The 126,670-nt window shown below is 43.7% G+C and overlaps 1 protein-coding gene and 1 non-coding gene across 3 annotated transcripts; one reads left to right on the top strand and one right to left on the bottom strand.

Moving 5' to 3' along the window:
• Positions 1–13,479: 13,479 nt before the first annotated feature.
• On the top strand, positions 13,480–13,673 carry LOC136643385 (U2 spliceosomal RNA). The gene has a single exon (XR_010793993.1). It is a non-coding gene; the product is annotated as a U2 spliceosomal RNA (small nuclear RNA).
• A 17,485-nt stretch (positions 13,674–31,158) lies between these two features.
• Positions 31,159–118,519, bottom strand: PDLIM4 (PDZ and LIM domain 4). Of its 2 annotated transcripts, none has more exons than XM_066615999.1 (7): positions 118,343–118,519; positions 100,115–100,266; positions 77,248–77,332; positions 39,445–39,623; positions 36,406–36,563; positions 32,626–32,746; positions 31,159–31,977 (listed from the first exon to the last, which is right to left on the bottom strand). In XM_066615999.1, the coding sequence occupies exons 1-7, from the start codon at positions 118,433–118,435 to the stop codon at positions 31,773–31,775; spliced, it is 993 nt and encodes a 330-aa protein (XP_066472096.1). In that variant the 5' UTR covers positions 118,436–118,519; the 3' UTR covers positions 31,159–31,772. The 2 variants fall into 2 exon arrangements, with proteins under 2 accessions (XP_066472096.1, XP_066472095.1); XM_066615998.1 differs by having other exon boundaries at positions 36,406–36,566.
• Positions 118,520–126,670: the final 8,151 nt, after the last annotated feature.

The following is a 126,670-nucleotide window of genomic DNA, read 5'->3' on the forward strand; positions in this document are numbered from 1 at the left end:
CTAGGTATCCAGTACTTGACTGCAAAATAAATATTAAATTAGATATGTAGGATTTGCCATGATGTGTCCAACGAAATGCAGTTACAGGCAGAAGCTCTTTGTTGGCACGTTTCATGGAGGAGGAGGAGGAGGAGGAGGAATCAGAGGTAAACTTGGGATTATTTCATTTTTCTTTTATTATAACAGTCAGGCCTTTTTTCCTAATAGAATGTGGGGGGATGGCGTTCTGGCACCTTTTTGCAGGGGCCCCTCCCCTTCGGAGGCATTCCAGGAGGGAGGGAGCAAAACAGAGGCATTAGCTGGGTGGTTGCTGGGGGGTGCAGGGTGGGCGGGCGCCTGGCCCCTGCCTGACTGTACAACGACCCCCTCCTGCCCCCACCTCCAAGCTCTTGCCTGAGCCCAGCCCGCCTCTCCCCCCCCTGTGCTCTGCCTCCCTGCACAGCTTCCAAGCCTGTGGAGGGCGCAGGGGACACCTGCCGATGCTGAGGAGGAGGACGGACATCCAGCCAGCCAGGGATACGGGCTGCTGCACCCACGGAATGCCCAGGTACTGGCTTGGCAGAGGAGGAGGGGAAGGAAGCTGGCTGGTGCAGTCCCCATGCCAATCTGCAGCAGGAGCCTAGGCATGTCTACTTAGAAGTAAGTCTCATTGTGCTCAATGGGGCTTGCTCCTGTATGTATGCAACATACAATTGCATGCCAAGCGCCTGTCCAAATCCACAGAGTATTCTGATACCTGAATTAAATCATATTTAATCACTTGTTTGCAAACGTAGCTTTTTCTATGTGCACCTAAGGGCACCTCTCGTGTAAGAATTCCTTTTTTGTTCTTACTCCCACAGTTGCTTAGAGTAATTTTACTACATGGAACTCATGTAAGCCATTTTCCAGAATCCATTCAGTGCTTCCTCTCCTCGAAGTAGTGCTACACTACATACTACACACTACAAGTGCACCTGTACAGTATTTTTCCCCATGTGTAGAAAAAGTAGCTAGGGGCAAGGGGATGTGGAGATTGACAGCCCAATCCTATGCATGTCTACTCAGAAGTAAGTTCATCTGTAGGGGGGAAGCACATAAAAATATTTTATTTCTCCAATAAAAAATGGTTTAAAAATAAATAAATAAATAAAAGATTAGCAAGTTGTGAATTCCTGCACCTTTTTTTTTCTTTTTACACAAAAAAGCACTGATAACAGTTATTAAAAATCAAAGCCAATGCTTGGTATACTACCAGGATGTCTGTGCAGCCCACACCAGACCATTGTTCTGATGTAACATCACTGTAATGGAATGAAACAGTCCAACTTAATACATCATGAAGATAATTAAGTGTTTCATTCTAACTTTATCTGAAGGTCTTTCATCCGAATCCTTATCAGGATAAAGGGACAGCGTGTGATCTGATGTCAGCCCAAGTGATCTTGCAACTGTTTTCCAAAGACCTCCAGGGTTGCAGCTGAGGGCTCAATTTTCAGAAGAGGTTAATTCCTGTTAATCTTGTATGTTGACATTGAGCTCTTTGGGATGTTTGAATCATTAGGCACTTATAAAAACATAACAAAGCAGACTGGGCTGACATCCAGAGGTGTTGAACACTCATAACTGTCGCTTAAGTAATTCAGCAGAATCCTGCCTCAGTGGCAGTAGCAAGAAAACTCACACCCGACGCCAACAGAACCGCAGTTCATCTTGTTCCTGTAATAAGAGAACCATGCCCAGTTTGCAGCTTATTAGGGGTTATAAAACTGGGGCCAGCATGGCAGATCCTCTGTTCAACACCTTTTGAATCCAGACTCTGATATCACACAATTCTCTGAATGCATGGTCCTGATGTGCTGAACAAGAGTTCTACAGGTGCAACTAAATTGATTTGACCCTGGGAGCTGCTTGGATGGGAGAGTACCTGGGAATGTCTGTCTGTCTGTCTGTCTGTCTGTCTGTCTAACCCAGGGGTGTCAAACTTGTTTCATACCAAGGGCCGAAGAAGCATTCATGATGCCTGCTGAGGGCTGGAAGTGATGTCATTAGGCAGAAAGTGATGTCATTATTCAAGATATGGGAGAGCCAGTTTTCATGTGGACTGCCCTTACAGCAGTAACATCTCAGCACTGCTCAGCAGCTGAGGGCAAGATAAAAAGCTTCCATGGGCCGCATCTGGCCCCTGAGCTTTATGTTTGACACACCTGATCTAACCCATGCACACACTGCTCCATGCTTTTTGAAAGATGAACAACAAACGTTCAAACAAAAACAAAACTCTCAGTAGGTCTTAGGGCGGCCTCATTCTTGTCTGCCCTTATATCTTGAAGGATCCTCACCAACAGCCTTCATCTGTAGGCTTTCACTGCACTTCTGACTTACTCCCCAGTCTGGTTTTTCCCACTATGCTAGGAAAAGATCTTAGCTGATCAATGTCTGTCTCCTCCACCTACCTAGACTTACAGCACAATCCTACCCCCCCTTTGCACCAGTGGAGCATAAAGCATGTTGCCACAGAAGAGAAGTTAGTGGTGCACTTTCCTGCCAGTGCCAGATCCAGATGAGCGCATACTGGAGCAGGTAAAGGCTGCTCCAAGCAGTGCAGGGGCAAGGGAAGGGAGGGGGGGCCAGGAGGGGGCAGGATCAGTGGCAGCAATGCTCGCCATATCCTATCCGCAGTCCTGGGCCAGATATGCTGGCACAAGGCAACGTGGACTTTCACCGGCTGGCGCAGATCTGAGTTGCCCCATTGCGGCAGCTGGGGCTTACCCCGAGGCAAAGGAACAAATGTCCCCTTAACTCAAGGAGCTCACCAGCATTGCAGCCTTCCCCATAGGATGCAGCACCGGATAGTGGCACTGCTGCATCAGTGTAGGGGAGGTTGGATAGGATTAGGCTGGTAGTTTCAATCTACATGTTATGTAAAGATGTAGTTTATTCCACTTGTGTATTTTTTTCTTAAATAACAGCTGTGGAGGAGAACAGGACTGGGACTGAGGGCAGGGAAGGTTTTTTAACTTTTCCTCCCATCAAAATTTGTTCCCCGATTTGCTGTATGACCCAAAAGAGAAGTCCCCATAATTAAAAAAAAAAATTGTTTTGGTTCAGTTTTGGCCTTTGGAGGCTAATCAGACCAAAGGAGGACTGCCATGAGATTATGAAAGCATGCTTGGATTACTTATCAGTTTATTTTGTATCCAAAATTTTGTCTCTGAACTTCTGCTACAAAATTAAAAATAGTCCTTTTATAGATCATTCTCCGTCTATCTGTTGCATTGGAGTAAGAGCAGTAGCAGCTGTGTGTGTGGGGGGGGTGCAATCCACAAATGCCCTTGTACTGACCTGGAGGTGTTATGAAAGTGCCATCAAGCACTTTTGCACCACTAGGAGAAGGAGGTGGCCAACAAGGCCCCGACAGAGCTGGCGCACCAGTAAATTCATACCAGCCGAGTCAGGCCGGCACAGGGGCTTTGGGGGTAGTGAGTGGAGGGCAGAACAGGGACGTTCTGAGACAGGGGGAGGGTAAGTGTCAAGCAGACCCATGAGCAGGCTGGAACCAAGTGGGAGTTGGGGCCAGGATCCCGTGCTTGGGCTGGATCCTAACTCCACTCCTGGTCAATCTCTTTAGGTGCTGCAGATCCAAGTAGACCCATTGGGACTGCTGCTGCATTACCTGGGGTAAGGGGAATGAATCCCCCTTGCCCCAGGCTGAGCCACAGACAGCCCCAACCCCACGCTGGTTACAGGGCAGGCCAGCTGGCCTGCCAGTTTCAGTGCTGGTTAGGATTGGGCTGCCTGTGTGTGTGTGTGTGTGTGTGTGTGTGTGTGTGTGTGAGAGAGAGAGAGAGAGAGAGAGAGAGAGAGAGAGAGAGAGAGAGAGAGAGATTTTCAGCAGGGGAGAAGGACCTTAGAGAAAAGGGTTTGGAAGCCCTCTCCCACCACAGTGGTCTCTCCCTTCAAAGTGAATCCTCCATGCATTCTGTAAAATAAGCAACAGTCTGTAAAAGCATCACAGTTCCTATGTGTAGGAATTAATGTCGTTCCAACCTCAGGTCACTGAAGAGTAGAGTTGCCAAGTTTCAGTGTGACCCTCATTTGACTAGGCTGGCCAAGTGGAAGACAAAGGAGTTGTGGCTGCCCACCTCACACACATTCCTTCTGTGGCCCATTTGGCTGCCCTCCCGTTCCCACCTGAAGTAGCGAGCATTAAACCTTCTGGAGGTGAAGAATCTGAAAGGCAGACACTTGAGTCAAGAAAGGAACAGGTGCAAACAGCTGGCACAACCTTAGCTCCTGCTTTATCATGTTTACCTTTCCACACAGATTCTGTCAGCTGGCAAGGCTGCTACAAAGGGCCTTCACCTCCCCACATATTTTAGCCCATACTTTGAATGTTACTTTGATTAATGTACTCTGGTGTGGAAGTGTTACAATGAGTAGCAAGGACATCATAACTCTAAACAGCAGTCATGGTGGAAATGGTTTTAGTAAAACTACACACTAAATTAGAGGCTACCAATCTCATATTGTGGCGAGTTCAGTAAAGCAGAGCAAAGACATTCACTCTTCCTTATATAGTAAAAATATTCACAGAGAAGTAAACTCCAGTCAAGTCAAAATATTGCCGCAGAGTATAGTCCAGAAATCTCTCTCTCTCTCTCTCTCTCTCTCTCTCTCTCTCTCTCTCTCATTTGTGTGTGCGTGTGCATGCACTAGAACAGGCTCTAGGGCTTTACAGACTAAACAAATGAGGCCCCAGAGAGGTTTGAACCCATTTAGACACATTAATACTAACCTTAGTGCAGTTGCAGCAAGCTGACTTTGGGGGATAAACTATCTGAGGCCTCTGAGGTTCAACTTCATAAGTAACCAAATGGTGTATCATGCTCCCGTAAGTGGGAAGAATGGGTTACATCTCTACCTTCTCTGTAGAACACAACCTGCCTTTCCAGTACTGGTGTAGCAAAATATGGTTGCTGGGTTTCTGAAAGGCCTTCCTGCCTGCCAATCCTCACCTGTACTTAATCTCATTTTCTATATCTAGCGGTAAGAAAACAATGAACCGTGTACTTATGCAATTCTGACAGGTACTCCGAAATTGACATATGCTGAAAGCTGAATCTCATGCCTGCATGGCCACACCTGATTAGTCTCATCAATCTGCTCATCTTGGATGACTCTCTTTTTCTCAGGATCTTCATGAGCGACATCCACAGATCCACTTGCCAGCCCACCAGTAGTGAGTGCCTCCAGGCAATCACAGATGATGGCTGGCTAATAAACCGAGTTAATGTCTGTGGACCCAAGCTTATGAGTTCAAACAAGTTTCATCCTCCAGGATTTAGTGCTATTTATGCAGCTAATTTCTCCTTCATAGTAGGACTCACATTTGAAAACAGTACTTAGGAGATCATGTCTTAGGTGTAGGTCTGAGGCTCCTGCGTGCCTTCTTCCTGAGTGGAAGAAGATCTCATTAGTGCCTGTTCTCGTGGACATCTCAGTACCAGTTTTTAATATTTGATGACTACATAACCAGCATCTGAAACTGAAATCAAATAGGGATTTTTTCCATCTCATAATGCTTGGAAGCCTTGCCTTCCAGAAATCCCCTGACTGTGTATCATCATAGAATTCCCCATCTCAACAATGGGGTCAACAATGTACTATGTATCAACAGCATACACTCCTCCACCACCACAACACTGTATCGTTTTCTCCTTGCAAACTTCTGAGTAGCCAGAAACACCTACATCTCAGGACTAGGAAAATGATCTGCCACAAGAAGTTATTACACTTTGATTCTAGAAGTCTTATCTGGCTGCACTCCATATCCATAAATCATCTTGTTTTCCATGCCAGAGATAACAAAACAATGAATGGTGTGATTGTGCCATTTGTATGAGTAGCCAGAAATTGCTACATTTTAGGACCAAAGCTGGCATTTGGCACAGTGCCCTTCCTCTGCCCATGGCCTTTCCCTTGACACTAGCCGCGTCTGTGGGCAGTCCGTTCTCCACCCTCCCTTGTGGTCTGTGGGGAAGCACTCTCAGCAAGATGCTGGAAATGATAGAAGGCTATGATTTTTTCCTGGGACCTTGCAGACCTCTTCTTAGGCTCCTGTTAACCACCTGTGGTCCATGGGCCACTGGTTGGGAACCATTAGCATGGAGTGAAACTCTTGTTTATGCTTTTCACTACATGGTTATCAGTAAGAAGGATCTTTGTCATCTACTGAGAAGATAACCTTGCAGGAAGGCTCTGTGTGTATAGCAAGGATTGTGCTCCTCCCTTTTGGCTTTTGTTTTTAATTCAAGTGGTTGTTCTGTTCAGTAAAGTATCAACAAAGAAATAAGGAAAATGATCATTTGGTGCTAATTTAGAGCGGAGCCACTCCCTTTATACTATCTGTTGACTCAGGATGGCACCAGTCGTTTATTTTAAGAAGAATGAAACAGTCAGGATCTCTCTCGGGCCCTATTGTGGCAGCCATCCAATAGCTGAAGAAAAGTTAAACAACAAAACTTTCAACAAAAGGAGCCAGGGAGAAGGAAAAGAGATGACAATCAAGCTCCAGCCTTGTTATGTAGGAAATGTTAATGATTAATGGAAAAATGTAAACAATTAGAAATGCAATCAGTTTGGCTCCAAGACTCCCCCCCCAAAGCTTAATTAGGACAAGCCATGATTTTGAAAGATGTCATTTCCCAGTATTATGCTGCATATGCTCTTTTGCTTCGATGATTAAGGCCTGTTCCTATTGCAGGTGGTGTGGGCCCTGGGGGGGGGGGAGGGAAGGATAGTAACTAACATTTCTGCTCCAGGCTCACATTTTAGTCAGATTCATACAGTAATTGATCAGTGGAAGTCCTTGAAATATGTCCAGTCCCATTATGTCATCCTGGTCTTGGACTCAAATAAAAACTTTTGCTCCAGGGAAAGGGGATTTGGAAAGAGGTGTTTGGGGTTTACAGACGCAGCATTAAGAGGGCCCTGGAGAGAGAGGGGGGGGGAGAGAGAGAGAGAGAGAGCCTACCACATGAACAGGTAATTTGCTAACTTACAGAATTGACTGAGGAAAGCATGAGGTTAGTGAAAATGAAGAAAAAACTTACATGTGACTTTGTGAATACACATGCATGCATGAGAGCAAAATGCACCCCACACCCCTCCCCTCTAAAGCCTTTAATCCATTTAAATTGCAGATCTGACCAGCTCTGGAAATCTGAATCGAAAAATCTAAACTTTTCAAACACAGAAAATGTGGAGTAGGATAGGGGATTAGATTCCAGCCCTGATGACTATATGTTTTGTCCAGAACTCCAGCGGTTTACACAGCTGGAGTTTTGATTTGGGCCATTCCATACCTCTGTTACTGCCTTTACAGGGGCCTTGTGGTTAGTACAAATTCCTTCTATTTTGTTGTGTTTTAAAATGGTGACAATTGACTCCAGGTGATCTGGGCTCAGCAATGGTATAAACAGACAGCAAAATGAAAACTGCACTCCAGTCTTGCACAGAAAGAGCTTGGATGGTGCATTTTGGGGGAATGGACACACCCTTCCTCCTGACATGTACCCGCTAAGTCATCAGGAGGTAAAGAACCTTTTACTGCATTTATGCGAGAATTATCTCAAGAAGTTGAGTCTAACTAATGTACACAGATATTTTTCTAACACCTGGGTTTTATTGTTTATGCCAATAAAGGTTTTTGATTTGATTTGAGGCAAAGAACTTGCCACAGAGCTAGTAGTAATAATAATAATAATAATAATAATAATAATAATAATAATAATAATAATAATAATAATAGTAACAACAACTTTATTTTTACCCCACTTTTCTCCCCGAAGGGACTCAAGGCGGCTTACAACAGATTAAAAAACATAATTTAAAACAAATAAAAACATATTAACACATATCATAAAAACAGCAGTCAAGTCAGATAAAAAAATAGGTAAAAAGAGCATAGAGCAGCAAATCATAAAAGAATCAGGCCTGTAAAAAAAATATTAAAAGATGTTAAAAAGATGTTAAAAAGGCCGAGAACTCAGAAGGCTTCTTTAAACAGAAGGGTCTTCAGGCCTCGCTGAAAGGTCTCAAGAGAGGGAGCCATTCTTAAGTCAAGGGGAAGGGAGTTCCATAGCGTTGGTGCCACTACTGAGAAGGCCCTATTTCTTGCAGCCGCCCCACGTACCTCCCTAGGCGGCGGCACTTGTAAAAAGGCCTTCTCTGATGACCTAAGTAAGAGGATGAGCTGGATTGTATGGGAGTAGGTGATCTCTAAGATACCCTAGCCCAGAGCAGTTTAGGGCTTTAAAGGTCAAAACTAGCACCTTGAATTGGGCCTGGAAACGAATGGGCAGCCAATGCAGCTGCTGGAGAAGCGGACTGACAGGGTCGAACCGCTTACTTCCAGTAACCACACGGGCCGCCGCATTCTGCACTAGTTGCAGTTATATTTGGTGTAGTTATATTTGGTGTAACAAATATTTTTTATCATGGAACAGTATCTTCAAAATGGTTGTATAATAAGAAATGTTAGTTAATGTTGTTTGGATAAGAAAGAAAAATCTGTGCTTAAGCTTTCAATACCCAGGGCCACTGAGATCGTGTTCAGGCCCTGGTGAAAAAATGTTTTACAATGGATGCGAAAAACAATCAACAAATAATGATATCACTGAGAAATGCAAAAACATCTTTAACATGGTCAGGGCCTAGACCCCTTCTGGACCATCACCCCCTAGTAAATTACCACTGGCTTCCTCTCCCTTCATCATCCCTGACGATCTTTATTCAGCAAATGGTAAGACTAGAGTAGTGTTTCTCAAACTATGGGTTGGGACCCACTAGGTGGGTCACGAGTCAATTTCAGGTGGGTCCCCATTCATTTCAATATTTTATTTTTAGTATGTTACACTTGATGCTCCCATGGTATGTGATTGGGGAAATGTTACAGATCTGTACTTTGAACAGGCTACTATATATATATATGCTTTTAAAAATGATAGTAAATGGGACTTACTCCTGGGTAAGTGTGGATAGAATTGCAGCCTAGGATTGTTAAAAATGTTCCTACTTGATGATGCCACTTCATGTCATGACATCTCTTCCGGTGGGTCCTGACAGATTCACATTCTAAAAAGTGGGTCCCAGTGCTAAAAGTTTGAAAATCACTGGACTAGAGATTTCTAATAGGGGATCTATTTTTAACATCAGCATGCAAATTCTGGTCCATTCCTGATGTGTTTCTGTGCTGAATTTCTGTTCTCCATATGAGGAACAAGGGAGAAAGAATAAAGTAACCAAAGACAAAGGGAAAATTGGTAAGAATTGCATTTGGGGGTTGGGCAGATTGGACCCGGGGGCAGGGGGGGGAGGGATTGGCGGCAGCCATGCACACCATACCCTATCTCCCTTCCTGGACCTGATCTGCTGCCACAAGACAATTTGGACTTCTGCTAGCAATTTAGCAGGCACAGTTATGAGTTGCCCCATTTTGGCAGCTAAGGTTTGCCTAGGGCAAGGGAACAAATTTTCCTCATCCCAAGGAGACCACCAGTGCTGAAATTCTTGCATAGGATGCAACAATAATAATACAGGTATTTATATACCGCCTTTCTTGGTCTTTATTCAAGACTTTATTCAAGGTGGTTTACATAGGCAGGCTGATTAAATCCCCATAGGGATTTTTACAATTGAAAGAAGGTTCTCTCTTTCAAGAACCACAACAGTCCAGGTGTTTCACTCTGATCTGGCTTCACATTCTGGCCTCCATCCTCCCACGCTCAGAGCAGATGGAATAGCTCGGCTTCAGCTTGTCAGCTGCTTCAAGGTCGCACGGTGCCGGTGGCCTCGAACTGGCGACCTTGTGGATGTTATCTTCAGGCAGACGGAGGCTCTACCTTCTAGACCAGACCTCCTGCCCTGTCATTCTGGCCCTGCTGCAATGCGCAGGGTTTGGGCTGTGGAGGATAGGTTTGGGCTGTGATACGTTGGTTTGTTAGCCAGCTATGAACCATAATTCCTATATTTTACATATAACAGGAAGTTGCCATTTGTTAACTGTAACTGGAAGATTTACCTTCTTTGTCTGCGAAGGAGGGATGTGCACACAAGCCCACGTTTGCCACGGCATGTTCTTGGATTTCAACACTGCTAGCAATTTTCCTCATCCCAACTGCTAGCAACACAGTCCTGGAACGTGCTGGAATCCCTAGCATATATGCACTGCTGAAACAGAGACGCCTGCGTTGGCTCGGTCATGTCATGAGAATGGATGATGGCCGGATCCCAAAGGATCTCCTCTATGGAGAACTCGTGCAAGGAAAGCGCCCTACAGGTAGACCACAGCTGCGCTACAAGGACATCTGCAAGAGGGATCTGAAGGCTTAGGAGTGGACCTCAACAAGTGGGAAACCCTGGCCTCTGAGCGGCCCGCTTGGAGGCAGGCTGTGCAGCATGGCCTTTCCCAGTTTGAAGAGACACTTGGCCAACAGTCTGAGGCAAAGAGGCAAAGAAGGAAGGCCCATAGCCAGGGAGACAGACCAGGGACAGACTGCACTTGCTCCCAGTGTGGAAGGGATTGTCACTCCCGAATTGGCCTTTTCAGCCACACTAGACGCTGTTCCAGAACCACCTTTCAGAGCGCGATACCATAGTCTTTCGAGACTGAAGGTTGCCAACACATTTTTAGCAATTTTAAAAGAATAGTGTAGCTCATATAGCTAAACTCAGAGACAATTAACTGACAAAAAATATCAGGATGAAAATATGTCTTTCACCACTAGAAATGTACATGCTGGCCGTAAACACATTACATGGCCCCAGCCTGTTATGCAACTGTGCTTTAGTTTATTATTTTGGATCAAGATGCTAGTGGGTGTTTGCTGTTTTGATGTCATCTGTATAAAGCCTTATAATATTTCCCTTCTGTATTAAAGGGAAGCATAAACTTGATATGTAAACCTTCCTTTGTTCTTTTTAAAAATAGAAACAAGGTAATAAAGAGACATATGCTAAACTCTGTTGGATAAAGGGAATTCTGTTTCTTATTTCCACATAAGGAAATCCACATTTTTATGAACATGCAAAATATTTGCTAATGGACCTTTTAGTAAAAAGACAACAAGGTCTCATGGGTTTTAAGAAAATGAATGCGGTATTAGAGCAGAGTAAAAGAAGCAAAATGGAATATTCCAGAAAAATTGACACCGTGAGATGGAGGAACTGAGAATTACAGGCACAACTGGTTTTGTGTATTTAACATCTTTTTATTTTGAATTTTGGACAGAGAATCATCAATGTGTTCATCAAATTAAAAATCACACACATACACATAACTAAATTATAATTCAGAGCCCAATCCAATCCAACTTTCCAACACCAGTGCAACCACAACGCAGCCCTGAGATAAGGGAACAAGTGTTCCCATATCTTGAGGAGGCCTCTATGACTGCCTCCCCACCACAGGATGCAGTGCATGCCCCATTGGCATAGCCGCACTGGCACTGGAAAATAGGATAGGAATGGGTCCTCAGTCAAAAAACAGCACTAAAACCAAGAGTAAAAAACTACAGATTCAGTAAGAAATCTAACCATTGGTAAATAAAATAATAATAATATAATATAATAATATACAGTATTTATATACCGCCTTTCTTGGTCTTTATTCAAGACTTTATTCAAGGCAGTTTACATAGGCAGGCTTATTAAATATACGCAGGGATTTTTACAAATTGAAAGAAGGTTCTTTCTTTCAAGAACCACTACATTCAAGGTGTTACACTCCGATCTGGTTTGACATTCTGACCTCCATCCTCCCACGCTCCGAGCAGATGGAACAGCTCAGCTGCAGCTTGTCAGCTGCTTCAAGGTCGCACGGTGCCGGTGGCCTCGAACTGGCGACCTTGTGGATGTTAATCTTCAGGCAAATGGAGGCTCTACCCTCTAGACCAGACCTCCTGCCCTTAATCTTAACCAACTGTCTGTAAAAAAGAGAGGGGGCCAGCCACACCTCCCAAAGACACCGGTTCTAGAGCTTAGGTGTCACCACTGGGAAGATTCCGTCATGGGAATGCCCCAGCCTTCTGCTTTGACTTCCAAGTTGGAGTGTTTGTATTCCAAGAAATGCAGCCTGGACAAAGTGGATGATCAGTGTCCTTTGCAACAAGAAGATCAGTGAACATCTCAAGTTAAAGATCTACCAGACGTTCATCAGGCTGGTTGCTCTCTACGGAACTGAATGCTGGCCGGCGACAAGAGAAACCAAATGTTGCCTAGGCATCATGAGACAAAGATGCTGCGTTGGATCGGTGATATCACTCGTTTTGACCTCATCCGCAACAATGACGTCAGGCAGCGGTACGGTGTCACTCCAATCGCAGACAAGTTGAGACAAGCCCAGCTTCAATGGTACAGTCATGTTCTGCATGCCGATGGCGATACACTGGCACAGAAGGGCCTTCAGTTGGAGGTCAAAGGCAAACAACTGAAGGGCCAACCAAAACAGCACTGCCATGACACGCTGCATGGTAACACAAAAATCACCTGCCTACGCCCAGACCAAGCCCGCGACTGAGAGAAATGGTGACTCTGATCCAAAATAGTGGACCCCACCACCACACAGGACAAACGCTAAAAAAGAAGAAGAAGAAGAAGAAGTGTGTTGTGTCATGGGACCTTTGGCTAATCATGGTTTAGGTTTGAAGCCTAAATTGATTAGGTCACTTCCAGTCATGACATCACTTCCACGTTAATGACATCACTTCTGGTGGTTTCTGACAGATTTTTATTCTAAATAGTGGGTCCTGGTGCTACAAAGTTTGAGAACCACTGATCTAAGCAATTCCAAAGAGAGCAAGAAAATGATGAGCTGGAGGAGGAGCATTGCACCTTGTTTCAGACACTGGGGGTCTCTGGGACTGGTGCTGAACCCCAACAACCAGAATTCTGCACTCTCCACCACCTGGGCGACCAGCAGCCACACTTGTGAACTAGTATGGCAACACTGCCTCCTGGTGGAAGGAAAAGACCAGTGCTTGCAGCTCACCATCAAAGGGTTATCAGAGCATGATTGGAAAGGGGGCAGAGTTATGCAGATCGCATGCCAGTGGTGAGTGGAGTTTGAGATTGAAAGCTCTGAAATTGACAAGAATCCCAGAGAGCGGGCACAACATTGCCCCAAAGGAGGGAGTTTGCTTCCCACAATGTGGAGAGGTGAGTTTGTAGAGTGGATTCTGCATGGTGATGAATCAGGCCATACTGGCTGTGCCAGTGGGCCCTGGAGGACGAAGTGCTGCTCTTAGGCAGCTGGAAGAGGAGCCACCATCTAGTGCTGTGGGTTTCTTGCCAAGCATGATCATTGCTTTTTGGCCTTTTGGCTAAGATCATGTATAGTGACTTACGGACTTCCAACTCACCCCATGTAACCCCCTGGAATAGACCTACATACCAGACTTGAATGCTCTCTCACTGTATGTAGCTGTGTCCTGGGATCTTATATTTGCTATTCAATTGTTTTTCTGTTCATGAAACTGACACATTTTCTAATAAAAAATTAATCTGATATGTTCTCTATTTGAGAGCTATATATTAAATGGATGTTTGGGGCTGGGAGTTGGAATAGGGGCTTGCTCCATGCACTCTATGCATCAACCTGGTATTGCAGTATCTCCTGGAATGGTGCACCTCCTTTTGGGGAGAATATAACTGGTGTAAAGACAGATTGATGTAGATCTTCTCTTTTAACTGAGATCTCTTATTTTTCTCTCTAGGGCTCTTGTTTCTTCTCCAGGTCTGGGCACTAGAGGAGCCTCTTTCTTTGGGTCTTTCTCTCTCTTGCTGCCCTGGAGGGGTCTGTGTGGCTGAACCTGATCCTGCTCTGTTTCTAGGCTTTGTCGTTTTGCATTTCTAAAAACTGTTATCTCACTTCTGTGATGCTAATGGCCCTTTTCCTCCTGTGGCAAACAGTAGTGGGAAGGGGAATGGTTGAAGTGGGGTGCCCCAGGGCTTTGTCTTGGGCCTGGTTCTCTTTAACATCTTCATTAATGATTTGGATGAAGAGATACAAGGAGGTCTCATCAAATTTGCAGATGACACCAAACTGGGAGGAGTAGCAAACACAACAGAAGACAGAAGAATGATTCAGAAAGACCTTGGCAGAATGGACTACTGGACTGAAATGAATAAGATGAAGTTTGACAGGGACAAATGCAAGGTTCTGCACTTAGGCAAAAATAACCAAAGATGCAGGTATAAAATGGGAGATACCTGGCTTGGCAACACAATATGCGAGATGAATCTTTAAGTCACAGTAGATCACAAGATGAAAATAAGTCAGCAGTGTGATGCAGCTGCAAAGAAGGCGAATGCAATTTTAGTCTGCATTAGGAGAACCACAGCTTCCAAGTTGCAAGAAGAGGTGGTTCCACTTTACTCTGCATTGGTTAGACCTCACCTGGAGAACTGGGCACCTCACTTTAAGAAACATGCAGCCAAACTGGAGTGGTTTTGGAGGAGGGCGATGAGAATGATCAGAAGGCTGGAGAACAAGCCCTACAAGAAAAAGGTTGAAGGAACTTGCTATGTTCAGCCTGGAGAAGACAAGACTGAGAGGGGAGTATGATAGCTCTCTTCAAGTACCTGAAGGGCTGTCATTTGGAAGAAGGAACAAATTTGTTCTCAGCTGCCTTTGAGAACAGAACTAGATCCAACTGGTACAAACTACAAGAGAAGAGATTCCAATTAGATACCAAGAAAAAATTCCTGATGGTAAGGGTGGTTCGACAGTGGAACAGATTGCCGAGGTAAGTGGAGGACTCTCCCTCACTGGAGATCTTCAAGAAGAGGATCGACAAGCATCTGTTGGAGATGGTCTTGGAGGATTTCCTGCTATAGGCAGGGGTTGGACTAGATGACCTGTTAGGTCCCTTCCAACGCTATGATTTTATGAGAACAGCAGGAAGTGGAGCAGAAATTCTCCATTGGTGGATGCTCATAATGGGACAGGTAATCCATTATTTATGTAATTCTTTCCAACGATTCTATTCTTATAAGTTTTGTCAAGACATTGTTGACAGCAATGACAGCAATGGAATATGTCATATGGACGGTGTCCACATAGCTGAAAGTATTCGCAGTCATCGTGGAGCCAAGTTTGGGTTGGAACCGAGGTCAGTGCATCTGTGTATAATTTAGATAATTTAGAAGAAAGACACAAAGTATATATAGCCACCGTTATGTGGTCATCCAAAGTGCCTTTGTTAACACTTAGCCCCTGAAAGAGTTTTAGGGCCTAATCCTATTGATGATAGCACGGATGATATACTGCTATCGCCGACTGTTGCAAAAGTGCAGTAAAACACTTGCTGCCACTGGTAGCACTGTGCCACCAGTGCTGACACAGCTCCAGCGGCCACTGCACCTTAGTGCAGGGAGGTCAAGTATGGCAGTGAGTGTCGCCATAGGCCTGCTGCTATGGGTTTTCGTAGTCAGGAGGAACTGGATGGAGGGAGGGAAGGATACGGCCTGGGCGGGGTGGAGATGACGGCAGACTCTGCCACCTTATCCAATCTCCCCTCCCAAGCCAGGAGACCCAACACGGGTTTCCTCGGTTCTGCACCCACGTGGATCTGTGGGTGCAGTTTCAAGAAGACCTATTGGGCGTGCTCTAGGTCAGTACAGAGTAAGGGAACATTTGTACCTTCCCTCAAGGAGACCTCTGGTAGCCTTATTGCCTCACTGGATTGAGCGGAAGCTATTTCATCTCCCTAGAGCCCTGGGAGAAGCGTGCGTGGCCTCTGGGACACCAAGTGCCTCTGGGAACAAAGTGCCAGGTAAGGCACCGCGAGTTTAGCATCTGGGTGAGGAGAAGGCAAGTGGACCTCTGAGTTTTGGAGAAGGAGAGGAGGAGGAAGAGAAGGAGAAGGTAAGTCTACTCTTTCTAACTCTTTGTCTTTCTAACTCCATGTCTTCTAACTTTAAATCAACCTTAAATCAACATTGAAATTTAGCTTTACCTAAGCTAGCACCTAATCTAACCTAAGGGAGGGAAGCTAAGGTCCAGCGAGTTGGGGCACAGGAGCTAGGTGAGGGCAATAAAAATAAATACATAGGTGTGTACATAGGTCTACTCTGAGCAGCAGTAGAGTCCTACTCATGAGTAAGAGCCCAAGGGTCAGGCACTTGGAAAAATAAATGAAACAGAGGAGGATAAAGTGGAAAGCAAGTTTTTCTACTTTGTTTTAAATTAACCCTATACTTAACCCAAGTTAAACTTAATCTAAGTTAGAACATAATCTAAACAGTTCAGTAAATTGGGACACAGGATCTAGGTGAGAGCAATAAATAAATAAACTCAAATAAAAACTAACTTGAAGTTAAAAAACAGTCCAGCCTAAGAGAACTGAATTAGGAGGGTAAGAACCTAGGAAGGGCCAGTTCCCAACCAGACAGGACAATGTAGCATAGTCGTTGACCTTTAGGAGGTGATAAGAGCCCCATTAGGCTAATCCAAGGAACCCATTCAGGGGCCTGCAGAGTGGATTAAGCCCATCAGCAGCCTTTTGTCTTCCTGAGCTTTTGTAATCTCACCTGGGAAGAACGGCCACCCTTTCAATCAGCAAGGAGGGAGGGAGGAGGAGCTAGCTAGGGGTATAAAGCTAGTGCCTGCTACTGTGTGAGCCTCTCTACAGAAGAGCACGTGGCCTCTGGGGCACCCAGTGCCTCTGGGAATGAAGTGCCAGGTAAGGCACTGCGAGTTTAGCATCTGGGCGAGTTCAGCAGCAGCGAGAGGAAGCCAGGGCCCCAGACGCCACCCTTCTCTTCCCTTGAGAAGAGGGCAGCAAACCAGTGTGGGGTTTTTTAAGTACCCCTAAATAAAAACAAAACAAAAAAGCTATGCCGTCAGACAGCCAGCAGCAGGGTGGGGGCTATCCAGTGTTTTGCATCGAGTGCCGCATGTATGACTATATGCCTCTGGGGCATAAGTCATGGGTGTGTCCTTGGTGCAAGGAGCTCCAGGGTCTCGGGGAATGTGTCCGCTCCCTTGAAGCCTTGGTGCTAACTGCTAACTGCTAACCCCTGCTAACTGGTTAAGAGGCGCTTTTTCAAGTGGGTGCTCCTCTTTTATTTAGCAGGGGGAGAGTAACTGGCCCACCTCACCCCAGCAGTGTCTTTTCTAGTGGCTGTCTGCTGGTGTTGCATCTTTTTAGATTGTGAGCCCTTTTGGGACAGGGAGCCATTAGATATTTGATTTTCTCTGTAAACCGCTTTGTGAACTTTTTGTTGAAAAGCGGTATATAAATACTGTTGTTGGTGGTGGTGGTGGTGGCCAACCTGGAGAAGCAGAGGCAGGCGGAGAAGGACCATGGGGAGACTTCCGGGGACTATCAGGCTTCGTCCCAACCTCAGGCATGCAGCTGCTCAGCTGCCTGGGTGGGAAGTCTTGGGCTGGAGGACGTCATCCTGGAGAGGAGGGAAACAATCCCCTAGGGGGGACTCCTTCTCCAGGGGACGGTCCCGTATCTGAATGCACTCAGGATACTCCCTAGCGGGAGGGGGTTCGGGGGCTTCTTGTAGTGGGGGATTTGATTATTAGAAACATAGAGAGGGGGGTTTGCAAAGGATGTGAGGACCGCATGGTGACTTACCTGCCTGGTGCGAAGGTTGCGGACATCACTTCTCGTCTAGACAGGCTGGTAGACAGTGCTGGGGAGGAGGAAGCGGTTGTGATGCATGTCGGCACCAATGATGTGGGCAAGTGTAGCCAGGAGGTCCTGGAGGCCAAATTAGATTAGATAGGAAGCTGAAAGCCAGGACCTCAAAGGTAGCGTTCTCTGAAGTGCTACCTGTTCCACATGCAGGGCCAGCTAGGCAGGCAATCAGGGGTCTCAATGCGTGAATGAGACGGTGGAGTAGGGAGGAGGGGTTAGATTCGTTAGGCACTGGGGAACGTTTTGGGACAAGCGGGGCCTGTACAAGAGGGACGGGCTTCACTTGAACCAGAATGGAACCAGACTGCTGGCACATAACATTAAAAAGGTGGCAGAGCAGCTTTTAAACTGATCCCTGGGGGAAGGTCGACAGGAGCCGAGGAGCCGAGATACTGGGCAAATCTCTCACAAAAAACCCTTGACTTCCGACAGGTGGACTTCCCTCAAATGAGGAGGCTGGTTAGAAGGAGGTTGAAAGGGAAGGTAAAAAGAGTCCCCATGGAGGCTGCTTAAAACAACAGTAATAGAGGCCCAGCAGAGGTGTATACCACAAAGAAAGAAGGGCTCCACTAAATTCAGGAGGGTGCCCGCATGGCTAACAAGTCAAGTTAGAGAAGACATAAAGACCAAGGAGGCTTCCTTCTGTAAATGGAAGTCTTGTCCTAATGAGGAGAAAAAAAAACTGTGGCAAAAGAAATGTAAGAAGGTGATATGGGAGGCCAAGCGAGACTATGAGGAACACATGGCCAGCAACATTCAGGGGAATAATAAAAACTTCTTCAAATATGTTAGAAGCAGGAAACCTGCCAGAGAAGCGGTTGGCCCTCTGGATGGTGAGGGAGGGAAAGGTGAGATAAAAGGAGACTTAGAGATGGCAGAGAAATTAAATGAGTTCGCATCTGTCTTCACGGCAGAAGACCTCAGGCAGATACCGCTGCCCGAACGGCCCCTCCTGACCAAGGAATTAAATCAGATAGAGGTTAAAAGAGAAGATGTTCTTATGCTAGGAAAGTTTAGGATTGGGTTGTTACTGGTGCCTAGAGCATGGCCACCCTCTCACAGTTTTGACTGATAGCTCTTTGTGGGCACAACATTAACTTCAGAATACAGGTGAAAAACATTGTCATTGGTGTAGGCTTTGGACTTATCTGCATGACAACATACTAATGTATTATACAAGAAATTGACTAAAATAATCTAGGTTGAAATTGTGTTATTGGTTATATGTAGAAGAGCAGAACAGATGATTATATGGATGGGCCTCTGCTGATCTTACTGAGGTGAATCTGCAGCTCCCTCAATACCTTTGAGAAGTGCTCCAGATGGAAACCATTTTTGCAATCATTACAAGCCCAAGTTCTTATTAAGCTGAAAACAAAAGAATGCTCTTCAAACACAAAGTGGCTTAATTTTTAAAGCCCCCTTTCCTTTGGTCTCTCAATCAGTCCTGTCCTCTTGTATTTCTTTCCGAGCCTTCCCAGTGGAACTGAGTGGATTATGAAGCAGGGAGACAAATAATAAAAAGCCTCTCCATGCAATGCTGGACTTTCAGGTTTAAATTTAGAACATGTTATCATAGAAGATTGGTTTGGGATATATGATGTGCTCCAGTGACTGAATGAGGGTGACTTCATGCTTTTTGAGAAACATTTTTACAGATGTGGTCGAAGGAAAATATTCTTCAGAAAAACCAGCAACATCTGCAGATAGCAGGCTGATTATGTCACCGCTTCTGCACTATAATCAGAGTTTCAGCTTGACAAAGTCAATGTAGAGGCTGATGGACCAGGCTATCAGTGGTATACTAGGTGAAAAAAGGCACATCCATGAATTCATTTTTTTTTAATTCTTACTTCCAACTTCTGCTGCTTCCTGTTCCAAAACAGAGGAACTGAGATCTGCTCTTTTCAGAAGGATGCTAGCTTCTCCAGGGTCGCTTCAGTTCTCTGCACAACTGACTGTGACCTTGACCTTAGTGTGCCTTAGTGTGTATTGAATGCCTTAGGCTGCAATCCTATAATACAGCAGTTCCCAAACTGTGGTCTATGTTTCCCTGGGGAGCCACAGAAATCCTCAAGGAAAACCGTGGAATCCTCACAAAAATCCACTGCCCTCTGCAAGGTATAGGACTGTAGCCCAAATGGGGAGCGTGGCCAATGCATTGACCATCAAGTCAAGGGAGCCGCCAGTCAAAAAAGTTTGGGAGCCACTGCTGTAATACTTTCCTGGAAAAAAGCTGCACTGAACACAGTATTACAGTGAACAAGTCAACCATGTGGGCTTTATAGAGACATGATTGGGGGTAGCTGGGGGAGTGGGTCATTGTAATGGAAGATCAGAAGATCATCAGGTGGATGATGAGGTGTTGACAGCTATTCCCATGTTTTGACAGCTAGTTGACAGCTCTGGGAAGGGCAGGGCTGGCTCCACAGCTGTAATCAATCAAGGCCAATGGAGACTCTGATGGACACCTGAGCTTCATTTGACCTTGATGGGACTTTGAATGGTCATGGGCTAACAAGGTAGCTCACAGCTGAGCTGCATTTTGGATAATGGGACATCCAAGGATAAAAGGCAGCTTCAAAAAGAGCAAGGCCCAGACCTACAGGACACACCAGGAGAAGGGGACTGCCAGGACCCTGCTGGAGGACTCTGACACAGAGGAAGGAAGATTCTGCTGCAGTGGTCTGCTACAGGAAGGATTGGACTGGGAAGACTGGACTTGGACTGGAGGCTTTGGATCTTTATCCACTAAGTTATCCACTCTGGCCAATCATGAGAACATTCCCCTCACCGGTACCCTATCCAGCAGTTTTCGAGGTTTGAGTGGGTCTGTGTCATTTTAATGGTCGAGACAGAGTAGGGATTCTGTTGGTGTACTGCCTGCCCTGCTACCTGATGGTCCCTGTGTCCAAGCTGACTGAGGTGACATTGGCACTGGTGTTGGAGTTTCTTTGCTTATTGGTGCTGGGAGACTTCCTATTGAGGACCCTGTGGTGGGTACGGTTCAAGGCTTCGTGGTTGCCATGACAGTCATGGGTCTGTCTCAATAACCGCACCAACGCACAAATGGGGCACACTTTAGACCTGGCTTTTATTGTTGGACATGGTGATCTGAGGCAGAGCTGTTGCCAATAGGAGTTTCTCTCCCCAGAGAAATAGCGGCAGGGACAACTACAGAGACTGTGGTGTGGGGCAAGCTCTCCTCACATAGTCCTGACCTTATCCTGATTTGGCCTCCTATGACTGGGGGGGAATCATGCATGTGCTGTCAAATGATGCATATAACATAACCTATACTTTGGCTTTCAGTGACCATATATGTAATCTACGAGTTCAAAGGAAATCCTTGCAGACTACTATCCCATTGTAAGTAGTCTTTGTAATTTCTTGAATGTTAAATACATATTTGTGCTTCATCTTGCCTATGGACAATAGATGGGACAATCCAATCATTATGGTAGTCATGTTCTATGGGTACCACAAATGACTACCGGTTTAGTTTAAAATGGGTATAGCCCATAATAACTGGGTCTGGTATAAATGGAATAAACACATATGCTTTCCACCTGGGGCTTTGTAGCAAGGAGAAGCCCAGGTCATGTACGCATAATAAATTATGCTGGATCCTAGTGATTGGATCTGGAAGATTGGTGAGAGATGAAACACATTAGCTTGGCTCGTTCTGTTCCAACACACTGTTAGCAGTTTCCAAACTCCAGCTAAATGACTGGCAGGTGTGCAAAAAATGTTTCTAAAACTTAAGGAAAGCACAAAAAACAGCATTTCCAGTTTCCAGATGCTGTTTGCTATGCGTGATCTCGCATGATTTGTTCTTGTCCATATTCTTTGGACCACCTATCTTGCTAACTGCTTCTCTGCACAATGTCCTGCCCCTCACTACTTAGTGATGGTGTTTGTGGTTTTTGGAATGCTTCTTTTGGTCATGGCAACATGGGGGAGAAACGGAAGCTAGCGGATCCCATCTGGCCTTCTTAGTTCATCATTGTGGTGAGCATGGATGTGGAAATGCATATTTTGAAGCTTTGCGCAAACAATGCTTTTCTAATTCCAACCAAAACAAATGTCCTCATCCAAAGCAGGCTTCTGTGTGCATATCACTTTCTGGATCAGGCCTTGGGTTTCACTATCAAAATCTGTTGTCTCCTCAGTATTGCTTTAAGAGGAGTGGCCCACCCCAGTCCACATTTTGACTCAGCTAGTCACTGTTTCCAGTACGACTAGAGTTGCATCAAGGTGGGTGACGTGGAATATTGAAAGCATCATGTTTCATTAACTTCATATTAATTAGTGCAATTTGTTCTGTGCAAGGGGGAATGCAGCAGAGAAGTCAATGTGGGTGACTGACCTAGCATCTAGCTGGACCCAATGGCCAACCCAGTTTTTATTTCTGTGTTATGTAGGTACCAAGCACCATGCACATGGGAGACCCAGCTTCAGATGTGGCAAAGGAACCCCGGCAGGCACAAATAGGAACACTAATAGCTAATAAGAAATGCCTTGTCTAGATCACTCTGAGCCTTCATCTAATTCTGTCTCCAATAGCAGCCACCCAACTGGAAAGCTGACAAGCGCAGCAGGGTAAAGAGAGCTATTGTTTGCCCCATCAGTGGGAATCATCACTGCCTCTGAAATAGTTTCAGCTCAACCCTATGCTATCCCCTTTTAGCACACAGCTAAGTTATATTGGGGTATGTGTATGTGCGTGTGAGTGAGAGAGAGAGAGCAATTGTACAGACTCTAGCGCTATTCAGAAGTGGAGCCCCCAATGCATCCTGTTCATGTGGCCAGTAATGTGCTGGCAAAATTTTCAGCAGTGTCCCCAAAGTGTCAGGGGCTCTTGCCCATTGTCTGACCTGACAGACCTCTGACACCACCTATGCTGGATTTCCAGGCCAGTATACTCTCTCTCTGTAATTGACACAGTCATGAGATTGGCCACAAATGATTTCTTTCAGAGGTGCTCTTCTGATTCTGCTGCTGCCACAATCCATGCTGAAACTCCCTGCCCCTCAGACTTTGTATTTCATTAACAGCAGTTTGCATGAGAAGTAGCATATCATCTGACCTTCACTGTCCTCCTCTATTTTGGGCATTCTTATCCTGCCTGGCCTAGGAAATTGTTCACTTTGCCTATTGTCAAAAATAATTGAAGCAGTAAACAGGCAGAGAAGGAGCCTGTGACCATACTCTGTGGTCAAAATGAGAAGCAGAAGAAGGACCTCTGAGGAGCCCAGTTCTTTTTAGGACACAAACCTCCCTGCTGAATGAACTGCTGTCATCACTTACCCAGAATAAACTGGAGAAGAATGGTGGGATCAGGGCGGTGGTGAAAGTGCAAAATGACCCTCTGATGTCACTGACACTGAAGTTCTGGGGGAAATGCACTAAGTAAAGCCTGAGCAGCACGGCAACTGCTGCAGAGGCAAACTCATCAGTAGCAGCTGGGTGCCAAGTGCATCTGATCTTCTTCTAAGTGACATCAGGGAACGAATCCAAAACATAGCAAGGCAAACAGTAGCATGCTTGTTCCCAGCAGAAGAGTCCAAAGCAAGATGGTGCCTTTCTGTGGGTCAAACTTGCCAGCCTCTACCAGGCCTTGGCAAGAAGTCCTGGCATGGCAAAATCTGCAAGGGGCCAGTTTGGCATCTCCGCTCCCAGCTGCCGGGTGCTATCTGGAGACTATGAATTTATGCCAGGGTCTGTAACAAGAGCTTATTGTATTAGACAGCCTGTTAAATCAAAGGGTATTTTCTCACCAGATGCTGATGTGCTGCGCATCATGTTCTAAAATGTGATGCTAAAACCTACACTGGCTAGAATGCCTACAGCTGTATCGTCTTCTGCATTCCCTGCTGCATTCACAAACAATAAGTACGACACAAACCTCACGCAAAACTTCCAATTCTTTTAAGTGTCCTGTGTGAAAATGACTCCAAAGGTTTTGAGATTTTTTTTCTTTTAAAACCACGTAGCAATGTGTGGTCAGTAGCACAGCTGGGGGTGGGGCCAAATGGTAAGTACTGCAGGTGCCGCAGTACATGTAAGCGACTCCGCCCACTTGCTGTCAGAGCCATTCCAGGCAGTATTGCCCAATGGGAGGGGCCGTACATGGCACCTTGGCCGTGTAAGCGTTGCCTGCAGTACTTATCATTTCCCCCCTCCTCTAGGTATGTTACTGTGTGTGGTTGCTATTTAATATGTGTTTAGCGACTGATATTGCACAAAACTCACACATAATTAATTGTCAACTGTTGCTTGCCTCCTGTTTTCTGAAAAGAATATCTCAGTGTTTTAGTGTCCAAGGTAGTCATTGGTACAAACAGAACTTAGATTTTCCCACCGAAAAGATGACAGCAATACAAATTTCAAAGGAGTGGCTGTGCTACTCCCTTGAGGCTAAAAGACCAACAAATTTGTTGTGGCATCAGCTTTGATGGGCCAGAACCCACTTCATCAAATAGCTGGCATGGCTGCTCTAAGCTAGACATGTATGTGTCCGTTTCCAGAAGCGTTTGTTTAAAAAAAAAAAAAACTTTATAAAACAGTGGTGGATTCTCACCAGGACCTATTATTTGCAGAGTCTAGCAGCTCTAAGGGCATATAGATGGTTTTTTTACTTGGGGAGGAGGGAGAATTTTTGTGGGAAAGCGGCATAATAGATAGAACCTAATCTTCCCCTCCCCATGTGCATTGGTCCCAATGGGATTTGTCCCCCACCATATTGTCTTAGAAAAAAAGGCACTTCCAGTAATAAGCATAGCTCCTACTAATGCAAGTTTACTACTTAGTGGGGAGATATTTGAGGAGAAAAAAAGAGGGGGAGCAGAATTTATTTTTCCCCATACCATAAAGGGATCTTTTGCCTTTACATATTGTGATCTACATCATCATGAGCCAGCAATCGCCCTGCTGCCATTCACCCTAGGCCAGAAGTGATGTCATTAACCTGGAAGTGATGTCATGACCAAAAGCGACATCATCAATTTAGGCTTCACATCTAAGCCACGATCAGCTAACAGTACCATTACATAGCGCACTCATGCCGTTATTTTGCATAACTTGGAATTCAAACTTACCAGCTGGGAAGTCAGAACAGAATGCAAACTTAGATCTTTCTCCAACGACACAGTCCTCCTGCCCTTTCCAGTATCCCATCTTCCCACCTCTTCAGGGCAAAACACGATGACTCTCTCCCACTGGGAGCCCATCCCGCCCAGCAGCTCTGTCCCCTGTATTTTCAGCACTGTATTTTCAGTGGTGGCTGAGCAAGGTACTACGCAATTCACCTGAAATTGGCGGGACCTCATGGGTTCTAACTTTCCATTTGTAAAACGTTGCCCTATTGGATAGTACCAATGACATCTCATAAGATAATCAACCACAGTGATTTGTTTGTAATTTTATGAAGTTATTTCCCCTCCCTGTTTTTCCTGGCAACGGGAGGTGTTCGTTACATCTCCTTACTGCTAGTTACCCGTTCCTCAAGAACCAGACCTACTCCTCTCCTGTGATTTGCATTTCAAAGCACTCTGCAAGATTTTCCCCACTCTTTTCTTAGACACAGCACCACTCTCCTGCGGCACAAAGTGAGTACTGGAGAGTTCAGCCAGCCTTGTTCTTTTTTAAAAATATATTATTAAGACAAAAGTTGTTAGGGAACACCATGGTTACCCTGCAGTATCCAGGCTGTCTTCAGTATGGGAGGATGGGAAGTAGTGCTATTGCTGAAGGAGCAGGGCCAAGACTGCAAAACAAAGTAAATATATACAATCTGATGCATGTTTTCAATTAAATCGGTTTAAGGCTGCAGTCCTAGGTACAGTTGCCAGAGGCTATGTTTCATGGGTCAGTGACCATGAAGGGACTTACTCCCAAGTATAACTGTATGCATAAAACTGGGCTTCAGGGCCAGCCCAGACTTGAGGTTAATTGAAAACATCCCCTCAGGCAGCAAGTTGAGGGTGCCCCATATCCTGCACTCACCTGCCACCCCTTCAGTCTGTCACCTGCCTGGAAAGGAGGTCAGCTCTCCTCATGTTCCTTGCACTTTCAGAGAGTGCACAAGGATTCAGTCACTATAGGCAAGCGGGTGGCAAAATGGGGGAGTGGCAGAATTTGAGGTGCGATTCAGCAGTTTGGCACAAGCTACGCTGGCTGGGCCTGCACATCACAGTATTTTACTTTGGGTTCTTTGATTATGTGGTGGCTCTCAGAGTTCCTCAGATTCCATATACAGTACTTTTTATGTTGCTCATACTGATGTTTCCAGAAACGTATCAAGTTTAGCACATTGTCTTTATCTTACTCAGCTGTTCATATTTGTTCAGTCCCTAGCTATGCTGCCATATACATCACTTTTTTTCCAGCCTCTGAAGCAAAAAAGTTCTATGCTAAAGAATAGTTTTGCCTTTATGCCCATGTGCTTCTTGGTCTTTGAAACTGCATTGATATCAGGAACGCAACAGGCTTTAAGACCACTGACTCATTCAGTGTTTCTAAACAGCTGCCTGCAAAGGATGACAGAATTCTGAAAAAAAAAAAATTTTTCTTTAACTAAGTGTTAAAGAAAAAAACACATTTACAGTAGATCATAAGCAGCATTTAATATTCTGAGTGCTTCTTGTCTAATAAAGTGCATATATTGTGTTTTATTTTGGTGTCTACATAGTAAGATTTACTGTGTCTACACAGTAAGATTTACAGTGTGCTAAAAACTGAGCAAAAAATGGATTATCATAGGGGCAAGGCCTAGACAGACTGAAATTCAAGGGCAACATGCTCCTTGAAGGAATGTAAAAGCAGACGTCCTCAAGAAAGAGACCATGGAGGCTACTGTAGCCTTGATGAAGCAATTGCCAAATCAGATAGAGGAACTGGTAGTACATTTAAACACCATGCACGCTCCTAGAAAACGCCTTGCAATATTATTAACTGAGTCTAAGGAGCCATTTAGATTAATCAGAAAGTGAGTGTACTGGCAAAGATGTGCAAAACAGAAAATCTTTTTAGTACTGTAATTTATTACAAGTTCTGTTAGGGGAATGGAATGCATCCAGACAAAAATCAATTTGCTACAGGATGTTATTGTACAAGGTGGCTCTACTTTAAGTGCCTCGGGAAAATCCAATGAATTGTCAACTCATGGAAAAAAAAAATGTAGCTAGGATACATTTGTGGGAATTTTCACTGCTGAGAACTTGCTTTCAGATGAGAGGCAAAGAATGTTTTGTTCCCTTGCTAGTGTTGTTAATTGTTCAATGTCTGAAAAAGACCACTGAAGAATACCTACATGAACAGTGTTATGTGATTTATAATGTTCAGGACTCAGACGTAATGAAACCCTTTATGAATTTCCAAGATGTGCATTGCAGCACATGTGAGGTCGATAGCAGACACCTGCAGGGTGAAAAATGGCCTTCAAAATGAAGTTGAACAGGAGACAAAAAGCACTATAGAGTGATCTATGGTTGAACATGTAAAAAATGTAGGTCTCACGGCATTATATGGGAAAAAGCTGGCTACATGATGCTTGCAATTCACTCTCCACTCCAAACATGGTTGGACTCATTTGCTTGCAAGTTTCTCTTCTTTGCTCAGAGGGACTGAGTTTCCTATTTACTGTCAGGGAGCCATATGATTATTATTACATTTGCATGCATATACTGCACATATTTGAGAAATGAGAACATGTATGATGAAAACAAGATATATTTGATTGGCATTTGTAGCTTTTAAACAGATAATAAACATATGGAAGAATGAGGAGTATGAGCAAGGTCTGAATAATGCCAGCACATATGATAGAAACATATGCTTGCTTCTTATATTGTGTGGTGGGACCATGCTGTGAATTCCTGCAGGAAAGAATTTTTCCAAGTGGGAAGGAGGGAAGTAAACTTTGATGAAAAAGAAACAAACTTGTGATTGAATCACTGTATTTGATTAAAAAACAAGACCTGGCATGTCTTTAGTGGCTTTTATGGGGTTATTGCAAGACCTGCAAGTGAAATGGCCTCCCACCAACTCCTATAAAAACACATTATTTCCATCATCCTGATGGAGGCTATGGGACAATGAGACGTGCTAAGGGGCTTCCCCAAAAGACCAGAGAAAGTTTGTTTGCACACAGTAGGAAAGCAACCTAGAGGCACAATCCTAGTTATGGACTAGGACTAGTTATGGACTAGTTATATGAGACTCTTGTTATATGAGAGCTTATATGGACTCTTGTTATATGAGACTCTTGTTATGGACTAGTTATATGAGACTCTTGTTATATGAGAGCTTATATGGACTCTTGTTATATGAGAGCTCTGATGTTGTTTTCAGTTAATTTTACATAATATCTGCTAGCTGTCACAATCTCTTTTTTAATCAGCTTGCTAATGAAATATGGCGGGGGGGAACCCTTTGAAGTATATAGTAAAGCTGGAAAAAGTGAATTATCAGTTACCTTTAAGGGAAAGTGTCCAACACATCTCTTGTTGAATATAAATGCACCTATCAGTTTGTAAAAATTGCAGATTCTTAGTTCTCAAAGTGCATTCCACAGACTGAGTTGAAACAGAAATCCACTCACATATTATATAGTCCTGTGGCAGTGTTTCTCAAAATGGCTGCTGACAGAGCGCTCCATGTGCTGTCAGTGGCTGTTTTGCAACAGAAGAAGTCTCTTCCACTGTCGCAAAGAGCTAAGGCTGGCAGCCCAATCCTGCAAAGCATTGAGCTGCTAGTTGCAAGCCAATCCTACCTTAAACATGCCAGTGGCCTGCAGACATCAGATGATGGCCACATTTCCTAGGGGCCAAGGATGTATAAATATAACCTGTTACATAAATATAAGCATTCTACCAAACTGCAGCAGTTTAAAAATAAAATATTCATTTTTTCCACTTAGGATTTAGCTCCTTGGCTGTCCAGGGCAATGATAGTTTCTGAGCATGCTAAGATCACTGAGCATTTCAGCATCTGAAGAATGCACCTCACATCTGCTTGTCAATACCTGAGCTTAGATGGTACCTTCTGTAAGGTCTCAGTCTTATTCCTTTGTTCAGAAGCTGCAGTTTTCCCTCTGCCAGCTCTGTAGCTGATCAGGATTTGTGACAAGATTTCTCTTAAGAAATGGACAATTCATGTTCATAACTATTTCAAATGCAAGAAATGAATAATGAATGCGCTCTTGTTGTGCTACAAAATGACAGTCTGGAAAGCTTGATGGAATTTAGAGGTCTGATAGCATGTTTGGAGGCTAGATATCTGGAAGGAATTGTTCTTTTCATCCTAGGCTGAATTTAGGTGTTCTGTACATAAACTGAATCTTCTAAGCCAATTTCTAAGCTGAAAGTTCTAAGCCAACTTCACTGAATCTGGAAGAAGTTTTATGTAATGCGTTTAAGACTGGAATGCAAAACCCTTCGTTCAAAGTAAAATTAAATAAAAATGAAACATGGGTGCCTGGATGATTCAGTACCACAGAATGTCAGCAAGAGAGGCCATGATAACTCAAGAAAGTTATCATGTAAAATGGACTCTGTGTTATACCTGATTCTGTGAGATAGTAAGCACACACTTGGAGAACATCAGTGGTTCACATAAACCTTTTGTTTACTCCTCCAGCTTCCCCTGCCCTGATGATATGATGGCTAATCCCACCTTGGCTCTCTTACAGCGCAATCCTATTTTGTGCTGGAGCAGGCAAGCAGCCAGGAGGCTTAGGGCTGTAAAGTGGCTCAGCCAAAGGTAAGGGGAAACTCACCCCCGGATAAACCACTGCAGGTCCTATGGGTCTCCTTGAACTTGCGCCGCCTCCTGAGGTAGAACATATCAGAGGAGAGCGGAGTGGCTTGAAGCTGCTCTATGCTGCTCAGGGAGCGGGGTTGGGATCCAGCATAACTGCTGGGTCCTAGCCCCGCCTCCCACCCCCCACCTGCCCCGGGAATGCCCTCCCCTTGCTCTGGAAAGCCTCCGTCCTGCCTCCTCCCTGCCCACCCCAGAGCCTTCGTCGGCCAAGCTGAATTCAGTCTCTGCGGGCCGGTGCACCTCCATTCACCAGCCTAGCCAACCCTCCTGGAATCTTTTAGGGTTCCAGTTGCAGAGACATCTTCCTGTTGCGGCATTTGATGCTGCAGACAAATGCTGAACACAAGGTCAGTGGAGGGCAGGCCTAGTCAGCACCAGGGAATAATGGCAGCTGGAGAAGTCTACATTCCTGTTCACAGAGAGGGAAAGGCTGCACAAGGCTACAGATACACTGGGTTGTATCTGAAATTTAGTTAAGGACTTCAGTCAATGGGACTGAGGACAATAGGCTCCTCAGCCCAATGCTATGATTGGGCTGGCTGCTGGAACGTGTTCTGACAGTGCAGCCCAACCTATGGCATCACAAAACAAAATACTGTATAGTGTGCTATGGAAACAGCATAGGGGGGAAGGGAACTTTTGACAAACCTCTCCGACAAACCTCTCTGCTGCCTGTAGCTCTTCCCTTGCTCCGGGCAGCATGCGACTGGCTTGCGGCTGGCACTGGGCTCAGGGCTGACCTACCGCTTAGTGTTGCAGGAATGTCTTATGGCATGTTTGCGACACCAGCACTGGCGTAAGGCTGATGCAACAAGCTCAGGATTGGGCACTTGGTGAGCATCTCCAACCTGTACACTAGGGTCTGTCAACTTGGGTCAATTGCTAGGGGTCTAAAGAGTATTTTCTTCAGAAGAGCAAGCATGTCGGCAGTGGATATTTCTAGCTGCCATCACTGATATACCTCTACACAGGGTGACAAGAATATTCATTATTACAGGTTGAGTCTCATTATTTGTGAGGGTTCTGTTCCCAGAACTCACCTGGATGGCAAAAATCGCATTAAAGCAAATCTATTTAAAAAACAATAGGGTGATTTTGTTTCTTTCACGTGCTCAGGGGGAAGGGAGGGGTCTCTTGTCTCAGAATGAAGCCATTCTAAGTGCCTGGAGAGAGAATGTTTGATGAATTGTAAGCCAGCTGCCCTCTCTTGCATTAATGAGGCTATTGTTAAACAGCTGTTTTGCTTAAATTTAAGGGGCCCTTCTCATTGTGTTGAGATAGAAAAATCCATGGATTTTTCCATGGGTGAAAAAATCTGAGGATAATTAGATTATATGTGTAATCGCTTGCATGACTGTCTCTCTACAACAGTAAGAAAAGCAGTTTTTTAAAAATGTGATTTTAAAGGGATGCATTTTTCCCCTTCTCCAGGGATCAGCACATTTCTTCTCATTTGCAGGGGCCATTTGTCTTAAGTCAAATCCGTGTATAAAAAATTTGTGTATAACAAGGGTAGACGTGTATTCTTAGATTGGATTCACAGTAGTGTTTGGAAATTTCAAGCAGGGCAATATTTTTCCAAGTGCACTACATAAATGGAACAAAAAAGACAGTACATTGTAAAAACCACTATGTTCAGAAATTTTACTTGTATTCTAAGGAGTCATTTTAACTGTTCACTCCCACTGTAGAAATTCTTCTATCTAGCTACATATTTAAAATTTTAATTACACATGGTGTCAATTTTATATCCCCTTGAAAGCCACAAAGCAATACTTATGGCATACCTATATTAAGGACAAAAGTCAATTTAATGCAATGCATTAAAATTTCATTTCCTAAAGTGCCTTATTTCTTTTGAGTTTTTAAACAGTCTTCTTTATATTTTAAAATGAGAAAGCATAAGAGAATACTGGTTTTATATGAAACAAAGTTTTAAAAAGCATCCATATGTACAGAGATATTGTATTGGGCTACAACATAAGCTATCTGCAGTAAAAAAAAAATAAAACACAGCAACCCAAAAGCAAAGTGTCAAATCCTTTTCAGATTTTTTTAAGGGGACAGGGAGACCCTTTTCAGAGCCTTTCAGCACTATCGCCTTGAGATCCCAAGTGTAAACTATTTTATCTCTGAAAAGGCATTTTACTGAGACTCCAGTAATCGGAGTTGATTACAGCCATACTTTAAAACAGAGACTGTGCCTGTGGGTGGGTGTGCCACCTCTTGACCTTTCTGGGAAATAAGAGTATCTATTTAGACAAGTTCGACTTTAGCATTGGGATAAACAGCAACCACGTCATATCCTTCTGGGGGCTTAACCCTTTCCTTGGCATGTGTTTCACAATACAGCTGTTCTTCAATGAAGAAGTAGCCCCTTTGCTTTAAGTTAAGGCCGCAGTCGTCACACATGAAACATTCTGGATGGTAGAGCTTGTCACGGGCTTTCACGATGGTGCCACTGTCAGAGAGAAGGAAACTAAGATTAGAACTTGAAATGTATTACACTACTGATAGTTGTTGCAGCTGGGTGGTTTGTCTTCTGCAAGTCCCATGAAAAGGAACACTATAGCCAGCCTCCCCACATTCATACATCATCCCTTCTCTTGCACTGCAAAACCTGCCTTAAGAAGTTTGGGAGAATGTCACTTAAAACTGGTGAAAAACATGCCCCCTCTCCTGATATTGTGTTATGTACCCCTCTTTATTTTGAGCAAGAAATAGCAAAAGCTCTATAGGGCTGCACAGTACACTCTGCAGCTCAGCCAGAGCTGTTCCATGTACTTTAATGCCTGGAAATAAAATTTTGTGCATGGGACACACCCTGACACAGAAGAAAATAGGGAAAGTCTTTCTCGTTTAGAGCTCTGTATATGCTTTGGAGCAATCAGGGAGCTTTGAATCAAGGCAATAACATTTACTGGTATTAAAATCCCGTGAAACATGCATCACAAATGCCACCCTAGTCTTATATTTCCACTTTACATGTAACACAGCCTTATGGTATACATTAAGATGAGATTTACAGTGAAGCAGATAATAGGTTCACTGTTTAATTTTACCAAAGAGTAAATTAAACATGTAGGCTCTTGGGGATTCATGTACTTACACAATCCCATTGCCACATCTGGTGCACTCAGGAAGCATCTGTAAGCCAGACAGGGCTCCACCCAGTTTAGATACTGGAGATTTAACATGTCTAGGACTAGTCAGTCTGTCATGTTTTTCACCTGCCAGAAATTTAAGACAGCATTTTGGAGTTATCTTTTTAATTCATAGGGAATACTTCCAGTTTGCAAACTTTTAACATCAAGAAGTACTGTATTTTATTCTTACATGGAACAATGCAGGCAGAGGTAGATTGACAAAGTGACTCATCATGGAATAACCCTGTCACATGAACTTATTTAATTAAAAAAATGAATACACTACACTTCTTCTGATGGATCCAAGGTGGCTAGCAATATACAAAATTCAAAACAAACACCATCATTAAAATCATACACACAGCCAGAGAAAGCTAGGACTTCCCCCCTCCCTTGCCATGGAAAGTTCTAAGGCTAAAGTCCTAAGCGTATGAACCTGGAAGTAAATTCCCTGGAGACCAATGGAACTTATTTTGGAGTAAACATGGTTACGATGAAGTTATAAGTGTGATGATAGAAACACTAGGTAAGTAGACTCTATGTCAGGGGTCTCTAAACTTTTCGGCTGAAGGGTCGCACCAAATATCTGGCACAGATTGAGGGGTGGAAAAAAAATTAAATATAAAATTTAAATAAATACGTTAGAGATGGGACTTAGATGAATGAATAAATGAATAGCAGCCCAATCCTACCCACACTTTCCTAGGAGTAAGCCCCATTAACTCTAATGGGACTTACTTTTGAGTAGACATGCATAGGATTGGGCTGTGAGTGGGGTCAAATGTCCAGGATTTCTCCAAGCACCAACACAGCCCAATTTAAATGGACCCCCATTGCCCCACCCCACAAGCACAACTCCAGTTGTGTTTGGTCAACTGGGCCAGAGGCTCTCAGGGAATCAGAGGCTGGCTGCACGCCAGATAGAGGCTCTCTGTGGGCCACATCTGGCCCCCGGGCCGGGGTTTGGAGACCCCTTGCTCTATTGCAGTAATTACTTTGAAAATGGTAATAGATATGAATACAAGAATAATAAAAGTTCACATGACCACATGACACAACTGTTCACATGTGTCACGTGAAGTAATTCTGGTGCGTAAAGATAAACGTAGAAGTTAAACTTTTGGAAAGCTCTAAATTGTGGAATTCTAAGAAAAGGAAGAAGAAAGAGGCAGATTAGCAAAACCATAGAAGAACACATGGTTACCTAGTTAGTCAGATTTTTATATATTTAGCATATTTTTCTGTGACCATCCAAATGGAAAAAAGCTTAAAACATGTTGCTGCACAAGGGAAATAAAGATCGGCAATAACAATGCTAAAGTGCACTTTTACTACTTGGGACATGTATTTGTTTTATTATAAGTCATGATTCATGAAGATCTTTACGTGTCTGTAATGAAAGCAAGAAAGTATGTAGGAAGCTGACTCTTCTCTTGGTGTTAGACTTTCTTCTATAATATGTATCTCAGAAGCAATCAGAAAAAAAGGAAAATAAAGTTGTTTAAGGTTACAGAGGGACAGTAGTGCATACTGCCATGCTCACAAACATATTCACACAAGTGCCCATGACCTGATTTGACAGTTCATTGTTCCTCCAAAAGCACATGTGTCTTTTGGGCATCTTCTGAAGCACCAATGATTCGACATACTGTTTGTTAACAACATTATTCATTATATTTTTATTTTCAATTGACCCCTCATGGATTATTGTAAAGCTGTGTGTGTTCTATGGCTGGATGCCACCACTCACAGAAGCTGCACCTCCTCTTCCCCCGAAAGTCCCTATGCCCATTAGTGAGCTGCAGCAACAAGACAGGCTCTGCAGATCTGCAACAAGCAGCAGCTATCCAGCCTGGTGTTCAGTGATTATGTCAAAGATGAGTGCTGGGATTCCACAAGTTGCTGTCAACAGCATAGCTGATAGCATTCTTGGCGATAGATGGAGCACAGCAGGAGGCTTCTGGGTGGGTAAGGGGATTTAAAACCCCTTTCCCTTCTCAAGCCTCCTGCTCCCCCCCCCCAGCTGATCAGTGCACACCTTTTCAGCACAGTTGCACCGGTGGGGGGGCGGGGAAAAGATATGATAGTGCTGTAGACGCTCCAAAGACAATGGCTTCAAAATGGCAGTCAATCTAAAAAAATTTTCTTGTTAGAGCAATGGTTCTCAAACTGCTGGGTTATGGTCCACCAGCCTGAGAAGCACTGTCCCTGGCTCTTTAAGGGGCAGGGAAGTGGGGAAGGCAGCGATGCAATCCCCACTTCTGGGTCATGATCACAAAACTGGAAGTGGGTTGTCATCACATTTTTTGATTGTTCTGAGGTGAGGGGAGTCCTGCAGTGGCCTCCATGGGATTCCCTGCACCTTCCAGAGTCCAGCACAGGAAGGGGAGTTTGAGAATCACTGAGTTAGAGAAAGCAAAATGTTAAAGCCAGGCTGAATTCACTGCAGCACTTACTGTTTTCCCCCTCTGTGGCTGCATGCCCGTGTCCTCACCACAAATTTATGTCCCTTAACTAGATAGCTACATAATTTTGTAAGTAAGACTAAACAACTCTAAAAATTATTTTCTCTGCTTTGTGGTTTGAGGGCTCATCTTTCATTTCTGAGGGGCACTGACCGAGGTAACTTTTATATTTTCTTACAAATCCTGTCAGATTCTCTGCAGGAAACTTTTCTTATTAGAGACACAGTGGGTGGCTGATCATTAAAAAGAAAAACTAGAGCTTCTTAGAAATAAAAAAAAATTAGTAACCTTTTGTCATCAGTACAATTTCATCTTAAATAAGGAGGTTTTTTGTTTTGTAGGAAGCCCAGCCCTGATCTTTGAATTGTGCATGGGCGCTTCTTACATCCCTTTTTGTGCTAGACTGAATAGATGAATGGAGGGTTAGTTTTGAAGGATCAGAAATGGAAACCGATCTAAGAAAATTAATACTTTAAAAGGGACCACTTAAGCACAAACACTGCCTATGGCACCACCACCACGGTATAAAAAAGCTGTCCTCCCACCATGAGTTTCATATCTTATTTGCAGGAACTTCTTTAGAAACTCTTTTTATAGAGCTAGTTTGGCAGGACACAAGCAGTATGGAAAGGGCAACTGAACAGCAAAGTGCACATCTGCGGACATCCTCTGTTTGCTCCTAGTTTTGCACTCATTCCTATTACCCTTGACTCTCACCCCTTCTGGTCTAAACTGCAGATAACATGAAGTTGCTTGCAACTTTGCCACATTAAAAAAAAATGAAAATAGCTATGGGGACTGTTAGCTTGAGACAATAGCTGGCCAGTGAAATGGAGACATGGGAACCATCCCCCCTGGACATTTTCCTACTGTAATGATTGCAGTATGTAAGGTGGTATGCCAGCAAGATAAGAACCTATCACTGTTGAATGGCTACTAAAGGAGAGGGCTTTTAACAATGTACATCTCAATGTAGCACAGGGAACACTAAGTTAGTCCCATGGAGGTGTGTAGCTGCTGCCTGTCCAGGCCACTCTGGGTTTTGCAGGTTAGTCCACCAAAAAGTGTACTTGGAACTTCCTGGTCCATGCTCAGCAGATGTGAATTCTTTCTTCTCAGAAAAAAGAACAATCTCACCAGTTATTGCAGAGTATTTAGTTTTAACGCCAAATGCTGTTGAATCATACGGTCTTTTAATTTTAAGTCACTCAGAATTGTCAGAAAAGATGCAGCTTTTAAAAACAAAATTAAGAAAATTGGGAATATTGTGTGCCTTACCATTTTCTCCAGCTTCTAGCATACCCTGGAGGTATCGGAAGGAGCCTGACTGCTTAGGTTCTGAAACAGGCCTTTCATAATCCTGTAGCATTTTGTACACATCTGAGTCCATATCAATGCCATTCCTGTTTCTTGGCAAAGACCTTACAGTGTCAGCACTACTTAAAAACAAAAGAGAGGTCAGCTAACCATTGCATGTCAGAGAGGAATGGAGTCAAAAGTCAATCAGATGGCCCCTTGTGAACTCTGAAGTTTTTTCTTAACAAGATTCCCTAGTGTTTCTGTGCGCCACAAAGTTTGAAAATTACAGTTAATCCAACAAAGCCTATGTTTATTTTAATGGGGTGTCAATTAAGAATACCTGTTTTTCCTGAACCAGGTTTTTCTGCCCAAAGGCAATGTAATGGCACAAATTTAAAAAGACAAACTCTTCACCCTGCTTGCCAGCCATTGTGAAACAGAGCTTAAGACTGACCAGCAACTATGTGCATGGCAGAGAGGGCAGCTGCTGCAATTCATTCCAAATTACTGTGCCACACATGGATCGTATTTTTGTAAAAATGCATTAAATTAAATTACTGAGGCACTTGGAAGACATTCAACCATTGAAAAGTATCTGGCATTTGGGACGTTATTTGCTGTTGCCAAACAACAACGGTTGTACTTTATCTTAAATACTGCTGCACAACCACATTTTCTTCTGGATTATTCCACATTTTTTGAAATATCAACTATCATTTTTTTTTTTAAAGAAAAAGCCTTAAGGTTTAAACAGTAATAAAACATTAGGCACAAACACTGGCCCATATAAGTCCTAAGACCCCCACATCTAAATTTTCTGTACATCAAGGTGGAAACATTTTTCACATTTTGTTCAAGATCTTTGTTTTTGTGCTGTTTTACACAATATGGAATTAAGGGCCCAATCCAAAGGGCCACTCAAGCCGTCACAAGCCCCTTGTGCCAGCCTGGAGGTGTCACAAAAGTGCTGTAAGGCATTTGTTTGCCACCACAGGAGTCAGCAGGCTGGTGCACTTTTGGAGACAGAATCTGGCCTCCATGGCACCAGCTTAAGGTAAATTTGTGCTGGTGGCAGGCCGCCTGTGCAGGGATCTAAGGATGGTGGGGGGAAGACATGTCAGGGGCATTCCACGGCAGGGGGAGGGTGGGCCAGTGGGAGGACCAGGTCCAGGAGGAAAGCTGGGATCAGGATCTGGCACTTAGGATCAGGATCTGGCACCCCCCTCCCAGGTGGCCCGGCCTAGCACTGGGCTGATCAGATCACCAGTTTAGATGGCGCAGATCTGAATAGCTCCATTCGGCCCGCTGCCACGTTGATGGGAATTAATTCCCCTTGCCCCAAGTTGTGCCACAGCCGGCCCCAACTCCAGGGCAGGTTAGGATTGGGCTGCCTGGTCCCCACCCTATCCTTTGGGGTGCAGTGGCTTTGACATGGCCTACACTGTATTCTGCAGGCTGGCTGGGACCATGACACAATAGAGAGGTAAGTTAAAGGCCTTTTTACTCACCTGCTCTGCCGTGCTATGGTCCATGATGAGTCTACTTAGAACTGCACCAGCAATATGGCTGTTGCAAATCTGAGTGCACCCAAGGGGGTGTGACAAGAGTGGGTGGAAGGCATAGCTATTGCCATTGATAAGAACCCTCTGCCCTTCCCCAACAATGCCTCCTGAGGTCCCAATCCCCAATAATCCCCCTCTCTGCCCTGATCCTCCTCCAATCCACCCACCAGCCTCCTCACACACCAGCTGCTGCTGTGCATGGGGTGCTGCTCACCCTTTGTGGTAGAGCCGAGCAACACAAAACAGTAGCCCGGTTTTCACTCTGCCAGAATGTGTCCTGCATTCCCAGGGCTCTGGCAGCACAATCTGAGGAAAGCACTGGGTAGTAATAGACACTGGGACAGTTCAGACATGACACCAAACCAGGATCAAACAGTGGTTTGACATCCTGATTTATTTTAACTGTAATTAGTCTGATCTTGGAAGCTAAGCAGGGTCAGGCCTGGTTAGTACTTGGATGGGAGACCGCCTGGGAATACCGGGTGCTGTAGGCTTATACTATAGTCTTTTGAGACTGAAGGTTGCCAACCAACCAGTTAAAAGATTATAGTTCCTTGAGTTTGTACATAATAGGGAGTTCTGTACACTGAAAGCAGAAACATTCACTCTCCTTGTTTAGTGTGTGAGAAAGGAGGAGGGGAAAGAGGGAATTTGAAGTCTGTGTTCATTCAAGTAGTTTTAAACTATGGTTTAACTTAATACTTCTTTTATTCATTCATTTATTTTTATTCAGACTTTCACTAAATAGCCCCAAGGCAGCTCACAAAGACTATGAAAACAATTCACAATAAAAAGAGATTCATCAATTTAAAATACTCCAGAGACACAAAGATGCAATACTCCAGCAGCAGCTGGGACAGGATAGCCTAGCATCACATCTGAAAAGCACAGGAATAAGTGCCTCTTGAGCACCTGGTTAAAATGCAAAGAGAGAAGGGCCTCCTGCTCTTTCTGGGGCAGGGAGTTTCATATCAGGGAGCTATCAAGGAGATGGCTCTATCTTATGCATGCACCAGCTGAGCCTCATCCCCTAAAAATTTTAACAAGCAGGTAGACTGTTATGGCAGAAGGCAATCCTAAGGTATTGAGAGTTCAAACTTTAGATAATCAGCTATATAAGAATATTGCTGGTTTAAAACTCATAACAACCAGCAGTGTGAATTAGCCTGGGAAATAGATGGAATGCCAGTGTAGTTTCTGTAGAATCCTGCAAAGTCCCCTGTTTGGCCCATCAGCAATTTGCTTGCATTATTCTGTAACAGCACAGTTTCTGACCAGTTGTCAAGGGCAGCCCCTTGAAATACACAGGTATTTGACTCCCCTCCTTTTCTTCAACACCATTTTTAGCCAACTTACTGGTATTCCCTATAGTTCAAAATCCCACTGTCCAGTCCAGCAGGTGTAAGAGGGCTCTTAATGTCTTCTGTGAGGAAAACCCATCTGATTTATATCATACCTTTGGGAAGATGTGATGTGGAGGCCACTCAACTGTGATGGCAAACTGGGATCTGCATTGTTGTTTGTATATAGTCGTGTCGGATTACTGTACGGCAAATTTGGTATCTGTTTGTTGTCTGTTGGACTTCCTCCAGGTGAGAAAGTTGTTGTCCTTCTGTTTGGAACTGGCCCATTATCCTAAAATACAGAAAAAACAGATGCCTGGGAAAATATCTCATGGTCGCCAACATCAAGCAGAGTCTTCTGCTAAATGTCACGCGTATAGTAGTGTATTGTTTGTAGATTCTCAACTGGTAACTATGCCTCTTTAATACAGTGCAGTCTGCAGAGAGATATTTGCCAGTAAAAATGAAATGCAGGTCTGAGGCCTATAGATAAGTCTTGTAGAATCTCAGCTGTTAAATTTTTAGTTAAGACTGTACTCTGCTGTACTTGGTTGGGCTTTGCCTGAAATAAATATTCAAGTTTTGTCTTGGTCCTGGATCCATGAGAACAGACGCAGACTGGAAGAAATGGGTATCATGAACACTGGGAAACTCATAGACTCAAAGCACTGTGTTGTAGTTTTTGTTGCTGTTGCGTACTCAACTTTGTGAGCTGTTTTGTGAGGTTTTCAATCTAAAAACTGAGATAAATTCTTTAGATAAATACAGGACACCAGGCAAATGAAGGAAAGAGTAACAGGGCAATCCTCTGCATGTCTCCTCAACAGTAAGTCCCACTCTGTTCAGTGGGGCTTACCCCCAGGAATGCGCATATATGATTGCAGCCTTTGTTAATATTGTGCGATACCATAATATCTGTCTTGAGAACTGTCTTAATATATTGGAAGGGTATTGTATGGTGCAATATCATCTAGACTAGCAGAGAGACTAGTAGATGTTGAAGTTCTTCAAATTTCTTTCTTCCCTTCCATTCCCGTTCCCCTAAATTTCCCAGTCCCCCCTCATTCTTCCTCCCAACTTGCCTTCTGAGGCCAATTATTCAGGCACACTTTTCTCTCTATAGCTCAGTAGCAGCAGCAACTAGAAGCTTCCACAGAGGACAGAAGCTGCTGCCTCACACCTGGCCCCCCCAATCATGTTCAAATTGTTGTGCTATGCAAGGGCAAGCAGGGAAAAAGACGGTGGCTCATCAGGTGGCTGTGCCACCTTGCTGTATTCTGCAGCTTATCTTGATGGGACAGGCCTCCTGCTCTCCCCTCCCCTGCTTAACATGGAGTACTCACAGGCAAGAGAAAAAGAGTACTGTAGCCAAAATACATCTTCTGGTCAGAGACAGCACTGTCTTCCATCACATTTGCTCTCTTTCATCCCTGTCTTTCTCTACAGTGGCCCACACTTTGTCATGTATAACATAAAAAAAAAAAAAATCAGCCCATTCACTTAAGCATCCAGTTTCCATAGACTATGGGCTAGAATTCTGATTCTTTCCCAGATTTTATGAATTAGTCTAGAGTTTACCCACAAGTAGTCAAGCCCACAGAATAGTCCTAAATGGTCTGAGAGCTACACAAAATTCTTAAGACATGTTGGGAAAACACAAAAGAGAGCAGAGAATGGAAATTGTTACAGTGGTTTGGGTATTTGTGTTTACAATTAAAATTTGGTGGATGACTTGAGTTTTAAAAAACAATATTTCATTAGCAGTAGCACACAGAATGCAGTGGTTGCGTCTCTGAGCATTTTCTTTTAGTGGACACAGCACAAATACAGACTGCACAATTGTGTGTATTTCTGAAGCCTAAATAACTTCCATTCCCTCACCCCAAAAAACAATAGTCTGAGAATCCTTCATGATGGAGAAAACTAACTTGACCCTTAAAATGCCTACCAACTTACTTTTTTGCTTCTTAACCATATCCCACATAGCTCTCTTTAAAACAGTGGTTCCATTTTTAACCTTAAAATGACCTTAAACTGGAACCAAGTGTTTTAAAAATAATATAGCAAATCATATTCTCCATTGATAGCTTTAGTTTTAGGCTTTTTGTAAACCATTTATTACTAAACACAATTATTTCTACACTGAAATCTACACTGAATTCTTTCATAAAACTGTAATTTTTGCATGAGTGCTTTCCAGAGGGCATAAAATTTCACTGACACACACACACACACACACACACACAAACATTTTAAAATTCTTTTGGGGTCTTGCTCAAGTATTGTGCAGTTTTTGAAATATTTATCTAAAATGAAATGACAATATGACTAGTTCTTTTACAAGGGGTGGTTTCCCCAGTTATTCATGGCCTGACAACCACAGAAGGTCATTCTGTGGATCACTTTGAACATGGAAAAGCAAGTCTTTGTGCAAGAGTCCCGAGAGTCTTCCAAAGCACCACTACGGACCTCAAAAAGAATGTTTCCCACAGCAGACATGATCCAATCTGGTATCCAAAAGTGTTCATTTAATCCAGCAAAATTGATATTGTTCAGTTGCCTTACTTGCTTTTTGAAGCACTGTCTTACTTCAAGTAAGAGTGCAAGAGTGAAATAAGTAATAGAGTGCAGTAGCAAAGCTAGGGGGGTGCAGGGGGTAGCAGGTACACAGGGCTACAGGGTGGGTGGGGGCAACAACGTGGCTGAGGGAGCAACAACTTGCAGGCAACAGCACCTGTGCGCAACAATTGGGCTGCTTCCAGCAGCCCTGCCAGTGCCAGGCACTCCGGAGGGAGGAGGGGCAACAGTCACGGAGAGGGGCAAAACTGCATATTGCCCCTCCCTGCAGCTGAGATGGAAGGTAGGTCGCAGCAGGCAGGAGGAGCTGGCCTTCTCCCCCTCCCACAGCTAAGATGCTGGAGATGGGCACAGACCTCCTCGGAGTCTTCCTTTCATGGACCTGCCAGCCCTCATTCCCTCTGTGATTTCCTCCACCTGTCCTGCTCAACATGCTGCCCCCTGAAGCTCTATTTGGCTTAAATGGCAAGAGAGGGAGGAAGAAGTGTGTTGGGGGGGGCTGTTGGATGCTGATCAGGGCACTGATCAGAGAGAGATGGAGCCCCCATAGGCAGGCATAGCCCCCAGAGACCCTTGTGGAGCCCAGTCTGGACTGAAGAGGGGGTTCCCCTTGTGCAGCCGGACCAGTTGCTCACCACTCCCCCGCCCTGCGCTGCCTACTCTCCTCTGCTTGTCACACTCCTCTCTCTGCTTGCCTACCCCCTTATCCTCTTCTCTCCTCCTGGCAAGGCTGCAGCAGCCCAATTGTCTCCGCAATCTAAGCCAGTAGGGCTTGCTCCTGAGTAGGCATGCAGGAGATTGGGCTCTGAGGCTGCAACCCTATCCACACTACCCTGGGAGTAAGCCCCATTGACTAGACTGGGCTTGCTTCCAAGTAGACAGGCAGAGGATTGGGCTCCAAGGCTGCAATCTTCTCCCCACTTTCCTGGGAATAAGTCCCATTGACTAGACTGGGCTTGCTTCCAAGTAGACAGGCAGAGGATTGGGCTCTGAGTTGGCTGACTGTGATAGGTTACCTGTGCATATGCAGGAACCTGAAGAGGGTAGCAAGCAAGGCACAGCAACCTGGGAGGCAAGTTGCAGCAGGAGCACTGAGCAGGTGGTGGTCTGGCCTCATCATTTATTCACAGAATTCCTCAATCCCACTTCCTCAAGGTCAGCTGCTGGCTCTTACTATTGTCTCCAGTCCCCTCCTGCACATCTCAAACTGTTAGGCTGCAATCCTACCTTACTTCACTTACCAGGGAGTAAGCCCCATTGAACACAATGGGACTTACTTTTGAGTAGACATGAATAGATTGCGCTGTAAAAGTGCAATAAGTACTTTCAACAAGTGTTTGCTATTTTACAATATTAGCTAACATTTCTCGCTCACTTTAACAAATAAAAAGACCCAATGTGATTAATTAAATTTGATGTCATGGCCAGGAGGGGGGCTACAGAATTTTTTTTGCACTGGGCAGCAACTTGGTTAGCTACGCCACTGATCGAGTGCAAGCTTCACAGAAGGTACAGTCCCTAACACATCTCGATAGAGTGAGGAAAGCCCCTACCTGAAACCCTAGAGAGACAAGCCACTTCCATTCAGATTTGACAATAATGAAGTAGATAAAATAATGGTTTGACTCTCTGGAGAAGACAACTTAATATGTTCATACTCAAGCCCCCTCCGTCTGGGGGCTCAGTATTGTCAATTTTGGGAATAGGAAACCATGGGGAGCATTTGGTAAGATTTTTTGTTGCCTTTGCTAAATGTTATGAACTCAGTATAAAGATTTATTTCTCTTGAAGGAAACCTTTCTGTTATATTTCCTGCTGACTCATGTTGACTAGCAGACAGGGCCTTTATGACTATAATAGCTTTGCCAGAGAATTGGCTTCTCAAAGGAGAGTTTAAATGCCTTGAGTGTTCTGCCAAATCCATCTTTATTTTCAGACTTCCCCACTTGTTGATGTAATCACTGACCTCTGGGTATGACCCTGATACCACAAGCTGGGAGCCATTTAACTTTAGGTGATATGTAATTTTGGATTTGATGACTTTTATCTCACTTTACTTTGAAAGGTAATGCAACAACATTACATTGTTGTAAATTACCTTTTCTTTGAAAGGTAATTTACAACAAATTACCATAATTGCAAATACAATAATGCAATTATTATATTATTGGGTTTGTAATTGTAAATAACACAGTATAAAATAATGGAACTTCTTCTGCAGCTGTAAGGAATGTTGCTACAGAAAAGACTTTGGCCCCCAATCCTATTCCCCGCCACCAGCACCAATGTAGCTGCCCGCAAAGGGCGTACATCTTATTGTGAGGTGTGCAATTGGACTGCCTGCAGCAGGTAATGTACACAGGATCCATGTACATGCGCCTGGATCCTGGTACTTCCACCAGCTGAATGCATGTTGCACCAGCAGAGCCTGGCAGAAAGGATTGGGCTGCAAGTCTCTTCTAAAAAGAATGAGTTTTGGTCTACTTCCTGAGGAAGGTTTCCTCCTTTGGTCTACTTCCTGAGGACAAGTTTCTGGAGGAAAAATCCATTACGGGGTACAAGCCATGATGTGTGTGTGCAACCTCCTGATTTTAGAAATGGGCTATGTCAGAATGCCAGTTGCAAGGGAGGGCACCAGGATGCAGGTCTCTTGCCCCTGGAAGGAGGAGGAGAAAACCATCAAGGTGTATCTTCCTTCCCCACTATTTTCTGCTGTACTATTCCTACAGTAATGATTTTTATGCTTTTATCATCATTAAGTATTTACATACTTAAATTGATCAGAGTTGCCTTGGGGTACTCTTTGGAAGTCAAAAGTTGGGATAATAACCTCCAGAATAAATAAATACATTCCCTAGTTTATCATTTGCTTTTTCGATTGTGTCTGAGGCACCCTAAGCCACTAATTTAAATTTACTGATGAAAATTATATTTGCCAGGACAGAAATGCATACATGTTCTCTGGGAACAGACACAGCAGGAGGAACTCTACATGGGGCTTATCAGGTAGGTAATATCCAACTCTATAAGAATGCTATCTAGCAAATGGGTTCATATAGTCCAAAGGTGCTCTATCCAATCCAATTTTCCATACACACCTTTCTCAAAAGTAGCAAGAGTTGGTATCTCTAGTAACCATTGCCCTGATTGGAACCTTCTAGCCTTGAAATATGAGGCAGTTGGCCACATGACCTCACCCATGCAGACTGCAAAATATCATCAGTCCAGCTACTCCTAGAAACAACTGACCGAACTGCTGGCACCTGGCAGGTTCTGATCTGGCCTGCATAACATAAAGACCAGTCCATCAACTGGAATTAGATTGGACCAATGTATTAAAAATATCAAAAACATTTCTCTCCGTCAACTGAAATTGTCTTTCTATATTCTTTGTATGACTCTTAAGCCTTTAATAACTTAATGCTTGCGCTGGGTGGACAGTTCATAGTGTGGAGGCATTGCTCCTGGATTCCCAGAGGTGGTGGTCCAGAGGGCCTGAACCAGCACTGGCTGCTATGCAAGATGGAGACCCAGGCCACCATAAGTCAAGCTTTGTGGACTTTCAGGTTGGATGACTGTAAAGCTCTCTAAATGGGGATGCTTTGGAAGAATACTTCCAAAGTACTTGGATACTTCCGCTGGTGCAAAATACTACAGCTTATCTAGTAATCAAAGGTGAGGCTGGCAATGGTGCATTGCCAGGCCTTCTCTGTGGACACAGTGAGATTTTGGAACTCCTTTGTGAACACTGTTTCTCTTATTAACCTTCCTGGCGTTTAAGAACCACAGATGAGACTCTGCTACCTATTTTTTCAAGAATGTCAGGTTGTCCTCCATAAAAAGCGGAGCCTTTCAGGTAGCAGCACTGATTCTTCAAAACTTGGAGAGCTGCACCCTCCCTCTTGCCCAGTCAAACACAAATTAAGAGCTTATTTTTGAAAATGCCTCTGACTGATGACTTGTTGGTTTCTGTTCTGCCGCTTTTGTATTTTGATCAGCATTTCGTTAATTAGATTCGATTCGTTGATTAGAAATGTTGATAGCATTTATTGTTTTTAATAATTGTGTATTTTAAATGTTTGCATTACACATCATATTGAAACCCTTCTTGAAAAGTAATGTACAAATGTTTGGAATAACAGTTTGAGTTTCTAAAGATCCTAGGAGCTACCTGACGGAAACTGTGAAGAAGTCATCACTTCTACTGGAGTTCCAATTTTTGTCTTGTCTCTCTTTTCTGGCTTTTCTCTTCAAACATTTTTTCCTGTGAGTTGCAGTCCCCTTGCCTGTGAATTTCTTATGAACCCACTGCAAAAATTTCATTGAGTATTAAGTTACATGCCCTTGGCACTCAGAACTCTTGATGTTTTACTCTCTTGTTTTCAAATTATTGACATTCCCTCTGCTTGGAGGTGAACTGATTTGCTCTGTATAAAGCTTCAGGCTTTTTTTTTTTTTTTTTTAAATCTTTTTGTCCCTTTCATAGAATTTTCTGGCTTGATCTCTTTTGGTCTTATGCTTCTAAGCAGAAGACCTCAAAACCTCATTTTTCAAATTGGAATTCAAAGTAATCTTTTGGGACACAGAAATGAAGTCAGTCACTCAGGAAAAATGCCTAATCTCTGTATCCAGCACACACAGGAATGCTGCTGTTCAGATGATAGTTTTCAAAAGTAAAGATTATTTGTTAGAGATGGGTGAACTCTGCTCACCCAGTGGTGTAGCTAATAATCATGCAAGCCCAGTGCTGAGCTCAAAATGATGCCCCAGAAGTGTTGTTACAACCGGAAGTAACATCATACCTGGGCTTTTAAAAAAAGTGAAAATCAGGGGAAAACCCACCTTCTCCTCCAACAGCTTGCCACCCACTTGCCCTGCTGCCTTTCCCTAGCGAGTGGCATAGCTAAGGCATCTATCTGTTACCTGGTGTCAAAGAAGATTTTGTAGCCGCCCTCCATGACAAAAGCAAATTTAAATAAATAAATAAATAAAAGTGTGCCCCTTATTGGTTAGAGAAACTGTGCTAGGGTGAAGAGGGATAGTTATTCTCCCCCTGCTTAAATATAAGAGGAACACCATTTAAAAAAGGCCTCTTTACCCAGTTAGCAGGAATAACTGTATTATGATACATGGAAATGAGAGCTGACTTATATTGGTTCCATGCTATATCTTAATAACATCTCATTGGCTCTCAGAGCAATCAGTCTTATAGGTCAGTTTTGAGTTAAAGAAATTCACTTTTTTTTCCATAAGGCAGTTGTGTTTTCATTTTTTTGTTAATTGGCCATAACTTTTGATAGAATATAGACATTCCAATCTGGTTTCTTCCATTGCATTCTGAATTAAAGTAACTGTCCAATGATAACATGATGGTATTATTCATACATATCAAAATTTCACAATTTTGGTTACTAACCAAACTCACTAACAAAAGACCTCTAACAAACCCAGGTCACTAACAAACTGAGGTCAAACTGACTAACAAACTGAGGTCACTAACAAACTCAGCTTGTTACCCCCTAAAGCTTATTGTCTGGTGCAATTGCTATCCCCTGCACCCCCTTAGCTATGCCACTGTGCTGACCTTGTATTGCCTCAGATGTGATTTGGCCTTCATAAAAAAAATTAAGTGTACCCATAAATTTTTCCTAATAGAACAAATGTGGGTTTGGAAGGCAATTTCCATTAGGAAAACAGCTCACGGAAAAGGGTTGCACAGCAGTCTCAATTGAATTGCCTTCCCTTAGTTCTTTTTTCCAAGAAAAAGAGACAGGAGATCAAATCATGGATCTTTATCATCTCATCTAGTTTATTCCTGAATGTAGGTATATTAAAAGGTAACCTGCCAAATCTAGACCTATAAACTGGTGCTTGGAATGCAGTGCTCCTGAATGCTCCTATAGAGCACATCATGATTTATAGGCTATTCCTTCACACCTCATTTTTGCCTCACTATTGTGCAAGGAACATACTTCTTTCCTTCCCCTGCCCACCCATACAGTTACAGCATGAAGTGTACATACAGTGGTTGAAAATGTTCATGGGAAAACTTTTCCCCACACCACCAAGAATTGCATGAGTAAACGTGCCTCTTTCCTCAAGTTAATTGATCCAGAACAAACAAAATGTGAAGCATAGTTTCAGTGATTATTTCCCCCCACCCTGTTTACCTTTTAGGTGCCCACATACTGCATTTGCTGCTATTTTCAACATCAGCAGTACTGAAGTAAGTTAACAATTTGCTTCTTAAAGACACATCCAATTTTCCAGCACCGATGCAGTCCCAAGGAAAGGGAACAAACATTCCCTTACTTTGAGGAGGACTCTATGACTGCCCTCCTAATGCAGGATACAGAGCACACCCTGTTGACACAGCTGCATCAGTGCTGAAAAGTTGAATAGGATTGGACTGTAATATGTCATGCAAAATTGTGCAAAATAGAGAAAAACTGTATTTTGTGGTGTGTGTGGGGGGGCTGGCACATTTAGGGCTGGCATATCCATGAGGTCAACTGAGATGGCAGATTGCCTCAGATGGCAGATTGGCAGGTGTCTCTGTGTCCATCTCTATTGTTCTAGTCCAGGGGTCTCCAAACTTTTTGGCCAGAGAGCCACATCAAACATCTGGTGTGGTGCGGAGGGCCAGAAAAAAATTTAAATTAAAAAATTAGAGATGGAACAGATGAGTGAATAAATGAATGAATGGGCTCATTCATCCAACCTCTCTGGCCCTCAGTACACCCTCCAGACACAATCAGAGCACAGTTCTGGTCATGTTCAGTTGAGTGGGCCAGAGGCTTTCAGGGGACAAGAGGTTGGCTGCGGGCCGGAAAGAGGCTTGCTACGGGCTGCATCTGGTTTGGATTGGGCCAGGGTTTGGAGACTCCTGCTCTCCTCTCCTCTATACTGTCTGTTCCATACTCTTCCTTTTTGAATCCAGGGAGTGGGAGAAGGAAGAGAAGCAGCAGTGGTGACTGGTATACTGCTGGGTAAGGGGGGATGATTTTTGAGGTGCTGCTTCAAGTCCTGAGAGGTTTTGAGCACCCAGGTCTTGGGAAGTCTTTACAAGTGTTGTAATAAATTGATGCAGGCCTACTGCCTTTGGCAGTGCATAAAGGAAGACAAAGTATGCACGTTATAGTAATGACACTGGCAGCAAGAAGGTCATTATAGCACAAGCTGAGTAAAATGCTGGAGAGGTATTCTAAGTTGCCTGTTGCACACAAAGCTCCTGGATTTCCTTCCAATAAACCTGTTTATTAATGTCTATGTTCTGTGCTTTGCCTCATTTCTGTTTGAACTGAAAAATGATTTGGGAGTATAAATGCAATTTCCTTTCTTATTTCAATTAGTAATACGATATCACATTATCAAAAAGCTCCAGAAAAGAAATGTTAAAACACGGATCAATCAAAAATAGATACAGTGCCTTGAAGATTAAAAAATGTGGGTGAATGGAAAAATCCTATTCCTTGGAGTTTGGGGTTGTAATTCTATTTATACATACTAGATCAGCGATTTTCAACATTTTTCATTTCACATCATACTGACAAAGTACTGTACATTCAAGTCCATAAGCGCACAGTGTATCCCAAGTGGTTCTCCTCCAGAGGTTCATCTGGAAGTTAGAACGGATGTGAGTCGGAACAGCTGGCTCTTGCCTGCTGAGCTCAGAGCTCTCATGCCTACACAAAATCATCTGAATTGCGCCTTAGTGAAAGTGCTGAAGTGGCCATCCATAATTTGGATGTCCGTAACTTGGGGACCCAGTGCATACAGATAAATATATCTGATTCTATACTGCAGGAGGGGAAAGGCAGGATATAAATATTTTAAATCATGAATAATATTGGCAGTCTTCCAACTGCAGTTGATATTGGCAGCTACAATATTTATTTATTGATTGGTTGGTTATACAGGTGGAGCCTATTTATGCTCGTGAGTTCCGTTCTGTGATTAAGAAAAAACGCGTGGACATGGGACTTGCATTGGCCAGCTGGGCACTTTGGATTGTGCCCTTAGTTATTCAGACTGCAATGGTGGAGGCTGATTTGCGATTGCCATAAAGCAGTCTCTGCTGGCAGAGCGTTAGTTACACGGGCAGGGGAGTGGGATAGGATTGGGCTGTTTAGTAAGTATTTCCCCTCAGTGTTATCCAGTATTATCCTAGATATTGTATGGTATCTGTAACACCATATTGGTATATTTATCCAATCTCAGCAGAAGAGATAAGAAAAAAATACAGAAAAAATAAAAAAAAAGTTGATAGTAGAAGAAAGAGGGATAAAAGTGGGTTAAAAATGGTTAAGAAGAGAATATAATCTAGCTCAGGGGTGCCCAATACATCAATCGCGATCTACCAGTCGATCGCAGGCTTCTCTCCCGTCCACGCATCCCTGAGAGTGAGCTCCCTGGGAGTGACGCATCCCTGGGAGTGAGCTCCTGTCCATGCATCCCTGGGAGTGAGTCCAGGGACTCTACTGGGGCTGACTCGTGAGTAGACCTGGAGAGGAGCCACTGGCAGGCTTCTCTCCAGTCCATGCATTCCTGGGAGTGAGCCCTGTTGACTCTACTGGGGCTGACTCATGAGTAGACCTGGAGAGGAGCCGCTGGCAGGCTTCTCTCCAGTCCACGCATCCCTGGGAGTGAGCCCTGTTGACTCTACTGGGGCTGACTTACCTTTCCCCTGTTTTTGCACTGGTATGTATGGAGATCTGCCCCTCCCTCCAACTTCCATCTGTTGGTTCTGTGTGCAAGGGGTTTTGCACTGGTCTTGCTGTGATGTCTATACAGAGATCTTCCCTCCCCCACACCTTTCCCCTGTTTTTGCACTGGTCTGTATAGAGATCTGCTCCCCCCCCCCCCCCACTTGTATTGGAATCGAGGAAGATCTGGTGAGGAGGTAGATGTGGTGTCAGCAGTGGCCCCTTTAAGGGTAAGGCCTGGACATCCAGCAGAGTGTGCTGCACAGCTGCAGCCACTTGAAGGCACTAGGGCCCTCAGGGGTATAAGAGCACCTGAGGCAGGAAGGGCTCCACTTATTTATGTGAGTCAGCCTTTTCCTACATGAAGATCATTAAGTCCAAGTACTGTTCCACCATGACTGATGAACATTTGGAAGTGTGCTTGAGGCTGGCTGTCAGCAGCTACTGTCTGGACTATGCATCCTTGGCTGATTTACTTCAGTGCAAGTCATCAAAGTAAACTCAAGTAATTACAAAAAATGTTTATAGTTAATTATGTTGTGTTGTGCAATATTGGCTCATGCGGTTATGCAAGGTACACCAACATACATTGTACACATAAATGTTATATGTTATGATGGTGCGAACATTGTAAAAAAACTCTGGTAGATCTCCTGGCCTTGCTGGGTTTCAAAGTAGCTCTCGAGCCAAAAAAGTGTGAGCACCCCTGATCTAGCTGTTCTCGAGTATTCAAAGAGGAATGTGTATTTGGTTCTTTATTAGAAAACTTGAGTTTTTACAATGATTTTTGACCCAGCTGGATGAATAAGACAAAAATACTTTTTATAATCCCTAAGATCGCTTCCAGGAACGGAACTGAGCCAGGTCTAGCGCCTGCGCGACAGATCAGGCTCAGTTGTCCCACCCCCTAAGGCCAGCCAGCCAATCAGCTGGCAGCAAAGCTCTGATAGGCTGATAGGGGGGGTCAAGCCTGGCAATCACTGCATATGATTAATTAGCATATGAAATCTAATCTTTAAATTCAGAGTTCGTTTCATGCAAAGCCATTTAATATCTGGTTCTCATAACAGGGGAGAAATATGCAATCTTCAAGGAATTTTGGAAAAAAGTAAAAAATTATTCTCTTTGAGGAAAGATATTTATCATGTTTATAGTCTTATTTATGTAGCATCAACACAGTGAAATTTAAAAACATATGACATAGACAGCATGACACTGGAAGGCTGTGTGCCTATAGGGACTTTGTGTTGGATTCAAAATTTCAAAGGATCTTAAATCAGGAATTTGCATATAAGCCCTTTTCTTGGCAATCAGCAGTGTTATGCCCTTTTAGTTACATTACTAACAAGGATACTTAGAGGGTACCAGTATTTTCTCTGTGTTCTTTTTCTTACAATGTTTCTCGGCTCCTTTGCTGCTTTCACTTTTATGGTATCTGTGCTCAGAGTGCTGTGAATTACTGCTACATACTGATTTCTAAAATATTTTAAATAATCAGTAACACTTTGTTTTCTGATCTTCTGTATCCATATCAATACTCCTACAACTTCAGCAGGGCCTCTGAGAGGAATTTTATCAAGGAGTACAAAGGTTTTAGGGATCCTTTGGGGGTTATAAAGATTCTTTTGGGTCCTTTCCCTTCTCCTTTGGATCATAATTTATATGAATATTATTATTATTATTATTATTATTATTATTTATATACCGCTTTTCAACTAAAAATTCACAGTATATAAAACTATGTAGGCTTACACAAAATGTCAATGCTAGTCTTCACACAAACATCTTCTGAGATCCCAGGAAACTTCCAGCTCTCCTCCATTGGCTCCCAGGCCCCTTTTTGACCCCAGGCCCAGGAGTAATGTACTCTCTGCACTTACTTTTCATGGGCCATGGCGAGATCGGAAAATGTAAAATTCCAGGAAATTTTTTGGCCCTCTGGTTCCAGGGTCTCCTTTTTGACCCTCGGCCTGGATACAATTAAAAACCTGCACCTCCCTCTCATGGGCCCTGCTTTACAGCTAATACAAATGTAACTTCTAACTTCTCGTGAAATGCAAGTTGTAAAATGCAACTAATACAATGCAGCCCCCCCATCTAAGCTGCTCTAGGGCCCGTTTTGTATATTGTACATCAATAAAAGCAGGGTTACTACAGAGTGTACATTCACTAGGGAGTGAATTATTATTGATTCTATAGACAAACTTTTAGTTACAGAAATATTTGTTTTTATACTTTTTTTTCAACAGCTCAGCATGTCCTTCTGGACCTACCAGATTTAGGGTGCAATCCAGAGGGCTCCATCAGCTGGAGCAAGTGCCTTGCACTCACCAAAAAGTGTCACAAAAGTGCCATAAGGCACTTCTGCAATGACTCTGGAGGAAGGAGACTGGCCCAAGCCCCATTAGGCTGGTGCACACGTAAGCTAGTGCTGAACGAGTCAGGTTGGTGCGGGGCTCTAAGTAGCTCCACTGGCACCGCTGCAGTGTTACCTGGGGTTTTCCCTTGTCCCAGGCGGAGCCAAAACTGGCCCCAACCCTGCTCTGCACGCGGGGCAGGTCTGCTGGCCTGCCTGCTCCAGAACAGATTAGGATTGGGCTCTCTCTGTCCCCAAACATCCCCTCCCACCTCTGTTCTGCCCTGCCCTCCCCTGCCTCTGCTCTCCTCAGTGTGGTATTTACCAGTGCTGGTGATCATAGGGCTGGATTCAACGCCAGCGGGATGGTGCAGACCTTCTCACAGGTGTTCCCTGCTCACAAACGTGCTTTACGACATGTTTGCAAGGCTAGTGCCAGTTCAGTAGCTGCAGTTACACAGCTGCACAATGATAGAATCAGGCCATCAATCTCTTGCTAAACTATTTAAATAGTGGCTATATGAAATCAGAAAATTCTAGCTCAGTGCAATCCTAGTGCAATTTAACTATGAGGGAATTAACTATGTGTCTCTCTGTTCAGAAAAAATAAATTCTCACAAGAGACAAAAGTAGGCAACCAAAACTACATTGAAGTGAGCCAGGAGTCTGAAAGGATATGCTCTTTCCCCATGCCTTTGCAGAGATGAATTAAAACCATACAAGCTTTTCCTCAGGCACTCATCAAGCAAAAATACCACCAAATTAAAACAATGTTTGCTTGATTCCCCAAAACAGAGAGGAAACAGCAACTTAGAGGAAAGTAACTTCTATATGGTTTTGAGAAGTTTGTTCTCTTGTCTCCTGAAATTAGTGTGCTTTTGGTTGTGAGGGTTACTCATAAACAACTGAACCCTAAACAATAATATCTATAGGGCAAAATAATACCTATAACTGCAAAGGTAACAGACGGCAAAGCCTATAGAGAGATATTCTATGAGGATCTAGGGCAAGACTGCCTTGAATAACTGTCAGCCCAATCCCAACTTGCACTGCTAACAGGCAGGTTGGTATGCCTGTGCTGTATCCAGTGCAAGTTTGGCGCCAAAAGCAGCACAGCTTGAGGCAAGGAGAATAGCTTCTTCTTACCCCATATTGCGTTGCAGCAGCCCCAATGGGTCTACTCGGATCTGCGCCACTCAGGAGGTAGCATAGAGCCAAGCAGAACAGAGCAGCCAGAGGCTACTCCACACCGCTTGGGAACAGGGGTCAGGATCCTGCATAACTGCCAAGTCCTGGCCCCGCCTCCCATTCCCTGCCCACCCCAGGAACACCCATTGCCAACCCTCCCCTGTCCTGGAATGTCTTCTCCCTGCCCTCCCCATGCTCCCCCAGACCCTTGCACAGGCTGAACTTGGCCAGCGCAACTTGCCCATTCTCTGGGGCCTGCGGCTGCGCAGGGAAGCTGGCGCTCATTTGTGCACTGGCCGAACACCCTTCAGAGTGCCACAAAAGTGCTTTACGGCACTTTTGCGACACATTTGGGCCGGCACAAGGGACTTGTGTTGCCCCAACTTTGGACTGCGCCCCATATTGCTTACGCAGTCTTCATTCTTTTGTGTCCTGCCACCACCACTGCTCTGTCCGTCAAGGAAATCATGGAAAACTGAAATGTTCCAGATAACCACATCAAAACCTTTTTAGCTGAAACAGCCTAAAAATGCACTTGTAGAACCTTGAACTGCAAAACCAGTAACATCAGGCTTACATTTAGTAATAAGAATATATAAACAGCATGAGTTAAATCCTGGCTGAAAAATTTGATTTGGGATGTTGGGATTTCCCTGTTTAGGCTGCTGTGAAAGTTATGAAATACATTTTTCAGTGATCTGTGGTTTCACCCACAGAACTGAAATCTGCAATATGTTTGTGTTTTGCTCGGCAGTTTAGGTGTTTTGTTTAGCAGTTCAGTTATAAGAAAAGTACAATTTTGCTCACAAGTATTTGAAAGGTCAGGGATTCTGGTCAGATATAGTGAAACTATATAGCAAGAATTTATCAGGAAATTTGATTCTGTTCAATTAGGCTTTAACAATGATGAAGGTTTGTCTCATTCCATTGCAAAAATAACTTAATTCAGCCAGAAATACTGTATGATTTCTTATTATTCCTGATGTAAATGATTGTTGTTCTAGCAGAACTGAGGAAATCAAGCAGTCCACACATAGCAAAACCACACACAGCACACACGGCTTTTGACTTTGAGAGCTTTGCTTGAACAAGGAAAGCACTGCAGGCACTGTTACAGGCAGAACAAGACGACAAAAAAATAACCAAAGAGGTTAATCAAGAGTAGGGAAAGAAGTTACTGAGGGTCCAATCCAATCCAAGTTCCCAGCATTGATGCAGCTGTGCCAACAGGGCGTGCGTGGCATCCTGCAGTGAAGGAAGCAGTCCTGGAGGCCACCTCAACGTAAGACAATATTTGTTCCCTTGCCTCCGGGCTGCATTGTGGCTGCATCAGCGCTGGAAAGTCGATTAGGACTGGGTCCTCATAAGCCTCTGAACTAGCAGCAACAAACTGCCCCTACTGGCCAACACTGATACACTTGCCACCATAGCAGCAGGCTCAGCTCACTTACTTAGGCAGGAAGCTGAAAGCCAGGACCTCAAAGGTAGCGTTCTCTGAAGTGCTACCTGTTCCACGCGCAGGGCCAGCTAGGCAGGCGGAGATCAGGGGTCTCAATGCGTGGATGAGACGGTGGTGTAGGGAGGAGGGGTTTAGATTCGTTAGGCACTGGGGAACGTTTTGGGACAAGCGGGGCCTGTACAAGAGGGACGGGCTCCATTTGAACCAGAATGGAACCAGACTGCTGGCGCATAACATTAAAAAGGTGGCAGAGCAGCTTTTAAACTGATCCCTGGGGGAAGGCCGACAGGAGCCGAGGGGCATCCGGTTCGGGACTCCTCATCCCTATGGGATGAGGATGGGGAGGTTAGAGAACAACAAGACAAAGGCAGGGTAGGAGAAGAAATTGGGAAAGGTAGGGAGATGGGATGTGATAGACGGTTTGGCACAATGAGAGGATGCGGGGACAAAAGAGCGAATAAGCAGCCCATCCTGGGGCATTCCGTGTATAAATGCTTTTATGCGAATGCCCGAAGTCTACGAGCAAAGGTGGGAGAACTGGAATGTCTGGTGACAAGGGAAAATATTGACATAGTGGGCATAACGGAAACCTGGTGGAATGCGGAGAATCAGTGGGATACCGCAATCCCGGGCTATAAACTCTACAGGAGAGACAGGCAGGGGCGTGTTGGAGGTGGGGTGGCCCTTTATGTTAAGGAAGGGATAGAATCCAGCAAAGTAGAGATTGAAGGTGGGTCCGACTCCACCGTAGAATCTCTGTGGGTTAAATTACCAGGCTTGAGCAGCGATGTAATACTGGGGGTGTGCTATCGTCCTCCAGACCAGAAATCTGATGGGGACCTTGAAATGAGGAAACAGATCAGGGAGGTGACAAGGAAGGACAGGGTTGTAATCATGGGGGACTTCAATTATCCTCATATTGACTGGGTCAATTTGTGTTCTGGTCACGATAAGGAAACCGGATTTCTTGACGTGCTAAATGACTGTGGCTTAGATCAGCTAGTCACGGAGCCCACCAGAGGACAGGTGACTCTGGATTTAATTTTGTGTGGTACGCAGGACCTGGTTAGAGATGTAAACGTTACTGAGCCATTGGGGAACAGTGATCATGCTGCGATCCGTTTTGACGTGCACGTTGGGGGAGGAATACCAGGCAAATCTCTAACAAAAACCCTTGACTTCCGATGGGCGGACTTCCCTCAAATGAGGCGGCTGGTTAGAAGGAGGCTGAAAGGGAGGGTAAAAAGAGTCCAGTCTCTCCAGAGTGCATGGAGGCTGCTTAAAACAACAGTAATAGAGGCCCAGCAGAGGTGTATACCGCAAAGAAAGAAGGGTTCCACTAAATCCAGGAGGGTGCCCGCATGGCTAACCAGCCAAGTTAGAGAGGCTGTGAAGGGCAAGGAAGCTTCCTTCCGTAAATGGAAGTCTTGCCCTAATGAAGAGAATAAAAAGGAACATAAACTGTGGCAAAAGAAATGTAAGAAGGTGATAGGGGAGGCCAAGCGAGACTATGAGGAACGCATGGCCAGCAACATTAAGGGGAATAATAAAAGCTTCTTCAAATATGTTAGAAGCAGGAAACCCGCCAGAGAAGCGGTTGGCCCTCTGGATGGTGAGGGAGGGAAAGGGGAGATAAAAGGAGACTTAGAGATGGCAGAGAAATTAAATGAGTTCTTTGCATCTGTCTTCACGGCAGAAGACCTCGGGCAGATACCGCTGCCCGAACGGCCCCTCCTAACCGAGGAGTTAAGTCAGATAGAGGTTAAAAGAGAAGATGTTTCAGACCTCATTGATAAATTAAAGATCAATAAGTCACCGGGCCCTGATGGCATACACCCAAGGGTTATTAAGGAATTGAAGAATGAAGTTGCAGATCTCTTGACTAAGGTATGCAACTTGTCCCTCAAAACGGCCACGGTGCCAGAAGATTGGAGGATAGCAAATGTCACGCCTATTTTTAAAAAGGGAAAGAGGGGGGACCCGGGAAACTATAGGCCGGTCAGCCTAACATCCATACCGGGTAAGATGGTGGAATGCCTCATCAAAGATAGGATCTCAAAACACATAGACGAACAGGCCTTGCTGAGGGAGAGTCAGCATGGCTTCTGTAAGGGTAAGTCTTGCCTCACAAACCTTATAGAATTCTTTGAAAAGGTCAACAGGCATGTGGATGCGGGAGAACCCGTGGACATTATATATCTGGACTTTCAGAAGGCGTTTGACACGGTCCCTCACCAAAGGTTACTGAAAAAACTCCACAGTCAGGGAATTAGAGGACAGGTCCTCTCCTGGATTGAGAACTGGTTGGAGGCCAGGAAGCAGAGAGTGGGTGTCAATGGGCAATTTTCACAATGGAGAGAGGTGAAAAGCGGTGTGCCCCAAGGATCTGTCCTGGGACCGGTGCTTTTCAACCTCTTCATAAATGACCTGGAGACAGGGTTGAGCAGTGAAGTGGCTAAGTTTGCAGATGACACCAAACTTTTCCGAGTGGTGAAGACCAGAAGTGATTGTGAGGCGCTCCAGAAGGATCTCTCCAGACTGGCAGAATGGGCAGCAAAATGGCAGATGCGCTTCAATGTCAGTAAGTGTAAAGTCATGCACATTGGGGCAAAAAATCAAAACTTTAGATATAGGCTGATGGGTTCTGAGCTGTCTGTGACAGATCAGGAGAGAGATCTTGGGGTGGTGGTGGACAGGTCGATGAAAGTGTCGACCCAATGTGCGGCGGCAGTGAAGAAGGCCAATTCTATGCTTGGGATCATTAGGAAGGGTATTGAGAACAAAACGGTTAGTATTATAATGCCGTTGTACAAATCTATGGTAAGGCCACACCTGGAGTATTGTGTCCAGTTCTGGTCGCCGCATCTCAAAAAAGACATAGTGGAAATGGAAAAGGTGCAAAAGAGAGCGACTAAGATGATTACGGGGCTGGGGCACCTTCCTTATGAGGAAAGGCTACGGCGTTTGGGCCTCTTCAGCCTAGAAAAGAGACGCTTGAGGGGGGACATGATTGAGACATACAAAATTATGCAGGGGATGGACAGAGTGGATAGGGAGATGCTCTTTACACTCTCACATAATACCAGAACCAGGGGACATCCACTAAAATTGAGTGTTGGGCGGGTTAGGACAGACAAGAGAAAATATTTCTTTACTCAGCGCGTGGTCGGTCTGTGGAACTCCTTGCCACAGGATGTGGTGCTGGCGTCTAGCCTAGACGCCTTTAAAAGGGGATTGGACGAGTTTCTGGAGGAAAAATCCATTATGGGGTACAAGCCATGATGTGTATGCGCAACCTCCTGATTTTAGGAATGGGTTAAGTCAGAATGCCAGATGTAGGGGAGAGCACCAGGATGAGGTCTCTTGTTATCTGGTGTGCTCCCTGGGGCATTTGGTGGGCCGCTGTGAGATACAGGAAGCTGGACTAGATGGGCCTATGGCCTGATCCAGTGGGGCTGTTCTTATGTTCTTACTCTCTCTCGTCCAACACGCTGCACTTGTCTTATGCATTGAGCTTCACATAAGAATAATCACCCACTGCATTTTTCACATTTCACGGCCATTTGGTCTCTTAGTTACCAGGTCTGGAAACCCCCCCCACCCCCCGCCATAGGTTCTATTAGGAAAATATTGTTCCTGTCTCATCTATAACTTGTGCTGCTGTGAATTTGTCACTGTACTTTTCAAAACAGACACACATTTGATAAGGTGTGTTTTAGTCCACAAACATGTTGTTATTATTAACAGTATTTATATACCGCTTTTCAACTAAAAGTTCATAGTCTTTAAGGTGCTGCAAGACTCCTTCTTGTTTATATCACAAACCCAGCTTTCAGAAAGACTGCCCTTGTGGTAAAGGTATAGACTGAATGTGAAGCATACTAACATAGTAAGTGAACAATCTCTCTTTAGAAAGCTGCTGTTCATTGCAATCGTCTTCGCATGCCCTCCCTTCCTATCTCTTGTCTGAGTAATAATCTCTGTGGCAAAGCAGCAAGATGCTGGTTGTTCTCCCAATCAGTTCAGCATGTGGCATAAGCTGAGCTCATCTATATTGGCTGGTGGTAATGCAGTTGATGCATTCTGCTGTTATGCATGAAATTCAGCGTGAATTAGCATTTGGCTTGTCACCACAGATGCTAGTGGCATGTTTATGATGTAGTGGCAAAATCCAATCTGGGCTGAATATCGCACATGACAGAGGAGAGGCTGGGGCAGCTAGCAGCTAGAAGATGAGCTTTCTCCCACTGTATCCAAAAGCTGTTATTGAGGTCAGGTTTTTCTATACCTACAAGTGTTCAACTGTTGTAAAGATGCAGATAATAAGGCTGGAATCCTAGCCTATCCACACTGCAATCCTATCCACACTGACCCAGGAGTAAGCCATATTGACTATAATGGGATTGTATTGATCCCATTATAATGACTATAATGGGAGTGTAGTGATTGTAATGGGGTTGTATTGATTGACTATAATGGGATCATAATGGCAAAAATCAATTCCAGGAACAACATACTCCAGAAATTAACAGGTACAAGATGGGGAGCTTCAGCCACCACTCTCAGAACATCAGCAGGATTGATCTACTCCGCAGCAGAATACTGCTCTCTAGTATGGCTTAACAGCTGTCATACTAGCAAGATTGATGCCAGATTAAATGAAACATGAGGATAATAAGCAGCTGTATTAAGACCCACTCCTGTCTGTTGGCTCCCCATTTTGAGCCACATAGCACCACCAGCCCTACGGAGACAAGAGGCTTTAGTGAAAGAATATAGAAAAATCACCAACAACCCACTTTTACCAGTGCATACCGATCTTCCTCATCTATCAATTGGTAGGCCCAAATCCAGCAAGCCTTCTCTGGCACTCATACAACATCTGCACAACAATTTTAACATCAATGCCCAATGGAAAGCTCAATGGGCAGTCAAATGCCCAGAAACGGGTAGGTATATAGACGATCCTACACTTAAGGTGCCAGGTTTCGACTTACCTCGTCAGCACTGGAAAACTTTGAACAGGATTCGTACCCTACAGGTGTTAGTCAGGACTCAATGTTTAAATGGGGGCTAGTATCTACCCCTTAGTGTGATTGCGGGTTCTCCCACCAAACCATGTACCACATTGTGTCTGGCTGCAAACAGAGGAGGTATACTGGCCCATGGTCTGACTTTTCTATGAAGGTAACTCTGTCCTTGAATGGCTGCATGAACTGGACACTGACATTTGATCTAGTCTAACTGATATATAAGTCCATGTATTATATGCCATACACTAAATCAGGGGTCTCCAAACTTTTCGGCCAGAGGGCCACATGAAATATCTGACATAGTGCTGAGGGTCGGAAAAAAATTTAAATATAAAATTTAAATAAATAAATTAGAGATGGAACTTAGATGAATGAATAAATGAATGAGTGGGCTCATTCACTCAGCCACTCCGGCCCTCAGAACACCCTCCAGATGCAATCAGAGCATAGCTCTGGTCATGCTCAGTCAAGTGGGCCAGTGGCTTTCAGGGGAGAAGAGGCTGGCTGCGGGCTGGATATAGGCTCACTGTGGGCTGCATCCAGCCCCCGAGCCAGGGTTTGGAGACCCCTGCACTAAATAATAAACTATAATGGGACTTACTTCTGAGTAGATATGCATAGGATTGGGCTCTAAGTGTATTATAACTTATTATAACAGATAATAACATGCCAGTCATAGCACGAACAGACACAATGCATGAAACCTCCCAGTACCAAGTTTGTGCATGAGTCAAACCAGTTCTATTTTGAATGCTCTTTGAGATAAATCATGATGGACAAGTACTGATAATATCTACATGACACTTGCTAAAGACTTGATTCTCATACATGAGAGAAACTTGGACAAAACCTTTAAAAGATTACTCACACCCCAATCCTATCCCCAGGTAGTGCGGACTGTGCAATGCAGCCTAGAAGAGGTAAGTAAAGACATTTTACATACCTCTCCATAGGCCACTTGGTCTCCAATGGATCTCCTCAAACCTATGCCAGATTTTTTGATGGCGTAAACCAGGGCTTTTCAGACTGGGGCACCATGACGGCCCAGCCTGTGGGCCCTGGCCTCTGCCCCCTTAAGGGGCGGGGGCAGCCAGGAGGCAGGGAGGAGGCAGTGGCGCGATTCCCAGGATCCTGGGAATCGCGCTACTCAGGGGGCTGCAGGGGCTTGGCTATACTTACCACAGCCTCCTGCAGCCTCCCGGGGGTGTAGGGAACCCTGCACGACTTTCTGCAGAGCTCCCCACAGCTTCAGAAGTGGAGCGATCGCAAAGCAAATCAAGTTATTGTTTTTCCTAATAAAGCTATATAAACTTATCTCTTCCAAAGCATGCTTAAAGATACTAATTTATGTCATTTATTTTCTTGAAGTTGAAAGACAATTTCTTTTGTGGAGTAAATTCTTTTTTCCCTGACAGGCAGCCAGCATTTGTCTTGCACTAGTAATAACACAAGTAATTTTCTATTCTGCTCTTTGCCCAGCACTTTGTTCTTTGTTTACATAAATTTCCCTTGCATCTCAAACAAAACAACATTTATAGTTTATGAAAAAGAATAGCCATTCTTCAGTGGTTAAACAATAACACTCTGTTAACATTTAGCTTGTGTTTCATATATCTTTAGGACTCAGATTCTTGCTAAGAAAGCTTCAGCATCCTACTAACTTAGGATACCATCTATCAAACCTTGCTCACATCCAACCACCATTCATTTCACTGTGCTTCCATGGCTGCAATGTTTAATGGACTCTTGACACAAGTAGGTAAATTATATTTTCACAAGCTTATAAGGCAGCTGAGGAATGTTTGGAAGATTTGAACTTGTTTTCATCAAAATTCTTATAAAAATGGCATTAAAATATAGTAGAGTTTTTAGCAAGGGAACTGTAGTGAGATTCATATTTTCTTTTGCTATTTTATAACTCCCAGTGGTTGGTAATATTTTTCTAGTATGAGACTTATTCCATTTTATAAAAAAAAAAATAGTTGGAAAATGAGCTGAGAGTTCTTTAAGAACAAACCTTGATAGTAGTTTTGGGGGACATCTTTTAGGTTAAAAATTACAATGCTTTTAATCAGTATTCAAAATGTATGCAACTCACAGAACTGGGCATTTTCTTTCTGAAGATAACTATGAATTTATATTGAAATAAAACAAAATATGATGGTAGATTAAACCATGAATAGGTGGCTGCAGTAAAAACACAGATCTGTATTTCTTGACTCAGCAGGATTTAAAGGAAAGAACAGTCTTTAAGACTTCAACCCTATATACAATTCCCTAGGAGTAAGCCCCACTGCATTCAGTGAGACTAACTTCTGAGTAAACATTGGACTGCGCTGTAAATGAACATAATCTGAGAAGAACCACTTCAGGCAAAAATGTGCAATGCTCTCCAACTGTTGGTGCAGTTGAAAGATATCATTTCAATGATGGCTCTCTCATACTCAGAAGGAATTGCAGTATGTCAAAGTTGATAAGTTCTTGGAAACTGCAATTTTAAGTGAAATGACTTATAACAAAACCAATTTTACTGTATGCCAATGGATATACGAAAACAAGAGACATTCCTATGGCATATTTCCGGTCATGAAAACATCACCAAGTTTCTAAATAAAGACCCAAAACATTTCTAATATTAAACCCTGAAATAAATAGTTACTTGAAGAGTGATGCTGATTTTGGGAGACCAGCCAATCCTGTAGCCAAACTACTGAAACCAGTCTTAGGCCCAAATCCTTACCAACTTTCTAGCACTGACACAGCTGTAACAATGAGGCGTGCACTGCATCCTGCAGTTGCATGGCAATCACAGAGGTAACCTTTAGAGTCCTGACTGAAATTTTGACTATTACGATGCAAGACAGTGAAAGGTCTGGTGTAGGCCACTGTGTGGGATAGGGAAATATCTACTGTTTACCCAATCTCAACTCAGGTACTTAGTAGTATCAGATGGATGAAGAATCACACGGAAGCATAAGGCTGCTACCTATCCCCTGAGGTACAACATTAGATGAGCCTCTTGTAGATATCTGTCAACATTGGATCATAATACTGCAATATTAGATCAACATTATGGAATCCAAGCAAGCAAATCTGTGCTCATGCTAGTTTCCAAGCATACTGAATTCTGCCAAATGCTGCATGCCTTGCAAGCACTGCTCTGGATGTGGTCTGGTTGCTGTTTCCAGGGACATGACATGCCAAGTCACACTGAAAACCAAAAATGCAACCGTAGTAGTTTCATTGCTGTATTTTTAACATCTATTACTAACACAGCATTTTATTCTGGGCAGTTTTCATGTCATCAGAATGTCTGAAAAGTTTACTCCTGTCTTGAAAATGTTTCTGTCACTCTACAGTTGCTGATTAGGGCAAGTTTTATAAGAGGGTCACTCTAAGGAACGGGTGGAGGATAATGGGCCAGCAAGTGAACTTGTCAGCAACTTCTGTTGTCATAAACACTACCTTTTGCAAGCATACTTCTTGTCTCATCTAGTTCTAAACTTTAGCTTCCTATGGGGCCTTTATGACAGCAAAGCTCATGTTCCACTGTTGTATAGGCTGCAGCGGCACTATAAATGGCATGCTGCTGCTGTGCTCACCAGGAGGATGTCCACAGCCTCTGCTGGGCTCAGAGGACCCTCCAGAGGTTAGAGGAGCGGAGGGTGAGGGGAGGTGTTTGCCTGTATCCACGGTTTCATTTAGCCATTTGGCGGGGTCCAGAATGGAACCCCTGCAGATGCGGGGGCACACCTGTATTTATATTGCAATAAAAGCAACTTTTCAAAGGGAAATGTATCTGATGAAGGGAAATGTATCTGGTGAAGTAATCTGTTAAAGTCTCGGAAATGGAGATGAACTTGGTACTGGCATCTACTGCTTCACTGCATTTCATTGCTCTAGTCCAGGGATGTCCAAAGTTTTTGGCAGGAGGGCCACATCATCTCCCTGACACTGTGTTGGGGGTCGGGGACGACGACAAAAGAATTAATTTACATTTAAAATTTGAATAAATTTACACAAGTTTACATAAATGAATATATTAAACATGAACTTATATAAATGACTGAAAGTCTTGCAATAGCTCAAGGCCTATAAAAGGCTTTGCACAAAGCAAGGCTGGCCTTTCCTTTGCTGCTGCTGCAGCATCACAGATGTGAAACAGCAAGCAGTGGAGGGAGCTCTCATCCCACAGCTCATGGGAGAGGTCAAATAGTCGCCCTCATGCTGAGAACAGTTGCGTCGGGCCAGTGAGGGCTCTATCAAATCTCCAGAGGGCCAGAGGCTTGTTGGAGTCTGGGGGCTCCCTGAGGGCCATATTGAGAGGCCTCGAGGGCTGCAAGTGGCCCCAGGGCCGGGGTTTGGGCACCCCTGCTCTAGTCTCTCATTTCCCCTATATGCCTACTGCTTTTTTCTGTACGTTTCTTATTCCCAGCACTCAGGCTATCCAAAAAATGTCCCTATTGAGTAGGCTGACCCTTCAAATGAAAAGCAGTGCTTCATCAAGTACAGTCAGCTTTGCAGCCAAGCAATGTGGTGTGCTACTGACAGTACTCACCTTGACAAAGACAGCACAATACAGTGGCAGATCATATGTTTTGCATGCAGTTTTGTGTTCAAACCAGTTAGGATCTTGGGTAGCAGCAGGGTAAGAGAAAACTTTGCATTGGATATCAGTTGCCACTCCAAGTAGAGAATATTTACCTAAAGGACCAACAGTATGATTCATTGTAATGCAACCTCTTATGCTTGAAGAGACAGGGCTTTCAGCACTGAGGGAGTGCAGAGAAGAAGAAACAAGACTAGAGAATAGCAGGCAGCTCTAACTGGATAATTTAAGAGTATTTTAATCCAAACATTTCTGGACAAAGTCAAGCAAATTGCTTCCTGTCTTCTCCTAAGTTCTGGTAATACCTGCAGATCCAGCTATATTTCTGATGAAGAACATGTTTCCTGAAATAAAGGAAGGAAACACTCTTCCTCTGCATACAAGTGTTCTTTCCTTATTCTGTCACATGGCCTAGCAGTGGGGCAGGATGTCATTTCCAGTTCCATGTTCAATGTATTCCTTTCCTTCCTGTAAGAATCACTATACAGTGAATTCTCAACTTAATGGAACTTGGTTTAACTGAAAACAATGAAAATTCTCCACTTCATGAAAAATTAGTCATACAGGTGTGTGCCACTTTGCAAAATCCTTTGCATGTGGACCACTTTCCATGTGGTTATGTGGTCATCGGTTTTGCACACCCCTCCCCTCCGAAAGCAAGAGGAGCTCCCCTCCCCTCTGGAGTGTTGTCTGAGCCTCCCAGAGGCAGTGCACATCCACACGCTGCCTCTGCAAGGCTTGGACTAAGGGAAATTGTGTCTCTCACGTGATTTCTGGTTTCCTCCATGAAACCGGAAGTCACGCAAGAGACGTGATTTCCCTCAGTCTGAACTCCGCAGAGGAAGCAAGCGGACACGGCCTCTGGGAAGCTCAGATGACTCTCCAGAGGGGAGGGGAGCAGAGCACCCCCTTACCTGCGGAGGGTTCAGATTGTGTCAAGCGCTGCTCGATGACAGGAATCGCAGTCTCTATCACTGTCATTAAGTGGCACATGACTGTATATGTTTTGTGATGCGCATCTCCATTAATTTCAGTATATTCAAATTTAACAGACTTTTGGCTTTAATGGACACACCTTAAGAACATAAGAACAGCCCCACTGGATCAGGCCTTAGGCCCATCTAGTCCAGCTTCCTGTATCTCACAGTGGCCCACCAGGGAGCACACCAGATAACAAGAGACCTCATCCTGGTGCCCTCCCTTGCATCTGGCCTTCTGACATAGCCCATTTCTAAAATCAGGAGGTTGCGCATACACATCATGGCTTGTACCCCGTAATGGATTTTTCCTCCAGAAACTTGTCCAATCCCCTTTTAAAGGCATCCAGGCCAGATGCCGTCACCACATCCTGTGGCAAGGAGTTCCACAGACCAACCACACGCTGAAGAAATATTTTCTCTTATCTGTTCTAACTCTCCCAACACTCAATGTTAGTGGATGTCCCCTGGTTCTGGTGTTATGTGAGAGTGTAAAGAGCATCTCCCTATCCACTCTGTCCATCCCCTGCATAATTTTGTATGTCTCAAAATTCTTCTCCTCATTAGTCTGTTAAATCAAGGGTTCATTGTATTTCTTAGTAGTGAATGCCAGATTTCCACCTAGGTTTTCCCTGACATCTAGTCTGTCACATTTATGTCTCTTCCTATAAGGAACTGACAGCAGCATACACAAGCTATTCTTTCTATACCCTGTCAGCACTTTCAGTTTCCACCTAGATGAGTTTAGGCTCAGAGACGGAACTATGTCATTAGGTTTCAGATCAGATGTTTCAAAGTAATTCTCATTTGTAGTTTTGGGTAGTTTTAGTATGCTAGAGTCTGGAGCCATTCCAGGTCAAGCTCAGTATCTTTCTCTGTCTGCCTAAAGGCTGGACCATGAAAGATACAGGCCTAATGCCACATTCCCAGTTTTCACTTGATCTGTTTCAATATGATATTTGTGTTGAATATTCTTAATATTTCTCTGCACTTTTCAGAGTCCATAAGGGACACTACACCAATGTCTCAGTTTTAAGTCATTTCTGTCCAATGGCAGAAATGGATTAATGGTTGTTTGGATGCTTTTTATAAATTTCCTTAGGGCCCAATCCTATCCAAGCTTCTAGTGCTGATGCAGTCGTGCCAACAGGCTGCACGCTGCACCCTGTGGTGGTGGTGGTCAGTCATGGAGGCCTGCTCAAGGTAAGGGGAAACTTGTTGCCTTGCAGCTGCCTTGGCTCTTGAAAGGATAAGATTGGGCCCTTAGTGTTGATATTAATTATTCCAAGTACAACTTTTAAATTGTTCTATAATGTAAACTAGGGGTGTCCAAAGTTTTTGGCAGAAAGACCACATTATCTCTCTGACACTGTGTTGGGGGGGCTGGGGGGAAAAAGAATTAATTTACATTTCAAATTTGAACAAATTTACTTAAGTTTACATAACAAATATATTAAAGATGAACTTATATGAATGAATGAAGGTCTTACAATAGCTCAAGGCCTATAAAAGGCCTGGCACAAAGCAAGGCCAGCCTTTCCTTCGCTGCCACTGCTGTATCACAGATGTGAAACAGCAAGCAGTGGAGGGAGCCCTCATCCCACAGCTCACGTGAGAGGTCAAACAGTCACCCTCACGCTGATCACCAGAGGGCCAGAGGCTCATTGGAGACTGGGGGTTCCCTGAGGGCCACACTGGGAGTCCTCGAGGACCGCAAGTGGCCCCAGGGCCAGGGTTTGGGTACCCCTGATATAAACTAACACCTGCAAGTGAAAATATAATTGTTATTTACTGGGTGAGATGGTAGGTCTTATGGTTTGGCTATTATTCCTAATAATCTGGATAAGCTTAACTAGTAATCAGATGGTCACGCCTGTATAGCCTTTCATGAGAACAGTTTTTCTCAGCTGGGACTTTGGACAAAATATTGTATTATTAATAGACAACAGTCCATACATAACAGAGTTTCCAAACCGTTGAGTGCCACATGAAAAGCAACTGACGATGGTTGTTATACTTTGGAAATGCATTTTCCCTGAAGAGGAACCAAAGAACTGCACTGTGATTGGAATTATTTACCTAAAGTATTAGTTGCCTGGTTACAAATGGAGCTATACCAGAATTATAACAAATGAATACAGAGTGATTTATTCACAGGAAGTGACTACATGGGAAAAAGAGAGACATTATTAACTGACACCATCGTTCCATTCCATCTCCTATGGGCTTCAACCATAAAGATAAAATGCAACAAAACTAGAGACATAAATTTAACATGCATGTATCTGTTTTACAATCGAAAGCTTATTAAAGACGTGTCTCAAAACCTACTTGCAAATGGCAGTTAGGCTGGTTAGAGATACCATCCTGGTCATTTGAGTTATTTTTATAGTAGCTTGCCCTGAAACGAGGTGGGAATTTTCTATATGTTCTCTTATTACAAGTTCTACAGAAAGATCCATGCATTGACAATTATGAGCTGGGTTGATTTTGATATATGTTTACATAGGTCTGCTGATATTAATCACTGATGGCCCAATTCTAACCAAGGCCTGCACTGGCAAAACACCAGTGCAGGTTGCTGCAAAAGCACTGTAAAGCACTTTATGGCAATGCAAGTAGCCAGCTCACCAGTGGAAAGGCCAGAGCCTTCCTATATATCCTGGAGGAGCAATGGAGGCTCACCAGAGCAGGTAAGCCCAATGCAATGGTGAAAGGGAGGGTGGAGATGGGGATGAATGGGGTGGGGAAGGGTAGAACGGAGAGGGGCAGGTGGATCAGGCTCAGGAGGAGAGAGGGTTCAGAGATGGTGGCACATGCCAAATCCCAATCCCCTTCCCTGAGCTGCTGACACAGATCAGCACAGACTTCCACCAGTGAGGTCTGGCACAGGTCTGAGTTGGAACAGGTCTGAGTTGACTCACTGTGGTTTCTGGGGCTTACCAAATTTTCCCTTACCCTGAGGTGCCTGACAGTGGCCTCCTTTCCTGCACAGGATACAGCGGAAGCACCTCTGCATGGTGGAGGATAGGACTGGGCTTCCCAATGCAAATAAAAGAACTTACTTAAATGGCACCACTTCTGAAAATCGTTGTTCTTAATTTAAATGCTACTTTAATTTAATACTTAAATTTAATATTTAAATTTCTTAAATATTATAATCATTTATTATTAAAGGAAGATTTAGGTGAAACTGTCATAGAAATGTCTTTTAGCAGACTAGTACATGTTTAAGCAATGGACCATACACATTGTTTACAGCCCAATCCCATGAGCTGCCCTTGCCACCAAAACTAGCATTCCAGTAGTGGAACACACTTTCTGGCTATCACAAACAGTGATCTGGAAGCGCTTGCAGTTTTATCCTTCTGGACTGCTGCCAAAGAGACTGCAGGGACTCTATGCACAGCAATGGGAAGATGAAGGACCGATGATGGTGGTGAGTCTGCGGGGTGGGCATAATGGGTGGAAGGCTGGGGTGTGTCATTGGTGGGAAGGGGTGGCAACTGGCACAGGCGATATACACTGGATGGTATCCTCTCTGAAGCCAGTGGGCAAACCCCCTTTGTCTCCTTGGACTTGCACCACCAGTGGGTGCAGGGTTGAAGAGACCCATTGGCAGTCGAGGGACTTACAGAGGGGCAAGGGAAAATATTTTCCCAAGCATCCTGATAGGCCTCGTCCCCCATTATAACATGCAGCACAGCCCATTTTGGCACATATGCATGCTATGGTGGAGAAAACCATTGGGTTAATAGTCAATCATTGCACAAATGACATAATTAAACACTTTCCAAAACTGCCCACCTATGTATGGAACTTTGATAAGATTCCACAAGCCCAACCACATCCCTCTGTTGCGTTGGTGGCAACAGGTATGCCATTCTAGACTTTATGCACGATGTTTTTAATTCTTCAGAACATTTCTGAAGCCTGGTAAGAGTCTCTTGAGTCAAACTTGCAAGGTTGACCATAGAATCTGGTGCTGGAATCCATTTTTTAAAATTTCATTTGCATTCTCATGTCCTAATAACCATGCTCAAAAGAGGTGGCAAGCAGATCCTGATGCAAGAACTATTGTTACCAAATGCAGTTTCTTCAAGTACTATCAACACAGTCATGCAAACTACCGTATTTTTCGCTCTATAAGACGCACCTGACCATAAGATGCACCTAGTTTTTAGAGGAGGAAAACAGGAAAAAAATATTCTGAACCAAATAGTGTAATAAAATATGTCTCTCCGCTGCTCTGTTTCCATGCTCCTTAGCATATTTTACTACCTCTAGTTTAAAAGGAATTTTATATGCTAGCCTTTTCTGCTTTATCATCCTTGCACTGGTAGAATGAGGTACTGTAGTATTTTTCTGCAAGTGCATTGTCACTAAGCAGTGAAAATTTGCATTACCTTTGAGCGCCTGCATTTGCATTACAGTTTGCATTTGCATTACCATTGAGCGAAGGCAGGACCCTGGTCAGGGGCAGAAGCACCTGCCAAGGAGGCTCTGCTGCCCTGAGAACGCCTGCAGCTTTGCAGTATTCGCTCCATAAGACGCACACACTTCTCCCCCCACTTTTTTGGGCGGAAAAAGTGCATCTTATGGAGCGAAAAATACGGTATTTCTTTAGAATTACTTTAAGGATACTGCCAGTCCCAACATTATGAGCACAATGATATAATACTTCCCTCCTGCTTTGACAATAAACATGATATTCAGTGTGATTTAGGGCCCAATTTTCCAGTGCCAGTGCAACTGTGCTAATGGGGCATGCACTGCATCTTGTAGTAGGGCAGCAGTCACAGAGGCCTCCTTAAGGTATGGGAACATTTGTTCCCTTACCATGGGGCTGCACTGTAGTTGCACCGGGGCTGGAAAATTGGATAGGATTGGGCCCATAGTACCCTATGAAAAAGCAAGAGTTTTTTCTGCCATTTTTTTTACCCTAGTAATCTGATCTGCAGGAATGAGTTCATTCCAAAATAGCAGTGCCATTTGAATGGTTGGGGGGGGGAGAGCCCTGCATAAATTCCTTCCATTCATAGCTGATTTGAAAAACAGTAGCTGTAAAGGGTTCTGCATGTTTCTACTCTTAAATCAGCCCTTAGACAAGCTTGGAGTTCCCCTGTGATTGGGAATCTAAATTGTGCCAGGGCATTATCTCATTTTTTTTCTTTTTCCCCCCCTAGATGTATAAAGAACACTATTGTCCCCTTTTGCTATGTAATTCACTAAATTCAGTCACAGGTTTTATGCACCAAATTTTGTGTTATGCTACTTCAACTGATATCCGGTAGTTCCAATACTTTTTTCTTCTTTATTAACACCATAAGCCTTTTCAGCCTGCATCTTTCCTGCGAAAAAAGAAGGTGACTGCAACAAAGAAATTTTCATCGGCTGTGTACAAATATTTAGTACAGCTATTTCTAGAATGCTTGTCAAGTTTCTTGCAGCAGAAACAACCAAAAATATTGTACTGTTGTAACACTTTAGAGATTAAGGGCCCAATCCTACCTCAGCATTGTCGTGACATCTGAGAGGAGTCAGCGCAGACACCGGCCCAGCACCAATCTGCGGTGAACTCAGTGCTCAGCTCAGCGCCAGAGGGAGAAAATGCCCACAAAGCACCGCCCAGAGGGAGAAAACTGGGTGAGGAGGGGGGAAGAAATGGGACAAGAAAGCTGTAGGAGGACTGGATCCAGTGGTGAATAAGCTGCCAAGTGTCAAGGAGCTGTTCCAGGGCAGGGGGAGGCTGGGGTAAGGTGGGGAAGAGACAAAACTGGGCAGGGGAGGGTGGGTTAGGAGGCAGTTTAGGTCTGGGAGGGAGATGGGAACGGCAGCCTCAGCTGCTGCCAAATCCTATTCCCCCTCATAGGCCTCAGAGCCTGACATGGGTCTCCTCAGTTCTGTGCCAGCTAAATAACTGGTGCAGCTCCAAGTAGACCCATAGGGGCCGCTGGGGCTCTACTTGAGGTAAGGGAACCGATGATCAGGAGACCTCTGGTTGCTTCCCTGGTGCCACAGGATACAGCAGTGTGAGACAGTGGCCTGGGAAAGGATCAGGTTCTCTGCTATGCTTCACATAGGTGGGTCTGGAAAAGACACCACACAGAGATTGTATGTCCATGTTAAACAGGTAATGTATTCATTGGGAACTCACATGGTTTAATCAGGGTGACCAGACGTTGTCTTTTTCCAGGACATGTTCTCTTTTTCAGCTTTATGTCCTAGAAAAGAACTTAAATGCACTTATGTTTCCCTGTAAGCAGGTAATGCATTTCCTTCTTGAAATTAATACATTATTATTAAATTTAAAACTATATTACATATAAGTAATAGATTTAAATTAGACACAGGAAATCAAAATATGAATACTTGCAGCTTTTATTTTGTAGTGTCCTACATTTTTCTTGTGTCCTACATTTTGGGGTATCTTGTAGTCTTTTGTGGTTATGACACCTGGTCACCCTGGGTTTAATGAAAATCTCTCCGTTGATCGTGTGATAATGTTGTATGATTATTTGACTTGCTGCTAACTTGCTTTGACTTCTATATTGTAAGCCAGCTTGAATAAAAAATTTTTAAAGGTGGGGTACACATTTTTCTAAGAAATGTTTTGTTTAGGTTCAAAGTAAGTGGACAACAACACAACAGAGGAATCGAACCTGAGTAAGATTGTATTTGCATAACTACATGAGCCCATGGTGACCGATTGTTCATCTGTTGATGATGATTAGGGCCTTGCCCACAGAAAGCTGATCATGCACTTACACAGGAACTCAATTTTAGCACATTACCTGTTCCATCACCAATAATTGGCACTTTTTTCCCCAATGAGATGCAAGAAAATGGATTCCTCTGTGAGTCACCCAGAGAAAACTAGCTCATCTGTTGACCCATCAGCTGAGAGCAACAAAAAATGGCACAGCAATTTCAGGCATCCACCAAGCTTCCATACAGCCAGGTAAATCAGCTCTAATGACCTCAGAGGAACAGTCTAGCACTAGATTTAAAATCACTAGATTTTAAAGCTGTGCTTTCAAAAATAAGTTCTCTACATGTGTAACCAATTACAGTTAGCAAAGTAGAGTGAAACAGATGTTAGAGTCAGAAAGACTCCTGATACAACATTTGTTTTCATATGCAATGTAGGGATAATTAGACTTGCTCAGTTTTCATGAGTGAAGCAGGAATTCATTTCTAAGATGGTTTTGTGGCATCTCCTAACCTACCATTTATTTAAGAAATGTCACAGCTCATTTATAACTTTTTTTTGTTAAGAACATCAGGGGTGAAAACATACTGTAATGTGCTATTTCAAAATTATACGTTACACTTCTTTGTCTTTAGACTAAAACCTGGAGCTATATGCATAGAGTTAATATTTCAGTTTTCAGCAATGTTTCTTTGCTGTACTTTACATTACCTTCCAGAGAGATATGTGTTAGTCTCTAGCAGCAGAAACAAGGAGTCTTGTAGCACCTTAAAGGGTAGCCTATTTATTTTAGCATAAGCTTTCATGAACTGCAGTCCCCTTTGTCAGACACATGTAGACTGCGATCCTTGAAAACGTATGCTGAAGTAAATTGTTTAGTCTTTAAAGTGCTGTAGGACTCTTTGTAGTTTTTCCTTTGCATTAAGTGAAGTTTGTCTGACAGGAAATAAAATGGCTAAATAGCACATTAAACTAGCAGAATGACACTAATGCTATAATTACTGTCATGTAGGACTTCAAAAGGAGCAAATGAAAAGACATGAAAGAAATTCACTATTTAGCTGTATGTGGGTGGTATGGCTGGTTCAACAAAAGACACTTGTTCATTCCACCAGGAGTCTAGAGTGTTGTGGTGGACCTTATGCAAATAGGTCTAAGCTCCAAAGCTGGTTTCCAGACCCCCAAGGCCTTCCTGATAAAGCTATAATCAAGGGCATTCAGATAGCTAAATGGCAGGTTGCAATGACTGGTTTACAATCCTGGATCTGTGTGGGCAGAAACCTAAAACTGAATTCATTAGAAACCTTTGAACATTGTTATTCTCCACTGGAAATGAACCCATGACCTTGCTAAGGAGGGCTCTATAAGAACCAGTTCGCTTGTTTTGCTGTTCTAGTTTCTGCCTTGTGGATTTCCATGAAGCTGCTGATGCCCATTTTCTAGCAATTATTTTCCTCTCCCTATTTTTCTTTTTGGTTCCCTAATGACGAGGAATCTGCAACTACAGTCAATTAACAAGAGCAGAATCTGAGCTCACAGTTTGAAACATGAGTTTCCAATCTCTGCTGTGCCAGCAAGCTGTCAAATCTGGCAGTAGGCAAATGGTCAAGAAAGCAAACATCCCCTTCTTTTATTAGCACCATATGGATATATTTTGACTAAAATTCTATAAGAGACAAAAGCTGAGAATTCATACTAATCAATTCCTTTCTTCAGTGGCATAGGCATTATTTGTGTTCTAGAGAAGGAAAAATGTCCCTGGTATGGGCATAGCCTTGCATTTTTATTAAAAGGAGAACACAGTAAAATGAATAATAGTAGCTTTTATATAACACTTTACATTCTCTATGTGATCCTTACAACAACTTTGTACAGGGTGCGTGTGTATTAACATTGCTATTTACGTATTGCATATTTGGGAATGGGAGGTAATGTGTGAAACTACAGTGGTCTCTCTAAGACCATAGACGAGACAAGGCACTTCCTGGTTCATAACTTGGTCTTGCACTGCACAGGTCTATACATGTTTACTCAGCAGTAAGTCCCAGTGAACTGTATTCAAAGAACAGCATCAGTGAAGTTCATGTTTCAAACTACAAAGGAGATTTGGACTTATGCCTCTTGTACAGCAGTTTCCCCATCTGCACCCCCATTCCATGCTGCATAAGCAAACTACTTTTGAAACTGAGGAAAGTTGGAAAGGTAGCTTATGATATAAATGGAGATGTGTCTCTCAGCCTGAAGAAGTCAAGGATTCCATTGAGCTTGCCCAAGCCCTCTTTGAATCCAAGCCACTCGGCTTTATGCCTAGCTAAGTGTGCCTTGGATTGCAGTTACAGCCACTATTCTAAGGTAGCTCTGCAAAAGTAAACTCAAAACACAGCATTTCTTTCCTTCTAAAAAAAATACAAGCATGAAAAATAAAATACAAGCATGCTCCATATCTGTGGATCCACGGTTTAACTTATCCGGGGTTCTTTGTGGGTCCCTGCACCCACTACCTTTGTTTGACTTTAATACCAGTTAATATTCACTGCCTCCTCCCTAGTGTGCAGGTTGTCTACCTGCATGTTGGGTGGTATCCCGACTAGTTCTTCTACCACTGGGACCTCCTTCTGCATATGCAATATTTTTCCACGAATGGAAGAGCAGTTCTGCTCATGAAAGGGATCCCTGCATAAGTAGAATTCTCTTTTTATTCGTGGACAGATAAGGACGACAGGTGGAAGCACTAGTGCAGATGCCTCCCATTACGTGACCAACCCTGATTAACACAATCCTTAACCAGGATTTGAAACCAAAATTTAATGTAGGTTTCTTGTTTAAGAAGGGATCTGGTTAGTATTAAACTTGCATGTTGCATTCCTTAGTTAAGCAAGAAATTATTCCACTTTTAAGGAAGAAACATGTATGCTTCCACTGGTACTATAACAAAAGAAGTTAATGGACTAGGGGAAGGGTGCAGAGTATTGCTCTTTAAAAAGGGTTCCCATGTATCCTTGATTTCTGTATCCATTGGGGGCAGGAACAGAACAATGGAAAGAGCAATTTTCTTTGTTCCCTATTTAAAGGAACTTTAATATAATCAATTAATTAGCAGCATGAGCCCAAGTTACGTTGCTAATGCCTGGGTAATAATAAGCTTCCCACAATCTATCCATGCTTGAGTCAACCTGTGATAGAAGAAAGATTCATATGGAATAGCTCACAAGGAACAACGGAAAATTATTTGTTTCCCTACTAGCATTTACTCTTGCTTACTCCCTACATTGGTGACCATCTAGGACTGACCATTCTTGGGCATGGGGTCATGATACTGAATAAGAACTACTAATCTTATCTCAAGATACAAGGAAGTAAACATGGAAATGAACACAATAAAATGAAAGCTTGTGTAGGTGATCATGAAAAGCTGACTGGAGACCATTTTGTTTGGGGACAGTCAAAACCTTTCCTAGAGTGCTCTTCTTCCGCTTCCTCTCCTCCCCACCAATGTAAAGCTATATCTCATTAAAGAAGTACTAAATTCCCTCAATTAGTTTGTACAAATGGTTCAAGTTGTTCCTCATTCTGGCCAATGTCCTGCTCTGTCTCTTTATATTTAAATCACTATACTCATAAATTATAATTATATTTAATATAATTGTTGTTGTTAATGTGTTTTTTAACCTTGTTTTTAATTGTGTTTTTAATTATTACACAGGCCTACAAAACTGAGGGTCAGAAAAGTTTTTCCCAAACTTTATGGTGGTTTGATATGAATTTGGGGTGCCGATTCCAAAAATGGCATCCATTTTGCCCTATCACGTCTAGTTTTGGAGAAATAGTTCAGCTTCATTAGTGAATGGTTCAAGCAACTTCCTCATGAGCTCTACTGCTCTTTTTTCAGGCTTCTAAATGTATTTCTGTTAATTTACATAAGGGTTCAAATGTTATGCAACTCTATGGAGACTGTTTTTTTTTTTTGCTAGACCAATGAAAACAACCAGGGCAATTTGGTGCAATGAATAGATTTGCTGGGTTCGGATGAGGAAGGCTACAGTTCAGAACTTTATCTGTCCATGAAGGTAAATGGAGCAGATGACCATCTCTCAGTTTAACCTACCTCACAAGGCTGAAGTGAAAATTAATAAATAAAACACTGGATACACTGAAAAACACTACATACTAATAGAGTGACATTTTTTACTGTTATCTAATATTTATTGTTCAGCTAATCAATATTTTGTGTTATGAAATGAGCTGATCTCTCTCATCCTATAAAATGGTAAAAGTGGTATAAAGAGGAAGCAACCCGTACCTGTGGCTCTGGTTCTATATTGACTCGGTAAGCTTGTGCTTTCCCATCTTCTAAAATATTAGGAGACCAAGCCTTGCTTTCAGCCCTGCAATGAGAAATCCAAAGTCACAAGTTTATCATACAGCAATATGACTTGCGTACTTACATGTAACAAACTGGTCCTGAACCTGATAGATGGCAGTATTGTATATTCTTTATATAAATAAGGCCATAATGCTGCATCCAAGATAGGGAGAGTGACCAGATCACCTGGGAGAGACAAATAAAAAATATTTTTACATACCCTCCTGTTGGCTGTCTGGCTGTCAACTGGTCTCCTTGGACCTTTGCAAGTTATTTTGCTTGCATCCAAGCCAAGGAAGAGGATATGTTAGAGCAGGAAAACTGGGATAGGATCCCAGCGTCCATTGCTGCCACTGAGATCTACCCCTCCCCCTGCCTGGCCCACTCTCCACATCGAACAGCCCCTGCCGCCATCCTCCATGCACCATCACAGTGTCCGAGAACCACTGATATGCACAAGGGGCTTCCTGCCTTTTGTGCTGGTGGTCCCACAGTATGCAACCATGGTGCACCATTTACAACACTGTAAGAGGGCTAACAGCGGATGAGGATATCCACCACCATGTCCTGCATAAGTCTGAACTGTTCATTAATGTGTAAATATATTGAATATGCCTAATATTCAAGTAGGAACCTAGCATAAATTACGGATACCCTATTTCAATTTCCCTGTTTCAGAATACTGTATATTCATAGCACACTGAAACTTCACTGTCAGGATTCCCCTCTTCCCACAGGTCCCCAACTTACCCAGGGAGAAGACTTCTAGGCCAGAGGATCAGGGAGGAAACTGGTGGAACATGGGGCCACCTTCCCATACGCTGCCTGGGCACTCCTGTGGGTGGCAAAGTGCAGCGGAGGAACACTGCGTGCCAAACCCCCCACTTTCCCCTCCGCCTTGGAGGAGGGAGGGGGAGACAGAAAGCAGGCCATCTGGCTTCTGGGCAGCCACCCCTCCCCCACCCCTTCCCCACCCCGGGGGAGAAGGGGAGCACTCCCCTGCCTAGCCAGCCGGGAGGGCAAGGCACCTGGCTATGACATCGGGAGCCCACAGCTGAACCTCCCGACGTCGTCTGCAGATCTACAGGACCCAGGTGGGCAGGACCAGCCCACCCCCCAAAGGAAGAGACCAGAGCAGAGGCAGCAGCCTCCCCAGCCCTCTCAGGAACAACCCTGGCAGCTTTAGGTGAGAGGAGGAAGACAGAGAGAGGAAGGGGAGGAGTTGTGGTAGTCCCAGGGGAGGGCAGTCCCACAGACACACTCCCCTGGGAAGTGTGAAGGCAGGGGAGGGGCCAAAGGGGAGGGGCCTGCCCTACATAAACCTGGAGGCCAAGGATGACAAGGCAGTTGGGAGAACAAGCAGGAGGATTTGCTGACAGCAACCCCTGCTCCTGACTCTGGCAAATGCTGCCAACCCAAAGAGGGGGAGCTGGGTGACATAACCCCCCTTTCTTCTGGTGAACTAGTCTGAGGCCTCCACCAGGGGGTCCCCCTTGGAAAGGCCGAGCAGGACAGACCCCTCTCCGCAGGGAGGCCTCACAATCACTGTGTAATACACACATATCCTGCATATGCAATTCATTACATTTGTTTAAAACATTCTTGTTTATATTTTTTTGAAACAATGAGCTAAAAAAATTAGGGACATGCACAATCCAGTAAGTATTCAGATTTTTAAAAAAATTTTTTTGCACAAACATCAACATAACACAATCTAAAAATATACACATACATTTAAGAATGCAGAATATCATATATCATTTTTACTAATAAGTCATTCCCTATCTCCTAATCCAGTTTCTCTTCTGCTTTTACCTCTTGTTATCATTTATCATTTGTATCATCTCTTATATAATACATATAATAAATTCATCTAAATGCCCTGAATTATATTTTCTAAATATTCATTTTCAACCAAGCATAAAATGGCTTCCATTGCTCAGTCTGTTTCAATTTTTGCTGTTGATCCAATATTTCTGAAAGTCTTCCATTTCTGCAACATTCATTATTTTCTCTATTAGTTCATCTTTCGTTGGAATTCTAGAATCTTTCCAATATCTAGCATACAAAATTCTAGCAGCTGTTAATATCATGATGACTAAACATACATCATTTTCTTTATAATATCCAAAGTAATATTAAGCAAAAATAATTCTGGTTTCAATGGTATAATAAAACCAACAATCTCAGTATTCAGATTTATTATATGTTTTACTTCTGGAAGACCAATGAAAAGCAATTCAGTTTCATTCAATTTTACAAGCAGCCTTCTTTGTGTATCCTTGGGTATTTGCACAATAATAGTGATCATATCAAAGCAGTGTTATGAGAATAAGTTATGAATGTAATGCGTATTTGGGAGGTAAATTATTTATAGACATGGGAACATAATCATTATTATGCAAATACCTAACCATTCACAAAGAAGGCTGCTTGTAAAATTGAATGAAACTGAATTTCTTTGTGTCGGTCTTGTATCTTCCCCAATGCAACCCCTCATTAACATAATCCTTAACCAGGATTTGAAACCAGATATTTGATGTTGGTTTCTTGTTCAGGAAGGAATTTGGTTAGTATTAAACATGGTTCAAATCAGTGCAGATGCAATGCTATAACATAGTTAAATCTGACAAGGAAAGGAAGGATGAATTTGTACTGAAGAGGATAGGAGGATAAGAAAGAGCACCTAGGAGTCAATTACCCACTCAATAGTTAAGCATGGTTAAAGACCAACCATGTTGTATATGCACCAGGTGCTTATGAAACTGGAAATTTATTGCACATTTCTTGGTTTCTTCTGTAGTGTTCATGAATTTGTACTTTGAGTAGCAATAGACTTTCTCTGAAGTTAATGGCTGTTTGCTTTGTTTTCCAAGGGCTTGACTTCATGGCTTGACGCACACACACTGTATTTCTCATTTGGGCATGGAAGTGAATTTAGGCAAAATTGAGAGCTTTCAGTCCACAGTATAGAATTTTCCATTTAACCTTATTAGCCATATTCTATCATTTTGTAAAAATGTTATGAATCTTCTTGTTCCTAGTAGGTATAGCTCATTATTGCAGCCCAGAATCTTTTATTTGGACTTGACTTGTGATTTTTCAACATATCTCAGAATATAATTGTTGACATTTATTTTAAAAAAGAATATAATACATAAATATTTTGCCTATTTTTAAAGAAAAATATAATCTCTGTGGGCCTAAAACAGAACCTGCTATCATAAATGAAGAGGCTTGTATTGCTGCAAAACATCTTGAATTCAGATGGTAGGTTTTAATTTTGTATTTTATTGAATAGGAACAGCTCAAGTTTTTCTTAAATATCATTACTGATATTTAAAACTTGGATGTTAAATTCCAAAATGCTATTTTTTAAATAATAACTTCTCAGATGTGAGAAAGAGAAAATATTCTATCAACTTTCAGTGCAAGCCTATAGGTGACCTCAGAAGTCAGTTCCATTATGTTCAGTGCAGCTTACTGCCAGGAAAATCTGTACAGTATTGAAGCCTTACAGGGGTCAAATGGGTATAGGTGGGTTAACTTAGGTTGCAATCCAGAACTTTCCAGCACTGACATAAGGGCAATGCAGCTCTGAGGGAAGGGAACAAACATTCCCTTACTTTGAGGAGGCCTCCGTGAGTGACACCCAACTGCAGGATGCAGCACACGTCCCATTGGCACCGCTATGCCAGTGCTGGAAAGCACTGACATAAGGGGTTGGGATTGCACCCTTACTCATTCTAGATTGGCAGTGCACATATATTTCCTTCACAAAATTAGTTTCACATTTTCTCATGATGCAAACACAAATAGTGAAAATAGTGAAGAGAATAGTGAAGTTGTTTTGACAACTACAGTCAAATAGTTGTTAAGGCTGCTGCCCCATACACACCCACCTGGAAGTAAGCCCCACCATATATACTGGGACCCACTTCTGAGTAAACATGTATAAGATTATGCCAGTGGTTTTCAAACTGGAGCATCATGACGCCCCAGCCTGAAGGCCCTGACCTCTGCTCCCTTAAGGGACGGGAGCAGCAAGGAGACAGGGAAGAAGCAGCGACGTGATCCCCAGGATCGTGTCACTGATGGGTCTGCAAGGACTGGGATGCACTCACCAGTCCCTGCAGCAGCCGTCCCGGGGTGCGGGGAGCCCTGGGCAAGTGTCTGCAGGGCTCCCTAGGTCTTCAAAAGTGAAAGTGTAGTGATTGCACTCCACTTCTGGTTTTGTGGAAGTGGAGCACAATCGCTCCACTTTCATTTTTGGAACGTTGGCGAGCCCTGCAGATGCTTGCGCAGGGCTCCCCGCAGCCCAGGATGGCTGCTGCAGGGACTGGTGAGTGCAGCCCCATTAGCGACGTGATCCTGGGGATCTTACAGTGGTGCAAACTCTTCATGAGAATTTGAAAACTGCTAGATTATGCTGTTCCTTGAACTCCCCATTGAGATTGATGAAGTGAGGCTGGACCCTCTCTTGAGCTAAACTGAGTTCCCTAGTTGCTGCTGAAGGCCTAACTCTGGGTGAGCACCCGTGCTAGTGCCTGGCCTCTGCCGCTCAGCAGTCGCATGGGCCACCGAGCCGCGGAGAGGAAAGTGGGGGCGGGGGGAGGCATTCCGGGGAGGGGAGAGGTGGGCGGAGGGCAGGGAGGGGCAGGGAGGAAGCGTGACGGGGAGGTGGGAAGAGGGCGGGCAGGAGGCATGATGGGGGAGGGGGAGGGAGCAGGAAGGAAAATAGAACAAAAATTAAAATTAAGGAACCAAATTGCATTCTGTGAATGACTGGAAGATTTATTTTCATTTAAAAAATAATCCAGCGCCTCTTACTAATAGATTCCTCTCTGTGAGTAGGATTTGCCTCCAAATTTTTTTTACATTTACTTTGTGCATTATCACAAACAAACAAAAACAAACCACACACACAAAGTCAAAGTTTCAGATGAACCTCTTGCTTGCTAGAAAGGACTGGGTTCATGGCGTACCACCCAGAAGAGTGCAGGTGAGCAAGAGGAGAGACTCCTGCTTGCTTGCCCTCCTTTTCATTGTGCCTAGTACTGTGGAGGAGTTGGGCTCTCTGGGGCCAATCAATGCTGTATTGCCTGGAAGGAGAACACAGATGAGCAAGCAAAAAAAAAAGGAGAGCGAGCGAGCGAGCGAGCGAGAGAGACACTGCTGCACCTGCCCCACAGGTCCAATCCTCACTGTAGCCCTGGCTACAGAGAAAGATGGAGCAAATAGGCACCATCTTTTTGAGCCCTGCTGGGATATCATTTCGATATCTGTAATGAAATGGGTATGTGTGAATAGCAGCACCCAGGGTCAGATGTACCTGGGGAGCGTTTATGTGTGAACTGTCCTAAAGATACAAACCAATACACCATTTTGTAGCTGCTTGAAAAATGTGGTCATGTACAGTTGTCCACAGGTCTTGAACAGATAGATTTGGAAGAAAGCTCTATTGTGATAAATGAGACTTTCAAATCAATATTGGGGTTTTAAGCCAGGAGGCTGAGGTATTGTTGGAATTTTGTTTTGGCCAAGGCTTACAGAGGAAAATCTATACATCTGTGAAGGGTGTTGTGAGGGCCAAAGCTGACACATACTCTCCCCATCAACATTTTTACTTACAAACGTTAGAAAACAGCATTTCACCGAAGTAGGGAATAGGCCATTTACAAAAGAAGATAATGTTTCTTTTTTTAACCAGAAAGCTGTCTGAAATATGCACTAATGAGCCAAATTCTGATCTCTGTTTGATCATAAAGTTCTTGGTAAAAATATTTGTGTTTTAAAACAGTGTGAAAGAAAACAAAGAGAAAGCCTCAGGAGAACCACTATGAGAATTCTTCCAACCAGCCATATCTATTATAAAAACATATTCCTTCGATTTAATTATTCTATTTTAATTAGTATTTAATTCTATACTAAGTGGTATTTAATTCTATACCACTGTGGAGCTCTACTGCTTATCAGTAGAGACTGAAACTGAGATGCTTTCTGCCCATTTCAAGAAGACTCAAAAAGAACAGACATAAATGCATTCATGTCCCATCCTATCCCGTCTTGCCTTAAAGAGTAAGCTCAATATAAAATGAGATGGTTACACATTAACTGAAGCTGCAATCTTATCCACAGTTACCTGGGAGTTCCCACTTAATTTGATGAGACGGGTAGCCCTGGCAGCTTTGCCAGGTGCAGTAGCACCAAAATTGCTACCGCAGCATCCAGCAACACAGCTGCTGGAGACCTCCTCAGATTTTTGTCCCCTTCCCATGAGTGCAGGGTGCAGGAGCCTCCTCCATTCTGCACTGGCTATTTTGCTGGTGCAGATTGGAGGAGCTCCATGTCAGGCTTTTCAGCCCAACACAGAGCATAAGATCAGTGGAGCGGGACTCCACTGGACCCACCCTTCTCCACCCTGGAACACTCCATCCTGCCCCCAAGACCCTCACTGCCACCCAGAGCTCCTACAGCACACTGGGGGAATCTGTCTGGTGCTGAGCACAGCCTCGACTCCTCGCAGGATGTCGCAGATGGCACATTTGCGACACTTAGCACCAGTGCTGAGGTTTGTTAGGATTGGGCCCCTACTTCTCAGTAGACAAGCATAGGATAGTGCTTTTAACCCTTTTCATAAAAGATTCTGCGGACGCAATCCTGAAGAGCCCTTGGGCTGGCACAAGTCTCTTGTGCCTGGCCCAGGAGGGTTACGGCACATTTGCACCTCCTTGGGAGTCAGCAAGGTTGGCGTGCCTATGGAGGCTTACACAAGCCTCCGTGCCAATCGAGGCACCGAGCCTTGCATCAGCCCAGCTGGACTGACGCAAGGCTCTGGGGTGGGTGGGGGGCAGGTGGGAGGGAGGTGTTCCGGGGCAGGGGCAGGGCAGGCAGTGGGCAGCCTCAGGGCGGGCGGGTGGGGAGTGGGAGGTTGGGCTGGGACCCAGCTGGGATCCCAACCTCTGTTCCCGAGGGGTTTGGAGCAGCTTTAAGCCACTCCACTCTCCTTGGACTTGCGCCACCTCAGGAGGGCTGGGTACCTTACCCAGAGGAAAGAGGAAAAGTTTCCCCTTACCTCTGGCTGAGCCACTTTGGGCCCATATCCTGTGCTGGATACAGCGCAAGCCTCTTGGTTTGCCTGTTCCAGCGCAGGATAAGATTGCGCCCTGACAGCCCCAACCTATGCATGTATACTAAGAAGTAAGTCCCATCATGCTCAATATTTCCTATTCCCATGAATGTATGTATAGAATTACAGCCACAGAAACGTAAAATTGTAATGTTCAGTGCACCATTGTGTTCAACCTCCAACCCTGAGGGCAGAATACTATTTGCCTTATCTCACCATAAAGACCTTCTGAATATTTGCACTACGTTTCTCTTGTATCCACATGTTTCTATATTGCCTTTCAAGCTGGCCTATGCCTTAAAGCTCTTCCGCTTTATTGCTTACAGAAACAAACTTTGTTTACTTCTTTTTTTGTACCACATGTAAAAAAGAGAACAAAACCCCTTTCCAAAAATACAGACTCGCAGTGTAATGCACAACAAATTAGATCTCTTTCCCATTTGTTTTATATATTACTTAACCTCAGGAAAAATATTTTCAGATGCTTTGAAAGCCCTTCACAAAATTAAAGTGAACCTGTGAAGACATCATTAACAATGCTGTGCTTTTCTTTAACGTCATCTACAAAAGGAAGTTATGAATAGTTCATCAGGAATTCGTGTCTTTCCTTCGTTTCCAATATCATGGATAAATGCTTCTCTTATTTTCCTTATATTCCATTATTTGAGTTGTTCATCCTTAAAGCACCTTAACAAAGGTACGTTAGAAATACCTGAATATGGTGAAATGTGCTCAATATGGTGAAATAAGCTCAAAGATTTTGTACTAATCTAGAAATCTGATACAACATCATTGTACACAATATCTTTATAATAACTGGAATTCCTGTCTCTTCTGATTGGGCTACATCCAAAGTTATAATCAACTCCCATTTAGGGCACAAGCCTAGCTAGGTCTACTCAGAAGTAAGTCCTATTGTGTTCAATGGGACTTACTCCCAGGAAAGTGAGGTTAGGATTGCAGCCTTAATTTAACAGTACATGCAATGTCTATTTTGTCTTATTGATTTCAGTAGTGTTTATTTTTCATATGCCACCCTTCCTTCAAGGAGCTCAGGATAGTGTACATAGTTCCTTCCCTCATCTTCACAATAGCCCTGTGAGGTAGGTGAGGCTGAAGATAGTGACTGGTCCATGACAAACTTCCTTTGGATACAATTTATTTTGCATTAATCCTTATGATGGCTCATCGCTGCCCACCACCCTGCAATGCTGGATTGTCTGAGGGGCTTTCCACTCCCCTCGCTCCCAGATATAGAGGAAAAGTGGTTTATCAGTACCTGTATTCAACTTCTTCTCAGCTCCCTTGGCTGAAGCCCCTCCCTGCTTCCAGCTGTCCACTACTGCCTCTCCTTGGCCCTCCAATTCATTTTCCTTAAATAAGGCAGGACAAGACTATGTAAGAAAGGTATCTCATGTTTCTTTATACTTTCCCATTCCAGTTTGCTGAGTGGCTTTGCTGGGGGGGGGGTTCAGATCACCATGGCGACCAAGCAGTCACTCCCCCCCCATATCCCTTCCCTGATGGGCTTGCCATACTAAACTGTTGCTCTTGCTTATTGCTGAAGGGGCACTGAGGGAACGGAGTCCAGGGACCCTGATTGTATTTCAGAAATAAAACATGTATTTTTGAAAGTGATTACAGCAATTCTTGTAAACAGATGGAACAGGCAGTACTGTAGTGTAGTTTGAAAATATAAGACTTTTTCTTGATGCACATGCTTGCACTAGAAACACAATCCGAGTTCTGGATGCACTGCAGTTCACAAACAGAACTTCCTTACTTACAAGGAATTCTTCAGTAGAAGAAACTCTGTACATTTTTGTGCACATGTGGAGCTGTCACCACTACTGAACTGAATAGAATGCTCCGTTTATCAAACCAAATTAACCCTCAGAACTGCCTTTCCCTTAATATAAGGGTTAAACTTCTTCAAAGCCAATCAATATTGATATGAAATTAGATAGGTAGGAAATTGTGTTGAGCCTTGACTATGTGTACTACCATTCAGTGATTGAACATTTCTAATACATTTCCTTGATAGACTCCCACTCATACAGCAACTGGCTTAGGAGACTTTTCTCAGATGTGGGTATGAAGTTCTACAACTTGCAAATTTAGGTTGGAATCAGTTTATTCCCTTTACAGTTTATTAAATTTGCTCCATTTGCAGAGGTAATGTTCTTAAGTAAAATGGTTGGTTGCTGGCTGGAATTCCCTTGGTTCATCAGCTGTTTGTTTTTTGCTTTTAAAACGGATTTTAGGAGCTCCAAAAGGGAAAGTGTGATTCACCTTCTCAGTGGCAACGTCTCTGGAAACTCAAGACTGTCATATATAGCAACACTTTCCATATCCAACAATGTCACTGTGTTGCATTGAGCAACCTATGGAGTACATCTCTGTCAAGGGAGATTTGTTATACCCAGACGTGCTGCAAATAAATGGATAGTGTGGGTGGCTAAAATGTCACAAAATGGAACTGGTGCCTGCCACTCCTGCGCTCCTTCTCAAGGAAGTGGGTTGGCAGGGACACAATGGCAATGCCACATTCTCTCCAGCCATTTCAATGACAAATCACGGCCCTCGAACACTGCGCTCCTTTATGCACTACACATTTTTAATACATGTCAAATGTATTAAAGTAGTATCCCATTAGTATCCCTTAAAAAAATCTCAGACTATAGAGTGGGAAGATATGGGACTGGGACTGGTCTAATCCCACACCCACATTGTTTCCACTCTCTGAATCACATCAGACAACCTTCCCTCGTTTGGAATGCTTGTCTTTACTAACTGAACAAAACGGCTCCTGTTGTCTCTTAAAACTGACTGTATCAAGAAAATTTACCAAAACACGTTTCATTTTTATTTAGGCCTCCTGATTATCTCATTAACAGCTAACAACAAATATCTCTACACCACATTTCTGTGACCAATAATTCATAGACAGCCACGTAAAATGTAGAAACTTTCCCTTAAATATCTATTATAAATATGCTATTTTAGTCTCCCTAGCACACCAGGGTAATAAGCAAAGCCCCTATTATTCTGCATTGGCCTAAATGTACAAGCTGATTTATAATCTAAACCAGTGGCTTTTAACCACTGTGCCTCAGGTGTGCCACAGGACCAGAGGAGACAGACAGCAGCTGTGTGGGAGAAGATATGGCTGCCCTTAGCCTTTCGCAGCAGCTCAAGTAAAAGACACGGCCAGCAAAGAGGCCAGAATTGGCTGCGTCTGCATTTTGCAAAGCAGAACCTGTCACTTTAGGAATGGCTGCTGTCATTGGTGGCCATTGTCTCTCCTGCAGCCAGAAAAACTTGAAGGAGCTCTAGGTGGGAGCCACATTGTAGGTAAGAGTGAGCCAGAAGGCAGGCAGCAGGTAAAGAGGAAATGAGCGAAGAGGAAGTCAGCCCAGGACCACTGGCTGGCTTTTTTCTTCCGAAGAAACCAAACAGCTAGCATATTTCCAGTTCATTTCAGTGAGACCTGAACAGGCAAATTGTCTGGTGGATTGTGGCCCCCGCCCCAAGTTCTGTTTTATTCAGTTTCCAAAGTTGGGATGGGGAAGAGAACTTCCACTGAACACAAACAATGGAACGTTCCAATCAAATGCAGCTTTTTAATCCCAGCAACTCGCCATCATTTGTCTGTGTGCGACACCCTGAAACGACCCTTCATGCATTGCCTCCACTGACAGCATGCTTTTTCTCCTTTACTGTATAGGTGTTATTCACACACTCTCTCACGTACACAGGCAGGCAACTGGTACATCATTTTCCTCTTTTCCCTTACCAAACTCCTTCCCGCATGAAGAACTCATTCCTCCCCCATCCTAAAATGTCATAATTGCATCTTCCTTCCCATCCTTCCTCTCACTGTTCTCCTCTTTTTCAAAGGTCTGTAATCCTTTGCCTCACATTATCTCTCTTCTCTCCCCCTCAGTTTAATCCCACACTTTGTTACAATCATGACTTCTTGTTGCCCCTACTAAAATTTGACCACCCTACTTCCAAACGTTTTCCTTCTTTCCAGAAAACACATCCCTCTTTCCTCTCCAATTATAAAGTTCCTCAAGGTAACTTTATGGGAAAGATCTATTTAAGGTCAGTGAAGTTTGATCTCAGCTTGTTGTGAGATCTCGCCCCCTTTTCTCTCGCCAGAGAAATGGAAGAGACGCATATGTGACTAGAGGGCCTGTAAAGGGGGGGAGGTAAGTAAAAGACATTTTATTTACCTTCTGTTGGCTATCCGATGCCCCCTCCCCAGCACTGGATGCAGCATGCACTCTGCCAGTGTGGTTGAATAGGCACCAATGGTAGGGGATAGGACTGGGCAGCTACAGCCCAATTCTATGCATGCCTACTCAGAAGTTAGTTCCTCCGAGTTAAATGGTGCTTATTCCCAGCAAAGTATATATAGGATTGTAGCCTTTGTTATATAATTAAAACATTAGTATATATCTAATATAATGTATATTACATTAAAGATGGAAGACAGTTTGTCTGAAGAACTCTATGCAGTATCTGACTGAGAACAGAGGTGCTACTGTGGGAAATACAAAAAGCAATCGAACTGCAGAGTGTTCAGCTTACATTCCCTGTTTGGTTACAGAAGCTCTGCCCCATCCCTTCTGGAAAAGCAGCGTTCCACAACTGCAGGACCATATTCTTCATTCCTCTTGTACTGTTATACAAGTACAAGAGTGTTGGGAGAGTTAGAACAGACAAAAGAAAATATTTCTTTACTCAGTGTGTGGTTGGTCTGTGGAACTCCTTGCCACAGGATGTGTTGATGGCGTCTAGCCTGGAAGCCTTTAAAAGGGGATTGGACAAGTTTCTGGAGGAAAAAAATCCATTACGGGGTACAAGCCATGATGTGTATGTACAACCTCCTGATTTTAGAAATGGGTTATGTCAGAATGCCAGATGCAAGGGAGGGTACCAGGATGAGGTCTCTTGTTATCTGGTGTGCTCCCTGGGGCATTTGGCGGGCCGCTGTGAGATACAGGAAGCTGGACTAGATGGGCCTATGGCCTGATCCAGTGGGGCTGTTCTTATGTTATGCTGGACTCAATAAACAACTGTTCCCAAGAATGTGCAGAAAGGGGTCCTTATCTCAAAGCAGCATCAGATTCAAATATATAGCTTTGCATAACTGGTTTATTTAATGTAGCGGCAAATCCTACATGGGAAAAATGCTCTTGTTCAAGGCTCTGCTTTCTGCAACAGTCTTCATTAATGTATACATTAGCAATTTATGAATGAGCCTATATTTTAGGCATATCCAGATTTAAAACTCTATGCATGCTTGTCTATATACATAGCAGCCCTTTAAATAAAACCTTTAGGCTTTCAATACCTGAAGAAAACTGGTTAACAAAACAAGTTTGTGTGTATATACCTGTTCCCAGGAATAGCCAAAGCTGCCATTTTAAATTGCTATCCTGAATCTAAATACTTTCTGATTTTACAATCCTGAATACTATTACTCCTGTTTACATAGCTTGAAAATTATATATTTGGGCCACATACTCTATCATAATTCACTCTGAGGTTGCCGTCTGACAAAATTAGTGGATCTTCAAGCTTCTTATAGCAGATGTAGAGGGAACTTGTCCCCTGAGGAAAGATGTAGGGGCATCAGATATGGGTACAGCTCACATATCTATAATGTAGAGTTGCAAAGCATCCCTCAGAATGGAAGTATGAAAAGGCAAATCATTTATTTTATAACATTTAGGGTGCAATCAGACCGGCAGATGGGCTGGCGCAAGTCCCTTGTGCCGAACCATCATCATCATGGAAGTTCCTTAAAGTACTTTTTGCGCCAGGGAGATAGGCCAGCACACAGACATGCGCCAGCCTCCCTGCACTGACACGGGCTCAGGCAGGGTGAGTTTATGCCGGCTGAGCTCTGCAGGCGGAGGGGACTGTGGGAGGGGCATGGGGAGGGCAGAGAGGAGGCGGAAGGGACGTGTTTCAGGGTGGGAGAGGCAGGTAGTGGAGGCAGGTGGGTGGGGAGTGGGAGACAAAGCCAGAATCCAGCATTTATGCCAGATCCTAACCCCATTCCTGGGTGGCCCGGGGCAGTCCCGGGCTGTTCGGATTTGTACCACTGATTTCGGTGGCACAAATCCAAGTATACCCATTGGGGCTGCTGTGGCTCTCCCTGAGGTAAGGGGAAAGCTTACCTTTGCCTTGGATCAACCCTCAGAAACCCCAAACTTGTGCTGGATACAACGCAGGCCCTTTGGCCTGCCTGTTCCAGTTCAATATTGGATTGGACTGTTATACCCTTTTTCCCTTCACATAATTCAAGAGTATACATGGAGTTCCCAGGGAGGTCACCACTCCAAGTATTTACCAGATCAAGACTTGCTTAGCTTCAACAAGGTGACTTACAGCCCAGTCCTCGCCCCCCCCCCCCCACTTATGCAGCCAAGCTGAAAAGGCACATGCTGTATCCATGGAGGTAGGAGCAGGAGACTTTAGAGGGGATATATCCTTTCCCCTCCAGAAGCCTCTCACCCCACAATGGGGTGCTCAGACCTGTACCAGCAAAACTGGGCAGGGAGTGGGGAGTAATAAGGACAGGGAGGCTGCAGAGGGGCTGGATCCTCTGGGGAGAGAAAGAGGGTGGGGAGGCTGCTGCGGAAGGGAAGAGGATCCAGCATGCACTACCAGATCTACCCCTTCCTGCAGCCTCCCTGCCCCTGTTCCACCCTCCCCACCATCCCGTCTGCCTTGGTGAGTTCTTCCGGGTCTGCTTAAGCAGGCTGGAAGGCTACAGCAGCGTGGTACTCTGCATGTTTTATTGCTGCTTTCCAGCAGAACAGACATTCCACTGGTGGTTTAGCCCAATGGGATTGAGCTGTTAGACCCCAGAAAAAACTAGCACAGGCCAAAAAAGTTCATGTTACCATTTCATATACAGAATTTGCTTTAAGAAGCTCCACATCTCTGTAGGAGTAAAGAGACACAACTATTTTAAAGGTCTGTTGAACACAATACATTTTATTCTATCCAAAGCTATGGAAATAATAGCTAATCATGCTACTGAAATTACAGCACTAGTACTGGTGTCTAATCTAGCCACTTTTCAAGACTTAAATTCTTCTCTTAATAACATGGAAATATTTTGTCACTCTAATTTTTCCTACTGATCTTTCCAATAGGAATGAAAGGACAATGAGAACAGTCTAAAATTTTTTTTTTAAAAACCGTAATTTTCTTATATAGCAGAACTGTACATAATAGGAATAATTCATGAATAAAGGGTAATGGATGGAAAAACAATTGCCAGACGATGAAAGACATTCATTGAGATGTGTCCTTTCTCTTGACATGACCATTAATCACATGCTCATGGCTGGGTATCCTTGGACCCTTATTTGGCAAAGCGTGAGCAGCATCAAATTCCACGAGGATTCACTCAGCAGACAGAAAGAGAAACAAAATCATAAACAACTTCACTATTGCCATCAGCCTTCAAAAGTTTCCCCACTTTCCTCTTAATTCTCAGTAAGTGAGAAATAATGTCAGCACTTTTTTTTAGAAGTCAGGTTTGATTATTTTTTTATTTTCCCCTTTCTATCCAGTGGAAAATAAATGGGGAAAAACAAAGTAGCAGACGTCAAGGACACAAACAGGAAAGCGGTCGCATAATTCACTGATAGGAATGCAATTGTCTGTCTCAAGACTACGGGAACTACTTATTCAAACTATGAAGAATGACCGACCTCCCTGTCCATGCTGTCTGTGCTATCTGTCTCTCTGTGTGCTTTCAGAAAATTAGCTTGAGTACAAACTTAAAGGCTAGGTATGCTGCTAGGGAAAAATCCTAGGGCCCACTAAACCATCCTGTAAGAATGCCAGCTGAGAATTTGACCTATACTACTAGCCTTTTTTAAACAAACATACACACACATCATTCTTCTGAGCTGAAGAAGAAAGGCCAAAGCCATGAAGAGGATGTTCCCATACTTTCAACTTGTCCTTGATATCTCATGTCTAATCAAAACTAAAGGTTTGCCAATTTAAACTTTAAAATATAAGAGACAATGAAGAGCTATAATATCTGTCCTGTGAAGCACCGAAGAGCTGTGAAGTACTTAATTAAGGAATATATATTATGTTCCATTGTGCTATGATATTTAAAGATAAGCTGCAATTCCTAACATAATGATTCTTAAATTCCATATTCACTTTCAACTTATCATACCAAAGATATCTATACCAACCAAACCCAAATCTTATGTTAGACATGCACTGTGGAAGATACGGAATCGTTATAAGAAAAGGTTTTTTTTAAAACAAAATCCCACTCTCAACCTCACCACAAGAAGCACATTTTGGTTTGGGAATAGCACAAAGAGACAAATGGTTATTGTATAAGAACATATTGAAATTTAACCAAGGTCAATGTGTGTTGAAGAATTGATTGCAGAGGGTTTTGACTGCCAATGGTTTATGTATTTACAATTATTAGAAAGATTTAAAACTGATAAAAAATTATATGGCTGTGAAGAGGGAGAGTCAATATTGGAGAAACAACTAAGATCAAATGAGCAAGTGATATCTAAAATATATAAATAGCTTTTGAAATTTGAAACAGAACATGAACAGGTTAAAGAATGCATGGTCCAGTGGGCAAAAAATGTGGGCCATGAACTCTCAATGGACAGATGGGAGAAACTATGGATAAAACAGATAAAATTTACTCTGAATGTTACATTAAGGAAAATATATATAAGATGATTTATCGATGGTATGTGACACCAAGTAAATTAGCCAAAATGTATGAAAATATGTCCAACAGTTGTTGGAAATGTAAGAAACAAGAGGGAACCTTTTACCACATGCGGTGGACGTGTTCAAAAGTAAAAAAATATTGGTACAAATTCATGCGCAGATACAGTTGATCTTCAAAACAAATATACAGTTGAAGCCAGAAGTATTTTTATTAGGTATGACAGATGAATATGTGGAAAGAAAAAATGAAGTTTTATTTTTGTATATGATAAGCGCTGCCAGAATACTTTATGCTCAAAATTGGAAGACTATAAACATACCCTCGATAGAAGAATGGTGGACAAAACTTATGAACTTTGCAGAGATGGACAAACTCACAACTTTACTTAAGGAGAACTCAACAAAAAACTTCTTGAAAAATTGGAACCCAATTATTGATTTTTTGAAACAGAGAGAAAACAATAATTTAATGTATTATGGATTTGAAGATTGGTTTTAAAGGATTAGATAAATAATATAGACTAACATTTGTTAATGTTTAGACTTTATGTATCTATAATATAAGTAGTAGGAATTTTTTGGCTTCGCTTTTGCTACAATACGCTTTTGCTAGTATTGTTTAAGTATTTGTTTATGTATTTTATGTTTATTATAGTTAAATAAAAAAAGAGAGAAGAAAAAAAAGATAAGCTGCAATTCCTCAAGGATCATCCTTGGAGTCACTGAAGGCAAAATGTTCCTTTACGAGTGAGGATGCAGGAGGTTGCCTTCCACTGAATCAAACCATTGGTCTGTTTAGTTTGGTACTGCCAAGGCCAGCTGACAGTGGCTTTCCAAGGATTCAGGCAGGGACCTTTCGCAGCCTTATTTGGAAATACAGTAACAAAGATTGGACCTTGAACCTTCAGCATACAAAGTCTTCTCTGCTTTATTAATTACTCAATAGATTGTGAATGTGTTCATTCAATTCACAAGGTATGCACAGTATTAAACACCAAACACAGTATTAAACACCAAAAATCAATGTCCTTGCAAGTCTTATATCCTTCTGTGGTACTTAAAGTGAGCAATCTTCCTGAATAATTTTTGACAGTACTGTATAACTAAATTGTACCAGTTGCATCAATTTATTCCCAGTATGCAGTACATTATTTTTTCCTCATAAGTAGCAAGCAAATGAATGACTCCCCCCAAATGCCAAATAAATGTTATATAGCAAAGAAAGTTATCAAGGAACTTGAGATTTTCTGAAAGAAAACAAATTTAAGAAATTCTACTCTGACCTTCTATCTCCAAACACCACAATACAGGGATTTCAGGGACATGAACCATGCATATATATATATATATATATATATATATATATATATATATATATATATATATATATATATATATGGGAGGTCCAGATTAATTATCAGAAGGGTAGTTTCCTGGTTAAATTGGTTTCACTCTTCATTTGAGCTGGTCTGAAAGGATGACTCATTTTCAGTGACAAAATAGGCCTGGATCTGGTTTGAGTAGTGACTTCTTTTACTAGCCAGACAGATTTACTTGGAACTCAACAAACTGCTTAAGGCTGAATGAAGAAATATAAAAACCATGTCATCCAGATGTTTAATTTGATCCGTGCTAAAAAGAGAATCAATAAAAGCGTTGCTGTAGCTACTTTGCTTACTGCACAAAATAAACAGCTTGATTTTTCCCACTAGAAAATACAGCTGTTAAATTTTGGAGGCAGATATATTTCAGGTTTATATTGTGAAGTACAGAAATATCTAATTTATAAAGAACTGAATATTCCTAACTACAGCAGTGACCTTATTTATAGGAAAATAGATAAGGTAGCCTTTTACATTTTCAAGTAATATTAGTAGGTTTTGGACAATAGTCAAATCTTAAAGAACAGGAATAGGCTAATACAATATTAAGGAGATGTAGGGCAGAAGCAACATGGAGATATAGCTTCTGACATTTTGGAGCATTACAGAATAAAATATTCGGTATCAAAAATAGAGTCGTGACAAATATTCAACCTCAAATATTTGCAAGATGAAAACTATACTTCCGAGTACTGCAAAAATTTTCCTTTCTATTTTTGCATACTGTTTTTCCTACCTGTTCACAGTCATTATTTCCTCAAGCTGCTGTTTGGCCACCATTTCCAATCTGAACAGAACTTTTTCCTCCTCTGTATATGAAGAATTCCCAAGCAACCAGGGATCATGTAGTCAATGTGATGACATCAAGGAGTCACGGAGCTAAGCAGATTTGGTTGCATAGTAATGTCAAAGAGGGCAAATTAATCAGTACAGCCCGTTACTCCAAGGTTCCAATCTTGCTTTACTCATGCTAGAGTGCACATCTGAATACCCATTTCAGAATGTATTCTCCTGAGATCAATATAATGCAAATCAATAATGCCACAATGATCAACTTGTGGTTCAGATTCTAATGTATATTCTTGCTTTGCCATCCAGTACTACAGTGGTTGCACTGCAGATGACAATAGGACAAAACAGAAAGGGGTGAGCTGATTGCCAGTGATAAATATTGCCATTTTTAGTAGCCTATGTCAGAAAGTAATCAAGCCACAAACACAGAACACTGGGAAAATAAAGGAAGAATACTCACAGACACGAACTGTTTATGAATGCAGTCGGTTTCTTTATTTTTCACAAGAAATAAATTAGTCTTATCCCTAAGCACGTATGCTTATGTAGCATGCAAGATTGCTTGACTTGTCTATAGCTTAATGAAGATACAGGTGTTCCCTTACCCTTAGGAGTACTCCTGTGGCTGCTCTGGCCCCACAGGATACAGTGGTGGCCATTTCAGTGCCGCTGTATCACGCGGCACCAAGGTAGTATAGAATTGGGCTGCCCATTTACACAAAATGGGTATCTCCAGAACTTTACTCCCATAGCCAAGATTCAAACACAAGTCTACTACTGAGGAAGATGCAGGAGTCTGGAATTGCTTAAAAAAGTGTGTACATCTTTCTAAGCAGCACTGGTCAGTATCAAAAACAAGACATGGGTTCAATAGACAATGAAGTGATCCATTTCAGCAGTTTTATCTGCCTTAACTTTGACACCAATTGCATTTCATTTATGGGAACCTGTTTTATAAAAGACCTAGAATACCAGAAAATGAGTAAGTAATTTCAAGATACTAAAAACAATAACTTAGGTTTCAAAATGTTTTCAAGGGCATAAAATCTAAACATCTTCTCAAATGTCTCAAGTATAAACAGTAAATGGTAGCTCTTCGTCTAAGAAAATGCCTTATTAACTTGAAGTGGAAAATCTTATAAACAAATTTGAAGCTATGATAGATAATATTAGACTTATAAGGATAACTCATTTTGGCAGGACTATAAAAATAATTTGTAGTTCACTCCAAACCTTTTGGATATACTCCACCATGGAAGAAAGAAATAAAAACACCATTAACAGAACATGAATACTTTGTCCTACTTTTCTCTCCTTCAAAGAACTAAAACAAAGGCATTGTAAGATTCTTTAACTCAGTGTTTTTCAACCTTGGGTTGGGAATCGAATGGCGTCGTGAAGCCCCAGTTGTAGGGTCACAGCAACATATAGGAATAAAAATGTTTAAAACCACTGGATCATAGCACCCCTAGGAAAAGGGGGAGGCATCTGGTGTACTCCTTCAGGAAACAGGAGATTGTATCCCAGTCCTGCCCAGGTTCTTAGCAATTGTGATAAAATAGCTTTCACTAGTGCCAGGCTTCATGGAAAGTTTTTCTGCCCTCTCTAATAAGAATATTTGGTTACAGTGAACAGTGCTGGTAGGGAATAACACAGCAAGGCGTGGGTGGCAATGGGATGGGGTAGGTGGATAGAGTCCTGGGAGGGGGGTGGGATTGACAGTGAATCCCCAGTATCATACTTTATTTATTGGGGTTGTTGCATGAAAAAGTTTGAAGACAATTGCTTTAATTAGCATTGACATGATTCTTCAATAATAGACATATGGAAATTTTCAGCTCTCAAAAATGTAGTTATTTTGTCACATCATCACAACCAATATTAAACTCTCTTGACTTTAAATTCTATGTTTATAAAATTTTTAGTAAAAAATCCTTTAGAATATGGTGATGTCCATTCCTATATAAATTATTTGCAGTGCATCATCTACTGTATTGCAAGCCCTTCTTTAGTACTATTGTGAAATTATTTTTTTTACATGAGTGAGCCGATCATTAGGAGATACTGAAGTATTACTTGCTTTCCTTGATCCTACACTCATTGCCTGTTTTTAACAAATTTAGGGTGCAAGCTGAATGTGCACTTGGGCCAGTGCAAGTCCCTTGTGCCAGCCCAGGACTGTCGCAAATGTGCCATAAGGCACGTTTGTGCCAACCTGAGGAGGCCAGTGCAAGAATGCACACTGGGCTCTCTGCGCTGACATAGTCCCTGGGCCTGGCAAGTTTCTGCTGGCCTTTCCAGGCCAGTGCAGGAGTCTGAGGGTGTGTGGGGAGGGTGAGAAGGAGACATTTCAGAGCGGGGGGAGGGCAGATGGCAGGCGGTCCTGTGGGCAGGCAATGGGGAAGCGGGGGAAGGGCCAGGATCCAGCACTTATGCTGGATCCTATCCCTGTTCCAGGCTGCCCAGGCAGCTCCGGGCTGCTTGGATTTGCGCCACCTCTTGGGTGGCACAGATCCAAGTAGACCCATTGGGGCTGCTGTGGCTTTACCCGGCGAAAGGGGAATTATTTCCCCTTGCCTTGGACCGAGTCACAGCCAACCCGAAACTTGCACTGGATACAGCGCAGACCCACCAGCCTTCCTGTTCCAGTGCAAGTTAGGATTGGCACAAGTTAGGATTGTGCTGTTAATGTCTGAATGACACTATGAAATGCCACAATATTTACATAGTAAGACACCTGTCTTTTTAAACTTGTTGGGCCTCCTCTACTGTGGTCAAAATCTACTGTGGTCAAAATTTTGTATTTATTATACAAAATGATACAGAAATATAAAGGAGGCCAAATCCCATGACAATGCTTGATATGGAAAAGTTCCTATTCTATTCCTTTGAGGACACAGTCCTAACTTGTTCTGGAGCAGGCTGAGTTGCCTGCACTGTATCCAGTGCAAGGGAGGTGTGGGCTGGAGCACAACTCTGAGTAAGGGGATTTTTGGCCCCTTTCCCCATGCCATGTGCCAGCCACCCCTATGGGGCTACTTGGAACTGTGTCCACAATTTTGCAGGCCAAATTCAAGTGGCTTGTGTAACACTGGTTGGGCCATGGACAGGGAATAGTATCTAGCCTGCACTGCCACAGCTAGTCATACCCCCCTCCCCAATCTACCTCCTAGTTCGCTCTCACTCAGCCCCAAAACACCCCCTCCCAGCTTCCATCCCACAGTCCTGCTGCCCTCTCCCACCTCCTGCGCTAGCTTGCTCCAGCTTGCACAATCTCATCTCCTCTGGGGCTGGATTCAGTTCCAGCACAGTTTGCTCCTGAGTAGTATGTAGTAAAGTAGTATGTATGTAAAGTTGTAGCTTTAGGAGCCAGCACAATTGACTTGCACTGACTCAGGGAAAAGCTAGGATTGCTCTGTTCAATAAAGATGGGCAAAACTCAACAATTTGGCATGCACCTGTTCTTTCTATGTTGACACCTGAGTTGGCATGCCAAATGCTAACCCTCTTATGCAATGATATGCCTATGTTCCTGCCATGCTCAATGTTCTAGCTCAGCGCTCTCCTTTCTTCCACACTTCCTTCCCCCCTCTTACTTTTCCAATCCAAGGAGAAGGAGAAGGAGGAACGGTGAAGGTAAGTGGACAAAGCTGAGTAACCCCCCCACCAATCTGCTGCTTAAGGCAACTGCTTGGTTGGTCTCATGAATGGGCTGGCCCTGTTCCCACATGTGATCCTAGGGCCTGAAACATGTGATCAGGGCCTAGGAGAGGGAGGTAAAGGGTGTAATTTGTACCCGGGCCCAGGGTCAAAAAGGGGGCCCAGGAGCCAAAGGAGGGGGCCCAGAAATTTCCTGGGATCTTACATTTTCCAATCTACTCAGACTTGTTGCCCACACAGGGTCCTGGGGACACTACCACAAACGTGTAGCTGCAGCTACTGGCAAGTCATATTTGTTGGGCTAAGGAATGAATACATGACTCTGTTATAGTGTTATGTGTTACAGTGTCAAATCTGGGAGGAAACCAGCCTGCTACAGTAGGCCTTTGGCTTGTGGATCTGCTTACCAGGAGCTCAGGGACACAGGAGCACAGGTACAGGAGCTCAGGGACACAGCTGGGGGGCTACAACTGCTGCAGAAGCAGGTTTTGATACACACAGGACACTTTTCTGTGTACAATACCTGTATTATTATTATTATTTCCATTCTAGTGTGAGCCTAAATATGATGATGCTAATTTTCTGCATGATTTTCTATATTTAAAAGATTTTAGAGAGACTAAGGAGTGTGTTTGGCTTTCCATATTACTGTATCTAACTGCTGATGCTATATAGACCTGGGCTCCAACAACTCTTCCAGCTGTCTCCACCCTTCCCCCATCCTGTTTTGTCCCTCCTTGCCCCCGTTCTGCTCACCCGTCACCACCCTGCCCCACTCTGTTTCATCCCTCCCCCTTTGCAAAGGGGCCCCAAAGAAACTTTGTACCCCCTGATAAAATTTTTTGTAGAAGCCCTGCATGTGATACTCAGTCTTGATAAGCAGGTGACAAAAACTGCACACTTTCAGACAAAAAAAAATCCCCTCTACATATTGCATTTAGGTACTATAGCACAACATATTTTTAGGTGATGTGCAGCCAAGCACATACACCTGTAGTCCAAACATATGTTCAGCAATTGTTAACATGTAATTTTGTGAATACGTGCAGGTCTAGCATCTCATCATGAAAAGGCAGACGTAACTTACCTGTTCACCGACAGAGTCAGTTGATCCAGACAAGCTTTGATCTTGTTTTGTGCTTCTAGATGTGTCATGTTTTCTGTGCTCTCACCGTTAATTGACAGAATGACATCACCAGGACAAAGGTTAGCAAGTGCAGCTTTACTTCCAGGATTAATCTGCAGCAAAAACAGAAAACAAGGATTAATAAGATGTTTTGACATAAAAATATTTAACAGTGAGAGATTCAGATTTCTTCCTTACAGGACGAGGTGGAGAAAACCACAACTGAGTCAGAGAACTAGACTACTATTGTTCTTTGGAAGGTGAAGAAAGCAATGTAGGTAATACACTGTTTTTAGAGGTTATCCAAGTAAACAATCTTCATCTGGGAAACTGGTGATGCATTTAGAGAGTTCAAAGTGTCTCTTAAACAATTTCCAATTCATAGCGTTGTAAGTACATTAGCTTTTCTCTCTGGTGGCCAGCATTACATATGGTTTTTGATTAAAGCAGCTCAGTGGATTAAGATACCATTTAAATTATTTATTTTCAAATGTTTGCTTTCTGCCTTTCTTGTCACAAGTGACTCAAGTAAGCTAATAATCAAAACCAATAAACAAAATATTGCAGTAAAACCAATTTAAAAAAACATATTGTGGGCAACTTAAATCACACAAAGTCACAAATGAAGTTGTCCTGTCCTGTCCCGTCCCTGCAAATTATCACCAAACCACCATCAACATCCCTGAAAAATGAAATAATCACAATAAAAAAAAACAGATTTGGGCACACAGCCTGAGAGACTGCAGAGCATGGACCAACCAGGTCTCTATAGAGAGTATATTCTACAAAGTCAGTGTGATCCCTGAAAAGGCCCCTCTGCTGGTGGATGCCCACCATAACTCAGAGAGTAAAAGTACTAGGAGTGAGGCTTCATAAAATGGGATTGCACATATGTCACAGACAAGTGGGGACTCCCAAGAGAATGCAGGCTAACCCCCTGAAGTAGCCCTAGTAATTAGTGTGCTCACCCCTTTCCTGCTTCCCACTTCCCCTTTACTGAACAAGAAACCGAATGGGAAAAAGTCTTGGCTGAACGTACCTTCTGCCACCAGCCCTTGATATAAGATCAGCCAGAGGGAAGGCACTTGAGCAATCCCCCACTTTCTAGGAGAATACTAAACTCAAAGGGTTCCGATTAGAATCCTTTGCAGAAGCATCTGCAGAGTGGAGAGACGTGACAATCCACTGAACCTCCCTGTGACCAGGAATCAGGCAGACCAGAGGCTGCAACAGAATAGTGGGGGGCCTGAGTGGGAAGGGGGGCAAAAGCCCCAGGAGACGCACCTGCAGGGGCAGCACTGCCCTGCCCGCTGCAGCACCACCTCCGCCTGCTGCAGAGCCACTGCTGCATCCACCCGCACTCCGGACCCATTCCAGGGGCAGGCGAAGCCCACATTGTGGCTTCTTGGCACTCCAAAAGTCTGCTGAGGCCTCTGGAGCACCTTTAAGTGTACTTCCAGTTTCAGACAGCCTTGCGCAAAGAAAGCTGTACAAGGTTCTGCAGCGAAGCTAAGTATCCCCTGGGGAGATGGTGTGTTGCGGGGGGGGGGTGGAGGAGGCAGTGTGTTGTGGACCTGGGGCAATACAGGGGCCAGGTTCATTACTGCAATAGACCCAGTCTTATTTTAAGTCTAAATAACTTTAGGAGAACTGTTACAATTTAGAAACTAAATAAATCCAAATCCTTTGACTCTAAGCTAGTCCTGGTCAGACTGTAAATGTATCTGGAACTTGGAAATCCCCAGTTTTAATTTCCAAGGTTCACTGTTTTGTAACATGGTTGGGTTTAGTTCCTTAACAGCAAGGGACAAATGAAAAATTATTCCTACAATTAAAAGAAGCAGTCACATTATAGTAACTATGTTAATAGCTTCCTGCAGAGGTGTTATCTTACACAACAGGTTTCCTAAGCTTTAGTTCAAATTATGTGTCACTCTCCAATCATGCATGAAATATCACGCTCTTTGTTAAATCTCCCTAGCGTTTTTTCCTACTGTTTTTGTATGGATGCCAAAACTGCAAAGCTTGTAACTCCCATTTCAGAAAATGACACATCCTGGTAACATCTGTAGTTTGACTTAAAAAAACAACAACAACTAATCATTCCGGTTCTACTCTACAAAATGAAACAAAGTTTTCATTGTAATCATACAATGTTACATATGTATCAGTACAAACAGATTTGCACTACAAGATTAATCCACAATTATGTAATATAAGCAGATCAATGGTCAATACCCAGTTCTCTCCAACTGTCCAGTGCTGATGCAGCCATGCTAACAGGGTATGTGTTGCATCCTGCAATGGGTGGGGGATCACAGAGGCCTCCTCAACATACAGGAACATAAGAACAGCCCCACTGGATCAGGCCATAGGCCCATCTAGTCCAGCTTCCTGTATCTCACAGCGGCCCACCAAATGCCCCAGGGACCACACCAGATAACAAGAGACCTGCATCCTGGTGCCCTCCCTTGCACTGGCATTCTGACATAACCCATTTCTAAAATCAGGAGGTTGCATATATGCATCATGGCGTGTAACCCATAATGGATTTTTCCTCCAGAAACTTGTCCAATTCCCTTTTAAAGGCATCTAGGCCAGATGCCGTCACCGCATCCTGCAGCAAGGAGTTCCACAGACCCAGGACCTAGGAGAGGGGGGTAAAGGGGGCAATTTGTACCTGGGCCCAGGGTAGAAAGAGAGGCCCAGGAGTCAAAGGAGGGGCCCAGAAATTTCCTGGGATCTGACATTTTCCTATCTACTCAGAGTTGTTGCTTGTACGGGATGCTGGGGACACTACTGATGCCACATGAGTGGGTAGACTCATGTCCGCTCCAAAGTCTTTTCCAGCTGTCTCTACCCTCCCTCACCCTGCTTCGCCCCTCCCTGCCCCTATTCTGCTAAACCATCACCACCCTCCCCTGCTCTGTTTCACCCCTCCCCATTTGCAAAGGGGCCCAAAAGAAATTTTGTACACCCTGATAAAATTCCTCTCCGAGGCCCTGCACAGACCAACCACACACTGAGTAAAGAAATACTTTCTTTTGTCTGTCCTCCCAACACTCAATTTAGGTGGATGTCCCCGGTTCTGGTGTTATGTGAGTGTGTAAAGAGCATCTCTCTATCCACTTTATCCTTCCTATGCATAATTTTGTATGTCTCAGTCATGTACCCCCTCACACGTCTCTTTTCTAGGCTGAAGAGGCCCAAACGCCGTAGCCTTTCCTCATAAGGAAGGTGCCCCAACCCAGTAATCATCTTAGTCGCTCTCTTTTGCACCTTTTCCATTTCCACTATATCTTTTTTGAGATGTGGTGACCAGAACTGGACACAATACTCCAGGTGTGGCCTTACCATCGATTTGTACAACGGCATTATAATATTAGCCGTTTTGTTCTCAGTACCTTTTCTAATGATCCCAAGCATAGAATTGGCCTTCTTTACTGCCGCCACACATTGGATCAACACTTTCATCAACTTTTCTACCACCACCCCAAGATCTCTCTCCTGATCTGTCACAGACAGCTCAGAACCCATTAGTCTATATGTGAAGTTTTGATTTTTTGCCCCAATGTGCATGACTTTACACTTACTTACATTGAAACGCATCTGCCACTTTGCTGCCCACTCTGCCAGGCTGGAAAGATCCTTCTAGAGCTCCTCACAATCACTCCTGGTCTTCACCACTTGGAAAAGTTTGGTGTCATCTGCAAACTTAGCCACCTCACTGCTCAACCCTGTCTCCAGGTCATTTATGAAGAGGTTGAAGAGCACTGGTCCCAGGACAGATCTGTGGGGCACACCGCTTTTCACCTCTCTCCTTTGTGAAAATTGCCCATTGACACCCACTCTCGGTTTCCTGGTCTTCAACCAGGTCTCAATCCAGGAGAGGACCTGCCCTGACTATGGAATTTTTTCAGTAGCCTTTGGTGAGGGACCATGTCAAATGCCTTCTGAAAGTCCAGATATATAATGTCTATGGGTTCTCTCACATCCACTTGCCTGTTGACCTTTTCAAAGAATTCTAAAAGGTTTGTGAGGCAAGACTTACCCTTACAGAAGCAATGCTGATTCTCCCTCAGCAAGGCTTTTTCGTCTATGTGCTTTGAGATTCTATCTTTGATGAACAAAGATGGTGTGATGGGGCAAGATGGGGCAATGTGAACAAACCGTCTCACTACATTGGAAGGGTAACAGTGTGCCAGGAGTGAGATATGCTTATGCACATCCCTGATCAGGTGGGTGGCCATCTCACTGACAGCATTGTACTGTCCTCATCAAATTTGCAGATGACATCAAACTGGGAGGGTAGTTAATACCCCACCTCTCATCTAGCAGAGTTCTTCTCATATTCATGTTCACTATGAACTGGAGATCTAACAACACCCCTTCAACATTGCTTCTTCTATGACTTCTTCTTCTTAATACATTATTAAGGAAACAAAACATTGTCAGCTATCAAAGGGAAGGTGGTCTGGGAGCCACATACTATTTGGGCTACAAGCCACACTTTCTGGGTACTGGTCTGAGCTGCTTATAAAACGACATTTTCTTTGGCTGGCTTTCTTTTTCTCTAATAAAAGAAAAACACTGTAAGAGCTCCATAAGTGTATATTGAGCAACTCTTTCATTCAGATATTAAATGACTGTATTTCTTAACAAAATTATAGTTTTGTCAGGAAACTTAATCATTCAGTTTAACATCTCATTCCATTTCTTTGCATTAAATCTCTTTTAGGCCAGTTTCTTTCAAAGCTCAGATGGGGGTGGGGAGAAAAAGGATTTACAGGAAAATTCCACATGCACACGGCTAAGTTTTAAAGAGCTGAATCTTTTTTTTTTTTTAAAACAACCATCTAAAAGAAAATTAAATGGGGAATCTTTTCTATATAAAGGTTTTTGTAAAGTTCAGAACTGCCCTGAAATGAAACTAGTACACTGAGTCCTCTTTATTCATGGATTTGGAACTCACAGATTTGATCTACTGCAGATTCCAAACCTGTATCTGAGGACCCACAGAAGACCTGCCAGCCGCAACTAGAGGTCGCATCTGGAGGTCTTCGGAGTCACAGGGAGGCCAAGTGCGACCTCCTTGTGCCTCAGAAAATAGGTCAGATCGGATATTTCATTATTCAGTTTTTGAATGTGAACAGAAGCCCTGCAGCTGCCGAAGACCTACCTGTATGTAAATAATACTCAATTGGAGTATGTTGTCATATTAACACATGCAGATTGTTTTAACAAAATCCAACAACTGGACTGTATTAAAAAAACAATGCAGAGGAGCTTATAATATTAAGGGCGCAATCCTGCCCTTCACGTGGGCTGACACAAGTCCCTTGCGCCAGCCTGAAAGTCGCAAAAGTGAACATTCCGGGGAGATGGGCTGCTGCACGGACTTGCACCGGCCACCCCGCACCGATGCAGGCCCAGGAGGACAGGTGAGTTGCATCCGCCAAGTTCAGCCGACTCAGAGGTCTGGGGGAAGCATGGAGAGGGCAGGGAGGAGGTGGGAGAGAGGCATTTCAGGGCGGGGGGGAGGGGAGGGCAGGCGGTGGGCGTTCCTGGAGGAGGGTGGGTGGGGAGTGGGGCCAGGATCCAGTGGTTATGCCGGATCCTGACCCCATTCCCGGGCATCACAGTGTGGTTCCCGGCTGCTCGGATCTGCACCACCTCATCAGGTGCTGCAGATCCGAATATAACCATTGGGCCACTGCAGCATGACACAGGATAAGGGGAAAAGCTTCCCCTTGCCTCAGGCTGCACTGTCTTTGCCCCAAACCTGCGCTGGATGCAGTGCAGGACTGCTGGCATGCCTACTTCCAGTACAAGTTAGGATTGCGCCCTAAGAATAATAATCAATAATAAAATTGTAAACATTACTGACTGTTAATGATCCCAGCCATTTAGCATCACCACAGGTTGTTTCAGGAAAGATTAGACCAGATGCTTTGGGAATCTGCAAGTTTAGCTCCCTTAGGAAAAAATGGGAACACACTTCAAAGTCCTCAGGGGAAAAAAACACCATCTTAAGATGACCCTTCTAACACAACACTGCATAAAATGACTCAAGCCAGGATACCCTTCTTTTAGAAGCCTTTGTTCAGTGTTTTGTCTAGACTAGAAAGTGGTCTTAGCTTGGAAGCTACCTATTGTTTTCTGCAAAGAACTGTGTAAAGCAGCAGTGCATGTAACAGACAATAGTAGCCTCATTTCTGTTTTTATCATGGGATCATAAAGCTGAAAAAAGATGCCTGGCATAATCCAATCCAACCTTTTGTTTTTGGTCTCTTGTACAATGTCTACAGTTAGGCAGACATCAGCGAATAAAATAGTGATCTGAAGAGTTAAAGCACATGTGTTTTGTAGCCTGAGCTACAAAAAGGTCTGCTGTAGCATCCTCATTATTTTCTGAAATGGAAGCAGGACATTATTTATAGAACTCACAGAATGATCCCACCCTGACAGGGATTACATAGGCATGGAATCTTACAACATAATGAAACCCAGAAACACTATCAGAACATCTGTTTGGTGAAATACTCTGATGTAAAATACTTCAGAGGTACTCTGAACATCTGTAAGATGAAGCAATTTTTGCCCTGTTTTCCAGATTCTGTATGACAAGACTCAATGAGAATTGCTAAGAACCAAGTCCAACCCTTTATCTGCACAGCACTGCCGGCAAGTTCCATCTCTTGGTCATGCCACTGTGCATGAAAGAGACAGAACCCATGAAGTGCATTAATATAAATGATTTATTAATAAATGGGTACCATCACAAAGGGCTATAAAAACATTCAGGAGATAACTACAATAATAACATTTAGTTTCAGAGCTAAAATTATCCCATGTCTCTTAGTTTCACTATTAAAAATCAGAACAATGATGTAGTGCAGTGGTTCCCAAACTGGTGGGTCATGACTCACCAGTTGGTTTAACGCTTCCCCCGTCCCTTTAAGGGGTGGGGGAAGGGGGGAGAGGCAGCGAGAGACAGTGCTTTACTCCCTCAGTAAGTTCTTGCAGGGAAGGGGCTAGGGCAGCGACGATCCCCAGGATCATGTTGCTAAGAGGGGCAGGGGGGGTGCTTTGCACTCACTTCAAGAAGGTAGGGCTGCAGCAGGTGCGGGGAGCCCTGCACAGTGCTCCGTGAAGCTTGGAACGTTCACTAAAAGCGGGTACAAAGCACTTCCATTTTGTAGGAGGTGCTTTATGCCCGCTTTTAATGAACATTCCAAACCTTGGGGAGCGCTGTGCAGGGCTGTGCAGAGCTCCCCACACCTCCTGCAGCCCTGCCTACATAACGCGAGTGCAAAGCACCCCCCCTCCCCCTAGCCCCTAGTCCTAGCCCGTTCCCTACAAGAACATACTGAAGGAGTAAAGCTCCCTTAAAGTTTGAGAACCTCTGATGTAGTGTATAGTGTTTGTGGGCATTATGGGGTAAGGAAACCTTCAGTGCAAACTTGTGTATGTCTACTCAGAAATAAATCCCACTGCATTCATTGAAACTTACTCCCAGGTAAGTGTGTACAGGATTATAGACAGACCTCAGATACTTAAAAAAAAACAGAAAAATAAAAGTATTTTTAAAAGAAACAGTTTTTAAGTTTAATATACATCTCACATGTACCCATTTCACCTCTGGAAAGTGTAAATATAAACTAAGAAAAATTAAGGCCTTGATTCTAAGATTCACAGCAATACCACAGCAGTAGGAATTATTACCACTGAGAAACACACACACACACACACACAAAAAACAGAAAGTCCCCAGGCATTTTCTCCCACCAAGAAGGTTGCAATGGTTGGAATGGAACAACAACAACAATGTAGATTGACATAGAGGGACCTGTAAATGCTGCAGAGAAAAATGGCAGAAGAAATCCAAATACAGCCACAGTCCCTATCATGTAATAAATGCCACAGCAGTTGTGGACCTCCCACTGTGTTCTATGGGGCAAATGACCCAGGCGCTGGGACCCTGAGGAAGCCTCTCTTGAGGCTCCTGGTGGGGTCAGAAACTGTGTTTTCAGTTTCCTGGAAGCATAGTTTATAGCTTTGGAGAACCTCAGAGATGCTTCCCTGACACAGCTTTGAGTCTGAGTCATGCAAGGCTCCATGAGCCTCAGGTGAATGGGGGGGGGGGCCTCAAATATGCACAGGCATCAGCCTGTGGGGGGGGCACCATCACGGACCTTTATTTATTTTATTTTTTATTTTTCACATTTTTATACCACCCTTCCTCCAAAGAGCTCAGGGCGGTTTACACAGCTGCCCCTCCCCTCTTTGTTGTCCTCACAACAACCCTGTGAGGTAGGTGAGGCTGAGAGAAAGTGACTGGCCCAAGGTCACCCAGGAAGCATTGTGGCTGAGGGGGGTATTGAACCTGGATCGTCCAGGTCTAAGTTCACCTCCCAAACCACTACACCACCCTGGCTCTCACCACCACCCTGGCTCACCACCCTGGCTCACCCTGGCTCTCACCACCTTTGCCCTGAGGTGCAGAGTTGGGGAGGTCCGCCACTATGCCACGGTCACTATCATGTAATAAATGCCACAGTCCCTACTACAGGTGCTCCCTGCTCATTTGACAGGTTAGGGACCAGAGCCGTGGTAAAAGTATAAACCATTTGAAAGTGAAACCCAGTCTTTTTTTAGTTTACAAATGTTGCTTCCAATGTTTTTTAGCTAGCAAATTGCACATGCCTTTTTTATCTCGCAAATTCTTGCCATCACACAAAGATTTCTGCAAATGGACTCTCATTAACGCCTGTGGGAATGGGAATAGACCCAGAGCTAAAGTTGGCATGCACGTTCTCTTTCACACACACACACACACCAAAACAGTTTAAATCACCATGTCGTATGCAAATGAACATGAGGGATGGCAATGTTATTCTTTAGACCAGCAGAGAGAGGTTGAAAGAGCAGCACATGCATTGAATGAATGAATGAATGAATGAATGACTTCTGGGCATAATTGAAATGTGCAGGAAGAGCAGGAAGTCAAAAAACAAACCATCAGAAAGCAGGGGATGAATGTATGTGAAAGCCACAGTCCCTATCTTGTGATATATGAGACAGAACAGCAGAAGCTGTCAGAGGAACAAGCTGTCTGGCTCAGTAAGAAGTTCTACAAATATATTGATCACTTCATGACTCAAGACCAAATAAGTTTTTTTCTTTTCTAACTGGCCCTCTCTTGCACACATGCAATATTTTAGTCTCTACCTTTTCAGATTTTATTATCTGCTTTCCATAGCAACTACATTGTCTCAATCTACAGATCTATACAATCTATGCTTGGTTGTCAGTTTCTAACTGTTAACTTAAAACAAATTCCCTTGAAATCTACCTTTGCTTTTTTGCCAAGTACGGAACAGAGACTTGGGGAAATCAGTTAACTGGCCAAAAAATTATGAGGATGGTTATTATATTATCTCTGTGATGGTCTCTTATCTCTAGAAAATGCTTGAGTGGGGGGGGGGGATTGGCCAATGAGTGACAAGTAGAAATCACAATTACAAATGTGCTTGCTCAGTTCATGAATGGGGGGGGGGGGTTCGGATATTTTAAATTGGTCTTGTACGCCCATCATCTCTCAAACCTGCTGAAAACTGCCACCCACGATTTCTCTTCCAGCAGGAATCTGGGAAAGCAGAATCAATGACTGTCTTTGTGAGAGCGGCCTCCAGCTGCTGATGTGCAGAGTGCTCAGCTCTGTCCCCAGGAGACTGACACATTTTCTTCACAACAGAAAACCATCCTCTCTAAAGAGTGCGAGAGCCTGCTGCTAGCATGCATGATCCTAGCTGTGAAAGCTGTTGCAGGCCAAGAAGATCTGCATTATCTCATGAGTGAAGACAAGGGAAGGCAAAACATCACTGTGAATGGCTTATGCATCCTTGTCACCCACTAAGAGAGAAATTAGACATTACAGGAACCACCTGGCTACTGTCAAAAGCAGCAGCCCTTATTCCTCTTTCACTTCCAGCACAAATGTGAGGTAATGTCACCACCCTTAATACTCCCCAACCCCTGAAACTGGCAGCCAGGTGAGAAGGAGAAACTTTCAGCCCAGGGACATCATATCACACATTCTGTAGTAGTAAACATTATGGGAAAAGACATGGTCTGTTTGAATTAGGCACCTAGCTTCCCAAAGGTCTAGTACCCCCTTATAAGTTAAAATGTCATGAATGCACTCATCCAATAAATAAATAAATAAATAAATAAATAAATAAATAAAGAAAGAAAGAAAGAAAGAAAGAAAGTGTACTTGCCTCACTCATTAATTATGCCGATTTTGTGCTTTACTTCTGAAAAATGCAAACGTTCACCTTAACTCATGAAATAGGAACATTTCTACAGCACCTCTCAATGTAGCCCCTCAAGTTTCTCCAACGATGTGTATATTTTACTATGTTACCATCAGTAACATAGTAAAGGTGTTAAAGTAAATCTCAGTAAAGGTGCTAAAGTAAAGGTGTTAAAGTAAATCTCAGTGAGATTTCCACAGTTAAGGTTTGTGGAGTTAGCTCTTTGATTCCTCCAAGACCTTGTGTATATCAAAGAGGTAGTATGGCAATGATCCTCTTGAAATGACTCTTCTGTTTTGTATCTTTTAAATAACTGTAAGCATAAGGGTTTAATTGATATGATTTGTTTAACTACTGTAAACCAATTAGTTTAATAACTGATTACTACAACAGACTATAAAATTTAGCATAAGTACAATTATGTCATTATGAACTAAGGCTGTTATGAACTAGGAACCTAATCCTATTCCTATTTGCTGCAGAGACAGTATTTGGGGCCTATCATGCTTTCTGTTTAAGATGTTTCGAGTTAAAATAGTCAGCATGAAATATGGATGAAGTCTTTTAAGGTTTTTGGTTGAAAGTAAGCACCCTGAGTTTGCCTATCTTTCCAGAATAGCTTTGAACACCTGCATCTGGAGAACAATAGTTCAAACTTTGTTTTACAAATGCTGATGTCATTAGACTAACATTGTAAAAGCGCTGTAAATCCCCTCCATTAGTTGGAATTTTTTTTTTTTGTCCAGACTGGCAAGGACTGAAAATGTTTAGGGTGTGTGAGGTTTATTTTGTTAAGCTCCCACCAAGGTCAGACCTTTAATGAATGGAACAACGTGAATCATCCCTTCCACCTGATTTCCTATCCTGGATTAACAGTGTGATTTATTAATTAAAGCAATTCATTTTTTGCAATAAGACTATTCTAGTAGTGGGGTAAAAGCACTGTTAAGTGCGTAAATTAGGGGCAGTTTAAATGTTCAAAAGCAAGGAAATTTGAAACTGAGCCATTCCTGCCTTCAGAGATCAGCACTGTAATCTTGCTGCAGTGAAACAAAAGTAGTAGAAGAGAACTATGATTTCTACAGCAAATCTACAAGAAAGCATTTGTTCACTGGGCATCAACTGCTATTACCAAGGGTAGATTAAATGATAACAGCTAATACAGCCACATCTTCTTCGGTCTGAAGATGATCTTAATCTGTGTCATGTAATAATGCTGTACACATATATTGTATGCCATTACAGACAGAGAGGGTACAGTTCTTCACCTGTCAGCAGTGACAGCACATGCACCCACACTGTTGGAATCCCCCCAATACTGCCACTGTGTGCACCTATACCCCCCATGGATGAAAGGAAGGGCAGGTGAGCGAGTGCATGCACATAGGAACCAAGCATGCAGCGCTCCTGTTAACTGTAAACAGAAGTGGTCCTGTTAACTGTAAACAGAAGTGGCATGGAACAAGGAGGCTACACACTGCACTCCTAAGTGAAGTGAAGGGGAGCAAACTCCAAATCACCTCCCTCTATCCAGTAGGTGTTGCATTCCAGGTGATCTGGAGCTATGGCAGCTTCCCCCTTCTTCTTCCAGCAGCACTGTTAATGGGGGGAGGGATGGTAACACAGTGGGAAGGAGGGTGGATGAGGCATGGGAAAGGGGGCAGCGATGCACACCAATTCCAAACCCCAGGTTTGATCAGCCTTCCTGGATCAACATGGACTTGCACCAGCAATTGAGCTTGCACAGGTTCAAGTTGACCCATAGCAGCTGCTGGGGCTTACCCCAGGACAAGGGGACAAATGCCCCCTTATGCCAAGGAGACTTCCAGCAGTCAAAAATCCCCTACGTTAGCAACCGCCCCAGAGGTAGTGCACTGGTACTACTGCATCACTGCATGGAGGTTTAAATAGAAATTGGGCACTTTGAAGGTGTTCACACAGCTGTCCACATCATTGGACCCCCCCCCCCCAAAACAGTGTTGCATTTGACCTCTTGTTTTATTAGTATTGTGAATTTTTCCAAATTTTGTGAGTGTGAGTGAGTGAGGGCGCACAGTGTTGGAAACATTGGTATATAGACAGAAACATTTTGATTTTTCTCTTCTTGTTTGAAAAGGATACATAATAGTATTATATTCTTAATAATAATAATAACCAAAACCAGAACAATTATAAGCAATCCTTACACAAAAGCAAGTAAATCATACACTGAACACTTATTCTGGCCAAGGTTTGCAAACCTAGAGAAAGCAAATTGAAATATGATTACAGTAAAATATTTTGCCTCCTCACTTCCATACCACTGAATCAGAAAGTAATTACCCTTGGAAGCTAAATAGTCATGAAAAGTCAGCTACTGAGACTCATTTCAGAGGGCAATATTCCTGAGGCATCCAGCAAATAATAAAAAGAGTTTAGCACCCAAACTAAACATTTTTCAACCTTCACAACATGACAGTTACTTAATCATCTCTGAAAGATTAATAGCCCAGTTCTATCCAGGACTTCCATTGACGGAACTTGCTTTCCATCTACAGAAGGCACAGGTTGCTGGTGCTTCAGTGGCAGCAAAGGCAGCAGAACAAGGCAGCCAATACAAATGGTTGGTGTTCATGCATTCGTGCCACCATAGTGCCCAGTCACCGCCAATGTGGCTAGGTTGGCAGTGGGGGTGGGCCATGCACAGGGAGAGATTGGGGGTGGAAGGGGAGGGTTGGGGTGGGAATTGGGGTTGGCCAGGGAAGGGATGGGGATGGCAGCAGTGCCATTAATATCCTATGCTCTCTTCTTGGCCTTGACATGCCCTCTAGGGGCCACTCAGATTTGCACCAGCCAAAGAACTGGCGTAGATCCAAGTAGGCCTGTTGGGGACCATGTTGTAGCAGAGTAGGTAAACAAAACATTCTTTTATTTTCCTCTCTGTCAAGGTACCTGGTCAGTTCATAGCCTACAACAGAGTCTGCACTGGCACCGCTACGTGCTATGGGCCAAAAGAGGATAGGACTGGGCCATATGACTGCAATCTTATTCACACTTGTCTGTGTGTTAGCATTACTGAATGCTACACATTCTATTCAAAAATATACCTTATTGAGTTCGGTGATAGCACAATCCTCACCGACCTGTGCACCAGTATAGCACATGCTGCTTGCAATTGCAAAATTGCTGTAAAACACTTTCCAGTGACATAGCAGTTCTTAGTGTTGGTGCAAAGACCAACACTAGCCTGCGTGCACCAGCAGAAGGAACTGTGCACGCCAGAGAAGGTAAGTTCCATGCTGAACAGTGCATAACTGCTGGGTCCCAGCCCCACCTCCCGCTCCCCACCTGCCTGCCCCCAGGGTCGCCCACCACCCACCCTCCCTCCCCCGGAGCACCTCCCCGCCCACCCCAGAGCCACCCCAAATAAACACAAAATATGTTGACACCCAGAGGTCAATTACTTTCTCTTTGGGCATATCTATGATGTGCTTGTTTGAGAGATATCTGTATTATTTTATTCACTCCTCATCAGTGCCTTGTCACATGGTCCTTACTTGCTACTACAGTATTCAGTTTTTATATTATGAAAGGCCACTCCCCAAAAAACAGAATGTAAAAAAGGTTCCCCAAGTTAAGAAAAATAGATAAAACTTAGCAGCCTAATATTTTAGAATTCAAAATTATAAATACTGTATAATGATTTTTTAATATTCTTTATTATTTTCTTTAAGGATTTCTGCATTCACTGTGCATGCAAAAACACCTTTTAACAGCTGTTTCTCCTCACAATGTCTGTGACAGCTTTATGAACCCTTATATATAACCAAGACAAATGGCAGCAAAGGTAATATAAGCAACGCAAGTAATTTCACAAAAACAAAAAAAAGATTCAGAGCAAAATCCTATTACTATCTACTCAAATGTAAGTTCCATTGAGTTAAAAGAGACTGACAGCCCAATCCTGAGCTGCCCGGCACACAAAGGACCAGTGGCGCCAAAATAGCTACTGCTGAATCCTATAGGCTTTGGGCAGCCAACTGGTGGAAGGGGACATTCATCCCCTTACCATGGGGGAAGACCCAAGTCCTGCAATGGGACTACTCAAGTCTGCTCTGGCTATTTTGCTGGTGCAAAGTGGAGAGAGCTCGGGTTGGGCCAGGAGGCCTGACGCGGGGTTCTGGATCTGGTAGAACAGAATTCTGCTCCCTCCCCCCCGCCCCAAATGCCTCCCCTGCCCACCTCTCCATCACCCAGAGCTTGTCCCTTGCTCTAAGCACAATACAGCAGGCCTCCGGTTACTGGCACTGAGCCAGTGCAAGCATTGAGTGGGCATTGGGTATCGAAGTTGTGCCTTATGGCATGTTTGCAACATTCTGCACTAGTGAAGGGCCAGTGCTGAAACTTCAGGATTGGGCCTTAAGAGCCCAATCCAAAGCGCCGTTTAGGCTGGTGCAAGTCCCCTGCACTGCTCGGAAGTTTTGTGAAAGCGCAATAAAGAAAAAAAGAAGTGACATTTTTACAATTTCAGGAAATTTCAACACAACACACACATAAATGTTAAAATGTCATAAAAAGAGTAAACAAACTAAAAAACTCATTAAAAGCCCTGTGAGATTTTAAAAAACCCAGCAGCAAACAGTAAAATGATGATAAAGCTGCCCACTATTGCCAGTCACTAGTCTCCTAAAACCAACATGCTTTTCTTCTTCTTCTGCTGCTGCTTCTTCCACTCTTATAGTCTTATGATAGAGTCACTTGTTAAAGAATCACAAGTGCACGTGCACCTATTACTACATCTAAAGGACTTGGATATAAGTAACTGTGTGCTATACATTGCACATTTTTCATTCATACAAAAAAAAAGGGGGTGGGGAAATGCCATTTTCATTGCAAGGAAATCCAGGAATCCCATACCTTGAAAAACATTCTTGTTACCAGTTTTGCACGAATGCTGCAGGGGTAAGGGCTCCAAAACACAACACCAGACTCCCAAAGGGATTTGGAACAGTGATCACTCAAGACCATTGCGCCAATGTCACTAAAGTGGCACCTTGTGCTAGGCAAATGGCACACAGTGGGAGCAGGTCTTTTGCTATCATATGTCAAGCGCACCAGATTGGGGTCCCAGACGTTTTGATTGTCAAAATGCTTTCGTATGGCCATGAAGGTGAGAGGAAAATTAAAGTGGGCAAATTACTACCCCACCCACGCTAATTTTCATCACATGACAGGTTTTTTCCCCCTGATATCCTCTAGAAATAAAGCATTGTGGCCAGCAGGCAGATTGTGTAGTGGGACCCAAAGGCTGTAAAGTAAGATTGCAATGCTATCCAGAATAACCTGGGAGTAAGTCCTGGGAATGAGGCTGCATTACTATCCACACTTTCCTGAGAGTAAGCCACACTGAACACAATAGGGCTTAATTCTGAGTAGACATGCATAGGATTGTGCTCCAAGTCCCATTATAGTAATGAGACCTGAGTAATGCCTAGAATTGGGCTGTAACACTGCAGTTCTAGCCATGTCTACTCAAAAGCAAGACCCGTTAAGTTAAGAACATAAGAACAGCCCCACTGGATCAGGCCATATGCCCATCTAGTCCAGCTTCCTGTATCTCACAGCAGCCCACCAAATGCCCCAGGGAGCACACCAGATAACAAGAGACCTCATCCTGGTGCCCTCCCTTGCACTGGCATTCTAACACAGCCCATTTCTAAAATCAGGAAGCAGCACATACACATCATGGCTTGTAACCCGTAATGGATTTTTCCTCCAGAAACTTGTCCAATCCCCTTTTAAAGGTGTCCAGGCCAGATGCAATCACCACATCCTGTGGCGAGGAGTTCCACAGACCGACCACACGCTGAGTAAAGAAATATTTTCTTTTGTCTGTCCCAACTCTCCCAACACTCAATTTGAGTGGATGTCCCCTGGTTCTGGTGTTATGTGAGAGTGTAAAGAGCATCTCTCTATCCACTTTATCCTTTCCATGGATAATTTTGTATGTCTCAATCATGTCCCCCCCTCAGGTGCCTCTTTTCTAGGCTGAAGAGGCCCAAACACCGTAGCCTTTCCTCATAAGGAAGGTGCCCAGGTCCAGTAATCATCTTAGTTGCTCTCTTTTGCACCTTTTCCATCTCCACTATGTCCTTTTTGAGATGTGGCGACCAGAACTGAGACTTACTCCCAGGCAAGGGTATACAAGATTTCAGCTTCAGCCTCTTTACAATTAAGGATAAACTCTTTGGGCAGTGTGGTTAGGACTGTAACTTTAAACTAACAGTCCAGTCCCATGGCTCTCAGAGGAGCTTACTTTAAAGAAACATGCATAGGATCAACCTATACCTAGAGGCAGCCTAAAAGGCAAAGTTGTTGCTGGTATAATTTCAATAATTTCTGGAGAGCTATTCCTAGAACAATTTGAGCCCCATGGCTTGTTTTACCCCTTCCCCACAGGGTACAAGCCTATACATGTCTACTCAGAAGTAAGTCCCATTGTGTTCAATGGGCTCTACTTCCAGGAAAGAGTGTGCAGCTGTGTTTCTCAAACTGTGGGACAGGACCCACTAGGTGGGTCGAGAGCCAATTTCAGGTGGGTCCCCATTCATTTCAATATTTTATTTTTAATATATTAGACTTGATGCTACCCTGGTAGGTGACTGCATTTGGGGAAATGTTCCAGATCTGTACTTTTAACAGGTTACTATGTATATGCTTTTAAATATAATGGTAAATAGGACCTAATCCTGGGTAAATATGGGTAGGATTGCAGCCTAGGATTATTAAAAATCTTCCTGGTTGATGATGTCACTTCCAGTCATGACATCACTTCCGGTGGGTCCTGACAGATTCTCATTCTAAAAAGTGGGTCTCAGTAGTAAAAGTTTGAGAACCACTGGTGTACAGGATTGTAGCTAAAGTGCTTCAAAATTTTGAGACCCAAGTGGCAAGAAAAAATAACCATAGCAGATAGACCTGATGTTCCAAAGGCTGAATGTTTTTAAGTTTTTCAAGGTATGGGATCCCTGAATTTACTATGCACTGATATGACTTATCAATGCACACTTTGGTGGGCAAAACTCATCATTCGATGACTTTCCACTTGCCTCCCTTGAACAGATTTAATAGGACACCGCAGGCTAGTGAAAAGACACAGAGAGTTCCTGCTAAGCCTTCTCTAGTCTAGTCACTCAGCAGTCTTCTTGTGTCCAAGCTGAGCCCCCAGAAGTGGCTACCCAGCTTTGCCTGGTGCACTCCGATCGCTTCTAACAACACATCCACGCCCCTCATCTCCCATTGTAGTCCCCCCCCCTTAGGAAACGGAGAAGCCCTGCAGGAAACCGAAGCAGCTGGAGCGACAGACTGCAGTCCTATCCACTTACACGGGAGTAAGCCCCATTGAACACAATGGGACTTACTTCTGAGTAGACACGCATAGGCTGGGTCTGAGGCTGCAATCCTCTCCACAGCCACCCGGGAGTAAGCCCCATTGAACATAATGGGACTTACTTCTGAGTAGACATGCCTAGGATGGGCTCTGAGGCCCTCCTCCTCTGCAAAGCCCTTCCGCCCCTCAGGACGGCAGCGGGATCTGGACCTTGCCTGCCCACCAAGCCGCCGCTCTCTCTCAGCCGCTGCAAGCGGAGAGCTGAACTTGACGCGCGCAACAAGTGCCTGAGCGCGGGCTGCGTCCCCGGGGCTGCCCCGCCGTTGTCGCCCAGCAGCCCGGGGCTGCCGCAGAGGCCGTGCCTGGATGCCCGTGAGGGGGAGGGGGTGCGCGGGCTTTGTGCCCGTCCCCGCTCGGGAAAGCTCCTGCAGCCCAAGCGCATCCCTGCCGTGGAGAGGCGCGCCGGGGCTGCTCGCACCCAAGCCGAGGCGCCAGACTCACCCGGGAAATAGTCAGCGGGGTGCTGAAGTCCTTGCCCCCGACCAGGCGGAACCCCCACGGCGAAGGGCCGTTCAGAGCCACGGTCTGGGGCATGGCGGGGCCGGCTCTCTGCGCGCTCCTCTCGCGGGCTCGGCCGCCTTCTAAGCCACTTCAAGCGCCTGCTAAGCTCCCGTCCGGCCTGACGTCTCCGCTTCCCCGCGTAGGGGGAGGAGGGAGAGGCGGGTCCCTGCGCGCTCAGGGCAGGCGGGCTCTCCTCAGCCTGCCCCTGACCCCGAGTTCAGCCAGCCGTGGGCACGGTCTGCTGGAGACCCCTTGCCTCTCTGTCCCTTACCCAGGCCTCCACGTGTACTTGCTGGGCACCGGTCGTTCATTCACACGTTCACATTGCCCAAGTACCACTGTGGTAACTTTGCTGCCTTGGATCATGATTCCTCTATGGCTGAGGACTCTTCATGCTCTGGCTCCTGCGCAAAGCTGAAGACTGGGAGGACTGCGCTCGCTGGCTCTGCCCACTCTGCCTGGAACCAGCGACTCTGCCCACGTGTCCAGCACTCCTTGAGTACGCTTCTGTAAGCACCCACAGGTTATGCTGCATGCACAGAGGACATGGGGGCAAGGCCAGTGGCAACCCCACTCCCCCTTCTATATACACACCACAAGGGGGGCTGAGTGGTATGTAATCTGGTGGGCATCTGGTGTGCCACTGTGAGATACAGGAAGCCAGACTAGGTGGGCCTTGGGCCTGATCCAGTGGGGCTCTTCTGATGTTCTTATGTTATTAATGATGTCTGTAAGATCCTTCCACAAGGACATGAAGGGCACTGTAGTCTTTGATGGCTCCACATCAGACCCCTTTGACATCCGAAGCGGCGTGAAGCAGGGCTGTGTTCTTGCACCGACCTTGTTTGGGATTTTCTTCGCTGTCCTGCTGAAGCAGGCCTTTGGAACTGCAACAGAAGGCATCTATCTCCGGACCAGATCAGACGGAAAGCTCTTCAACCTCTCCAGACTGAGAGCAAAGTCCAAAGTCCAGCTGAAATGTCTGCGTGACTTCCTCTTTGCCGACGATGCAGCTATCACTACCCACTCTGCCAAAGATCTCCAGCAGCTCATGGATCGTTTTAGCAAGGCCTGTCAAGATTTTGGACTGACGATCAGCCTGAAGAAAACACAGGTCATGGTTCAGGATGTGGACTCACCTCCCTGCATTACAATCTCTGCACATGAACTGGAGGTTGTCCATGACTTTGTGTACCTTGGCTCAACAATCTCTGACACTCTTTCTCTCGATACTGAACTAAACAAATGCATCGGTAAAGCAGTTACCACGTTTTCCAGACTCACAAAGAGAGTCTGGTCCAACAAGAAGCTGACAGAACATACCAAGATCCAGGTCTACAGAGCTTGCGTCCTGAGTACACTTCTGTACTGCAGCGAGTCATGGACTCTTCGCTCACAACAGGAGAGGAAACTGAACGCTTTCCACATGCGCTGCCTCCAACACATTCTTGGCATCACCTGGCAGGACAAAGTTCCAAACAACACAGTCCTGGAACGTGCTGGAATCCCTAGCATGTATGCACTGCTGAAATAGAGACGCCTGCGTTGGCTCGGTTATGTCGTGAGAATGGATGATGGCCGGATCCCAAAGGATCTCCTCTATGGAGAACTCGTGCAAGGAAAGCACCCTACAGGTAGACCACAGCTGCGATACAAGGACATCTGCAAGAGGGATCTGAAGGCCTTAGGAGTGGACCTCAACAAGTGGGAAAACCTGGCCTCTGAGCGGCCTGCTTGGAGGCAGGCTGTGCAGCATGGCCTTTCCCAGTTTGAAGAGACACTTTGCCAACAGTCTGAGGCTAAGAGGCAAAGAAGGAAGGCCCATAGTCAGGGAGACAGACCAGGGACAGACTGCACTTGCTCCCAGTGTGGAAGGGATTGTCACTCCCGAATTGGCCTTTTCAGCCACACTAGATGATGTTCTAAAACCACCTTTCAGAGCGCGATACCATAGTCTCTCGAGACTGAAGGTTGCCAACAAAAATGATTACATAGGAACATCAGAAGAGCCCCACTGGATCTGGCCAAAAGCCCATCTAGCCCAGTTTCCTGTATCTCACAGATGCCTCGGGGAGGCGCACATGACAACAAGAGACCTGCATCCTGGTGCAGAATATACAAAGGATACATGATAAATGATAGATGATACAAATAAATAAATTGGTCAAATTTAACTTTGTGGCAGGCACAATCCTACTGTACCTCAGCGCTGGTGGAGTGCAAGCTGGACAGCACCTTGGGACAGCAGAAGAGTTCAAGGTGCCGGCGGGAAGACCTGTGCCAACCTGCGGCTGCCTGTGGAAAACCAGCGTGCACCGGAGCAGGTAAGCTCCATGTGGGCTGGCAGAGGGAGGGCAGGGAAGGGGTGTAATGGGGAAGGCGGAGAGCCCCTTTAAAACATATGCTACAGGCCCCACACTAGCTTAATCCAGCCTTACATAAAAGGGGTTTTTCAGCTCTTGAGTGATACAATGGGATTCTACACACAAGATATTAGCTATCCTATTTTAATCACATGCCAGATTTATAGGAGCAGGCAAGAGGCTGAGATGGATGGAACATATACTTGCCTGCAAGTACTGGTTGATACTGCATCATGGCTGAAGTATATAAATAATTGATATGTTGCCAAATGCCCTTGCAACCCAAGTCTTTGGCCCTTGCTGTACATGCCTGGTGGTAAACTTCCATTTAAAGATTTGGGATATCTACATTAGCTTGCAATTGAAGGAAGCAATGTAGAGAACCTAAAATCCCTAGAGGTGTTTGTTTCCGGTGAGTAAGATAAGATTGCAGCCCCAGTCTTACTGAACACAGTGGGCTTACTTCTGAGTAAAATAAATAACCATTTTCAAGCACTTCTACACAATCTCTTGTCTTGACCCTTACATTGTATATCATAACATTTGTTATCAGGAAATTGAAATGGTGTTTGCACTTGTAACTGTAATTTGCAGGAATAATGGAATAATCTTCTACTGGAAATTAAAGAAAGGAAATGGATCAGCATGCCTGAGAAATGGAAAATCCCTAATTTTCCAGCAAAGACAGGGCAGGACAATCACCCTTGCAAGGAAAGCCTGAACAAAGACAGCTTTGTTTGAAACAGAGTTGGGGGGGGGGGGAAATATCAGTTTACCACAATATTTGACACTGATGTGAACTTGTTCAACACAGGTGTGTACCATGGGACTGCCTCCTTATGTGCTTTTTTAATTGTAGCATATGGGTGTATTTTCAGTCTGCTAGTACAGATATTGCCGAAACATGTTTCACAATTCCAAAATATTTGGTAGCCATGGCATTGAGGAACCTCAGATTTAGTCTAGGATCTCATATGGTTTGGGAATTTCATTTGAAGCTACTCTCATAATTTTTCAAAATTTAATTTTATTAGCAGACAATCATTCCAAATATTCTTAGATCTCTCCAGCTTTTCCTGAAGAAAGCTAGTTCCATTTTCCAAGGTTAGGTTAGCAAGTAAAGCAATGCTTTATGTTTTAAATGCCATTTTAAATTGCCATCTTTCTAGAGAAAGATGCATGCTTTTGCAAAGAAGTGACTATGTTTTGTGGCTTTGTGGACTTTGGTAACATAAAATTGTGAGTGCCCGAAGCTTTGCTGAGCTCCAGTTTTTCCACTGGCAGTTATCACGCCTGTCATTACTGAGGTTTTGAAGGCATCTCTTTCATTGACATGGAGTACACAGTGTAACATACTATTAGCTTATCCAGAATAAAACAGAAAATAGAATACTTTTAAAAATCCTCGTATAAAAATAAAAATCTGTAGGTCTGACTGAGATACAGTTGCATAGCGGAAACTTCTTTTCAGGTGATATTCTCATACCCAGTATCTGCGGGTCCAGCATTTGTGGATTTCACTCACTGAGGATGCCGTGAATACCAGAACCTGCTTTTTAAAATGCTTAAAACAGCAAAATAAGTCAAAAAATAAGTTTCTCCACCCTGACACTGAAAAAATCTCTCTGTTTTCAGAGTTGCAGCACAGTCTTCTGCACTCCCAGAAGCCACTTCTGGGTCATGCAACTGTCTCCCTTGGCCCTGACTTGTCCCAGAATGGATCATGCGATACATTATTATATCACAAGTTTAAATATAAAACCTTAGAAAAGTGCTAGAAAAGGACCATACCTTGGACAAAAGTTACCATTAATACATTACAGTCCATCACAATTTAAGATTGCTAAGCATATCGTGTTCACCTGGATAGAAATCAATATTGTATATGCAGATTCCATGCCAATAGCTATTCCATGTACCACTGTCTGTAGCACGGAAGTTCCCGTGACTGCTGTCATTGGTTCAACAACACTGCAACATAACAGGCAACTGCAAGAAGGTATACTGCTGGCCAATGCACTGTATAAGGTCTGCATATGATGTATCCAAAGATTGGTGATTGTAGGCTTTGCTTGTATCATTATGTGGCAGATCATACAGACTTGTAGTAGAGGAATCTTGGAAGCCATTCTGAATTGAAAGTTTGTGTGAATGTTAAACAAGGATACTAGCAGGTTATCAGCGGAAAGGCAAACTGTTTCCATATTAGCTGATAGTTATGTCTGTTGATGTAATCCTTAATGGTAGCAATTCCTTCCTTACACCACTCTTTAGATGAGAATGAAATATATGAATGGAATAGTAAATAATAACAAAAGATACAGTCAGTTCTCTTTATATGTGAATTAGCTCTCTGAAAACTTGCTTATCTCCAAGGGGCAGAATTACCACCTAGTCTTGTTATCTGTGACTTCGTTATTCACGAATACTGTGCCAGCACACTCAGGATGGTGGTGGGTTTGGTACAGCTATGAGCAGGCAGGGGTGAGAGAGGTTGCAGGAAGAGAAGGAGGAGAAGAGACAGTGGCCTCTTCATGAGCAGAAAGCAGCACCGGTACTGTACAGGGGTGAGAGGAAGAGATGCCTCTACAGTACACAGCCAATGGGAAAGAAGGTATTGGTCCATGGAGAATTGAACATATTTGTGTCAGTTTCCGAACTTACCCCACCATCTTGGGAATTCCAACGGAACTTTCACAACCCTGGTGATGATGAGAGGCCTGGAAGGCAGCCTGAGGGATTCTCTGGGGCTCGGACAAGCCAAGGAAGGAGCCTAGAGACAGGTGGAGGAGGACAGGTGAAGCAGCCTCTTCCCCACTGCTAACCTCTGAGGCCTTGTTGTTGGGCCAACAACCTTCAAAGCATCAAGGGATATCCAGCATGGTGGAGGAAGCATTAGATGTTGGAGATGTTGATGAGCCATCACTGTCACGCAGTCCTATAGACTTCAAGTTCAGGTTTATAAAGTTTATAGTGTGTATGGTGAAGAGGATTCCCTGGAACCTAACCCCATTTTCCCCATAGGCTCAATGATTCTGTATTTGCTAATTCAGTATCCAGTAGGTTTTCCAGGAACCTAACCCTAGCGGATAACAAGAACTGAATGTAACTCCTGCCCTTGAAGAGCAGTGGCATTGCTAGGGGGTGCGGGGGGTACAGGCCGCATCAAGTGATGCGCACAGGGGGAGTGATGCGCTTGGGGGGTGACGCACTAAAAACATGGTGGTTAGGAGTAACCACATCATGTTATATACCATTGGATGCAGAATTTCAAGCGGAATGCAATGCAAAAGACCAGAGTGAAATATCTCATTTCTATCAAAAGTTATGGCCAAAAAACCGGAGAACAAAAAATGCATGTATCCCTACAGAAAGTGAAAGTGAGCTGTATCGCGTGTTTATTGCGAGTAGGTGAACTTGCCTTAGTCTGTCAGAAAGGGCAGGCTGAGAGGAATCCAATGACACCAGAATGGTCCTGATCCAAGGCAGCCGCCAAAAACACCTGAGAAGGAAGTTCCTCTCTCCAAGCAGATGAATGTATTGAGCCCTATCGAAAGCGAAACTAAGCCTCACGGTCGTGTTTACTCGCGAGTAAGCAAACTTGCCTTGGGTTGTGGTCAGGTCAGGCAAAGGGAATGGGAAGCCACAGAATGGTCCTGATCTGATGGAACTGGGGCTCAGCAAATGCTCCAGAAGGCAGCCCCTCCCCCCACGAAAAAAGGCTCAAAACAGAGGCTTCAGCTGATCAGGTGAACTTTTTTGAGACTTGCAAAGCCAGGTGGATCCTGACAGTGATCTGATTTAAACAGAAGTTCTTAAATTGAACTGGGCACTGTGTGGGACTGAAAACCTTACTGATTTTGGAGGGGGGTGTTATTGCAGGCAGGCTACAGAGGAAATTCACTTGTTGGACCAGGGCTGGCTTCTGCTTATTTAATTATTTGTTTTACTTTAAATTATTTATACTTATTTATTTTAATTTGCCTGATGATGTCACTTCCACCACGACATCAGCTTTTGGTGGGTCTTGGACGGATTGTCATTCTAAATAGTGGGTCCCAGTGCTAAAAGTTTGAGAACTGCTGCAGTAAGGTGTTAGTAAGTTGACACCGGGGGGGGGGATGTGACACCACTAGTGACCAAAATCACTAAAATCACAATTTGGAAGACTAATACCATCATGTTATATATCAATCAATGCAGAAAAGAAATGCACAACAGAAAAGGCCCTGCATCCTGCCTCCATGCCCGTGGCTTCAGATGGCGGTGGTATCCTAAGTAGGATAAACATCTGATAAACATAGATATGTGTAGGATTATATGGGAGAAGGCAGTCCTTGAGGTATCCTGGTCCTGTGCTGTGTATAGGACTCTAAAGCTTGACACCAACATCTTGAATTGGGCTTGGAAGGGAATGGACAGCCTGTGTAGCCGTTGGAGCAATGACATGGCAGGCTCAGCCTACCGAGCCCCAGTGGCCAACCAGGCTGCTGCATTCCAAACTGAAGCTTCCAAACCATTTTCAAGGGTAGCCCCACGCAAAGTGCATTACAGTAGCCTAAATGGGATGTCACTATGGCTTGACATTTTCAGCTACTTCACCTGGTACGAAGATATCCTTTTCTTCAGTATGTGGGTGGCAAACAGAATGCGGGTTGTCTTAAAAATAGTTGTCTTATACATTATGAATATATGGAAATGCCATTGATAAGGCGCTGCCTGATCCAGGGCTTCAGCTATTTCCTTTGTTGATAATGATTCAGTAAAGCAGCCCAAACTGACAGCTATTATCTTAAAAACAAGAACCTATTGCCTTATCAATGGCATTTCCATATATTCATAATGTTCCTTTGTCTGCATTACAGGATTATATGTTAGCCGCAAATTCTGTAGCCACCCGTTGAATTCAGAGATGAATCAAGATTAATTGATTTTGTGATGACACTAAAGTGGGTTACATAATATCATTGGGTCATATAAGTGTCATTCAGTGGTGTATATATAGAAAAACACATCTCTTGCAGTTAGTAGTTAAAAGAGCCTTTAACTACTCCAGATATGAAATAGTATAAAGAAAATGCCTTTGAGAATGTGCTGAGTGTTTTTCCAACAACACGGAGTAATTGCAGTCTATCCTCACACACTGAATTTAGAAACAGGGTTTCAGAAAGGCTGGCAGGGTGCCCATGTGCTGAACCTGAGAGTGGGGTGAGAATCTCCCTTTTAAAGAAATAACTTGCTTGTCAGTATTCTGAAAATATGGTCCAAAAGATTTTTGAAACTTTTAAAGATGATGGTGGTAATCTTGATCCACAGCTAGACTTTATGCTGTACTGGCTGACTTTAAAACTGTTGTAGCTGCTTGAACATTAACTCATTATTAATTTGTGTTCTTCTGAAGCAATGAGCTTCCTTTCTCAAATGCTGGAATATTCCTGCATGTTTTCCCCTCAGATCAAGGAACTTGGCTACCCTCCTTCTCAGCAAGGGGATCTCCATAAAGTGATTCTCACTACTTTTCTTTAGGTGGGAACAGGATACAAGACAATTGGCACGAGATGGGCCAACATGAGTTAGGTGCTTTGAAAATAAAGAGGAATTTTAAGGCATGAAGGCATCCCAAGTCGACAGATGCTTGCAGTACAAAAACAGCAGTGGCATCACTAGGGGGTTGCAGGGGTGAGGACCGCACCAGGTGACACCATCAGGGAAGTGACACCAAAGGAGGAGAGTGAAAGACAAAGTGAAAGACCGGTAGGCCAGGTCTACTGGGCAGGTAGAAATGGGCTCCACATCAGGAAGCCTGGTAGACCAGGAATTCAGAGACTTCTCTGCTGCAGCTGATGGCAGGGGAGGGGACCTCAGCCATGGGTACAGTTGTCATGCCTGTGGGTGGAGGGAACCT

The sequence above is a fragment of the Tiliqua scincoides genome, chromosome 2 (genome assembly GCF_035046505.1).
Source record: "Tiliqua scincoides isolate rTilSci1 chromosome 2, rTilSci1.hap2, whole genome shotgun sequence".
Classification (NCBI taxonomy): Eukaryota; Metazoa; Chordata; class Lepidosauria; order Squamata; family Scincidae; genus Tiliqua; species Tiliqua scincoides.

Bases quoted from the DNA above. Each gene is read 5' to 3' on its own strand.
- PDLIM4 (XM_066615998.1), bottom strand. From the start codon at position 118,435: ATGCCCCAGACCGTGGCTCTGAACGGCCCTTCGCCGTGGGGGTTCCGC. The intron at 39,624-77,247 runs GTACGGGTTGCT...TCTGTATTTTAG, and splicing joins ATATAGAACCAGAGCCACAG to GATAATGGGCCAGTTCCAAA. The intron at 36,567-39,444 runs GTATGATATAAA...TTTGTTTTTAAG, and splicing joins CACATCACATCTTCCCAAAG to TAGTGCTGACACTGTAAGGT.